At 40.3% G+C, this 132,344-nt stretch overlaps 2 protein-coding genes across 2 annotated transcripts in view; one reads left to right on the plus strand and one right to left on the minus strand.

Annotated features, from left to right (window-relative positions):
* Window positions 1–6,319: 6,319 nt before the first annotated feature.
* rtn4rl1a (reticulon 4 receptor-like 1a) lies at window positions 6,320–88,233 on the plus strand (the record flags this gene model as incomplete). Its single annotated transcript, XM_083927528.1, has 3 exons — window positions 6,320–6,365; window positions 85,870–86,324; window positions 87,334–88,233. The coding sequence occupies exons 1-3, from the start codon at window positions 6,353–6,355 to the stop codon at window positions 88,231–88,233; spliced, it is 1,368 nt and encodes a 455-aa protein (XP_083783654.1). The 5' UTR covers window positions 6,320–6,352.
* A 37,491-nt stretch (window positions 88,234–125,724) lies between these two features.
* Window positions 125,725–132,344, minus strand: part of LOC310957081 (replication protein A 70 kDa DNA-binding subunit-like) — a 42,006-nt gene continuing 35,386 nt past the window's right edge. The window contains exon 17 of the mRNA XM_083927509.1: window positions 125,725–126,462. Within this exon, the coding sequence (XP_083783635.1) occupies window positions 126,361–126,462 (102 nt within the window). The 3' untranslated portion in view covers window positions 125,725–126,360. The remainder of the gene's footprint in view (window positions 126,463–132,344) is intronic.

The raw sequence follows: 132,344 nt of genomic DNA on the forward strand, positions 1-132,344 counted from the left end.
TAAGTAGGTCTATTGACATCGTTCTCACTCTTGACTATTAGTACACATAGTTGACAACAACACCTTATTCCTCTAATCCTCCCTTTAATCTTTGTGCTTCACCCAACCTTCACCTGACTCAAGGTCTAATCAGCCAGTGTAATTGAAAACATCTGTGTGGGTGTGCATGGCCTTAAAGAAAGCTTGTGCAAAGCCCATTTAAATAGAAATGTGAGAGGAAACCTCATTTTAACAATAACATTTTGGTCAATGGAGTAAATGAAAAGGACAATCACTTCGGGAACTGGAGCCGCAAAATGTGGGCGTCGCAGTTCTTTGAGGCTGCACAGAGGCACAACAGGGCTTTGAGCTACATTTTAAAAGTGACAATGCTAGCATGCTGATGTTAAGCAGGTGTAATAGTTACCATAGTCACCATCTTGGTTTAGTGTCGTAGCATGTTAATAATAGCTAATTAGCACTAAACACAAAGTACAGGTGAGGCTGACAGAAATGTCATTAGTTTTCCGAATATTTAGTCACAAATCAAGGACGAAGATGATGACGACGCTATATGACTAGTAACATAAGTGATTACAATTATTCCTGAGGTGGACATGAGTATCTTTACAAAATTGAATTGCAGTCCATTCGGTAGTTAGATATTTTATTCAAAATAAAAATGTGAAACTCAAAAAAGTGAGAGGATCACTAAAGTCTCTAGGATTCACCCTCTGGGAACCATGGACTCCTGTCACAAATTGTATGGCAATCCATCCAATAGTAGAGATTTCCATCATTTCCATCAGGACCAGTGGTGGACCAACCTACCAAAATCCATAGAGCCATGTGGCTAGTATGGCCAAAACCTGAGGGACCAATGAGCCACAGCTGGCAGCTGACTTAGCATCTAGCCTATGAAACTAGTGGAGAATGTAGCAGCTAAATCATCTGATTCGTTTTTCTGGAGTTCTTAAGTGGGAACCAACACAGTGTTAGAGGGAAAATGAATACTGGAGCAGACCCCAACCACAGCGACTTCCTGGTTAATCCAATACAAAAGTGCCAAAAATTGCAGTTCACCGGGTGTCCACTAGGGGCTGGTTTCATAATAGAGCAACTTCTCATTGACCCCCATGTTAAACAGGCCATTTTCACAGAATAAATAAACCTATTTATGGCCTCTTGAGTGACAGCTAGGGTATATGCCAGCCAGATGGCCATATCTCCCTATGAGATGGAGTCAAAGTCTGACAAGATTGGATCAAGTTAAGAGAACGGACCTCGGCGGGTATGCTACGTACATTTTTTTATACAGTCTATGTATTGGACTTAGACATGTCAGATAGCCAGAGGCACAACTCAGAATGAATGCTTGTCTGGCTTCATATCTGCTGGGTATGTAAAATCTTAAATTTTTTAACAACTTTACATTTATGAATACATTTATGTTTTGTTCTTCAGCTTGTATACCTTCTAATTTAAATGTGTTACTGTTAATGTTTTCCCTTGTCTGAATTATTCAGATACAAGCAGTTAGAGGCAGTCAACTCTTTCTCCCGTCTTGATGCTGAGGCCCAGTTTTTCCCCAAATAATACATTCACTAACAACTAACACTAAGCTATGATGATTTGCTTTCAACTAAATAACATATTTAATAAAAGCTGGTTTTGTATGTGTGTTTGACAAATGTGATTTCTTTTAGTTTTTTTCGCATTGAAGAGACAAATGCTATCTAGGGGACAGTATTTTTTTGGTAACCACCAGAGATATTTTTAAAATATTTTTCTTGCTTATTTGCTTTCTTGTCAGCATACATTTTGAGAAAAGTCAATACATATCTAAATATGAAATTGGCAAGAAGACTTTATTGACGTTCCAAACAGGGGCGGAGGGGGACACAAAAATCCACAATTCTGACTGCACCGGCCCACAACGGGCTCAGGGGTGTGTGTGTGTGAGTGTGTGTGTGTGTGTGTGTGTGTGTGTGTGTGTAAAACTTGCGGTGCAGACCGTGATATGACGACACCGCCCCACTGAGGAGGAACAATGACGAACTCAGCTAAAATGTTTGAAAAAAGAAGAAGCTTGAGCTAACCGTTTTCCTGTCAACTCACCTGCAGCACTTGTTGACGCCTGGTTGTTTCTGAATGAATCCGTGATTTCTGACCATTTTGATGCACTCTCCTCCAGCATGTGCTTCTTCTTCATTCTGGCCTTTTCAGCCCCTCCGTTCTCCTTTCTCTTCTTTCCCTCCATCAGGTGTAACTGAGCAAATCAAACACGCAAATCCGATTCCTTTTCCAGTGTAAGAAAATCCGCTCCTTCAACCTTGCCCTCTTTCTCTCTGTCTGTCAGCTGCTCATTCATCCCCATTTGTTCATTGGATAAACGTGGAGCGATCATTGGAGGATACGCAGTTCCCATTCCCCATGAGGCTTTGCTCCAACTATTCTACATTCATTTATGAACCAAAAAACTATTTCAATCGTTGGCCATTTTATTTTTGTGGTCATGAAAGTTATGTAACGTCTGAATAAAAATAATTAGATCAAGATAGGAGGCTAAACAAAAACCTGTATGCTGGATTAATGAGAGTGAGTGTGGCACTGTAGCAACCATGAATGAGATGTAGAGAAACAACAAGTGTTATACATGGTGGTTGGACACTTTGCATCTACGGTTTATAGAGATTTCTGAGATTTCACCGGAACTTGCTTGATTCTGAAGAGTTTTAACTAATGAGTGGCCCGGTCATGAACATCACACGGCTGCGCAGGGCAGTCTGCTGGCCAGTTCATTTGAGCTCATTGGCCACCGGCTGACCGGGAAATCTCCTTGTTGTCCCGATGGCCACTCCGCCCCTGGTTCTCCGCCCCTGGTTCCAAAGAAGGAAGTGGTTCAGGATTGAACCAGGATTGATGACAGGTAAAATTTAATTTATGAGGATATTGACTTCCTCCTATACAGTCTACTCATACATACACCTCAACATACATCCACTCCCAATCACATGTGCACAACTAGCCTGTTACATACACACACAATCCTGCACATGCACACACCAGACACATCACACACACACACTACACTGATACGTACCCCCCCATACCCATTTTGTGTTTTTGAAAAACAATCTACTTTCTAATCGCTCAGTCGCTTTATTTATGATTTGTAGCTAATATGCAGTTAAAATATGAATGCTGATATGAGAACAGCTCTGAATTCTGAAGCAGAGAAAAACAAAAATAAATGAGTGGGAGAGGTGGAAACAAAGCAGACAGAGGGACAGATAATAGATAATGGATTATAAAACCTTTATTGTCACAATTTAAAACACAATAAAACCACTCATCAACAACAGAGAAACACAAAGTGAGAAAGAGAGAGAGAGAGAGAGAGCGAAAAGACAGGATACAAAAGGACTGGGCGCTACATAAAGACAAACCCAGCAGCAGAGACAGCATGTGTGAGTTCTCCCCTTAAAATTAGATAACAGAAAAACATTTTCTGCTCCACTGTAGCAAATATGTTACACAAAGGGACCGAATTCCTCACAAAAATACATTTTGAATTTAAAGGAAACAACACACAGAGTGAGAGTGACTCAGGTAGCCATTATTCCACTATATCTCACATGGCAAATAGTTGTTTGCCGAAAACGATGCCTGTTCTGATCAAAGTAAAATTGAATGCCTCCTGGAAGAGAAAACCTCCTCAGAGACAAATCAATATGTCAATGCAGGCCACAGCTGAAGAGAAAACCCATTTGAGAAACACATGAAAACTGTAATTACTCTGATTAACACCGTTCTCATGATTCCTCACACGACTGTAATGCCTTTGTTATAATGTTCTGTTCTACATAAACACAAATACACATTCAGGAACATTCAACTCCACCCCGTTTAGTGTTAGCAGTGGATAATTGCTTTGGCAGTGTGATAGTTAAGTCTGTTATTTTAAAACTAGGGATGAAAACTGGAGAAAAATGTGAAAGATATGATCCTGGCCACCCAAATTATAGCCAAAGATAAAGGAAAAGTAAAAACTCAAAGTAAACTGCAATGCTACCAAACAGACAACACACAGTGGCAGGGACAAAATCATCTGGGCACTGGGACTGGGGCAGACAAACCTGGCAACCCAGAGGAAACGGACTGTGTCAGTTCTGTCAGTAATAAGAAGTAAAGTCAAAACAACACTTTCTGCTTCACTGCAGTGTGTATAAAAATATAATAACCAAGTTCTTTGCAGAAATATAAATAAAGAAGAATTCAACACACTCGGGCAAAACAAAATATTATATTTACTTGGGGAAAGAATGCCATAGAAACAACCTTAACAAAAAAAAATAAAAAATAATATAAGACAAGTATGGAGGATCATTTTAACCATGTTATATTATGGTGAATACTATCGAAGTACAGAAGCATGTATTATAAGATGACCATGCAAAATATTGATATGCAAAGTGTGGTGAGAAATAATTATACAGGTCAACAATTATACAAGTCAACAAATGGGCCGACAATCAAACAGACAGAGTCATGTAATGCTATTCAGCTGAGTAGTTTTGTTTTCAGGGTCTGACAATTTCTTGAAGTTTAATACACAGCTTCCATGTGCAGTAGACATGGAATGACGTGGGGACACTTAGTTCAACGCTGTCTGAGCCCCTGTTTACTTAGCTAGTTAATTAAGGTTTTATCAGTTCAATTGAGACAAACATGTTTAAAGAGCAAAGGACAGTGATTCAGCAAAACAGGTTTAGAACAACAAGTTTACAATAACAAGAAAGCAAGGCTTATGAATATTGCAAATCACACAAAGTAGACTAAATAGAAACTAGTTAAATATATAAGATGAAAACTGCTTCACTGAAATGTGAAGTACAAATATAGAGTATCAAGTACCTAAAAACATACAATGAGTAACACAATACTACACAGATCTTGTTTCTAAGTTCACATCATACAATTGTTGAACTATATCTTACATTTTCATATGTATTATCTTTTTTTAATGTTTGCCTTAAATAACGGTATACCGTCTTGTAACGCGGAAACTATTTGTTGTCTTTTTTTACAGTCTAATTCTGAATAAGTATACTTGCACAACATACTTATACTACTTAATTCAATGATTCCAATACAGCAATGGATTGGTGAGATAGAGAGTGAAATGAGTGACAGGACGAAGAAGAAGAAGAAGAAGAAGAAGAAGAAGAAGAAGAAGAAGAAGAAGAAGAAGAAGAAGAAGAAGAAGAAGAAGGGAGTAATTGGATTGTAATTGAGGCTTTGTTAATATTGCTCATGCAACATGCACACCCATAAAGCATATGCTATTGTTGAAATAACATTGAATTGGAGAGGATGACACTGGACATAAGTGGATGAGTGAGAGGGAGGAAAAGAATGATGGAAGGAGGATTTTAATGAGAGAGAGAGAGAGAGAGAGAGAGAGAGAGAGAGAGAGAGAGAGAGAGAGAGAGAGAGAGAGAGAGAGAGAGTGAGAGAGAGAGGGAGAGAGAGAGAGAGAGAGAGAGTGAGAGAGAGAGAGGGAGAGAAGGAGAGGGAGAGAGGGAGAGAGAGAGAGGGAGAGGGAGAGAGAGAGAGAGAGAGAGAGAGAGAGAGAGAGAGAGAGAGAGAGAGAGAGAGAGAGAGATGTGTTCTGGCTTTCATCGGTCACATCTCGCTGTGGGTGGGGGATTGAAGCGGCTGCCTCAGAGCTCTAAAGGAGACAGTAAGCCGATTCACACACACACACACACACACACACGCACACACACACACACACACACCTGACCTGCAACCTGACATGAGAAGGAGGATGAACACATGAAGGAACTTTCCTCTGGTTTCGGGGGTTTTCCAATCTGCTCTTAACAACACATGTATGTTAAATTGGGGCATTAAAAAAGGAAGTCATAATGCGAGTTATTGATTCATAAACACCAGATGGCGGTGAGTTGAAACATCACTACACATCTCAGTGTGTTAGGACGGGACAGGGTGTTTTTCTTCACCTACTTCATAGCAACAGCGGACAAGACAACTTCCTTAGTGCCGCTGGCGGACCTGCTATATTCGTCTTTAATTTTGTCAAACATCATCCGACCACCTCCTCTTCTTCCTCCTCCACCACCACCACCACCACCACCACATCCTCCTCCTCCTCCTCCTCCTCCTTTAACCGTCTCCACTTGATAAACCAACAGCCACCGCGGAGACAAGACTACAGCCTGCCTGCAAGCGGTCAAAAGGGAATCAAAATAACAATTTAACAACCAGCGAGCACAGGATTGGACGCTCACAAGGATGCTACTCCAGCACAGGCACCACTAGACGGTCCAAAACAGCCGCTGCCAACATGTTTAAGCGAGGTAAGGAATTTACTTGTTTTTGTTACTGATGGCGTGGAGCGCGTGTGTGCCGGGCTCGTTCATCGATGTGTCGGGTGTGTGTTTGTGAGTTGGTACAAATTCTAGAGTGGTTTTTTTTATTTCAATTTGGGCTAAATTCAGTGGCAGAAGAGCGGTGCTGCTTTAACAACTTCCAGCCGACCTTTATGTGCTCTGGTGGCCGACTATGGAAAAGGCAATTAAATATTTATCCACTTCATGTAAAAATTATTCTTAAAATAGCGAACCGCTGCCGCACTGCAGTTTGTAGGACTTGCCTGCACGAGGATGGCTGGTGCTGGTGCTGCGTGCGCCAGTGTGCGTGAGAGAAAGAGAGAGGGAAATAGAAAGAGTGCGCGTGGGAATTAGATTGTTAGGAAAAAAAAGTTCACTGTTATTTTTGTTTTGTTTTTTGTTAAAAAAGTTTCACCTCTTCAGGCACTTTGTGCGAGCGCACCTACATGGGTTGAGTGCGAACGCGCTTGTGTGTGGTGGTTACTATAGGCGTGACAGCACGAGACGCCCAGCAGCAGCAGCAATACCAAGAACAGAATCTTTTTTCTTTGGGCGCGTGTTTGCACTAAACGGGAGAAGGTGGCTGCGCCGGTGGGCGAGCAGGAAAGAGAAAAAACAGCACCCGCCCAACACCTTGTTGTTTACTATCACACTCTGACACGCAGCTGTCTTGTGGTGAGAGAAGGTATTAAGTTTTACCACGATGACCTTGCCTGTGTGTGTGTGTGTGTGTGTGTGTGTGCGTGCGCGCGCGTGTGCGTGTGTGTTGATAGGGAGGCTCCAGTCCCACTGTCAGCCTCCTTTTCTCTGCATGCATATGCACCTGTGTGACAAAGATGAGGTCTATTTTAAAATCACTTTTGACAAATTCTAAAAAGCCATAACACCAACTGGTGTTCAATGTTCATTTTTTTTTTTTTAAAGCATGTAAAATATGAAAGAACACAAAGACATTTTAAAGAGAAGTATTTGTGGAGTGTGACTCATCCTCCATCCCCTCACCCACCCCAGAAAAAAGTGGGGCTCCTGTGAAAAGCAGATTGTCAGGGTTCTGCTTGTAGCACGGCTGACTGAACCCTGAGAACATAATAGAAAAACATTATTTAATAGAGACACTGGGAGTCTGTCATTTGTCATATCAATGAAGCTCGGCAGAGAGGGGAAACAACACCCGTACATCCATGCACATCGTTATCTATTAGCTCACTTGGTCGGCCCGAGTCGGGGCACGAGCTGGGCGATCTCCTTGTTAAGGGTGAGACGTAATGGGCATGACAGAGGGGCTGATGAGCATGTGTGTGTATGTATGACAAAGCAAAAGAAAGACAGAGAGAAAGCTGGTTGGCTAGAGGCAGACAAGCTTTAAATTTAATCTGTCTGTAATTTCAGATGGATAGTGCGCACACACACACACACACACACACACACACACACACACACACACACACACACACACACACACACACACACACACACACACACACACACACACACACACAGTGGTGATGGCTGATGCATTGTGCATGTATCTCCTACAAATATGTGGCTGTCAGTAACAATAATAAAATTCAGAGTAATTGTGCAGTCTGCCTGAGATACAGTTATCTATGTCTGTCACCTTTACCCACATTATCTCTGCAGTGGGATAAAACAAGAGAGAGAGAGAGGGAGAGAGAGAGAGAGAAGGAGGATAAGTGTTTTTGTGTAATGAAAACTCCCTCCCACCCCCCACCCTCCTCTCTCTCTCTCTCTCTTGTTCTTTCTCTATCTCTCTGCTTGGCCAGTTCCTGCTGCCAGCTTGAGTCTGAGAGGAGAGAGGCCTGGCAGGCTGATTGGCTACTAGCTGGCTGGTTTGGGAAGCTGCCGAAGCTTTGTTTCCCAGCTTGTTTGAAGCTGGATTTGTTTCCCTTACTTGACTTTGCCTCTCTGTCTCCAACTTTTAAGTTGTCTCTCTCTTTATCTACAGCTTTTCACAGTACCGTACACTGTGAACAAAACACACGCCAAACCTTACAAATTATTAAGGAGAGCTCTTTCATGAAGAAAAGCACATTTAAAGGGCTTTATTATGCTCTGTCACAGTTGGAAAAAGTGCACACACTCAAAGTTGCATTTGGATTTTGAGGGTTTAGCCAGGCCAACAATTACTTTTATTATCAATTAATCTGCAGAAAAGGTTCTCAACCGATAAACCTTTTCTATAAAATGTCACAACGATCCTCACATTTAAGAAACAATTCACGGAAATGATTAATCAATGATCAAAATAACAGAGGTTCATTTAGTCAAATTACTTATCGATTTAGCTCCATTTTCTGCATATTTTTTATCATGTAACAGTTTAAATATATTAGTTTATTAATATGTTACTTATTGATTTACACAAAATCTGGTAATATTATACCAATTAGAGACCAAGCTTTATTCTTGTCACAGCTTTTCCTTTTCAAAGATCTGCAGCTTTTTTCCACATCTAATACACAATTACACTCAGAAAGTGCAGGTAAGCCAATCTCTTCATTTGGAATACACTCATTCAGTGCAAAATGAAAACACTAACCAGCCGAGCTCATAAGCAGTCAGAATGTGTGGATGAATTTAAGAGTTAACGCGACACTGGTGGATCAAACAAATGAATCAACTGCAATTGATCAATACAAAGACCTTTCTCAGGGCTTCGAAAGCATTTCAAGGTTTTCTTTAAAGAATGCACTGCACCATGACTCTTAATCATCTGTGCCATCATTAACATTTCAAACAGGGCTATATAATTGCATTCCATTATGGCACATAATATAATACACAGTAAAAATGATGAGGCAATATGGGGCGCATCCTGAGTCAATATGTTATCCTCTGGATTATTATGTGTTAAGGAATTTCTCGAAATATCTAAGAAGCATAACCTAAGATAAGCTTATGCAAATATTTGCAAAATGGGCTGTGGAAAGGAAATACATACAGTGATATGAAAACATTGTTGGTTGAAAGCAGTTTGGTATTAAAGAGTTGTAGAGAGTTGTATAAAAGGAGACTTGGTATTAAAAAGAAAGGTTTTTAAAAAATCAAAAAGGATTGCTTGTACTCAAACTTGTTTTCTATAATATAATGTGTTGGTATATGTACACTGCAATTTTGATTATATTTACATTTTGGCAAACTGAACATTAAAGGTACACGGAATAATCTTTTAGAGAGTTCCCGTTTGCAGTATACCGATGGATATTCATTAAACTATCACTGGAGTACTTTGATATTGAAGAAAACTTAAAAATGTGATGATTCTCAGGCAAGGGAGTTATAATGAGCGTCTTTTTTCTATGCAATGAACACAGGAGATAATGATTTCCATGGGAATCTAATATGAGTCTCATGTCTGTGTTCAGATTTGATTGAGTTATGACAGCATCTTTGCCGTCTCTCCCTTGATGCAACTCCTTCAGCCTCTGATCTAAAAATACATCATATAAACTACAGTAATTGCATAAGAGCGTGTACTGTGGCGTTTTGATGGCGTTTGTGTGTCGCACGAAGACACACAACCCAAATTACATGGAAGACAGCATGATTTTAGAGTTTTGTATTAGCAGTGCGAGTTTGACCGGATCATTTTGGGGGAATAATGTGAATAAAATGTGTGTTCTCTCCGACTTCTTGAGTTGGGAACTTGAACTTCTAAAAAAGGCAGGACACTGTCTCTTTTTCTACTTATCATTACTTCATAATATAATTTTATCCTCTCGCTTTCACACTCGGTCCCGCCAATAAGAATGCTGTAATCCACGAAAATGTGCAATATCTGAAGAATGTTCTGTGATATTACCTTCAGCCGTGATAATATATAGCTAACTTCAGCTAACTCAGGACTGAAATCCACTGATCAATATCAATATATGATGGTAAAATTGCAAGTCACTGTTCATTTAGACTATAGCCTCAACCTCGCTCGAGGGCCAGTGGCTTTCTCAGCGCCCATATGTGAATAAAAGTCTGGCCTGGTTATAAAACTTCAGCAGTAATATGGAGTTCCTGATTGACTTAAAACAAATGAGAACTTTGTCCTGATTCAACCCTCTCATGTTCATATACCGTATACAGACTGTATTTTCATGTGGAAACGTTGACCTGTATATACATGATTCATGCTGATTGCGTCATCTTCAAACCCACTTTTTCACAGCATTGCGACAACGACACATCCCTTCTTTGTCTCTGAGCTGACAGTTGCGATGGCAAATTAAGCATTTTGCCTTCAGGCCGCTGTCAGGTCTACAGTCAAAACAATTAGAAGCTGCTGTTGCCATTTTGTGTTGCTGTGTGTTTACTTGCATCTGCGGCAGCCTTGGTAGATGATAATAACATATGGATTTGTGACAAAATGTTTATACGGGTCGTGAAGCACCAAATGGCGGGGTAATTGAGTGCCGAGATTGATCCAAATCTGCTCTTGCAGTTCCGACATCCTGAGGAGGTGGCCAGATTTTACAGATTAGGCAGAGGAACACCATATAGGGAATGTTGCACTTTGTGTGGATTCTGTGGATAGATCAAATTAGAGAACTAAATCACCTTGGGATTTGATGACTGGCATGGAATTCATATGATAATCAATTACATCTCTGATGCAAGTCACAGCAGAGAACAGGATGAAACGCATCACCACACACACCGCTACACACACAGCGAGCATTCGTGTGATGGCTGTGCATATCAATGACCTCTTTGCAACTGCTCCTCCTGCCTGATCTCAAGGTCACTCACAGACTCCTTCTTTCTTCTGCGCTCAGTATGGTCTGTCTGCTAAAATCTATTTTATCATTAAGTTGTACAACAATTTTATGGAACGTGCGTAGCGTTCACAATTGAGACGCCATGTTTAAGTCTGTTAAAATAATTACAGGGACTGATGTTTTACGGCTCCGAGCTTCTAAACTGGCGAACCTTAACAAACACAATGAACAAACAAATAAATGCATAAAATGAAACACTTAATAAGCAGGAGTTGTTTCGATGCTAAATAAACAACCAAGTGCTACAAATGATGCTGTGCAGAGCATGAAATGACATTTCCCAAAGGCCCGGTGGTGTTATATTCCAACTTTATTGCAAAACAAAGCTCTATCCCACATGTATCGTTATGTACAAACATACTGCTTTGTACATTCAATATTTTTTTACTAGGTCATTGTGCAATTTGATAGAGCCGGCCAAAGCAAAGGAAACATTACTCTGCACTATTTTACATTGTTCAAACCAAAAGAAAGTGGGAAAAACCAAAAGGCTAACACAGCAAAATTAAAAATAATTTATAATATACTTGTGTAATTGCCACTGCAGTTTTCGCTGACTAGTTGGTAAATATGGTCTTAATTTGCTTATGAATCGTTGTGGTTAACCTTGACAGCCGGGAATTGTGTGCACAATCAAATGAGACATCAGTCCCTATAGGAGCCCTGTTGAGGCCTCTGATTGCAGGTTCACTTAGCAACAGCTAGGGCTAGGTCTGCATCTACTTTGTGTGTGATACAAAGATACAGAGAGTAAGATGCAAGGGTGCATCCGCAGAGAGAAAGGTGAGAAAGTGAGGAAGTTAGCAGGCACTCAGATAAGATCAGGCGATCCGAGGAAAACGCAAGGCCACCCTGTGTTTAGGCTGCGGGGGTGTAAGCCCCAGGGGGGCGCTGAAGGAGATACAGCGGCCTGCGGCAAAAAGCTGACACGGATTGAACTTTTGGAGAAACACAAACTTGACGTCACGACTGAGGTGACCGATTATTTAACTGGTGATCAGACTTGTCAGTGCGTTTTGCATCTACACTAGGGGGTTAAAGAACACAACAGGTGTCTGAGGCTGTGTGAATGTGGCCTTAGGATGAAAGGGAGACATATGTTTGTGATCAGATAGCAAAAACACAGCGATCATGTGGATTTTGTAAGGCAAAAGAACAGCAAATGGCGAAAATCAAGACCAGAGATGTATTAGCTTGGACCTATGACGTGGTGGATCTTTAACTGAAGGTAACACATGAGTACAGGGGGATAAAGGTGGCAGGAAACACAGATTGGGATTCATTGCACAGCAAATAAGGTTCATATCAGAGCCGTATCTGGAGCATTATCCATTGCCGGAGGAAGCCAATGCAAAGGGAAAGGAGCACCCACACATGAAATCACAAAAGGTACTGATGAGACTGACTAATATAAGGTTTCCAAACTAAAACAGGGGCAGCAGCATTTCCAAACGTCTCTGTTTTGGGGGCTCAGAAACACCTTAGAAATGGTAGAAATGTAGTGTGGATGCCAGGCGTATGTGTCGCAAAAGATATGTGTTTTAAAATGAAAACGTAGTAGTGTGGATGTGTGTGTGTATGTGTGTGTGTGTGTGTGTGTGTGTGTGTGTGTGTGTGTGTGTGTGTGTGTGTGTGTGTGTGTGTGTGCGTGCGTTCATGTGTGTGTGTGTGTGTGTGTGTGCGCGTGCTTGCGTGTGTGTGTGTGCGCCTTAGGAATCGTTAGTGTAAATGTCAGAGCTGAAGGACTGGGGGAGTTATACTGTATACCAAGCAGATGCTGATGCAGACATGCAGAAAGAGAGGAATGGCAGAGAGAAAGCGTGAGACAGAAAGATGGACACAGGAAGAAAATGAGTGATTATGTGGAAACGGACTTCACCTGGTGGACGAAGGAATGAAGAGAGAGCCAGTGGCGAGTGAAAACTGAGCTGACGGAGGCTGATTGTGTGTGTGTGTGTGTGTGTGTTTCAGGCTGATTTTCCCTTTTCTTCCTGCTCGTACCAGGAACTTTGATATTTTCCTGTCACTAGAGGTAGAGACAGTTGGACAAACCAATGGCTTGCAGCAACGCCCTTATTTGCTGACTGAAGTGCACAAGCCTAGAGAAAGTAAATAAGAGGTATTTAAAACTAAATTGTAATAAATATAGGGCACTACTAAGGTGCTTTTTCACATTCACCCATCCACACTGACATTCACACTGATGGCAAAGGCTACCTGGCCATCATATCATTCAGAACACATTCACACACCCATCTGTAGCATGGGGAGCAATCGGGATTCAGTGTCCATTCCACAAGGACACCTCAACATGCGAACCAGAGGAGCTAGGGATCGAACCGACAATCTTTCGCTCTACCTCAGAGCCACATGAGGGAAAGGCTTCATTAGGTAAAAGTGCCGGCGTGATGTGATGTGCAGCAGCACAGTCAGCAAGGTAGTGGTGGGGGAGGGAGTGGGGTGCAGTGAGTTCCAGTAGTGGTTGACATGACGGGAGGGCAGTGGCATTGCTGACATTTTGAGCCATAAACCTAAAATGTCAGTGAAAGGAGGAGACAGATATCAATCTCATGTTTGTAAATAAAGTACAGAGCAAGAGTATCTTAGCTTACGATTAAAGCTGGAGGCGAGGGGAAAACATCTAGCTTGGCTCTGTCCAAAGTTAAAAATACGACTAAATAAGTCTATAGCTTCCTAAATAACATGCAGTACCCTGTTTGTTACACATGTAAAGTGTGACTGTATGAGAAGATGTGTTTTTCAGCTATTTCACATAACAGCAGTTCATCCATTTGGTTATTATGCATGTTGCCCGATTGGTGAGCACATCCTCTTCAACCTCTCTGTAATGACACGTCTTCAGACGAGACTCCTATCTTTTGTTTTCGAAGAAATAGATCCAACATGTACCACCCCCTAAAACCACAAGGTGCTTTTTTTTTACATTTCTCATTTTTGCATGAAGGGCAAAGCTAGCCTTATTCTTTCCAATCAGATGGATATTGATATTTTCTCCTCATTCTCAAAAAAATGTCTACTAACTGACACTAGGCTTAAAGTCCCGCATTTGTTCATTGCTGCTGATACATTATTCAAAAAGTAACACACCACATGGCACATACTGACAAAAAAAAGAAGCTCCTTTGTGTCTAACTCCCTTGCAGGATATATCTCCTCTATCCCCCCTCTCCTATCAAATCTCCTCTCCTCCCATGTCTTCTCCTCTGTAGCTGGTTCGCTCTGTACCTGTTGAATAATTGATAGCTGTTTTGGTTTCCGATAAGGCGTTTGGGGTCCACAGCTCTCAGCAGTATAGGCTTGCTGCTTTCCTCACGGCAGATCACACAGTTGAGTCCATCCTTTCACTCCCTCTCTCTTCGCCTTCTTCACTCTTCACTCCCCGCCCCCCACTCCCGGTTTTATCTCATCCTCAACTATTCCACATTATTCTGATATTCAACACTCACATTCTCTGTAACATGCATGCACTGTATTGTAGCCGACAGCCAACTGCTTCAGGTTTTTTTCTAGATACGCTCTTGATATCCATCTTCTCCAGATTACAAAAACACTCTGCAAACATGGTTAAATCATTTTTTTCTGGATATTACCATGGAAACAGAACTTGTAGAATAATAAGTAAATATGATGAGGTACTTAATATGCGTCCATAAGCTGTCTCATGCTGCAGCAGCCCTGCTAACAGCAGAGTTTTGTTGCACAGGATCTCAGTCAGGATCTGAGCTTCACCCAGGTGTTTACAAGGGGCAGACACAATAATGGGAACACTCTGTGTGAACAAATTTCAACTCTGGAAGTGGATTAGTCATCACTGCAAAGACTTCTCAAATGGGGGTCATATAGGCGGCATGCCAGCGATCGCTGCTGGTTAGTTTCAACTAGGCAGTATCATGAGACTGTCCTCAAGGGAAAACAGCCGTTTGCCTTAGGGCGCGTTTCAGTTTCTCTTAAGGCCTTCAAACTCATGGATCTATTACTTACTGGATCATATTTCAATGTCTCACTGGCACTGAAACAATATGGTCCTACCATTGCAGGCCCTTTCTTTTTTTTTAAGCTGTCTTCAATTTAAGGCCTATGTTTATGCTTATCTGACAAGACTCTAGTGGCCATACGAATTGTGACTGTTGTCTATCCGAAAAAAAAAGGCTGAAGCAGCATGCCAGTACAACACCTTATCCGGCTGTTAAGTTGTGACGTAACGCCCTTTCAAAATATGATTCCTGGGTCCAAGCCTTTTATTTCTACAACGCCGCAGTGCCATGTTACCCGTTGTTTGAACAGATCTGAGTTTTTAAAAAACAACGTAATTGTCATTTTACCTCTTTCTCATCATTTAAAAAGGTGTTTAACAGACGAAAGAGGTGATGTAATGGTTCACATGTTTGACCTTTGTGTCTGTTTTGTTTCAACGGAGCATTTGGACCCAGAAATCTTATTTTGAAAGGGTGTTACGTCAGACTTAACAGCCGGATAGGAAGGAGGTCGGGGCAGATGGTTGGGTCAACAAAGTGTGTGACTTTGGCACAGGAGACTGCTTATCATTTCCCAACAACAGATGATGATGGTTTATTGTATTCGTGGTTGCGATTCGTTCTTCTTTCAACTATGGCAATGCTTAACAAAGTTGTTTTTCTTCCTAACCGTAACTTAAAGCAGCAGTGTGTTTGACTCTTTGGCAAAGCAATGAGGTTGCAGATTGCGACCAACTGAAAACCCCTACCCTCACCCTCCCTTTCCAATTTAGAGAACCTACAGTGATCTTCAGGTAGTGTAAAAACATGAAAGGCCCTTTCTAGATTTCTAGATTAAAAACACAATGATTCTTAGTTTCAGGTGATTATACACTAATGGAAACTTAATTATTAATGTTACATTCCATTTCTGCCAATATATCTCCCTAAACCCTACACACTGGTCCTTTAACTGTGGTGGTTGCGGATGTTTTGATTTAAGACTGTTTTCATTGATATATTCGATCGTCTAGCAGTGTTATTTTTGACAGTTGAAACTGCAGTTTGGACAGCAGATGACTTTGCCTCCATGGAGCCCTGTTGTCCTGATTTCACATTTAAAAATGTTAAATTCTGATCCCTGGAGCTTTTTTATATTTAACAAATTAACTTTTATGATCGTGTTTGTAATTAAGTCACTTTGTAGTGACAAGTCATTTTTCATTCATTATTTATGTTGTTTTGTCTTCCCTCCTGGAACAAATCGCATATGAAGCACTTGTGTACCCCAAAATTTAATGGTGTAATAATATGCATGTACAAGTGTCCTTCTTTATTTGTTCTCTGGGCCTCTAAGGCTCTCTCTCTCCCTTTCTGCTACCTCTGTGCAGTAAAGTGTTTAGAGCCCTGTATTGGCTGTTACCCAGCATGTGGGGAATTGAAGGAGATGGGTTAAAGAGGGAGAAGAGTTCATCAAACCCAGGACAACAAGTCAATTCCTCCTGATACACACATCAATCCCCTTGTGTCCTGCACTGTTACACACATAGGCACACACAAAAACATGTTTGTGCACAAACATAATCACCTAAACACCACGTGCAAGTGCAGACTAACTCACAAGCTCTTTTTTTTCTCCTACATTTTCTCCCTCCCTCTCTGTGCTGCAGTATAGACAGACAGGAGCGCCAGCAGTAGCAGGTCTTACATAACTGCATCACTGCATTAACGAGTCCATCTGCCTCTGACTGGTGCTTACAATTAGAGACAGAGCTCTGTTAATACACATTTAATACAAGTCCACAAGATATAAGTCCACCTGAACTGTCCCTTTAAGTAGACTCAGGCTGACCAGGTGAAAACAGACTAAAGCTTCCCAATTGTTTTATTAGTTTTATTGCCAGTTTTAACTTTAAAGTTACAATCAAAGCAAAAAGCTATTGACATAAACATTCAGTTGGCCGTCTATTAGGTACACACAACTATTGCAGTCCAAAAACAACAGTCCTGCACTACCTTCTTGTAAAAGAAGTTCTAGTATTTAATGTGCCCTCATTGAGTCATGAAGACAATATTAGAAACACCTCCTAGTATAACCCAAAACAATTCAACTGCACCCTCCAAAACAATTACAACAAAAATGAACACTATAACCGTCAAGTAATATAAGGGAGGGTGCCATCCCCCTTGTTAGCAAAATGACCAAAATGCGTGCTCCTTGTTAACCTGCCATCCCCAGTCTCCTTCCCCTTTGGTAGCAGAGACAGTGCAGGGCCAGGCAGCTTGTTTAGTTGAAGATGTTAGTCTAGTTTTCCATTAATCCTTTATTTAACTGGTGTTTGTACAAGTTAGAATCTATGGTCCCAACCATGACTCTGATATGTCAGTAGCCTAACTGTGTGTATTGATAAATCTATGGCGCTTTCTGTGGTGCTGAAGTAGCAAACAGCTTTGTAATTGCAACTTTTTCTCTCTCTCTTCTGTCAGTTTCATCTGGATCTATAATAGTCTCTTAACCGAAAAGGCTAGTTGCAAACAAAATGAACCAGGTCCATTCCCCGCTCAAAATGAACAAATCGCCTACTGACTAAACTGTGTTTAGCAAATGACTGTAGCTCGTCTTTCATCTTGTTCGTTTGCGTTGCTACTTTTCTGCTCCTCTGTCTAGTAATAAAACAATCAGTGGATCAATCAATTAACAGAAAATAAGTCAACAACCAGTTTGATAATTGAATAATTAAAAATAGGAATGTTTAGGCTGATATCAATTTTAGAGGGTTTAAAATCACCAAATACCAATATGGCAGCGAATGTAGTGAATTTCTGAGGCGGAAAGAACACTGAGAAGAATGAAGAATAAAAATCAAATGAAGCTAAATAATTCTGTTCAGTCAATTGCTGATCATTTGAATGAAGAATAAACCAGCAAAAATATGACACCATTTCTAAATTACCCTGAGCACATTGTTCTGCATTATACGATCTATAAAAAAAGGTTATCGTATTAGGGCATATCAGAAAACATATACTTCCACAGCAACAGACAGCGATAGTTACTGATATTTTGCAATAAGTCAATATCAGCCGATAATATCTGGCTCTATAGTTGTATAAAAGTATTGTCTGGTTTGTTGGTGTTTTGTTTTTACAGTTTTTTGATGTTTTATCAGCGAGATAACTAATTTATGATAAAAATTATAACTTGCGGCCGTACCCCTGTCGCTTGTATACCATTCATTTGTTCCTTTCCGGGGATTTGAATTGTACTGCAGACTCCTTCAATTCCAACACACACACACACACACACACACACACGCACACGCACACGCACACGCACACGCACACGCACACGCACACACACACACACACACACACACACACACACACACACACACACACACACACACACACACACACAGATTTGCCAGGACCCACTAGTGGGTTTAATGGAGCTCATCCTGTTCCATTTTTACTGAAGCTAAATCCATGTCCTGACTAAATTCTTAAATTAGCCCGAGAACAAATAGAGAAAAGCCAAAAATGACTTCACATCCCAAAGCCCACGCATAGGTGCACCGACACACCACACAAAAACAATGACGCATGAAATGACTGAAATTAGAAGAAGCTCCTATTTTGTAGCAGTGCGTGTTTGACGGTCGGAAGTAAAGATGGAGTGATGTGAGAGCTCAGGAGATGAGGGACTTGTGAGAAAGTGTTGTTTGTCTGCTGCCAGAGCTTATTTGTGTCTTCAGCCTGAGTCTCATTATAACACGGAGGCACTTGTGTGTGCGTGTGAGCACAGTGTGTGTGCATGTGTATTTGTGTGTCACACTTAGCCTTACATAACAGTCTGATGCTAAGCTTGGGACACTATACAGATGAATCCAACAACACACTTTTATTGGATATGATGTGGAGTTTTTCTGAAACTCAAGTAGAAAAAGTAAGGAACTTTTTTAGAGCTGGAAAAGTCATAAATGTGTACTCAAGTAAATCAGCGTTGTAATTATACATCATTGCAGTCATTTTCATCACATTGCATATATATTTTAAACACCGGAGCTGATGCTCTTTTCCAGAATGAGTGAGTCAGAATACTTTGGATGGGCTTTTATATATGATTTTTAAGCTTTTGCTTATTGCCATATTGGATTTGAGCCTGGGAAATTTTGTAGCTGGATTATAAATTACAATAGATGAAGTACACTATACAGTATGTTGTTTATATATCCCATTAAAATGGGAGAAATATATATCTATAACCTATTGGGAACACATTCCAAACACTAAACCAACACCAAGTTCAGCTGATTAGAAATGATTTGTTCTCAACGTATTGCCTGCAATAATCTATAGTAAGTTTTCCCTTTATAGAATAGAATAGCATAGAAATATAATATAAATACTTAATTGATCCCAAGCTGGGAAATTGCAGTAGCAAGCTTTGGTTTATGTCAGTAATCATTCAAGTTTTGCAACAAGGCTGGGAATAAAACATCCCATTTATGGCATGTTAACAATTGTACAGTGCATTTGCCTTTTGAATTATGGAGAGATTTTCACAGGTTGATATCATAAGAATGGACCAGAACATTCACCCAGGGCTACAGTATGTGCTGAGAGACAACATTAAATATAGTTTCATAAAAGTGTCATGGTGGTATAGCCATTGTTGATAGAGAGTAGGGTGCGCTGCTGACATGTTAGTGGTGTTTATACGCGACGTGTCCCAGCAGCATCTATGTCGGCGGGTGCCAGCACCATTAATGTTGAGGGTTAAGGTCTGTTAGAGGATGATTACTACAACGCAGAGACAAATGTGTGGTGGCTCACAGTTCAAATAAGTGTTACAGCAGTGAGAGGGAGGAAGGGTGAAGACATTCACAGTGCACCCTCCGAACTCCTCTCCTCCTTCAACCAATACTGCATTAATCTTCTTAAGCTGTCAGCATGACCTAAAACTGATGATGCACAAGTGCGCAAAGAAGAGGGAGAAACTCCCGCCAAGAAGACAACAGCTTATGACTAATAGTGAGTTTAGTGCAGCTCACCAAGCTCATAACTGAGTTGAAGCACCATCACCATGGCACAATTCAATTACTACTTTGAGAAAGGTGCTTACCTCAGATGTTTCTGCTCACTCATAAGTCAGTCCAACACTCGGCCTGGTATGTGACCTCCCTGTGAACTGGGGTTGGCTGGAGAAGACCTACTTTTTGAGGCAATTTTTTCCAGATTTGCAATTTAAAAGATGGCACCGCTAGCTTAAAAGCCAAGATTGTATTTTTATATAAAAAATCAATCAAAATCTATTCATGTCTTCCTGTGTAACACAACAAAGTATGTAATTTCATAAACTGGTATGGCAGGTGAGCAGTGGTGCTTGGAGGGGAGCGAGCCGGACGCTTCATTTTCATGTACTGACAGTGCTGCAAAGACTGTTAAAAATCATTCAATCATTCGTCTCTCCCTTGTCCTCCTCCTTATCTAACAACAACAACAATGTGAGTGAGGTGTGGGGAGCCATTCCCAAAGGTCCTCTGTAGCGCCATACAACACTAAATTAAAGATTGACCTCTTCTAAGTGTTCCAATCAAATGCCAAAGATTTGACTTTACTGCTCAAATATTCCAGGATGCTTTTGTTTTATTGGGATTTAAATGTCAGCTCACCAACACAACACAAGACCCTGTGTAGCTGTGCAGGTGAGTTAATAAAAAGAAAATGCTCTAACATTGCAAGTATGTGTGACATAGCGAGTAAAGCAAAATGTGACAGAGGAGAAGGGCGCGCTGGAACAAACATTCATGCTAATGAGCCTCACAGGACTGAATTTTTACACCTTTGCTTGCACCTGTTATTTAGTGATAACCTAAGAGATAATCACAGCACAACAGATGCCTACCTCATAATACAGTCAATCCCAAAAAGCCTGTATGACCTGCCTTGTTGTTATGATCACTACAGTGCTACTGCCCCAATAAGGATCCGGCTACACTGCAGCACAGCTGTCATAAAGATGGGCTGCCTGCCCAACTACACCAGCTGTGGCAGCCCAACCATCACTTAATCACCCTGGGAGGGAAGGAGGGAAGGAGGGAGAGAAGATGAGTTGTGAGGTTGAAAAAAAAATGCGCAAGTGGTGAGGGCGAGGAAGTTCAGAAGAAGAGAGTTGAAGGAAAACTGCACAAAGGAACAATAGAGCAGGTACAATGTTTGGGGGAGGTCAAGGGAAGGAAGTGATGAAGGAGGAGAGAGATGTCACATGCTCAAGTAGGGAGGACAATGTGATGGATTTTAGGAGTAACGGATGTATGTAGGAAAAGCCTAGACGGATGGTGAGGTGGAAGGTGAGCATTAGGAAAAGACTGATGGCAGTGAGAGTGACAACATGAGGAGAAGAAAGGTGATAGAGAGATTTGTAAAAGGAGGTGGGCAGCTGAGGTGAAGGAAAATGGCCTTACACTGTCGAATGATGAAAAGGAGGAAGGGCGTAGCCTGAAAGAGATGGAGCAGCACGGAGGAAGCGATGATGTCAAACATGTTTTGAAAAAGATTTCTCAGTCGGGCAGATCAATGAGGCTGCAATCATTCTCTCAATAGCAATAGTGGTAGGCAACCACACAAAATGCCGGACACTATATTTGGCAGAGTGTAACTTCTGACACACTTTTAAAACCTGGTTCAAACACAAGCCCCTGAGGTCTGACTACAGTTAACATCTCTCAATGAACTAGACCAAATGCCACTGTAAACATTAAACTGAGGATGAATCTGTCGACCTTTAAAACAAACCAAACATTGTTATTGTGCATTTCTTTATCTCTCTACTACTTACTGACCTACCTATCTAACCATACCTCCTTTAATGCTTTTCTCTACTCTCACCACTCTCTGAATATGTGTGACTAACATCACGTCAGGCGACAACTCTCAGAGCAAATCATTCGTCCCGCAGGGCAAATTTGTGCTGCACCGCTCAAGATTTAGGGCAACCAAGATAAGTACATTTGTCTATATTGCAAAGAAAGGTTATGGTTTATCTTCACGCTGACTGACGATGAATCTACGCTGAAGGGAGGATCACTGATACGTGAATATTAACACATTTTATTGCCAAGATAAATATGTCCCGGGAAGTTAAAGTAATTCTTTAGCTAAATCGAATCAGTCAGTGCACCATTGATCTGAGCACATGCAATCCTGAAGAGCGTCAGGTTTGTGAACAGAAGTTCACATTCAGTGACTCAGAACTTGGAAAAACTAATTGATATGGATATTTCCCAGGAACTGCTGTAGTGTTGCAAAGCCCCAGTGTTACATGGAAAGTTACCTGGGGCCATGAGGGCTGCATTGGGAAAAAAAACAACATATTGATTTCTGTGGCTAATAATGGCCATTGAAAGAAACCTGTGTTGAGAAACAGGAGAGTGTTTGTATGTTTTTATTCACTTTAGTGAAAAAAGCACGTTTGTACAAAGAACGATAAAATGAAACATTAAAAATTTAATCAAATTGAATAATAGATTTTTTTCTCTCCTATCACAAATGTAAGAAAAATTAAAACATAGTATGAGTATGACACTAATATAGAGTGTCAGGTTTCCCGCCTAGCTCTCAGGATGTGTTCGGTTCTGCATTTGCCCCTGCTTACTCCTACCTGCCCGTCTCTTCCCATTTGTCTCCTCCACAAGTCTTGGGGACCTTGCATGCTCCATTCGGCAACAGATCAAGACAAGCTACATCTTCTCCAAATGTCATTTCACAAGCATTTCCCCAGACACGCTCATGGAAGAGGTTTTTCATGTAGCCGCATGTGCATGTGTGCTGCTGCTTGTACGTGTGGGAGTTGAGTCTGCTTCTAAAGACACCGCATTTCTGTCTGCACCAGTCGGTGTAATAAACAGTTATGTCTCATGTGTATGTCATGAGTGTGCTAAATTGAATGCATGTGTTTCAATGGCGGGAGAAGCAGTAGGATGGGGAGTAAATTTTCATCATACAATGATATAAGATTAAGAAACAAGCTAAAAATCTAAATAGGTAAAACTAGAAATTAAGTGAGTTATAACAAACCATGAAACAGTAAACTGTATCCTGTATTGATACACTTGGATATTGTAATACTTCCTTTTTTGTTGCTATCTTTACGAGGCTGTGGAACTAAATAACCTAAGACATTTATTGGAATCAAACACAAACACTAACGGGAAGGGGGCTAAACAACCCTTCAAAGTTAATTCCTGACTGTTTACAATGTAACCTATGCATATGGGGGTGAGCTTGTTATACTGTGACAGTTTTCCTTATATCAGATTTTTATATAACGCATCATATCGCCTTCCTTACGATATAACATATTTAATCCCTGCAACCCCCCTGTACATATCGTCTCACCAGATTCTTACATAAGTATACATAATATGAAAACACAGTATGGATGAATCTATTTTTCCATAAACGCTGATGTTAAAAGTTACAGCTGATGTAAAAGCATTGCAGTAAAGTCAATAAAGTAAATTAAGTGTTGTGTTACATATATTGTCATGGACTCTACAGGGCTAGACCAGTCAACAGATAATTGCACACAACACACAGAAATAGTACATAGACCACATAAAATACAGATGTTATTAAAATGGTCAAGTCCGAGACGAAGGGATTTGTAGTAGGTAGAAAGCAAATAAAACACCAGAACTTGAAGTAGAGTGAGACATGAAGCTCTCCCTCTCCCCTTCTCTGTCCTGAGCCTTTAGGAAAGCTCTCTCTTTTCTGTGAAATGACATGTGATCGGCCAAAGTGTCCCGTCACAGGCTAGATTTTGTTTAGCTTGAAAACAGAGCCAAGATGAGGTGCAGAAGTCAAGTGTTCCCTCGCTTAAACTACAAAGAAAGATTATGATGGATTAAGTTTTGCCCAACGTTGCCAAAAATAAACTGCCTACCCCAGCTTTAAGTCCTCTTTAATCATTCTGATGATGAAAAGAGGGTAACAAAATGTAATCCATTTTTTCAATCCTGTTGCTGCCGGTTGTTAGGACGCTAGTTTGGGGTTTTAATAATGACAAGGATGCTGCAGCAGAGGTAAATACATTTGATTAAAGGTGTAGAATAGATACTAAAACTGTAAACCCACAGAATGTATCTGCAGCATCCTTACTTTTTACCCTTGTTCACACCCCGTACATCCCAATTTCCCCTTCATACCGCAAAGCCTCTGCGTTGACCCATGAGCCCCCTGTGGTCGAGAGGCGACTGAGCACCTTAAAGAGTTAGCATGGTAATACCTTCTGGAATAGGAGTCAGTCAGGCAGACCAGAGCAGACTTAAGCCTGTGCTCTACTCACATCAAAGCGGACAGGCCAACTACAGCCATCTCCCCAGGAGAGAGAGAGGGTATAGAGGGGGGGAGACAGAGGAGGGGTCTGTCATATATTCCCTCTATCACTGGGAATTTTACGGTTCAGACCTATGATTCTGAGAGGAGTTTTATGGGCTGACCAAAGATGGGCAGCTTCAATTCAAAGTAGAGCTGTGTGTACTGTGCGTGTGTGTGTGTGTGTGTGTGTGTGTGTGTGTGTGTGTGTGTGCGCGTGTGCGTGCATGTGTGTGGTTTTGAGTTTTGGACCAGCCCTCCTTTTCTTACTTTGAAGGCATACTTTATCATCCTGACAGCTTATTGTTTTTCAATCCTGCTTTGTACGAGCTAATTCATGCTCTGTCACTGCCTTCAACATTTTTAATTGAGCGAGCGGAGAGGGAAAAAAAGAAAATCAATTAATCAATTCATTTTGGGGGACAAAGTTGTGTTGCAGGTGGTTTATCTTTTCTCGGATATCAGCTTTGTCTGTGTGTTTAACAACATCATCCTTGGAAAACACATCCACACCATTACTTTTAGATGTACTGGTGATGTTTTATGGGCAGATTATCAGATGGTTGTTTTTTTTTATAGCCTGACAGAGATATTATCACGGGATGATGTTGCCGTTCTTACATGTCATACATAAATGTTGGTGTAAACGCTCCAGTTGCGTTGCATTAGTAAAACATGCTCTCTAGAGATTATTTATATTCTGTTTTAATTATGAGATGGTCTCACTACACAATAAGCCTCTTATCTGACTGTGAGCATCAGTTTATTTCTAAATGAGCTACTGATATACAAAACACAAGCATGCGCATGCCCACAAAGATGTGAGTGCTTGTACAAGCACACATATACAGCCCCTAACGCAACTACTTATTTAAACGCAATTTAAAGGCTCTATTCTCTGTTATCTTGCATGACAAAGGTTGTTCTGGGTTTTCTCACTAGGTTTAAAATGGGTGGAGCGATTTCAGCTACTGTCAATCAAATCTTAGAGGTTCCATATCATGTTCATTTTGAGGTACATATTTCTCATACTGTCTGTTCTGCATTGCTCCGTTTTTTAGCGCCTATCTCTTTAAGTTCCCCTCCAGAAATAGCAGAGTCTACTCTGTTTTTCCAGGTCTTCCGCATCCGTGCTCTCTGCATCTTTGCACCATCATTGCAGCCGGGGAATGACTAAAAGCACTGTAGTGGCACTCTATAAATATGAATACGGGCTGTGTTCATTTTTCTGTGGATAGAGCGTTTTAATACTTTCAGTAATTTCAGCACCTCAACCTCCTTTGTAATCAAAAAAGACATTTACAATCTGAGACCTTTAATAAATTATAAGGGGTGCTTACAAGGGTGCTTTTTCTGATTTGAACTTTAACTGTTTATCAAATGCTAATTAAGTCATGAATATTTAATGTTGTAATCTAAGGAAATACCCAAGATTTGAGACAAAGTTTTCAGGGCTTTAATACTTTTTGAGGGGAAACATGACACAGGTTGCTTTTGTTATGTTAACATATCAACTAAGCATTTCTTTTTAACATGTGCAAAATGGTCACTGCCAGTGCCAACAATTTTGAAGAAATGGTCACACAGACTACCGTCGGAGAGGCAAGGAAATGACTTCCCTTTCCAATACTTAATCATAAACATAGACACACAATACAGTGACTGTAATCATTCTGGTTAAAGTGCACTACTGGGTTTTTATACATCAGCTGTCATAAATCATGAGTCATTGGTACATGTTTGAATGTTTCTTCACATCATTTGGTCAATACAGGCTTGGATAATGCACATAGCATCACCAAAAACAACATTCATGACCTTTCATAGATGAAGTAATGTCACAGTGAAGTATTTCTAACAGGTTCCAATTACCAAATACTTTAATTAAATTAAGTTTCAAAAGGACAAGAGCTTCCTACTAGAGGTGCCATTTTGACTGACATTTAATTACTATACACAACAAAAATGGGGTTTAAAAGAGGCAGAAATGTACATGTCCACAGGTATGCAGTTTGTAGTGAAGAACCTCATATTGTAGAAAGCAATTTTATGGCATTTTTGCCTGAAAGATATTTAAAAACTTGTAACCGTTTGATTTTCAGGTGATTAACTATTGATTAAGCCACCCATCGTTTCAGCTTTGTGATATACAGCTCATTCATGACATCCATCTATACCACCAACACCTATTTGATCTGATTTTTATATAGTTGTTATGACCTGCTCCTTGTGCTGGTGTAACAATTGACTGACAAGATGCAATTAGGTAAAATATCGAACTAGCAGAATATAGATTTTGTTTATTTTAAATGACATGGGAAGTGTTTGTAAAAGAGTTTGTAGGTTATGACAAAAGTTAGGAAAACACACCACTGTCTTGAGTGGAGTGCAAGGTCATTTTTATCATCACTTATGTAGAGGAAACTGCTCCAACTGCCATTGTTCCACAATAGAAACCATGCCGTTAATATTTTTGATGATCCACGTGTGCCTATTACAGTAAACACGGCAAAATCGTTTCACCTTTGAGTGTCTTGTACAGCTGGTGATGCATAAATAGAGGATTAGTCAACCATAGTGCTAATTGCTCAGTACTTAGTGTAAGAGCATCATCTTAGTAAATATTAAATGTACTGAAGTCTTCTGAGGAAAGAGCAGTTCCCTGTGCTGGTTTCTTTTATAGAACAGGCTGGACCCCTAAAACAGTACGGCATGATTTTTAGTCTAGTCCCACTGCAGATTTACTCACTCACTCACTCACTCACTCACTCACTCACTCACTCACTCACTCACTCACTCACTGACCAGAATATTGGCCAGATCGGATGAAGTTCATTCCACTAAGTATGTTCATTGACTTTGTCACCATGGTATCCGGGATAAGCCAATCAATTCTCCCTCGTCTATGAGGAAGCTACAGAGGCACTAAGCCTGTCTACGGAGTGACATTATGCATCATTGACAAACCAATTAAGAAAGAGAGACAGAACTCCGGATGGCGATAAGACACTGATGCAAAATACTGAAATATGGGAAGACGGCTATGCAGAGAAGTCAGATTGATGGTGTTGAACAAAGAAGAGATGGGTAAAAAGAATGATTTGACTGGATGGAAGGAAAGCAACTCATCAAGCCAACAGAAATAGACCGATGCGAATGAACAACGTAAAAGTTGTGTGTGTATTTGAGCAAAAAGTGGGTTCTTGCAGTGTTATGAGCTCAGTCTAATAACTATCACTCATCCAGCAGGAAGGGAGATGGTACAGTGGAGTATGTGCCGCTGTTTTAGAATATATAAGCACAGCTGTCGCCTTCAGCTAAAGCAGAACGATTACAGCTTAACTCTGTAACATCTGCTGCTCCCGAGCCGGGGAGATCAGACTGCTGGAAAATACCGTAGAGAGTAGAATTAAAGACAAGGGTTGGAGCAGGGCAGGGGTCCTTTACGCTATATCATGGTGTCCGTCCTATCTGTGTCACCTCTTCTTGTGATCTCTCTCGTCCCACTTTCCAGAGGTACAAGCGAAGGGAGCAGGAGACAGGGAGGACGAGAGTGAAATGTGTAAACCTTGACAGATGGAGAGGAGATTTTGCACCAAAGCCACGAGGGTCTGCAACACCACCCTGAGAAATGGTCGGGTGTGAGCGTGCATGCATGTCTTGTGTGTGAAAACAGAGGTTTGGCCTCATTAGGAGCTTGTTTGGGTAGGAAAAGGGCAACGCTACCGTGAGAAGGAGGATCAAGAGGGAGCAAAGAGGAAGCTTGAAGTACAGCGGGGATTGAAGTCAGATTGAAGGCTAGTCTCTGCAAAGACTGCGAGAAAAGGACATCAAAGAAATGCAAGAAATACAGAGTTAATGGGCTCACTCGTATGTGCAGGGCCATTCATGTAGCCTTGGCTGAAAAGCTTTTATGTAAGTGGAAAAAGCAATAGGAATACAGAGGAAATTATTGCATGTATCAATCATGGTTATGTTTCCCAATGTAAATGTAAAGCATACATTTCAGAGGACCATGAATCATTTCAGTTAACACATGTAATGGCTACAACTGAAAATGAGAGTCTGAAAAAAATCATCATTACACTGCAGGACATAAAAGTGTTTAAACGACCAACATCCTGAGTATTTAGAGTCGATTGTTCTTACTGAGAGTGGTGCTGGAGGAGAGACCAAGTGGTCAATCCAATCTAAAAAGGTTTATCCCGATCATACCATTAATGTGCTCAGCAAATTTTTTTTGGCCTAGAGGGAGTGATTGGGCTGATCAACACACAAGAATCCATCCTCTGGGGACTATGAATGGGCCTCATTCACCTTATTTGTTTCTTGGTTAAGAACAGAATCTACGCACACTGAAAAGCACACTTACGCACTTTGAGTGCTGCTGTGTTTATGCAAAATCACTGGTTATTAGGTTTAAGTATTAGTCTTTGGATCATTTAAAATATTTACTAATCATTTTCATTATTTTACAAAGCATTATGGTCTCTTAAAATAAATAAATACTACACCAACACTTCAATTCACATCAATTATGCTAACTGGGAACCGTGTCATCCAACAATTAGTGAATTACCACGCTATTTATAGGCCCAAAGTATGTCACCTAGTTCTATTTGCGGAGATTAAGAAGCTTCCAAATATCACACTTCATTTGGCATTCACTTCCTGCAGAAGTACCTCCACCTCAGAACTATTTGCGTCTTTTTTGACTCAATTCTCTCAACTTTTCTTTGCAATTTCGGTTTGTGCACACAGCTCTGCAGTCTCATGCCCACGTATGTGGATTGATGGGGCATTTACCTATTTGTCATCATATAAACACAGATGCAAACAATTCTGCAATTTCAGAACATCTCATTAATCTGATGTAGACTTTTCTTTTGACCTTAAGAACCTTAAGTCACATTAAACAAAAGGGACTTCATGGAACTTTTGCTTTTACTGCTTGAAAAGAAATTAGGTGCAGGTGGAGTTTTGATTATGATGAAGTATGCTGTTAGGTTATCGTGTTCTGACTTTTGCACCTACAAACGTCACACAGTCATACATCCCAGCATGCACAGGCCAAACTGAACTCTGATTTGGTATGCTATTTGTACCAAATTAAAATGAAGTTGTGAAAATCTATTTTAAGAAAAACATATTTTTGTCATTTAAAACCCATTTGACTAATAGTTATTTTAGTGTGGCCATTACTGCAATTGTAATCATACTCAAAATACAATAACATTAATATGATGCGGTGGTTGTATTGCGTTTGCCATAGCTATTTGACTATTGTGCTCATATGATACTTGTACTGCGAGTGCAGTAAGATCATATTCAAGTCTAGTAATCTTTGTCACAGAGGCTAAGTAGACGGCAAATTAAATACCACAGTCAGAGAAGAGAGGAAAGAGGAATTTGGAGCAGAATTGATGAGGTGTAAAAAGAAAATGGTGCTGCAGTGCCTTTGATGTTTTTGCACAGCATCCCTGACAGCCATGCTGCTATGGGACTAAGAATTTCCCCCATTATTTAAGCCATGAATGTGGAGCATCTACCTAGTTAACATGGAGGGAAAACAGAGAATAACCATGTAAAAGCAAGCAGACTTCAATGAGGAGCTTTGGTTTGTCTAGAGGTTTCTATTGAGAGTCTGAGTGGCCACAACGCTGACTCACCGTACTGTATTCCATCTGTGTAGTGACTTAAGAGTTTTTAGAGTAGTGTGGTACTCCTAGCAATGCAATATTTGTTTACATCCTTTTAACAGACAGTTGGATCCAACATAAGAGCAGCTCTACAAAAGTATTCCTTTTCCAGGGTTTTTGATTTTGTTGACATTTTCATGGACGTTCTAATCACAGCCATCCTGCACGCTTCCTTTAAAAGGTGTCATACATGCTCTCAAACACACATCATTTCTTACACACTATAGCCCTAGTAAGGATTAGTTTAATGTCGGGACATGGGGTAAGGTCATTTCTTTCTTTTAGTCCTGTCCGAATGCACCATGTCATTAATTATTCAAGCGAATTTTATAAAACTACGCCGATTTTCACCTTTTGTAAAACAGTCCGGAAAAAATACCTCAGGTAAATCTAGTCCCATCTGAATACGACCCTCTGTAAAACATATGTTGATAACTGTCTTATTCTGTCAATACATAGTTTCCACATTTCTCTGAGCACATGGCGTTTGAAGAAGCAATCTCATCACTTTCTTGTAGACAATCGATTCTTGATTTTGTGATTTCAGGAAGCAACGTAACGCGCACATGGCGACAGTGAGGTGACAGCAGTGCATACATCGAGTAACCCCTCCCACCTCTGGTAGAACACAAGGATTTCTTAATCCTGTGCAAATTGCCCATTTATATTACAGATGTCCTGAGGTAAAATTATTTTACCCCGCGTCCCTACATAAAACTAATCCCGTCCAAATAGGGCTGTAGACTTATATATATTTTTTACAGACCAACGGGTACAGAAGAATGAAAAAAACTCCACACACAGACATACGAAGGTCAAAAAGGACATGCTGCTGATTACAGGGAAGCGGTTTCATAACACTGTCCAGTGCCAGAGTACACAGAATTAGACACAGTCTGTGGGGCTTATGTTCTGTAATAAGGAATGAGGAGCAGGACAAAAAGAAAATAGAATCTCAGTTTCTTTCTGTGTATAGAAACATAAGTGATTTGATACTGATATTGCATTTTACTGTATATGTCTAAGGATAGGGATTGCACATTGCAGATTTGTCTACGAAACTCGCTTATGCTTAGGGTTGGAAATATCATGAGATGACAGAAATTCGGTCAGATAATTCTCCGTAGTGTTGGATTGCAGTGCAATGCTGGAAGTAAATAAGCATGGCTGCTTTATTCAAATCAATGCAAAATACTTTGTCACTCAGATGGAGGCGGTATGTCAATATTGGATTTACACGGTATTTGCATCAATGTGACCTCAAAGGCACCCTGTTGAGTTTTTGACCACTAGTAGCACTATCTTCAAACACACACACACACACACACACAAACACACACACACACACACACACACACACACGTACACACACACACATACACACACTTTCATACCTTACATTTCACCGGGGTATACAGTCATTTGACTAACTAAATCTGAGCTACTGCTGATAGAAGTGTGTATTACATTGTCTACCCTACAATGATGTGTGTTTAATATGAAATAAGCCTTTTTAGCCCTTAAGTTTGAATACTTATGGCCCCTAGAATAACAAATAGATTGAAAATAAGCGCCCTGCTTTCATTGATTCTCGATGGATGTGTAGGCACGGCAGCACAGCGCTGTCAACAGCATGATAACTGAAGCAGGAGCCAAGGAGGTCGATAGACAGACAGTTATGTTATGTCATGTCATTTCATGTCATGTCTGCGTCTACGGGCGCCACAGACGGATCATCAGTTGGGATTGGCGTTGAAGCTAGCTGGAAGCCCCTGTTGTTGGACAGGGAGCTCTTTGCCTCCAGCGGAAGCTCCAACGGCAGGTCAAAGGTGGAAGGCTGCAACTGTGTTGAGGCAAATAGTGCACACAGCTTAGTGGATCTGGATCACCTTTATCATTTAGGAATTCCAAGATAATCCAAACAGGGGCAGAATTGTTTTTTACAAGCCTACTATAGGTATAAAATATTTAAAAAAATGCATCTCTGCAATATGTTCAACACGTCGGTTAGTCCTCAAGGAAACGCAAAATGTGTTTTGGTTAGTACACTGTGTGTATTTGTGTGTGAGAGAGCGTGTTTTCTTTTTGCTCAACTTTCTGCAGCTGACTGAATCCTCCTTATGCAACTCTGTTTCATATTTCATACTCTTCCATTTCAGCCCCTCAGCCTGACATTGAAGGCTTCATAGATATAAGACGAAGAAATGTTGTAGATGTGACAGACGAGGGGGAAAAAAGGAGGAAAGGGAGAAAGAGGGTGAAATGAGCAGAGGCAGACAGCAGACATGGGAGTGGGCTGAAGTGACTAAATTAAATACTCAGGCGTACACACAGACCTGGGTCAAACAGCATTTATAGAAACTTTTCATAGTTTGCCATGACGTCTTAAGATGCCAAATTTAGAGACTTTGCCATTTGGGAGGGAAGCATGTGAAAGCCATTTCAGCATACGTTTCTGTGACTGACTACTTACCTGATTTGACCCGACAGTTTAAACCCCACACATCTGGTGAGGTTAAACCAAATGCTGATATTTTCTTGCGAAGGTGAATTGTGCCGGGTCTTTAGGCGATTTTGGTTAAAAGTATGTGACGTGACGTCATGCCTGTAATCCTATAAAGATACTAGCAGGAAGAGGCGTAACATTCAAACCCTCAGCGAATATTGTTCAGCTGTCATTTTCATCAGAGTCTGATCCCATTTGCGGGGATCAATGCCCCGGGAACATAATCTCACAATAATCTCTCTCTGTTTATAAACACAAGTACCCCAGTGTAAGAGTCAAATGTATTTTGTGTAATAGAACAGAATGGACTCACATTTTATTTCACATTTTAGTATCCCTGTCCTCCAATACAGCAATACTGGCTATTTAATGCCGTTGTATGAGATGCTTTCTCATCATTTTTTAGTCTCAATCGCCTGGAGGTTCACATTAAATAGTTTTCCCATATGTCTCAGACAACAGCCAAAACACACACACACACACACACACACACACACACACACACACACACACACACACACACACACACACACACACACACACACACACACACACACACAAAACATAATCTAATCCTCCTTTATTGTCCCAATCCACATCTTCTTTCACAGGGCCGCAGGAGGAAGGCATTTATGCAAAACAGGCCCAGTGCACTAATATGGAGTTGCACAGACAAGCACACTGACACATAAGTTCATGTTCACGCACACACGCACACACGCGCACACGCTCCAATTGTGTCCCAGAAGAAAAGTTGAAAATTATTACAGCAGTTTTACATGAGATTTAATTGCTATCACTACATGCAAACGTGTTTGAAATGAATATGCCCTCTCATCCCCCCCAAGAAAGAAAAGTGACTTTCACCTCTATTTTTGTCACATTAATGCACCTGCGCCACGATCAAACACACTCAAGCACAGGGGAGCGTCAACACTTGACAATCTATGAGAAGTAGCAACAATAGAAATCTGTTCAAACTGGAAATGATAAGACAGCTGTGGCAGCACGTTTTGTGAGTGAGACTGAAGAAAATGTGTGACGTTTGCGTGGACAGAGAATATGCACGTACACGGGTGTGTTTTGTGACTCGAAAGGAGGTGAATAATCATAGATATTACAATCAGCTCGGAAGGTCTGCAACAACAAGGCCCTCTTTGGTGGGAAATCAGAGCAGTTAAAAAGGAGAGAGGACAGTGTGTAGTTAGGAACAATTATACCCACCCACCCCCCCACCCCCACTGATCAACTACAGCCAACGTACAAAACACCAGGAACATTTTCTTGATTTCCAGCTGCAGTCACATTTTAATTATCATAAGCTTTGTACCGTAACTCATCAGCTTCTGTTTATCAGTCTGTTTGCATGTTCTGTTTAACTCTGTGATTGATATTTAATAAGGGAACTCCATAAGAGATAATGGCTTTTGCCTGGATTCACCTCATCAGCGTACTTGATGGAAAATAGTTATCATCCCTAATGTGTTTCAAGATCTGGCAAACAGCTCCATACCCACTGTGACTTGAGAAATATAGCAGGCTCCCGTCAGCTGTGGCATGATTTTCGTACATCACCAAATCCCACTCTGGAACTCCTCTCTATTATCGCTGACAAATGTACCATGTGTCGAGATTTCCTCCACACCGAAACATACACGGTCTAAATGCTTTTCTCCCTCGTCGTCTCCACTGCGGTCAGCCTTCACCTCTGTGACAAACCTCTCCTGTTCTCAAATCTGTACGATCTCAGCCACTGAACACGCCAGACTGGTCTGCTGGGGACGTGAGCGGATACCCAATACAGTCGTGACCTCAACCGCCTGAGTCACAGCCCTTCTCCCAGCACTACTCAGAAGAAAATGCAGAAGAAATTGCGTGAAATTGCAAATTCAGTCTTGATGTGACTGGTCAAGTCCCTGCATCCCAAACTTTTGCTGTCACTCATAACCTCAAGCAATCTGCATCTTAAGAAAACACAAATCCATTTCCAAAGGCTGTTGAACATGTTCTATCACAGCTATAAAACTTACCTTGACTACAGCTAACTCTACACACTCTCACAGATTCAGCTAATCCTCTTTCAGAGCTAAACATAGCACACAAACTGATTCCATTTAGTAACAAACAAAAGCTTTTCCGTTTATGATGGAAATCACACGGGCAATGACTCAAATTTACTTGGAGCTGGATCATTGTCATGGTAAACACTTCATTTAGTCAAAAAAAGAAAGAAAGAAAAGCAATGAATGTATAATCTTATGTCTGCTAAGGAAGAAAATTAAGTTTCAGGCTCAAACGATGAGGCTGCAGGCTACAGCTGGGCTCAGCAGTGGTTGGTTGAAGTGTGGGAGGGGTGAAGTCTCTGGCTGAACTTTTTAACAGTTAAGGCATTTCTGCTGAAAAACACTAAAACATTTAGAGCTCATAAATATCTTAACTCTGCTCTGGTTCTTTAAAGCTTTTACTGAGGTGATGGGGAATTTCACTTCACTTCCAAACACTTAAGTAGATTATATTGAATGTAAAAGATGTACCATAAGCTCATTATGCAGCGTTGATAAAAGTCAGCTGTCAATTAAGCTGTCAAGCTTATTTTTGCTAGCTAATAGTAACATACTACAGCATTATTATTTGTTAAAGGTCGCATATTTTGCTCATTTTTAGGTTCATACTTCTACTAGAACATGATTAGATGCTTTAATGTTAAAAAAAAAACACATAACTTTTCTCTACTGCCTGTCTGAATATACCTTTATCCACCCTCTGTCTGAAATGCTCCATTTTAGTACCTGAAATAGCCCAGTCTGCTCTGATTGGTCAGCATTTCCTGGTATTGAAGACTTTTCTTGGTTGAAAAGATGTTTTCTTCTCCCAACTGACTTTGATGGAGTTTGATAGACAGATGCTTTATCCAATCACCTGCCAGGTCTTTTTTTTTTTTAAGCACCTGTCCTTTTCCAAACAGTTTTCAATGACGGCTTTTCAAAAGGTTGTGTAACAAACCATGTGATGAGTAAGGTTACATTTACCTTGACCTGTTTTATAATCATAAAACATAGAAAGATCCCTTTTTACATGATGGAACTTTTCAGTGAATGGCTCTTTGAGTGTACAGTAAGAGTATTCTGCATTCAAATAATGAAACTGTAGTTTAGAATGAGGACGTGTGAGGTTTCTAGATACAAAAAGAGCATAATATAAACATTGTGAAGAAAATTCTTTGATGTTGATAATGATGAGGATAGCTCTTTCAGCGATCGAGGGTTATGCACAAGGCCAAATCCATCTGATGGTCTCAGTCAATTTCAAAATGACCTTTACATCACACAAAGAGAGTTTCATCTGCTGGCGAAATTGAAAGCTAGTGAAGCACAAAGCCTAAAGTGGACAACGCAAAGTAGGCAGCTGTAGATCAGGGAAGCTACACATTTAACCTGTGTAGACAAAATAATCTAAATATGTTAAACACCACAGTGCAGTGCATGAGGCAGAGATTATACGGTTCATCAACACGTTATATCAAACTTCTTGTTCGACACTTACGCAGACTTGTCTAACATGCGTGAGCAAATGTTTCCCAATGCTGAACTTGCAAAGTTATATTCATATTGCGCCACAAAAACAGCTTCCCTTTCATGTTTTAGTCTGTCATCTTACTTCAGAGGATAGGCACTCAATTGTATAAGGTTGTCAAAGAGGGATAGCATATCTTTTGAAGAAGGTTTAAACAAAGTGACACTGTCTAAAAAAGATAGCTTTACAGTGCTGGAGTGTTAAAGAAGGAAAGGTTATTGTGCTTCACCTGGATCCAGAGATTTTAGGTTTGCTCAAAAAGAAATATGAAAATAATTTCTGAAATGTTGCTCTTCAAATTCTCCAATCTGTACTGATGTTTTTTTTTTCATTTTTTATTTTTAAAGATATTCCGAATAAATTCATCAAAAGAAGAAAGACACCATGATCGGAAACTGGAAGATGCAATGCCTAAATCTACTCAAGATGGTGTCATCTGCCATTTACCTGCATCTGGCGTTCAAACACGACCAACTCAATAGCGAAGAACACGACATGTACAGGGTCACAACGTCATGCATTCTTACTCTTCACACCATATTAAAACTGTATTAAGTCAGTTATTGCTGTAACTTATTGCTATGTAAATAGGACGAGACTGGGCTGTTTTTGGGTGGGTGGCTTAAAGAGACAGGCCCTAAAACAGTGTTTCAGACAGAGGGTTAATACAGGTATATTCAGACAGACAGTATAAAAACAATAATGTGTTTTTGAACATTAAAGCATGTAAACGTGTTCTAGTAGAAACCCACAATACAAGTATGAACCAGGATATTAGTGTAATATGTCCTCTTTAGGGATTACAATTTTAGGACAAAATGGGTTGCAATTGCTGTTGCTGTTATAATTAAAATGCGGTGTGTGTTTGTGCCACTGCACAGTTAGGACTCAAGATGAGTTGAGATGGGTGAAAGCAACACTTTAAACTCATTCTAACAAACACTGAGAGCCCTGAGAGCCTCTTTGACAACTTTTCCCTGAAACACCACTAGATGTTTTTGCACACCACTACTTCCTTTCAAAATTCCTTCAAAGTTTTGTGTCAGCGGATGGTTCAAATATTTAACAGTAGAGGAGCATGCAGGAATTGATTCACAGCCATAGAAAAATACAACTTTCAAAGTAGAAGATGTCAAAGTGTCCTCATCCAGGCACCTCCTACAGTACCCTGGAAAAGGCCACTGCTGCTTATGCACATGAGTGGCATGACAGCGACCCACTCCCCCCAAAAGTGCATATCCCTTTGAGGCAGAGCCACAGTTTTTTTCCCTTTGTTGCAGTGCAGCTAAAATATTTCTGAAATTTCAGATAGATGTCCCAGTGGTGGCCTTTTTGTTAAAGGAACAGGAGCAATGGAAGTAAATCTGTCTCATCGTATTTTGGATTTAAAAAGCCATTTCATTTCTAGCACTGAATATGTATGAATTGAAATTATGTATCTATGTGTTTTGACTCTGTATTCAACTCTTTATTTTTCAAAATTATTTTGAAAGAATTCAACGTCAAAAAATTCAGCATTAAAAAATATCGTCCCTGTGATTAGATGATATGCGGAACTATGGATTACATTTCATATGATAGTGCTTCCATGAGTATCATGTGATAAAACTTTACATTTCTGTGGAGTTTCTGATTCAAAGTTAAGGTTAAAGTCCAAATCAGTTAGACTCAAACTCTGCCTCCAGCAGCAGGTGTCAGTCAGCTCCAAATGGCGGTGGCTACAGCCGCAGACAGAGGCAGCGGCCCAGGGTACTGTCATCATCGGGAGCTACGTTTATATAGCAATAGTTGTTTTTTTTGGGGGTTCGAAAACACTGAATTTCATCCATTGAATTTTGCAGCTGAATTTAGCCTGGAGATTTTTTGGATTTTTTAATTTTTGATTTTCAACATTGAATTGTATACATTGTATTTTACATCTGAATTTGGTATATTTCCATTTTTAACGCTGTTTTTTTTTTTAACGTTGAATTTGTGAACGTTGAAAACTAAAGAGATAAATTCAGAGGCAAAACATTCAGATACATAATTTCAATGCATACATATTCAGTGCTAGAAATTCAAAGGCTTTTTAAATTTAAAACTCGTTGAGTCAGTTTTATATATACTTAAACATATAGAACACTTAGAGGGGGGCATTGCATTACATCAAAATGTTGGACCACCTTGACAAAACACTGTAATGAAGCCATACAACACAGTCTTTGCATACATAACCAGGAAAATCAGTAGACAGAAGAGTTGAAGTAGAGAGCTGCTCTGATGTGTGCTACTGTCAGAAACATGAGCTCCCTTGATCCTGTGTTTATGATGCAGAATGCCAAACAGTTGGAGAACGTCCTATAGATTTTACTTAACCCTAAAGTGTTGATCTTCTTCCCGGCGTGGCAAAATCCTTGCTGAATACAAACCCTTTGCGACACGGGTGATTACAAAGTACAAAGCGTCGTTCCACTTTGTTTACAGCGCTTCCTGCTGAGCTGGATGATTGAACGGTGAAAAAGAAGTCTGTACATCCTGATGGGCTTTTGAAATCTTGCAAGCCACAAAGTGTTCAAAGTAGAGATTCCCAGCCACCTTCAGGCACGGCATTTATCACACATATTCTCATCTCCTCTAATATTGATATGAGTAATCAATAATTAGCTTGGTATTTTTAGTGAATCTGGTGGAATAATGGCATATTTTTAATTATAAGTTTTGAATGTACCTTAAATCTCTGTCCATAGTCCAACAGTACTTCGATACAGGTGCATATCCTTACTAAACATTATCCTAGACTATAGCTGCATGCACCAAAATAATCCAGAATTCTCTATGCATATTATAGTTAGGAAAGGAGAACCATAATTACTCATTGTCTCAGCAGCATGTTGTTTATGAATCATGTACGCTTTTCTTAAATATCTATTTTTGTCCAAAAGAGTCATTAACATAACATCAACATTGTGAGTTTTTTATTTAACAAATGTGAGGCAACATTTCCAGGCAACATTTCTTGTACATTCAAGTCTGCAATGTTCACAGCATATGTGCAGCTCTGTGTTGCTGTTCTCCTGGATGTTACCTGCTGATGGGGAAAGTCTGCCCTTTCTCTAAAACACCTACATACTCAGCCAACATGTATTTGTAAATGGTACACACTGTGATATGTTCAATCTATTTTTAAAGTCCTCCGCCGCTCACAAAATGTCTTTGGCTTATATTTCCTTCACCTGGATGTTTGAGCTTCACTGTGCAGAATGATGTATGCAGGGTTTGACACTTGAAGGCTGTTTTTACTGTTGAAGGAGGAAAGTTTCGCCGTGCTCACCCTAAATCTCAGTTTAACATGTGTAAAGCCAATCAGGGCCCAATATGCAACTTAACTTGTGCGATGTGGAAAGCTTTTCGTTCTTGTACACTGACAATTGGCTTTTCAGTGAAGCAGGAGTCTTTTGAAATGGACCATATTTGCCTATTCATAGAGAGTGAATTGGGGATACGATGGGAGTGAACTTTTAAAATTTTCAAAAGAAGGTAAATGTGGAAAAAACAGACATGCAAGTTATTTTTCATACATCTTAAAAATGTCTGTAAGGATATTTAAAGGTGCAGTACGTGATTCTAATCCAATACGCTTATTGTCAAAGTCAGAGAATATCTCCTCGCGGTTAGCTAACTGCCCGTTCTGTGCGTGTGCTGCAAAAACATCCGGTATTAATAAACATCTCTAGCTCTGTAAATGGACAGAGCACCTTTGCACAGGACAGAAGAATGGCCATGGATGTATTAGAGGAAGTCAGCGGGCGTGAGAGGGACGGAGGGAGCAGTGAAGGGATGGGTGTACTTGTTTTGCCATTTAATTCAAATATGAACAATCTTTCTTCAGAACCACTGACTCCACCGTTATGTGTGCAGTGAGATAAACACGTTGGCCAATAGAAAGGTTTAAATCAAATCGAATGACACTGCAAAATGAGAGTTACAAGCTCAGACTGGCTCTACATCTCTGCTTATGTGACACTGGAACACAAATTCACAGTTTTATTAAACATTTATAGCTTTTGGCACAATGTATCTTTCAACTGCTTTAGCTCCATTGTACACAATGTCAAAAGGAAACATGTCCCCAAGCTAGAGACCAAATCTCTTAAATGTTTGAATAACATGTGAAGCAAGTGTCCTGCATGTGCATTTACAATATGGGAGCAGATGTATGTCTTTGCTTCCCTATTTTCCCTTTCAAATGTGCCTTATTATAAAAACTGTCACACATGAAGTCCTAAGGGCCTCCTCCCAGACCACCTCTATACTGTAGTCGGTCATAAAAGAAAATAAGAAAGGCCATAGGTCATCCTTAAAAGTCTTGTTTCATCTGCAGCAAAACATTCACACAGGACTTGCTAAACTAGCGTTTCGAACCATTGCGCCTCCAACAAGGTACTGCAGCCTTTTTCTCCCTTCCTCTCTTTTACTGTCATGCTCTACAAGAACACTGCATTTAGTACCGTCAATGCTGCTGTAAGCGCTGACCTTTTTGAGTCTATTTCCATCCCATGGATCTGTATCTTCAGTAGTTAGTGTGCACGCCTCGTGAAGCAGAAACTCTGTTCCTCAATAAAGCAGAGGAACGTTAAATGTTTACTGTGCACTTTTATAATCCCTGGTCACAAATAGATGGACATTTCAGATTATTTCTAATCACTTTGGTGTGTTGCAGATTTATCGAAAAGGTACCTGATACAGAAAGTGAAATTACAACAATTCTGATACCTGGTTAGTTAGTCATTTCTTTTCTGATTTCAGCTTCTCAAATGTGATGATTTTCTCTGATTGACATCATTGAGTATGGGCCTGTTACTTGGAAGATGTGGGGCTCCGGGATCTTATAATGTGTATTTTTTTAACATGGTTCTAGGGATGGCAATGTTAGTCAGCTGGTCCCCCACTTTGGTTCAAACCGAAACATTTCAAAAAGTGTTCAATGGGCTCCCATGAAATTTGGTACAGACATTCAACGTCACCAGCTGATGAATTCTACTGAATTCAGATTTCCCCCGACTTCTCCTCTTGTGCCATCGTTGGGTTGTCCTTTGTGGTTCAGAGTGAAATGTCTGGACAAAGGATGGATTGCCCTTAAAATCTAGTGCATATATTCTAGCCCCTTCATATTTTCAGTAAATAATGAATGTATGAATCAAAAATAATCAAGAGAGAAATGTATCATTGACTGCAGCCCTAGTTTAGGCAATGCACGACGTGATCAGTTTTGCTGTTATTATAGTCTCCGATCTGTTTCCCTCTCTGCCTCATAAAGTGTGTCTTTCTATCACACACTCACAAGTGCAGCCTCTTCCACTTTTGTAGATGCGACAGAGCCTGTGTTTACATGAACACTGCACCACTTGACCCGTTTGTGGCGTCCTTCCTTTTTATCTTTCTCTGCCCTCCTCCGGTCTTATTATTATATCGCCTCATTGTTGCCCCTAAGCTCTTAGCACTCAGGTAGACTCCTTATATTGCAAGGCCAGCTGGTAATTAGCGGTATTTTAACAAGCTTGTGAATTGCTCCCAGTCCCACCCCTCTTCACCTCTCTCTTTCTCTCTCTAGCTGAACCCCCTAGTCCTCCCCCCGCCCTTTACCGTCTATTTCTTGTCCCGGTGTCTCTCTATCTCTCTCTCGTGTCCCAATTTCACATTACTGCTGAAATCAGATATCAGATAACAGATGGAGTAGCTGAAGAGGCTGGGCTTCAGCACTCTGTATCCCTTTCTGATTGTTTGATTAGCATACTACCTTTGTGTATCTGCGATTGAAAACAGAGGAGGGGATTTTCTTCACACCCGCAGCATCACATCACATTTTGGGTTGTCTCATCTGAGTCAGTCAACGCTGTTTATTTGGCCACCTTTATTTTTTGATTTAATTTAATTACCCTGCACTGTTCTAGTATTTGGCTTCATCATGCCTCCCCGGACTAATTTCTTACCCCCCAACCCCTGTGGCTCCTCTATCATTCTGCTTGCTATGCTGCTCACACAGACCTGTCTAATTACAGTGGAAAAAAGAGACGACACAAGAAGGAACAAGCCACATCCCTCCCTTCACCCTTCGTAGCCTTCACTCGCTGGTTTTCTCTGTGCTTTCTTTCATTTTATTTTGTTTTTTTCCTTCTCAACCTTTCGTCTTCTCTCTCTCTCACACACACACACACACACACATCACGCACGCACACACACACACACACACGCACACACACGCACACACACGCACACACACGCACACACACACACACGCACGCACACACACACGCACACACACGCACACACACACATACACGCACACACGCACATACACACACACACACACACACACACACACATACACACACACACACACACACACACACACACACACACACACACACACAGGCCAATCCAAAAACGGGCAAAGAAATCGAGCTTGGGTGGAGCCAAATAAAGCCAACAGTATGCTGTGACGACACCCACCTTTCACTCAAATCTGCACACCCTTAATCATGCAGGACCTTAAGCCTTAATATAAGATAATTTAAAAAAAGACCAAAACTGTTTTTTTGTATCAGGCTGTAAACTTGTTCAATTCTGCTGTAAAGTTTAAGCCAGCCTCGAGTGGCCATTCAAGAAACTGTGGGTTACCACTCGGTGTGTGTGTGTCTTGTTCTCACACAAGTTCAGTTAAACTGTTAAATTAGCAAAATCATCTAAAAAGATATAGACAAATTCAGTCTCTCCCGCCATGCACACACACCTACAATACTGAAATGTCCTTGAGCGTTACAATATATCTCTCTACGACTTCCAGGGATCCTGCTCTGTTCTGAGCTTTCCGCGCTGACCTCCCTGTGCAGAGAAAAACATTGAAAATTGAAGAGAGTTTCCCTGAAGGAATGAATAAACTCTCACACTTACAAAAATACAACACAAAACCGTGAGTTACTTAATCTCCAGTGATAGCTGGTTCATGTTTGATGAAAGATCCAGATGTCTTTCGTACACACTGGTGTTGTCTTCTGGGCTTAACAGACTGAGTCTGAGCAGCTCGATTAGTTTGTCCTTTGTCTCACATGGAACACCTCAATTAATTTAGGCTGTTTGGCCAGGGCTGGTTGCCATGCCAATTGGTGATCAAATCACACCAGTGCTTTTATAACCTCTGTTCTTTTCATTGCTGCCGATGCACTACATTTGGCCCAACAGGGCGGTGGTGATTATGTTCAAGCCTTAATTTTCTATGAATAGACAACATGTTCTACCAGAAATGCTGCTTATTTGTTTTGTACATGTACCTGTGGGCGTAAATACTGTAACAAGGTATATGAAGGACTCCCAAAGTACATTTTAATATCTTAAAACATTTTAAGACTTAATCAACCTTATAAACTCAATTAAATCTATAGAGCACAACCATACAACAGAACTGATAAGCTGGAAAGGAACAAAACTCGATAGAATAAATTAAACCAAAGGAAACGTTTATTAAAATATCCCTTAGGTCACAACCAATAGTGGAAAGTTACTAAGTAGATTTACTCAAGTACTGCACTTACGTACAGTTTTGAGGTACTTGTGCTTTACTTGAGTTATTCCATTTTATGCTACTTTATACTTCTACTCTGACACTTTTTAAAGGCCTTCATTTTCCCAAAATTGATTTATCAACTTTTATTTCTTTTTAAGACCTCGCGGACAGCCTTTGTAGGTGAAACCAGCCACCAGCTAAACGTTAGAGGTGAGATGTAAAACAAATGATTCTTCTCCCCTACACCACTGTTGTGATCACTGATGAGCTTATCGTGGGCTCATTTTCTTTTTTTCAGTGATCAGTGGGGAAATTGGATAGCAGCTTAACGGTTTAGTTTAGTGTGTTAATAATGAGATTGTTAATACTCACAATCAGCACGTTATTTGCCTTTCCTCTTTCTTATTCAGTACGTGAAGTTTGCTGTTAGCTGTTAAGGGGGGGACATTTACTGTAAACAGTGTCTTCTTGTTTACTTTCAGTAAATAAACTGGAATTTAAAAAAGCTGGATGCCGTGTGTGTCATCATGTGTGTGTGTCTGATTCAGAAATGGTATTTCAAATTGTTTTATTTATGGTTTAGGCTGTCTTTGGTTTTACTTTCATTACTGGTGGCCGGTAGTACTGATAAGAGTATGTGAACGTGTGTGTTTGTGTGTGTGTGTGTGTGTGTGTATGTGTGTGTGAGTGTGTGTGTGTGTGTTTGTGTGTGTTAGTGTGTGTGTGTGTGTGTGTGTGTGTGTGTGTGTGTGTGTGTGTGTGTGTGTGTGTGTGTGTGTGTGTGTGTGTGTGTGTGTGTGTGTGTGTGTGTTTTTGGATTATGGTGGGGATGGCAAAAGTGCTGAAGATGAAGGTTAGGGATGAGCTAATGGTCGTTAAAGGCCCCAGTGTTTATCTAGTCCTTGTGAACATGACATATAACCTCTCTCTCCCTCCCTCACCCTCTCTGTGTGTGGCAGTAGCTGTGTGTTATTGCTGTGGGCCTCGGTCGTCTGCTCACCTCTGAAAGCCCGATTCGTGTGTAGCCACCGCAGCGGATCATTGGGAAATTTAATTACCCGTCTGAAAGCTCTTTCAATCAGACAGATTACCCGCTCTCTGTGTGCGTCTCTGTGTTTATGCGAGTGTGCATCGGGGTTTGTTAGTGCGTGTTTGCAGGCGTGTACGGTCAGTGCGTACGTGTGTGTTAGCACAGGCTGCCCACTGAGCACCACTCCTGGGAGCCAAGGGAGGCAGTCGGCAGGGAGAGAGTTTTTTTTAAATGCTTTTTTTTCTCACACAAGAGAGAGTAAGATTAATAGAGGGTGTATTTGATCGATTTCCGTCACGCAGAGGCAGATTTTTCATAAAGAAAATCAAAAGAAAACGGAACCTTTGATAGTCTGTTAAACTCAGCAGCTCACAAAAGCAGCACATATGTACCTTAGGCTAATACATTTTGCCTAAACTCCTTTAAAAATGTACAAATAGATGGAAAATCAACACAAATCAATTTAATTTGGTGTTGAGGTCTTACGGGTACATTTTTATATGGTAGTGCAGTTTAATACTCCTGTCTGGCTTTCTTTACTCCTTCTGCTGAAGCCTAATCCCTTCGTCATGTGGAATGACTACATAATGTGTTGTTTTTTTTCTTTTTTTCCTCAACGGGTGAATAAGGCTACCACACAATACAGAGTGTTCAGTTCCAGTGCAACAAAGACAGAATGGAGGCTGCGGAGAGGGATTTAGCGTTAGTGTGTTTGCCTTCAACACCAGAGATCCTGGGCCACAAAAAAGTGCATACGTCATATCTCTACATGTAAACTGGTATTTATAAAAGCAGAATGTACTGTGAGGATGTGTATATACCTCACACACACCGCAGGCCACATACAAGCAAACACATTTTCTACACAACGATCTGTATAATGTAATGCCAATCAAGGGACAACATTTAATTTAAAGTGTGATGACCTTTATCATTCTTTCTATTTATTTCTGAGCCATCATTTCTCTGTATTTATGATCTTTTCATGTTAAGCTGTAGAAGCACTTTGTTAAGTCTGTTCCAATATCAGCATGAATCATTGATTATCTTTATAATGTTTAATAATGATGATTAAGAAATCACCGCCGATGATGGTTTACAGATGAGGTATTTCTGCCAAATTGGCAAAGCCTTCTTGTCGTTGTAATTGTGACAGAAGAAAATGAGAAAGGCAGGTGACGCCATTGTTAAGAAAGTCTGAATAGGGAAGTGGTGGGTATATGGTGGGTTGACTGATCAACGGGAGGCTGCTGTTTGTTTTCTGCTTCAAGCTGTCAGTCAATGCTGTTTTGTTTTAGTTTTTTTCAAGAATTACAATCTTTCCCTGACTTCCACAAACATTTTCCTTATTGTGAAATGGCAGGATCACACAGATCAAAATTCCAGGCTTCAAGTAATGCTTTTGTGTCTGAGTCAGCATGCCTCAGACCAATCAACAACCTGTGATGAGCTACTGGCAGCTCCAGGCGTAATTTTTGTGTATTTGACAACACGGAGAGGCGACTACTTATTCAAAACAACAGTGGCAGCTCCTAAAGAGGTTAGTGTTAAAGCTGCAAAAGCATCAGTTACATTGGTTTGGTTCATCCAATCACCTGCCAGATTCTTATTTTAAAAGGACCTGCCCTTTTCCAAAGAGTTTACAAGAATGACTTCTCAAACCATTTGGCACTTCAGGTTATGTATTTTAACGCAAACCATGATATTTCACTAAACTTAACCAAACCATAACCAAACACACAATCACATCCTAAAGTATTTTTTTTTTATTTCCTAACCGAAGGCCAGCATATTATTCACTTCATTTTCACACTCATTCAGCGAGCCCTTGTGTTTGAGAGTATCTACATTAATTATGTTTATTTTTATCTATATTTGTTTCTATATTGTATACTGTATGAAAACGTATGAACTCTATGTAAAAATGCAGTATAAAGAGAAACATAGAAATGAGTCTCCCCAACATTATTCACCTCAATAATGGAAGCTGTATTAGCCTCCACACACTAGTTGCAGGTAAGTTTAAAAATAAGTGTCTTATGATTGTACTGATACAATTTAGCTGCATGGTTTAACCTCCTGCTGCATATCAGACCTTTTAATCCCTTATGAGCCAGTATGCTGCCTCGACTCCACAGGGAGGATGGCTTTCTAAAGTCGAGACAAAAGGTTACCAGGTTTTTGCAGTCAGAGTCCTGGAGCGCTGGAAGACATGTCTGAAGAACTAAAGTAAAAGCTGAAAAACAGGTTCACCTTATCCCTAATTTTAAAAGGTACTTTTATGACCACATCTCTGAGAATCTTCTGATTTCAGCTTTTTGAAATATCTTTGAGTCTGTCGTACTTTGAACAACTTAAACATTATGTTTGGGCTGTAACTTTATTTAACCTTTCAATTCATTCAGTGTCGACTATTATTGAGTCCATCTCAACAAGAAGTTTTCTCAAAAACCTTAAATTGGGTCCTTATTAAACTTTGTGGACCTCAAGAAGAATAGTTCATTTTATTTATTTTTTATCTGGAAACTGTTATTTCTCTATTTATAGTTGGAGCTGTCAATCAAGAACGTTGTTGTTGTTGTTTTTATTTGTCTACATACTGCAAATGAGGAGCTTTGAATCTGGAGTTCTGTTTATTCCAATTTTGTGCATTATGTTTGGACAATTAAACCATCCCTCAGAAGATTATGATAATTCCAGGATGAATTAAACTTGTGGACGTGGAATAATGTACACTACTGAAAATAAGTTGTAGCTGAACACACTCATTCATAACTACATATAATGAGAGGTAGAGGGCCAATGTCACCTAAAAGGTAATTGACAGGAAAGATGCTCTTTGGTGTGACATCCATTAGAGGACTGATCAGCATTGGTGTAGAAGTGCTCTCTTAGTGCATTTAAGGTTACTGATTGATTGATTGATTGATACTGGATGATTTCCAGTAAAAGGATATTTTGATCAATATCTTTGCAGATAAAAAGACTTATCTGAAGTCAAAATGACTGGCAGTGTTGAAGCATTAGCTGGTGCTTTTATGTAAACCATACTTTCATCTCCAGTAGAAAGTCAAAGAATGAGCAGGTAGGGGTTCTATCTTACTTCAGGGCACTTTGACAGGACACACTGTAGTTTGGAAACAGTTTGGCAGTTGAATGATTTGTTGCTGTGAATCCAAAGTTACTTAGTCTGCCCTGGAAGCAGACAATGTAGAGAATGTCCATGTGAGAGGAGATGGAACGGACAAGCTGCATGACGATAAAAAAAACCAACTCTATACTGTCACTGGCTACGGCAGAGGAAATTCAGGAATACCAAATGTCTTTGCTGTGCCTGACTGATCAACTGTTTGCCTACTGCTTTGCACACTTCTGGTGCCTTGAGCAGGCAAAGAAACAGTGCAGATCAAAGAGTAAGCTAATATGCAATGTTGCAAGACGAATTTAAACAAGACTGTTCTTCCACTTCTCATTTGAACTCCTTGATAAAATACCATCATCTTATGACAGCGCAAAAGTCAGAAATGCATTCAGAGCAGCCTGACGTACTGAAAGATAGCTGCAGAATATGATTGACACAGTCGATACAGGACAAAAATAGAGTGGACATACAATACAAAAGTAAAAAAATACGTTTGAAAAACAGATGAGGATTTGACACCATCAGGGAGCGAAAACACACTTTTTTACTCAGCATTTTGTATTAATGAAACATATTTAAAGAATTCCAGTGACAAGTGCTCACATTTAATGCAGGAGATGATAAGCAGAAGGCTCTCAAAGTTAATGAGGTTCATCGTTAATAATTTGATGCCAAATTTAGAATCTCCCCTTGTACCCCTCAGGAGAGCTCCAAAACTCCTGGAGGTACACTTACCCCAGTTTGGGAATAGTGGTACTACTCACACTATGTTCTTCAGTGTGGAGGAAAAACCCCTCAAAACAATTCAGATTCACACAAGCACACACGCACACACACACACACACACACACGCACACACACACACACACACACACACACACACACACACACACACACACACACACACACACACACACACACACACACACACGTTGTGCTTCCAAAACAGCTCAAACCGGTGATTCATGCTTACTACCGAATTGGAAAATTTGCCAATTTTCTGACTTTACTTTTCTCAACATGTCAAAAGTTCTCCTTTTGAATGGTTGCCTGCTGAGCTGCTGCTGTACTTTTGTTCTATTTCCAGAGGGTATGGGATGAAAAACTCACACTAGAAAATACAAACAATGGTCTAGTCGAAATATATAAATATATATACTGCATATATACAGGTATATATATATATATTGTGGTACAATGTAGCAGAAAAAAACAGATATTCTCACTGTGGTGACTCAAACCAAAACACCTCGTTTGAGACCATGATTATACTGTGTGACAGTAAAGTGACGCGAATGAGTAAAGCTGGAGTATGTGCGTATGAAGTGAGGGCTGTAATAGAGACAGAGCAGGGAATTGTTAAGAGAGGGATATTATAGAATTATTATTGTTCAGACATGCACTGTTGCATAATGCAAGAGTTAATGCTTTGATTCTTCCTTCTGCCTTAACTTTCAGAGCTACAGAGGCTGTCTTTCAGCTTAACACAGTATGCAAATGTTCTTCTGGGAATCAAATGCTTATTTCCTGCATAAAAACATGCTTATTCTGGTTCAAGCCTGTCTTTATTTTGCACCCGCACTTGAATTCCTCTTCCCTAAAACCCGTCTCGACCTGGAGCGCAGCAATTCTTTAACTTTGCGGTTATACAATGCCATATTTGCATTGTTTCCCATAATTATTTCCATATTCATATTCCCACTCTTATTCTTCTGTTTACAGAATTGTGACTTGTGCAGTAGCCCCTTGTCAGTATTCCTGCCATTGGCATCTGCCTGCAGCACTGCAGTAGTACATTAACTACTGTAAGTTAGTAAGTGGACAGTTGAAATGACTGTATAGTGTAATGGTATGCACATATGTGTGCTTGTATGCATTATAATTTAAAGTGTGTGCTATATTTATGTTCATGCACCAGTGCTTCGGTCCATACGCCTCTCACATCATGTTTGACCCACAAGAGTCAGCCCGGATATATATCTATTCCTGTTGTACAATCAGGACCAGTCTTAGTTCAGCAATAGAGTTTGATGCTCAGTAGGGATGAGTCACATCACTGCTGGCTCCCATCTGTCACTTGTGCATTGCGGTTCCCAAACTTTTTGGATTGTGACGCCTTAGAATGAAAAAATGTCTACAGTACTTATGATCTATTTACTTTTGTTTGTTTGATTAATATTTAGAGGCCTAAAGACGCAAACAAAACCCAAAGTAATTCATGAGAAAAAAACAGATAAAGGGAAAGTCACAGTACATCTGCGGTTGGACAGCGCTGGGATAAAGCCCTCCACTATTTATTTTGAAGGGCACAGCCTGCTTATCTCCACCCAAGACGTTTGTGATTGGTTTAAAGAAATCCAAACAAGACGTAGCGTTCTCCTGGCCACAGACGTTTCGTCTTACTACATACTGTATATTTCACAGCTACAACCGATTCTGTTCAGTCCTTTTGAATTTAAAAGTGTTACTATTGGTAATTGTGATAAACAAATGTTGGACAAAATACAGAAACAGCATTGAAAACAGCAGCCCCATCTGCTTAAAAACACGTTACTACTGTTCATTCCTGTTAATTGTTTGTTACACAAATATCTCCTGTAAGTTCTGGGGGTTCATGTGCCAACATCTGGTACAGGGATACAGTTCATCTAGTGTGACCCAAACATCTTTACTGTGGAGTCGAGCTGAGAGTTGAGCAGCGCCATTAGAGAACACATGTTACTGAAATCCCCACAGCAATGCACAATTATCATATTCTCTTTCCACGTCACTGAGCGTAGGTTAAAACTTTTATTATGCTGGTACTGCATGTGCATTTCACAGCACAGCGCGTTGGGTGTGATGCCTTTAACGCTTCTTCTAGCACATTTTCTCAAGGCTATATGCCACCAACATGTGCATACATAAAGAGCCACACTCTGACCTATTTGACATGTTTCATATATGTCCTGCTCGCCATCCTGTAATTTCTTTACATTTTCCTGTCCTCTCTTTCTCTTCTGTCCTCCTTCACCTCTCACCTCCTTGCTGCATGACCACCCAATAACCAATGTCACGCTTCATTTAGTGATCATTTGAGTGTGTGGAGAAACATCTCCTGTTCTTGCAGGCATCGTTACTTTCAACCTCTGCTATCTCTAACATTCCCCACTGTTTTAATCTTATGAGACCAGAATGAGAGAAAGATTTACTGATGATTTTTACGTATTCACTGATGTATGATAATGGGTTTTTTTTAATTCTCCCTGTAGGGTAATGACTTTATAGAGTACATGGGAAAAATGGTACTAGTTTTATTGAATAATATGGAGAACTTTCTCGCATTCTTTCAAGGAATTCATTTGTGACATTCTCTCATAATGAGTACACAGAACGAGCAGCAGAGTTAACAGGACATGATGTGCCTCAGCTGCACTGGTCTGTCTCGTCATGAGGGGGGGCTTTCCATGTTGGCAGGCTTATTTATAAAGCATTATCTAATATTTTATCATAGCAGTTAATCTTACTCCACTAATACCCACATGCGTCAACTATTATATCCTAGTCTTTTGAAGGCTTATGGCTCTATTAAAGCCTTTTTTTTCAAACTCTTCTTCAGCGGAACAAAAAACCTTACCTTACCTTACAAACAACACAGAACAGAGCTTACCTTTAAATTTCATGTGTTTACGTGTTCCTGTGTGATGAGCCTGAAGACAGTGCAGGTCAAAGCACAGGTAACATGCTGCACTCACGTAATGTGGAGTGAATTTATTCCTGACAGTTCAAATGAAAGAGCTCTTATAGATTCGTGTGAGAAAAGCAAGAGGTTTAAAGACGTTTTCTTTGAATGGGTATTTACAGTATGTAGCTGTATACACACATTCACGATGGCTTCATTACATTTGTTTCTGTGTGTGTTATAATCTGCACGTTTGAGAACACCTCTCACCACGTTCCACCTTTTAATCCTACTCTAATTTCTGTCTCCACCTCGCTAAAGGTAGAAAACATCCCATACTAAATCCTATTTTTCTCTATCCTTGATAACCCCTGACCTTGGCTAAGCCAGAGAAGAGCCCTCTGGGAAATGAAACATGAAGCCAGTTATTTGATGCTTTTTTTTTTTTACAGATCCCTGCACACTTACATTCATAAGGGCCTAGAGACACTGACACACACACATACACACGCACGCGACGCACAAACACACACACACACACACACATACACACACACACACACACACACACACACACACACACACACACACACACACACACACACACACACGCACACACACACACAGATAAGCACTGACCTCTACACCTGAATAGTTATATGACTAACCATTTAAAATGAAGATGATCCTGTGACCATGAAGTAACACGTCGACTCTTTGACATCAGTGTTCAATCGTACGTATTGATGTCTGTCTTTAGCAGATGACTTTGATAACAGAAGGCCTGTGTGAAGAAGACTTAGGGTATTCAACCCTAAGGGAGCAGTTATTCTGAGAGGGAATGGATGGTGTGTCACATTGTGCTGCGTTGGGCAGAAATACAACAGTTTTCGTAATGGCAACCCACTGACCTTTCCACTAATGCCTCGCACGACGACTCCCTTCACAGAATCCCAACATCGAACACCTCCAAAACAGCATAGTCTGGTAAAAATGTAATGAGATGCAAAAAAGTCTGAAATGCAGTGTGTGAACTATGCACGGAAAGTGAACAAAGAGGCCTGAGCTCCCTCGAAAACTACAAAAGTTCCAGTTTGTACTTCTACTCTTGTCTCTCCTTTTTATATTCAGTGTTATCGTGTGAAATTCTCTCACCTCTCAGTCACATGTTGAAACAAAGTTTTGTATGACAGCTGTGTGAGAGGTGCCAGTTTTTTGTAGACACATTCTAAGATATAATTTGTCTCTATTCTCAGAGCTGATGGCAGTGAAATTGGCCCTGTTTCAGACAAAATTATTATGATGCATTTTAAATTATTTGATATAAGATATTCAAACAATCACAAATTCTCAGATTTTGTCCCTGGTTAATCGTGAACTGAGCTGCACCAGGATATAAATCAGCATAACATCACAGACTGAAGTCTTGGGACACACACACACACACACGCGCGCGCGCAATGGCGTCGTTCTTCTTACAGTAACATCACACTCTATGAATAGTGTGAGCCTTGAAATGACACGTGTGATCATTATCGTTGTTATGTAGACTTGTGATGCTCTGTTATTCTCACATCCACATTGAGGTCGACTTTGATCATTAACATTTTATAAACTGTGATGATTTCAACCAATAGCCAGCACCCACCGATGTATTTATAATCATCTCTGGGCAAGGACTGTATCTGTCAGTCTCCTCAAGGTAACAACATTGACAGAGGACAAAAAAAATTATTGAGGAGTAACATTTTTTACTGCAGCCTCCAACATTTATTGAGCTTCTTATGTAGCATCTGCAGCTAGCCGAGCTAATACATCCTGAACCGGTCTGTCCACTGAGTGCACATAAACTTAACTGATATCAACAGTCCCATCCAACTTCTCGTTAGACAGAAAACAAGCTGACCCCTGAAATGTCAAAGCAACAGAGCGAAACTGGGATTAGCAACTGTCATGTAAGTATTGAACAGGCCTTTTTTTCCCTGTACTTAAAAACATTTTTGACATGTTACAGTAGGAAAAGCCCATTGCATAATAAAATGAATGACGGCAGTATTACATTTAGCTGCTTCAGTTTCAGCGTCCAAGTATTGTGCCTGCTGGCTCACTGTCAAGGCTTACTGGGACACTTTGAATTGAATGGATTAACAACACCTTGGCGTTTCCTACTTGACAAGTCAAAATATCTGCTGAGAGAAAGGCCTATTCCAAAATAGTAATCCCTTACACTGCTCGTTAATAATACAGTGACGACAATAATGATAATGAATCTTTCTGTTCAGACACTCATGTTGAAGTTTTAGACATGCATTGCAACAATGATATACACTTATTTGGTGTGGCATCAAGTGTAAAGTCGTCAGTGTTGATGTATACGGATCAAATGATCGCCAAATAATTGTATGATAGGAATAAGGGCTGGGTGATAAGTAGTAAGAAATACAACAATATTTTGGACCAAATAACTCAATATTGTGATGGTATTATAGTGTTAACTATTGGTGCTTTTCACCAAATATTTATTTTTATGATTGTACTAAATTCCCCAGTCAGCCTATAGCGCTGCTGGGTCCTGTCTGGGTCTTTAGCCGTGGCAGGCCCATTTTCGCAATCTCATTCCAAATTGAGCCAAGGTATGCATGCATGAGAAAAAAAAACATATCTGATTACTGAACCTCAGTAAAGATTTAAGCACTACTCTTAGCAATTTATTATAATGAGGTTTTGACAAATAATTAATAATGTGGATTATACTGTTTTGTTATCGTCAATAAAACCAGAAAAAGACAAATTTCTGTCATACATGTATTTTGATATCCACAATCTACCCTCATGTCATGATTCCGATGTATAATAATATCGATATATTGCCCAGTCCTGAGAGGGATCAGTGAAAAATATTACATTTTATTCAACTCTTGCAAAATAAAACACATTAAAACTTTTGGAATAGATCTGCTAATCTCTTAAACTCAGGACTAGGGATGGGCACATGTAATTTCAAGAAGGAAGGATAGATCAGTTCTTCGAGGGAAATTTGATCACTCATTTTTATAAATCGCATTTTCCTGCAGGAATAATGATGCACAGCAATACAGCCTACCCATCACCTAATGCTTACTCTGAACATTCACAGTTACCTTTTAAGGTTTTATTTATTCTAAAACCACAACTCAAAACAATGTTTCCTTACAAAAACATAATTAAAATCCACATCTACATTCTGTTAATGATCATTCCCACTTGGAGAACAGGTGCTCCGCTGGCACAGAGGTGGCAGGTATCAGCAGGTTTAGACTTCGACCACTCCAGTTGGTTTTGCTGAGGACGAATGCATGGTTCACTGTAATAAGCTTCTAGCACGTTGACATCCACATTATTAAGGAACCATGCAAATCATAGCAAAATGAAAGTAAACCCTGCTTCAAACTAATCATTACAAGAGATGGAAATTACAGTCATCATCAAAGTGGATTTTTCATACCTTACCTTGTGTCTGATTTTCCTGAACAGACACAAAAAACACACTGCTAATTTTATCAAAGCATATGCTTGATGTGTTTGATTACCAGCCCTGACTTGGTACTGTTTTCACCTTGTGAGTTTGTATTTGTGTGTGTGTGTGTGTGTGTGTGTGTGTCATCATGGCATCCAGGAGACACCATGGGAATTACCACAGAGGCAGTTTGAGTATTTTAGTCTGTCATGACAGATTTCTTTCCACCGAGGCAGCATCGCAACTGTGAAAGATACAGTGACGAAACTGTACAGGTGTAGTTGAGATGAAAGCTGAGGTCAAAGATCGATGTGGTCTGTTCAAGGGCACCTGAAGTAGGGTGGTAGGAGGTAGGGAGGGGGGCATTTTCTCCCTGCTTCATGCCCCTGGCAAGATTTGGTGTCACAGCTGGTGTGATCCCATCGCAAGATGGTCTCTAGTTCCTGTCTGTCTCCATCCCTTTGTCAGACAGACTATGCTTTTTTTTTTTTTTTATACCCCATCCTTATCCCATCCTGTCCTTTCGGCTTCTGCAGCATTTCAAATAGATAATCAATAGCCTCCTGTGGCTTTGTTCCCCTGCATGCTAGATAATGGTTAGACTTGCCAGTGTGCTGAACACCTCATTAACCACTGGTTGCAGTGGTTGGTCTTTTCCATTGCAGCCCCGGCCCCTATAGTCAACAGCATGACTAATGCACCTGACAGTCACGGCAATGACACACATGCTTCAGCCCTGCTGCCACTTCATGGGTGATGATTCTCATCACATTCGGATTCAAACAGGTCCGGTCTTGAAAAACAGATGACTGATTTTTCTTTTTTACATCTTTATTTATGTGTTGCAGTTTTTATGCTCAAACATACATACAAATAAAAGTATATGGCTTGCTTCATGTTTGGTTGTCCTTGGATGGGGGGTTAAAAATCACCAGAAGGTGTGATAAGTATTTTAAAAATAGACACTAGCTGGCTGAAACCCAGAACATCAATCTTATATCACGTAACTTTACCCCCCCCCCCCCCCACACACACACACACACACACACACACACACAAACACACATTATGTAACAAAACAAGTCGAAACATGAATGTGGGAGGCCGAATGCAAATGAGAGGAGACAAAGAGAATGGAGAAATGGACAGAGAGAGACAGCGATGGTTGTGTGAATCGTAAAGAAGGATGGAGAAGCTCAGAGATAATCCAGAGACTGTTGTCAGCAGTTCTGTCTCAGTGCGTGTGTGTATGTGTTGGTGTGTGTGTGTGTGAGTGTATGTGACAGACCTGCATGCTGTGTTATTATAGTCGTACATGTATTAGGGGGTATACCGATTTCGTCACCATCACCTGTGCCACGACATGTATTTTGCAATACCGTCATTACTGTGATCACACACACACACACACACACACACACACACACACACACACACACACACACACACACACACACACACACACACACACACACACACACACACACACACACACACACACACACACACACACACACGAGGGAGCTCTGCCATCTACAGCTATGTACAATGTGCTACTGCATGCACAGCTTTATGTTAAGAACATATAATAACTTATTGGAGTTAATCCATGCCCAATCATGTTATGCACACGTAGATGATCACAGATAGGTCTTTTTTTTGTGAGAGCCAGCGAGTGGTGCAAAGAGGGAATCAATACAATGCAGCTCTAAAGAATAGACAGGTACAGGAAGGGACGGGCGGGGATTGGCCACTAGTTAGGCGATCGTCGTTATCTTAGACAGATAAAAACATTTAAAAAGTACGTCAGCGCCGCTAATACACATGGATGACCTGCCCAAGTGAAGTCTGTTCAGGGAACATTCATTCATTCGGGTGGCTCTGCAACAGAACAGTTCAATTACAACTCAAAACAACAGCAGGGCCGTTACTATTGACTTTTAGAATGAATAACATAACATTTACTAAGTATCCTATTTGGAGCTAATAAACACATCCATTTGTCTTTCTTAATTAAGATATGTTCCCTTTCATTGCCAAAACACAGAAAAAGAGATTGAATCATGTTTTGAGTTGGCCTTTTAATTTGCGGTTTACCCTGATATAATATTGTCTCAGCAAAAATATAAATAAATACAGGGATATAAATGTCAGGTTGTATTGGCAACCCCAGAACATGTATAGACAAACATCACCCGAACATCGGGGAGAATGTGAAATGTCTTGTGTTCTCTGTCGTGAATGCGAATTAGAAAAATTTGCAGTTCTCCGTAGTCCTAATGATTTATTTACAAATTACTGTATATTGCACGTTCACACATCTAAAACTCCTGTAAAGGCGGGAAAATAACAGTTACAGATGGTTCAGTATAAACAATGCAATAAACATGGAAATAGCCAATTAAACGATTACACAGTGAGCAGCATGGAAGGACTATAGGGCAACTATAATTATTATCCCTGGTTATTGGGAATAAATTATGGATACATTTTTTTGTATTAAAATTAATGCTTGAATGAGAAGAGCACTTTAAAACAGGATGTGTTAGCTTTAAGCTTCATATCTTCAGACCACTTTCTCTCTCACTCTCTCCATGTCTTGCTTCCTCTCAAGTTCTTTTATTCCCTCCACCTCAAACTCCCTTATTGGAGATTTTTGATTGGCTCAGAGAGCATTGTCGTGCAGCCTCAGTGTCATACAGAGACAAAGCTGTATTGTCTCCATTTCACTCATGTAGATGCTCAAAGGTGTGCACACAAATGCGCATACATGCACACTCGCTCACGCAGACTCATTTTTCTCCTCTCTTCCCCCAGACCCTCCACTGTTGTGATATTGAATCTAAATAACTGGAAGAGTGATATCTGGACTCTTTTCCCCAAAGTAATTATGTGAAGCAGAGATGGAGACTGTGTGCATCACAGCCATCATGTTAGTCATCTTCTTCATTCCATTTCATTTCCTACAAACCGGAAAATTTAAAATTTGATGCTATCCCTCAGCACATCAAATACACAAGTTGAGACATGATTTAGTTGCTCAGATCATTTCAAAATAATGTTGTGATTCTATTTGTAGAATTGAAAAAAAAAAAGACCAAAAGCACATGGAGGCATAAAATTTCGTTTTCAAAGAATTATCTTATGATCTTTACTTCCTCTCCCCAAAAAAATCCCTGACGGAGAACAGTCAATTTCTGCTCCTCTTCCAGTATTATTGTTCATTATTAAACACACGTCTGCAGTTGTGTTGAAGGCAGCGGGAAGGTGTTAGTACCGTCACTGCTTACGGTGAAACCATAATAGAGAACATTTTTGGATTGGATTTCTTCCTCTAAAATGAAGTTGAGTCAGTATCATCAGTGATGTGGTGATGGAGAGAAGCCTGCAATAGTAGTGCATTGGCCAAAATACTGTATACTGCCGTACATAACCCCTCATAAAGACACAACTTGTTGTTTTCACATTTTTTTATTTATTTTTTTACGGATTAGACAAACAAGATACAAAATGTAAATCAGTGAGGTCTTTACACTGAGCTGAGCTTAACGGCTGCAGCTTCTAGCTTCATTTACCATATGGACATGAGATGTGTATCACTCACATTTTGAGGATAGGTCATGGTTAAACCTGTGAATGTTCTTATTTGTCCAGGTCGTCGTTATCCCCAAAGCAATTTCAGTCAAAAGCAACTGGACTTGGTTATTTGTCTAGGAAGACGTTTCACCTCTCATCCAAGAGGCTTCATCAGTTCATGTATGCATCTGACCAGGCTGGGACATCATGGATCAAACATTGTAATTAATATCATGATATTAAGAAGAATATGTTCCTACAAGTGATATATACAGTATAGTGATGAACCAAAACAAGCTCGCTGAGCGTAAAATGTCAACAACATTTTGTAAAATAATAACAGTACATACTGTATATGCTCATATCAATACAACACCATACCCATCCTGTTCTCATACTCGTCAGACACAGCAGCTTGGTACTGATTTATAAGTGCTTAACAAAAGTACATAAACTGGAAATGGAGCAGGAACCACAGCAAACAGAACTCAGCTGCGTAGGACCATAAGCTCGCATCCCAAACATAATCAAAATGTGACCTTGATATGTCAAACGCAATGATGGCGGAGGCATGTGCCTCATTTCAGCTGAATCGTGACTTCCTCGTAAATAGTATATACGGTAGATCATCAACTTGGAAAGAGAAATGTGAAATGATAAATCATTTCTTCCCCCAGATAAGTTGCTCTATTGAATTTCTTTCTATTTACCATCTATCATCGGAGTCCCATGAGGCTTAGTTGAGCATGTTTCACTCTTCTGTTATATATCAGGTCCTCTGAGCTCTTCTGTTATTGTACATCACATTAGCTTATATAATCCCATGATCTGCAATCCTTTACATTTACGTTTCCAGCACAATTATAGCACACACTAAACCCACATATTACAGATTACCTTGTATTTAGATTGAGAAAAAAAACACATGAGAAAGACAAGACATCAGGTGGGAAGAGAAGAAGGGAGTGATTGAAAGTAATGGAGGATGAGGAAAGAGAAGATAGCTGTGATATGGATTTTAATGGCAGATGAAGCCGAGGGAAAGAGGCGGAGAGAAGGGAGGGAAAGAGAGCTAGGCTACGTCAGGAAAAGTTGAATATTTCATCGAATTTGTAAAGGCCTAGAACACCGAGAGAGAGAGAGAGAGAGAGAGAGAGAGAGAGAGATGTATATATGAGGGTAAAAATAGAGAAAGAACAAGACAATGACATCTACATCTGGAGCCAGCTGTTCATAAATTCAGACTTGAGGCCAGTTACGAAACAGGTTTCGAAACACACAAACTAAGTTGTCCATACTTAATGACAAGCTATTGTCATTGCCTTCCCAAATGATGCATATGAATGATATATACTTGATCAAACATGCTGTTCAATAATGATGGTAACCCTTATTCTGGGGGTTATGATATGTAGGTTCCAACTATGGCAACAAGTCTCAGCCGTATCCTAAATTAACCATGGTTATAGATTTACAGAGAATGTTATTAAGTAACATTAAATTAGAAAGAAAATACAATACACCTCAAATGACAAACATTCACAGAGGTAAATCAGGTTCTTATATCACCTATGCTCCTTAAACTGTTCTTTTGGAAGTTTTTGGATAACTCATGAGGCTTCCTGTTTACAATGTTGATTGTTTTTATTCGACTGTGCTGGATATGTCTCTTAGCAAATCAATCACACATTATCAAAGGTCTTCATGCCGCTAGTTGAGACTTTTTTTTAAAAGATATTATTATTATTAATCAATTTTTCTAGCCACGTAGAGGCAGAGCAGCAACCTAAACACATCGTTGACATCTTATTACCTTATAAAGTTGCTAGCAAACAGCTGCCTTTTCATACATCTAGGCCTAACAAATACATAGCAAGATTAGAAGTCATTTTCAAGTAGTATCTGTGTCCGCTTGGTAAATGTAGGTGTAATACACATGCTCCTTTTGGCTCAGTTTGTGGTCTCTCTCTTGGGGGGGGATTATCTGTCTCTTTTACAGCTTAACGCTCCACTATGTTCACCATAGTCACCAACTCTTGTCTGGCTGGCTATTAGTGCTGGGCAGGTAGCGTGTGGTTGGTTTAGAGGAGCTTATTCAGTGAAAACAGCTTCTGCTGAAAATAACCCTGTGAGAGTGAACCAGAACAGTATAGTTGTGGTCCATAAGACAATGAGCTGAAGGACTGCAGAGTCAGGTGCAGTGGCGTGTGGCCTTTCCTCTTGCAGTCCCGCTTGTGAAATACACATTTTAATGAAAAAACATTTTTGTTATGGTTGTGTTGTGTATAAATTCAATTTGCGACTCTCACATAAATCATACATTATTACAGAAACGTGTGATGACTAATGAAAAAGTGCTGCCTATAATCTTTGTCTGTGTGCCAAAGGGCAGATTTTTCTCTGCCAAACGGTGGTATGTGTTTGGATTTTCCTGGTGGCCCCTGATTGGCTTAAACCGAACAGTGAAAATAACTGCATCTGGGGCGGTATACTTAACATCCAAAAATGTTGCCAGATTCGGTAATTGTCTGCACTATTGGGTTTTTTTGGATGAGGATGAATCATTTCAGAAAAAACTTGTTTTGGTGAGCTGACAAATTGTTGGCCTGCTTTGTTATTGTGTGGACATATTTCTTAATTATTCAGTATTCAATTATTTTCTGGCTAATAATTAAAAACAACCTGGCAACACTGTTACTAGCTAGAAGGCTTCTATTCAAAGTCAGACCAGCAGCAACATCAGATGTTACAACATAAGATATTCATGAATATGGGTACATTAATGAATATAAGGTTATTGTCTACCGGCGGTCCACAGGGACCTCCAGAGAGCTGTGAACTAGGAGCAGGCAGGACGGCATGAAAACACTGAGTGTACTCAGTAATAACATCCAAAACACATGATTTACTCTCAGTGGTTTCATGAGAAATACTTTGGAAATACTAATGTTAAAAAATACAAAACAGACAAAATATAACAGAGCTGCCGGCGTAGCCCCACCTAGTGGAGAGTCCGTTGTGTGATAATTCTCTGTGGGTTCATTACTACAAACATGACACAGTCATTTCATCCATGGATATACAAATATTGATTTGAATCTCTAAGTTTGAACGGTGTAAGCTGTTTTTAAAACTAGCTAGAAGCTACTAAGAATTGAAGTTTACTGTGCACTCTCCTGTCTGTCTTTTCTATCTTCTCAATATCTTATTTTCCACCACACTGACTACCCCACTACTCATATAATCACTATTTTTTCATTCCCCTCAGCTCTTTACCACCTCACTTATGTTGTTTTCCTCCTCGCTCTCTATCAAAAAACAGTTGCCTCTTCTCACCTCTGCTCAGTCTTGCTGGTTTATTTTGGTCCTGTGCCTGTTAGCGGCGCGCGCTGGTTTTCACCGCCACTTCGCTACTCACGCCTCGCTCTTCCTTTTCCTCCTCTTTACACTGGCCTAAATTATTTCATTCCTGGTAATCTTCATCTCCTCCTTTCTCTTTTGATCACTTTCTCCTTTCTCGGTTCATTTTAGGCCAACGTCTCCCTCCTCTGTCTGTCTCTCCTCAGCGTACACTTTGGCATTAGCCTCCATGGGGTGGCTGGGGTTCATCAGTGCCGGGGTGCGAGGACGCAGCCCGAGAGGTTGTGCGGGGGTTACTGCCACTGTGGAACTATAATTACCTCAGCTGTCAGTCAAACCGAAGTGCAGCCACACACCTGCATACACACAGACACACACACACACACACACACACACACTCACTATATATATATATATATATATATATATATATATATATATATATATATATACAGAGAGAGAGAGACTCTTGTGATGTCAGTATGACTGTAATTGTAGGTTTGGATATTTTACCCTTCTGTAGAAATACTGTATATCCAACACTGTTTCTTCTGCCTAACATCCTGCTGTGCATTCCACTTCCGGTGCCAAACAAAGGCTGATTACAGTATGAGAATTATCCGGTGTTTAATGTGTAAATGTGCATTAACATTTATATCTTTGTAGGTGCATGTATCTGCTTGATTTTTTTAGTTCTTATAATAACACTTAAGTCTCTGCGGGGCAGTTTTGTCTCTGCTGACTCATAGAAGATTCTTGTGGGTCATCAAAGGTCATCTTTTTAGATTCCCGTTCTGCATGTGGTTGCATCGCTTGAGGAAACCTTCAGACATCAGAAAAATACTGAGCTAATTAGGGGTCCAGCGGATATTTCTGAAGGAATTATCCTACAAGGCTTTGCAAGGATAGCGGTGGGCGTACTACAGTATAAAACTAAATAACTGTAGGCCAGGGATTTGCCATTAACCTAATGGTGTGAAGGATTTTAAAGAGAGATATCTTTGGGGTATGTGGCAACAGTAAATGGAAGAATATACAATAAAAATGAAAAACCCTATCGACCCATTTCTAAACAGATTGCACAAAACACCAATCAGTCAACTGAAACATATATTATGCAACATATTACATTGTTAAAATATCATTTGCGGGGCAGCCGCTGGCACAGTGGTTAGAGCAGGCCCCCATGTAAAGAGGCTGAAGGTCCTTGAGGTCGGAGGTGAACCCGCAGCCCTTTGTCTCCCCATCTCTCTCACCCCATTTCCTGTCCTATAAAGGCTTGAAAAACTGCCAAAAAATAATCTTTAGAAAAGAAAATTATATATATATAATTTCCGTGTCATTTGGCATGGAAAAATACAATTCCAGTTGTCACTGAATACAAGTGCAAAACAAACCAATTATTTTTTCTTCCTGCAACAGATATGACAAGTAAATTTGTGTTTACTTTTAACTAACGGATGCGTGTGCTTTTTCACTGGATTATATCAAGCTCGAATGTATCACGTATCAAATGGATTATACTATATGTTTGTAGCAGCATCCTGGTCTCAGCTTATCCAGTCACGTCGCAGTAATTGGAAAACAAAGTCAAATTCATTTTAAATCAAGCATTGACCTCGTAAACCTTGAAGCATGCCAATTAGTGATGGCTAGTGAACGTTGTACAGCTGAAACAACATCAACATTGTTTGGAGTGTGGTTAATGCTGCTAACATAGTCCCGCTTGTGTGCTGAGTGTGGATTCAGGGAGAGCAGTGTTAAATATTTCAGTTGATGTCCTCGCAGGCGTTTGCTGTACTCAAAGAGAGAGACTATTGATGTGGTTAACAGCTGAAAGATGGATGAGGATAGTTCAAACTAATGTAGCAATAACAATAAGGCAATAACAGTTTATTGTTTTGCTTTGTTTTTTGCAGTTTAGAGCATCATTGAAAGTGAAAGTGTGAGATGGAAAAACGGAGCTGATCCCACAGCACAAAAGGGAGGAGTCAATGTGGAAAAGGAAATCACCTCAGCTGCCGTTTCTTTTAAAAAATCCTTTCACATGTTTTTTTTTTATCAACTCCTTTATCTAATCTTTTTCTTGTCTGCTCTCACTGAATTGGCCTCTACCAGAATATGTATGTTTGTTCAACTCTGACATTAAAATCCAAAAAGAAGCAACAAATCTGATCTATGGAGAAAGAGCCTTTTCCACCTCTGCCTGCCTCTGTCCCGACAACAAGGTGGATTTAGTCTCTAATACCAAACACACAAAGCAGAGAGAGGCTGAAGATGTTACCCCCGCCTGTTATTTCCTGCTCTCTCCACGTCCTAATACACTCAGCACTCTGTTTTGATGTGTACAATAAACTTATCAGAGGAACACTACAGGAGGTCTGTGCAACACAGGGAGTGGCGCGGTAGGGAAGGCGGCTTAGGAGCTTATGGACAACCAACACAGCTGTTGTAGACAAAACAACACAGAGCTGCGCCATTCTACATCCTGCTTGTCACCAAGAGATGGCAAATCATGCAGCATTGTTTTCTCACAACAGGTGCAAATGTTTACGACTGACAAGAAATGAATAAGGAAACCAACAAACTAGAAATATATGGTGCAAACAGGAGTTAAAACTATACACCACAAACTCTCTTGAAAAGGGATGGATCAGAATTTTTGTAGTGGAGCTGTATGAGATATTGTTACCACCAGTAGATGGCTTTGATTACACATGCACCGATCCAGTTTTTTCCCGATCCAATCTGATGCCGATACCTGGGCTGAGCGTATCGGCATATACCCGATACCGATTACGATTCTACTGTTGAATGAATGAACCGTATACCTTCCCATGTGAGTGAAGGCATCAGGCTTGACATAAACATTTAGCCTTGTTAATAAACAGTAAAATGTACTTAATATTATTTTTTAACAAATAAAGTGTACATGATATGAATAAATAACACTTCCATGTAAAGTTTACTGCTAACAGATATTTTAAAATGTAATATAAAACCCTAACCTGTGTTGCAAACATAGAACATAGAAAGTGACCGCTGTCAAAAAGTAGACTGTAACTGTATTGCTGTGTATTATATTAATAAAGAGGAAATGACTAGATCAGAATGCTGGACTGGACTCAGTCATCCGATATCCGATCCAGCTAATTAGTCTCTAGCTTTGATGAGAGCTTAGAGATAACGGCTTCAGTTCCCCCCTCGTAAACTTAAACAGGGCTGTCTGACGGGCAAGGTAAAGAGGTCAAAACAGATTTTTAGGTGTTCCGACCGCCATCTAATGTAAAAAGATAAAACTGACAATGAATAGAAACTTCATACAATCCCACTTCAAAAGATCCAAGCTAGCCCTTTTAGGTGTCAGTCCCTGCAGTCATATTGGTCATATTGGAGTAGTTTTACTATTGCAAAGTGTGGAGGCAATAATAAATGATTTTTTTAACAACTGTGTTAAAACTCACTTATTTAATCATTTGCTGCATGTTTCAAATGCATCAATTTATCAATGGTTTGGGTTGGTAATAGCCTTTCTCTGTGTAAAGTGCAAGGGAGCATAAACAGATGACGAGTGCCTCTCCCCATTTACACAGTTTCCGTTTTTCCATTCTTGTGAAAATCTGTGAGTGTTTACTTCATTTCTCCAGTCATTTTTCCTCCTTCATCACCCCCTTCCTCTCTTCCTGTGTCACATCCCTTGTATTCTAATCTGACTTTTTTGAGTAGAGAGAAGAGAGAACGTCTAGAGGAGATTTGAGAAGCCCATGAAGTAAAGCGGTTCTCTTCCAAAGGCAGCTAAGAGGCTCAGGGGAGGATGGCAGTCGCCGTCTTCTTCCAGAACATGTGCCTCAAAGCAGTGACATGGTGTCATAGCGAGAGAGGAGCAAAGAGGAATGGGGGGTGAAGGTGGGGGGGGGGGGGGGGGGGGGATGGAAAGAGACAGAGAAAGACAGAAAGCAAAAGAACTTGGTCAACTTGTCATCCATTATAGATTACCTATTATTCATTCAGGCCCAACTCGCCTTGTGCTGTGCTGTTCTCCCCGCTTTCATCTTTGCGCTCTTATTCAATATTTCTTTGTCCGTATCTGTCTCTAGGCAGAAAACTAACTGTGCAGTATTTTAGGAACTCCATAAGGGCAGCTCTGCCACGTGCACTGTTGTGTAGCGCTGTGCACTTCTTGCAACACACATACTATAAAACACACTACAGCTGCAAAGAGAAACAGCACATAAGAAAACGACATACCAACCTAATACAGGATGAAAGAAGGTAAAAGAACTTCACTGCTCCTACAGTAGTTGTGTCTGTACAATAGAAATAATGTTACTTTGCATATTTGAAGTTGAATATGATGATTAAGAATGTAATAGCCCTTTATTTGCCATTTTGTACAGCGCTTTATAGAGTTTACATATACATACTATAATGCATTAATATTTTCATTACTATTTTATCCCCTCAAACCCTGGTTGTCCCCTTAAATTATACCAAAATGTAACATATATATTTTGTATCTGACTGTTCCAAAATGTCATTGCCGTTTAAAGTAATTGAAAGTTTTTGACATTAAATTTGAACGCAGCAATAATCACTCTTAATAGGAATATCTTAGACATTTTGTGCATTATTTCCATGAAATTCAGAAATCTTGGCTTGACTTTAAAATAAAGTTAACTGAGTTTCACACCATTGGCTCATGATGTTTAAGAGGTTCTGAAATTACCTTCGAGGGCAACAACTAATGTTAATGTAACAGCTCTCAAGTTTGGTTCACCACTTGGTCAATCACAGCGATGTACTGCTTCACAGGGTGCCAGAGATGCTATTCATGTTAACATACTGAGGAGCTGCACTGTAAATAGTTTACTGCTGTGTAGTTGCCACAAAACAGCTTCAGAAGGTCAGAAGAGAGCGTTGGTGATAATATTGCTTTAGAAACCGGAACAGCTGTTGAGGGAGAGCTAAGTGCAATGGTCCTCTTAAAGAGCAAGAGCGTATAATACAAACCTACAGCCAAGATACATGGACTTGTACTTCTTCTCTTCTTGAAAGCCTACATGATCTAAACCTCTTACTTTAGATTTTACAGATTTATAAACTTACTCGAGAACAGGTGTCAGACATATGCACTGTGGGTTTAATGGAAGACATTATGCTAAGGTGTTAAATAACACTGCATTAGCCAAGGATGTAAAGGATGTCTACATCTCACCTACGCAACTCTACATTTATTAAAACCTTCTAATGCATTACAAAATGGCATGATATTAAAAAACTTATTTATTAAATACTTTTCCTGGCAGAAAGGCGCTGCTAGTGGGTTTTGTTTCTGTGACAACGGCATTTACGTTAGCTAGGTGACTACACAGCTAACAACAATGTAACAGTGATAAGAGCACAACACTCATCAGCAACAATCAGTTGTCTGGTCGATCTGCTCACATAAATGGTTTGTTTTGTCTTTATTGTAATAGGTTTGGCCGGATTTACACAGACACCTTATTTCATGACCATGTGGAGTGAATGGTAAATGGACTTGTACTTATACAGAGTTGTCCGCCACCTGCCTTCCAACCGCTCAAGATGCTTTTACACAACTTGCCACATTCACCCTTTTACGCACCAACATTCATGATGGCAGAGGCTCCCATGCAAGTCACCATCTGCTCATCAGGATCTAACGCAGCATATCATTCACACACCGATGGCACAGCCTTCAGGAGCAATTTGGGTTTCACTGTGTTGCTCAAGCACACTTCGGCATGTGGACTGGCCAGGGTTCAACCCACCAGTTTTCCAACAAGTGACCGAGACCATAGACACGTTAAGTATTTCTTTGGTGGCAGTGTAGTAAGTTGGAAGGGAAGAAATCTGATTACTGACCAAATCATTTCATGTAAACTTTGACTTTTGCAGTAATGAGACTACTTGAGTTAACATGCTATCTGATTTTTGCCTTAGAGAGACTTATTTCTCACAGTAATCTTGTTTCAGCTGTGTATGTTAATGTAGTCAGTAAAAAGAACTCCTGTTAACAGGTGATTCAGTGTCCTGCAGTGTCAGTTTGAATACATGTAGCAGAGTTCCCCAAATCACTCATCCTGGTTTTCTTTCCACTATGTCAAGTAGTTTTCATTCTAACTGTCTGATTAGGCTCTGATTTACACCTGAGGCAACGTGTTACTGCTGTCAGTTACATACAGAACTAGATTTGAGAAACACTGACACAAACACACACACACACACACACACTCACACACACACACACACACACACATACACAGGATCATGCATATACATATAGTCTTACACATGCATGCAGACACACCTTGCCCACGCGTGTAATGAGCATTTCCCACTGCTCCCTTCTCACCACTGTCAAAGTTGTTACATAATCGCCATATGCGAGTCAGTTCTGCGTGCAATGGCATAACCTATGACTGTAACTTGTGCTTATCTTTATTGAATCCCCTAAATACCAAAATCAGGAGGTTTCATTATAACGAGACAGACCTCTAAACACTTCAGACTGCTCGTTTATAAAGTGACTCAGTCCAACATTTGTCTGTTATCGGAAGAGATGGACAGCACACACAGCGCTGCAGTGTGTTGTGGCTTTAATAAATTAGCGGCAGAGGAATTCTGCTCAAGAAGCAGACCTCTATCGACGTGGTGAATTTCAGCCTGCATGCACGTTTTTTAGGGCTAACATTGTTGAAACAGAGCAGCTAATGTAGGTAACAGAACAACCAGTTAGCGGACCGCTAACGAACAAAAGCAATCATAAATGACAAAAATTAAAAAAATTAATAAATTAATAAAACTCTCACATTGAGCTGAAAAGGAAACGCTGTGCTGCAACACATCCAGTATCTTTCAGTTTAATTAATATTATAATATAATTTAATAAAAAACGAATATACAAATAGCAAAATTAAAAACCAAATACATAACAAACAAATATCTGAAAAGTCAAATATCTGGGTCCAGCCTTAACACTTTCATGTTCTATCTCATCACTCTTTGTTTAACAGGAGGTTAAAATGACAATGCTGGTTTATTATAATTTATTTTGATTGTCAAAGTTTTGATCACTATTTCCATTTGTTCTCACCAAAGAAATTGTTAACATCTGGGCGATATTGCTACAAAGAAGTCTCTTAGGGCAAAAAACACAAAGCAGTCAGATAAGTTGTTGATTGTTTAGGAAGTAAAACCTAAAATGAGCACATTGGAAATGTCTAGCGTCTTTGATAAACCAACCCTACAGTAGCAGTTCGACCTAATCGTGAGATGTCACTGTTGGGTAAAGCTAACTTTTTTAAAGGTAAATAAAGTATTTAATCCCACGTTAGTGAAAGTGTTGTCATTAATGAGAACTGAAAGCACCAAACATGCATTTTGGATTAATGAGATGAGAGTATATACAGTTGTTCCTCGATCCTATTTACCCAGCGCTGTTACATTTAATGTACGGGATGCAATGGTTTTCTATACAGAGGTTTATATATAAGATTTATATTATAATTATGGTTAAGAAAATGTTGTTTGTGTAATATTTAAGTTAATGCATCATTTGTTTTGTCTGTGTATATGTGTGTATAAGGTTTGTCTAATCCTCCCAGCTGAGAAGCATTGCTGTTAATTACTTAATTGTTGAATGTAGGGCGATCCAAAGGCCTTATGGGATGGAGTGTAAATACCAGCTGAACACAGCAGGAGGTTTGTGTGTGCGATCGTGTGTGTGTGTGTGTGTGTGTGTGTGTGTGTGTGTGTGTGTGTGTGTGTGTGTGTGTGTGTGTGTGTGTGTGTGTGTGTGTGTGTGTGTGTGCCTGAGTCCGTAGTGTTATGCACATTTTGCAAAGTCAGAGTGTAATCGCCATGTATGTATTGTAAAGGCCAACCAGAGAGAGACAGATAATGCACTGAACTACAAGTAAAAAAAATCCCTGTGCACTGAATACATCGAGCACAGAATTCTATGGAGTTTAAGAAGTGGACAAAATGGCTTCAAAATCCAATTCCCCAAACCTGGTCTACATTCAGCACAGAGTGCTTGTTCCTCAATGAAGCATATGTTCGATTTTTTTTTTTAAGAGGACATTCAGATTTTTTTTTTTATTTCTACTCTTTCTATTCATCAGGAATATTGAATCAAATATGACTATGTGTGTTTGTGTGTGTATTTATGTATTTAGATGCACAATGATGCATTTATTTATGTCTTGTGTGTCTGTACGCATACATGTCTGTGTTACTGTAAGTCTAATAAATGTATTTCTGTGAATATATGTGTGTGTGCATGCGTGCATGCGTGCATGCGTGCATGCGTGTGTGTGTGTGTGTGTTCCCCTATTCTCTGCTCTGCAAATGCTCATTTATGATTTTCCAAACGTTTGTTTTTTTAATCTACTTCACTTCAAAGGGGCACATGGAGAGCTGGGGGGGCTTCTAGCATATGGGCTCTAATTGAAGGGGAGACAGACAAACAGAGAGATAAAGAGAGAGTGAGAGAAATGTGATGGTGTGTGTGTATGTGTGTGTGTGTGTGTGTGTGTGTGTGTGTGTGTGTATGTACTGTATATACGTATATACAGTATAAGGGGGTGGGGGAGGTGCTGGCATACATTTTACCTCAGTGCAGTGAGACTCTTTACCATCATGCAAAACCCTGCAGCAGAGAACAACTGTAACAGGGTGTGTGTGTGTGTGTGTGTGTGTGTGTGTGTGTGTGTGTGTGTGTGTGTGTGTGTGTTTGTGTGTGTGTGTAACCTTGCAGTAAAATGTGGTATTTATAATAAGCACACATAAACACACAGACTTATCTTGCCAGCATTGCCTACAAACCCTTTGCTACTAACATGTCAGCTCTCTCTCTCTATTACACACACACATATCTATCTACGTTAGCTTCCCTCCTACTATTTTTCAATCATTCTTCTCAGTAGGACCAGATATGGGTTTGAGTGTCTTAATGTCCTTGGCACAGGTTGGCACCTTGCATAGCAGCCTGTGCCATCAGTAGCCCCTTTCACACAGAGATTCAAGCAATAGCGGCGTAATGAAGGTCTGTCCCAGTGTGTGATTTCACATAACCTGCCAGCGTTCCGGAAGCAAAAGAGACGTGACATATAACACAACAGAATCCGCGCCGTTAATCTACCACCCGAAATTGACCCACAAACTTAATGAATTACAGTAGCACAATTGTCAGTAGAGAGAAAGTCAAAGATGGAAAAATGCAATTTATAGACATTAGTTTGCAATAATAGCCCATTTGGACATCTGATCATTCATTCATTCTTTCATCTTCAACCGCTTGTCCCTGTCGGGGTCACAGGGGGGCTGGAGCCGATCCCAGCTGACATCGGGTGTGAGGCGGGGTACACCCTGGACAGGACGCCAGTCTATCGCAGGGCACATAGAGACAAACAGAGACGGACAACCATTCACACCTACGGGCAATTTTAGAGTCATCAATTAACCTAACATGTGCATGTGGGAGGCAACCAGAGAACCTGGAGAAAACCCACGCAGACACGGGGAGAACATGCAAACTCCACACATACATATATATATATATATACATATATATATGATTTATGATCTAAGGGAAGCTAAAACTAGAGACTGGTGCATGTTTTTTTATTTTAATTTAATTTGAATGAATCGATCTTCAAAATAGTTTCAGAGTAATGAGTGTTTCAGTATCAAATTTGAGGCCTCTCATATATGATTATGCCATCTGATCAGAGAATGTGTGGAAGTTAAGTTAACTTTCTGTAGTCTCCAACTTTCACTGTGAGTACTCATTTTAAATTTCAATACAACCGGTCACATGGTGCAGCCGTATTCATTCATTTGCAATCGTAAAATAGAGATTTGATTGCACCCTTAGAAAGTAGCATTGTAAATACTGGTTGCCTGGTAACAGATTATACAGCATATTTATGAGACCAAGTACATGAGTCATCATGCATACATCAGCTGTATTGAAACAGTATAACTGAACATGGAGACAGAACAACTGGGGCTGTATCATTGTTAGCCAATAAATAAATAATAACAATCGATAAAAGTAAATTAATAAACAAAGAAAACAAGCTTAAAACATTGACAGCTTCTTTAAACTTAGCTGGATTAGTGTGAATATCGACTCAGATACAGACATCAGCCAGAACCCTCTCTTTCACAAACACATTCTTTGGATCAATTTTTACTGAAGCCCCTTACACAAATGCACAGCAAAAAGTTCTATGTAGGCACACAAATGTTCAATTCATTGGGACTGGGCATCAAACGGAGTATACACGACCAGCTCCCTAGTAAGACCATTAATTCTCTCCCCCTCACACTACCCGGTTTTTGAAAAAAAAGATTTGAATGCAGCACTCTTTAAATGAAGCATCAGAATTCTGGGCCACACTGCATGCATCAATCCAGCAAATAAAAGGAGTATATTCAGAGGAGGAAGATGAGGAGAAGGAGTAGAGGAGTAGAAACACAGTGAAGAGAGGGGTCACAGGAAGGTGGTACAAAGCGGGTGAGAAATGGAGAGGATTATGACACCAAGGTGAAGGGGGATTGAGTGAATACACATAGTGAGTTGGGAGGGAGGATGGAGTCCGAGATATGTATTCACTCCCAAGCTGGTGTGTGCATTTGTGTGTGAGGTTTTGGCGCAATGTACAATGTGTGCTTGTGTGGGATGGTGTGAGTTTGTGAAACCATCCATTTAGTACACATTTGAGGAAACAAAAATGTCAAAGTCCTGCATCCTTCCTAGCATATATATGCGTGGATAATGATTTGTGTGTTTGCAGGCGTTATACTCCAGCACAGTGACGTGTGTTGGTGTGTGCCTGTGAATGCATGTTTTTGTATTTCTGTGTTTTTCAGTGGGTGCTCACACATGTGTGCGTCCGCAGGTGTGTTCGTGTGATGAGTCGTGTGTGGCCTTGAGGGAAAAAGTAAGACATTTGTGGAGCTGTGATGCAGTCACCCCTGTGCTAAAAAAGATCAGGGACATCCTGCACTGTGGGTACGCTTCTATCTTCCTTTTTTGCCTCAAGTGAGGGAGAGAGTCACTCGGTCTTGAATAAAATGTTTCAGTTTAATTCAAAATCACAAATCGCAAAGATGTCTTTTTTGTAAAGAGCTCTTGTCCATGTCTGTATGTCTATGTGTGTGCGCGTTTGTGTGTGTGTGCGTGTGTGTGTATCCATACCTAGTCATGCACCAAACCTTTGACCTTAAAGAGTTGTGTCACCCAAATCAGACAACATACTTTCTCATTTGCCCCTTGTGGGAATTTGCCAAGGCTTTGATATATTCAACTCTGAAACCTCTGCTGCCACCCCAATACAATAGAAGTGAATCGAATTTCCTTTTATGATGTTCAAAGCACTGGGAAATTACATCTGAAAACCTCAACAGTGACATGTTTTCCCAGAAACTGTGCAGCAGTTGTCCTGGATAATCCCCAGACCTCTCTGTGAACTGTTTTCCTACTACCCTTTACCAAAACAAATCGTGGCAATGAATTGAGAGCTACTGCAATGAACTAAGGAAGATAAATACAACTTGGAGAGAGACACGAGGCCTTCCAATCTGGACACAAGGCCAGGAAATGTACGACCTTCAGGGTGAAAAGAAACTGAAGGAGAATGAATGGCAATGAAAGCAGGAAGTGGAAGTTAAGAGGTGAAAAGTGAAAAAGAAGAATGGCGTGATTAAATTGTAGTGACTGAGTGTGGGTATATTTATATAATCATGCAAACTGATGCCACGCCACATCATATCTGTTCCATGCATCCATTCAGACGCTGCAACAAAGCAACCAAAAGCTTAATCAATTCAAATGAGAAAAACAGAACCAAGCACATGCCACACTAGAATTTCACAACTTCTGGCACATTCTGACACTTGTATATTCCAAGTTAAACTTAAATATAGATGGGATTGTACACACAGGGGTGGACACAGAGTAACATCTCCGTTAAAGGGATGTTTTGCTGATTTTAAACCATCTCTGTGTCATGGCAGCTTGTGCAGATGAACAGTTTGGCTTCCCTCTGAGGCTCTGTGGAGATCGGTGCAGCAGAGGCGTGTTTTACTATGTCAGCACACCTCTGCTACTCTGGTTCGCTGGAATTTCCACCACAGAGCACATGGAAGTCAAACACCATTAATCTACACTCACTGCCCACACTGCCATGAGACAGAGCTGGTATCCCTTTAAAGTGAGTGACAGTACTTTTCAAATCAAGCACGAGTGGAGTTGAATCATAATTTGTCTTTTGCTGTTTCATGCTTGAACACGTTTCAGCAGTTCATCAACTTTTATCCTATTACCTTGATGGGAACCTCAATAGACATTACACTTGAAATTAAAGAGACAAAACAATCAACTCAATTAAGAACGTCTCTCTTTCTTTCTAGGAGGCTTATGTAAACCTATATTTATACTTGAGAAATGAGCTTCTAATGTATATAAAGCACCACTGTCATTTTTTATCTTTTAATCTCTCTCATACTGCACAGACAAGTTATTTATAGAGCAAATAACAAGTTAATCTATTTTTAGAAATATCAGATTCCCAAAGACATCAGTGCCAGTGGCCTTTGGCTATTTTTATCCATTTTCTATCAGGGTGCAACTTTCAAGGAAATCACAGTTCAGATGAGCAATAAAGCACAGTGGCTTTATAAAAAGTGAGGACAGTGGACAGGAGAGGTTTGAAAGGTTTTCTTTTAATGTTGGAGAAACTATCATGCCGGAACTGAATCATCACTGCAATCCATTGTAACAAACGTAAGCTGTACAGTACAGCTGCTGTGGAGGAGCAGGTTACAAACTTTTCAGAACCACATTTCCAATCCTACAGGCAGTGAGATAGAGTTTAAGTGGTGTATCCCTTTAAATAGGACTTCCAAAATTGCAACGCAAATAGGTTCATGATCAAAACCCAAGAGGTAGTTGAGAAGGAAACAGAGCACAACTTTACAGGAGCCACTGAGGAAACGCAGCATAACAAACTAGAAAGCAGAAAAAAGCGGGACGAGACACTTCCAGATTATTCTAACCTTCGCACGAGCTGAATACTATGACTGATGGCAGAGTTAAACCAGCAACCTTCAGATTAGCCAGATCTGATGACTGATTGAGGGAGTTTAACCGATATGCTCTTCTCGCTTCATCCATCTCTCTTAAGCTGATGGAGCATAGCTGTGACACCTCCTCCTGTTTGCGTGTCTCACATCCTTCCTCTCGCTTTCGCTGTCCTTCTCATATTTCTGACTGATGTCTCCTCTCCGCTATTTCTCTGTCATGCCACCTGAATGTATTTTCCTCCGGCGCCACTGGGTGAAAAATGCCAACAAGAAAAAAGCGACCCGAAACAGGGAAAGTATAGCCCTTTGCAACACTAATATCATGTTAATGGGGTTGTGAGAACTCTCACAATTGCTGTCAGTTGTAAGCTATTGGAAACACGTCTGACACTCTGGATTTAGATGGACGGGGTTGATCAGGCAATTTCATTCCATCGCAGTGTACTGTATGTGTTACTCTCGAGTCATTAATCATTTTGTTGCTGTGGGTCATTTTGTCAGCTGATAGATAACTCATTTTGGAACGAAACTGATCGCATCAAGGGCTGACAGTTCTATAGGGCTTAAAATCGTTCTCCGTGGGGAGCCTGTTTAATGAGAGAGCTGATGCGGATCTCTCCTGCTTGTTTTGCCCAATCAGTCTGAAAACTGGCCCGTGCCTGCCTGTGATTGGCTCAGTCAAAGCCAAGTGTGCAATAACCGCATGTTATCCGATAAAAAAAACAAAAAACAGCCCTGATCCCTCGGACATGTCAAATCGCTCACTTGACTTGTCATTCTGGATATTTGGATTTGTAACCCTTCATCCCGTTCGTCTCTTTTCCTCTTTCTTTTCTTGAATCTGTGCATGTCTGATTTACAACTGTAATCCCCAAGCATGACGGCAATTTCTCTCTCTGAGAGCCTCAAACAAATACTGTAGAAACAAGGTGCAAGAGCGCAGACAATCGTTGCCATGAAAGATTTATGCAATAATAAGTCCTGATGTACTTTTAGCAGTCTTTGTAATAGAGACAGATGGGAAACTAAACGAACAACAGGGAGGAGAGCAGAGGAGGGTGACAAAGGGTGATTCATACCTGCAGTGGAGAGGGAAGAGCAGGGAATGATGTAGTCACAAGAAGAGGAAGAGAGAGTTTCCTCATGCTGGGGGAATTGGACAAACAGCTATTAAGAGAAGAAACCGCTTGCAGTTTCCGTTCCTCTTCTCATTGGCTTGTTGGACAGGCTCATTTCTCCCTGTTCTCCACTGAGGATATCTGCCAAAGAGCATTCCAGATCCAGTCATGGCACAGGAGGGCAACCAGCAACCTCCACTACTGCTGTGTGTAGATGCACACACACATTCGCACAATCATACAACATCTCAGCAGACACAGATGCCTTCTGCCAAATCAGGGTCAGTCAGCTGTGAAATTCTAGTGAATTAGTTCCAATGGGGATGTACATCTGTGTGTGTGTGTGTGTGTGTGTGTGTGTGTGTGTGTGTGTGTGTGTGTGTGTGTGTGTGTGTGTGTGTATGTGAACATCATTTTGCATCTGCATTCATGCCTGCAAGCTGTCTTTTATTGTTTGAAGTAGTGTACTTCTGCTAGTTATCACTTTTTTTCGCTCATTTTCAACGAAATGCTTTCACCGCACCTAAACGTGTTTTCTGCTTTGAAAGGACTCTGATCACTTCAATTTACAATCAAATTTTTTTTTTCAATACTAGCAGCTCAGCTACTCCCACTTGGAATAGAAAATGAAAAGAAAATGGTGCAAATGAACACCTGATTGTGAACCAGCATATCTCTAAGAAAATCAGAAGTAAGCTGTTAAAAACAGTTCTCTGCAAATTATATTCTTAGAATTCAGTACCCCCCCCCCCCCCCTTGATTTCAGATTTTTTTTCCAGTTTGCAGCATGCATCATGTTTCTTTGTTGAGTAAGGTGTGCATGAGTCTTATCTTTCTGTGTCCTTGTGTGCCTGAATGTATTAGTGTTTGATGCCTGCGTAGGAGGTGCCACCCCCACATCGAAGTCTGAACATGACCCCCGTTTCCCATTGACACATGTCACCCTGTGTTACCATAGTGGTCTCAGTGAGGCAGGACGAGATGGAGAGCAGCAGCAGCACTACTATACTCCCGCTCACATCTTTCCTCCACTAATGGGCAGGAGTTAAATAGGGAAAGCTGTGCCCTGCATCATGATTATGCATGTGGAGAGTGTGTGTATATGCGAGGGAGGGGTGAGCAAAGTTTTTCTGAGTATAATTAGAGGTTGATTAGTGTTGAGATAAGCTTAGCCTTTCAAATGACCCAATTACTGCATGCAAAGAGGGTAGAGGTTATTGCATTTTCTCTCTCTTTCTCTCTCTCTCTCAATGTCTCTGCCTCCCTGTGTCCATCACACACACACACACACACACACACACACACACACACACACACACACACACACACACAGACACATACAAAAATAGAAACACACATACTCTACTCTGATCAGAGTAGAGTGTGTATTTTTTTTTAATGGGCCAGTATGTTGTGTGCTGAACAGATGTCACAACGCCCGGCCAGGGGCCGCAGCAGAAATTCAGACCAGGCAGCGTCAGGCGGTGGAGAACAGACCACACAGGACCAAGGCCAATTATAAGATACCTAGATACATTTTAAAATAGCTTCCACGCAGGCCATCTCGGATTTGTTATACAGGCAAGGTAAGACTTAAGGTGCTTCATGATAAAGAACATTGATTTTTCTTTCAACTTTAAGCACTTTGCTTCCCTCCTGGACAGAGGTAGAAAACACCGCTGTGCTGGGGATCCCGAAGTTATAGTCTGCAGTTCCCTATCACAATATAATACAAAACTAAAAATTACTATAACTGGTGGATTTGCATGCTTTAGTGCATTAAAAACTGTTATTTTCAAAGTAAGTTTGAGTTGCAGCCACCGATACACTATAGACATCAACTTGCTTGAGATAGGAAGTCCATCACAGTGAGCCATTTATTTGACGTTGTATATTCACAAGCAAGGACGAGTTAGAAGACCATCACTGGTGGTGTGTTCAAGGACACTACAACACCCAAAAGCATAAACGGAGTCAGCTGTTGAACATCCTTGCATTAAGGAGTTTTGCATTTACAAAGCGGAACCTAGACAACAGATGACAACCCAAAGACTGCATATAAAGATGGATGCACGTCTCCACTTATTACAGTATTGAAACCCTGCCCTTATTCACGCCCCACCCAATCATGTTTTTTATAGCATCAAATAACTAATTAAAACCAAACTAGAAGAATGAACACTCAAACAAACATCACAATGATAAGAAGAACTACAATGTATAGGATGTGTGTACTGCAGCCAGCCACCAGGGTTCGATCAAGATGTTCTGGCTTCATTTTTGGGAAGCTGTCATGTTGCCTATGTGCCAACCAAACACAGAGGTTGTTTTAAAGGATCACATTAGATTTGTTGTTACCAGCCGCAACAGCAGCCTTTCATCTGTCACCACGATAGCAGCGCAACAAAGCAAGATACAGTCACTTAATGTTACAGGTGTGTAGTTTAGATCAAAATGAAGGCCTACTTCAAAGATGGGTTTTGTCCGAGCAAAGGCTCAGGAAGTAGGGGAATAGAAAGTAAGGAAGGGGCCATTGATCCACACCCGATTTGGCGTTGTGGCTGATATGACCCAATTGCGTGATGGCCTCTAGTTTCTATTTGGCAAGCAGCTCATTCTGCTCAAGACAATCGAGGGCACTCTAATGAAATACATTTAAAAAGAGGATGCTGATAGATTTGGATGTGGAAACTCTTTGTGCGTCTAGAATATCTTTTATCCCTTCAAGCCATGTCCCAAAGTCTAAGAAGCTCTGTACACAGTCAGACAGGACCATGGATCAAGACTGGTCTGTTTCAAGATATCAATTGTTACTCCTGCTCTGCCCAGCCAGCAAGTGATTTGCCTGTAAGCTTTGTTTAAATGTTTTCCTTTGGGGTCATAGAACTGCGTCTTTAAATAAAATAAACTTTCAAGACTGCAAAATAGTAATTCCTTGGCCACAGGGGATCAGTGGTGCAGAGCCGGCAATATTGACCTGATTTGTCTCTAATATGAAGATGGATGTAATGGTTATGTACTTTATTACATGAGGGGAGGATTATAGTGCAGAGATATTTCAGCTGTGTCTTTGAGGCAGTGACGCCATTTAAATCTCTCATTAACTCTGCCAGAGATTTATCATCATTTGAATGAGCAACACTAAATGATCTTTGGGATTATGCTAAGCTAAATCAACCACCAACAAGAGAGGAGCAGCATTCGTATTGAGTGTCTGAGCTAGCCACCGTCTCTCCTGCGCCCTTTCTCGATCTTTTGCCTCCTCATTTTTTGCTAAATTCCACACTTATTTATTTCCCTTTTCACTCTGTGTTTTTTCTTGCTTTTTTATTTATTTTTTCTGTTAAAATCCTGCCACTGATGCTTAATTAGGATTGATTATCTGTATCTGTCAGTGGGTGTATGCGCCTGCGGCCTGCATGCACGTGTGTGCGCACCTGTATGCACAAGGGAATACATGAGTTTCAGTGTGACTCAATCCTCTGCATGTTGAGTGTGTTAATCAATTTGCAAGTGTTCAATCAATTGTCACGGCAGAGTTCTGTGCAGAGCAGACAGACATTTACACACCCACCTATATAATGGCCGACACATCGCAGTAGATCCCTGTCACCCCCATCATCCGTTTTTAGCTACACTCTCACTCGCTCCGCTCTCTTTCCCTCCCACAACGCCATGCTGTGCTTCTCTCCCCTTGCCTCTGCTTTCATGTTTTAAGAGCTCCTCATTCCCTTTTGAGTATCACATTGCCCATTCCTCACCTCTCTGGCTCATCTCTTCTCCCTTTCCCCCCCTTTTCTCACATTCCCCACTCTTGTTACTTTCTCCTTGTGTTTGCCAGAATGAGTGGCAGGTTTCTCCTCCAGATGCCAAGTTGTAGTCGGGAGACAGTTGTGATGATGGCCTGACAAGAAGCGTGTGTATGTGCTTACGTGGGGCATCTTTTCCCTCTGTCTCTTCTGTATGTGTGTGTGTGTGTGTGTGTGTGTGTGTGTGTGTGTGTGTGTGTGTGTGTGTGTGTGTGTGTGTGTGCATAATGACTGGTGTGGAGTGATGCAAGAGAGACAGAGAAGGTAGATGGCTCTCGTAATTGATACTTGACTTTGCTTGATGACGGTTGCAGCAAATATCTAACTATGGGGAGGCTAAGACGAGCATTTCGACAAACAACCTGGGGAAAATGAATGCCTAAAAAGAAAGAGACAAAGAACTGAGAGAGAGAGAGAGAGAGGGAGAAAGAGAGAGAGAGAGAGAGGGAGAGAGAGAGAGAGAGAGAGAGAGAGTTATGGTTAAAAAGGGATCACTTGCTGAAAATGGTATGCGTGTATACCAACCTAGAGGATGAAAGGTCATTGTTATGATTATGGAGGACCAATTGTGTTGCTAAGTTTGTATATATATTCACCGACCACTTTATTAGGTGCACCTGTCCAACTGCTCGTTAACGCAAATTTCTAATCAGCCAATCACATGGCAGCTACCACATGCATTTAGGCATGTAGACATGGTCAAGATGACCTGCTGCAGTTCAAACCGAGCATCAGAATGGGGAAGAAAGGTGATTTAAGTGACTTTGAACGTGGCACAACCATCTCTAGGGTTTACAGAGAATGATCCGAAAAAGAGAAAATAACCAGTGAGCGGCACTTCTGTGGGCACAAACGCCTTGTTGATGCCAGAGGTCAGAGGAGAATGGCCAGACTGGCTCGAGCTAATAGAAAGGCAACAGTAACTCAAATATCCACTGGTTACAACAGAGGAATGCAGGAGAGCATCTGTAAACACACAACACAACCTACTTTCTAGCAGATAGCTAACAACAGGAGAAAACCACACTGACACTTTATTCAGCACCAGGTATGCCTAATAAAGCAAGCTACATGTAGGCTAACAAGCTTCCATTCATAAAGTCAAAGCTAGCTGGGGTAGCTTTTTAACATTTCCACTGACTTCCACTAGATTTCACAGTTGCAGAGCTTACAATGCAGGTAAGGTTCTTAATCTCACGTATGATGATGATATTCATTATTTTTAGTTCCCGCTCACACAAATATTGAACCAATGAGTACCAACATAGTAAAAAAAATAAAAATAATCACAGCCCTGTGGGACACACAGTTGAACTATTTATCCAGGTTACTGAAAAATTAATTGTTATTACAGTACAACTTAAAGACAAAGGTGTGCTTTCATATGTTGTGTGTTAAGACCTCTGACCTCAACCTGACCCCACCATACTTTTGGTTTCAACTGTTTTGTTAACTATGAGCTAGGCCTTATCTCTCATCATCATCTCCACCTCAACCAGCTTTTCCAGCAGAGGGGAGGCTGTTATAATGCAACAGCTGATTATTTTGGGGGGAATTCTAAGTCTTTGTTGCTGACAGTGGAGAGACAGGAATTGAGGAAGATGCAACAAAGGGTCCACGGCTGGCCATTGTGCCTCAGGGTTCATAGTGGTAAATTGATGCCCATAATTTATAATGAGATGATCAATTATTACATGCTGTGTGGATGTAATGTTCAGGTGGATGAACATATTGAATGAACTGTATGTGTAGTGACTGAAGTTAAATGTAACTGTATTATTGTTCAGCTATTTCCTAAATATTAGATGAGCAGTACAGAGAACACATTTATTTTCTTCTATTGCTGCCTTTTTCCCATGGTAGAGTAATCAAATTTGCAAAGTATTTAACACATAAGACAATTAAGCTGCAGCCCACTGCACTTCATCCTTATACAACAGAGCGTGTGGTCGACAAAACCACTAAAAATATTTAAATCTTGAGTAGGTTCTTGGTATCAAATGAGCTTTAAAACATAACATTCATTCCCCAAAGATTCACAAATCACTTTTAAATGGAAACCCTGATTCAGTTTCCTATTAAACAGCAGTACATGGGGAAATGCGTCATGAAGAATTAGTGGTGAAACAGATTTTTATGTACCTTGACGCTCTTACCAGGAGTTGTTACAGGTCTGAGGCTTGGCTTAATGCCAGCTTGAGTCCTCTGCTAATTGCCGATTTGCAATTAGGTGTCTGTTTATGTATTGCAGACTGCGCTAGTGCCGTGGAGCTGAAGGCAGTGGAAAAATCTACTGTACAGTACTAAATCCAAGGATATGCTGATGTGGTGTTAAGATGTTTGAAAACAGTTTTTACATTTGAAAACATCCAAGTTTTTGATGCAAAAATGGAGATTTGCCCTCACCAGTGCTGAGAGCAGTATATTTTTTAAAAACCGCTTAGGCACAATTGTTTGTAGTGAAACCTTGAACTGCAAACCCCCTTTTTTCCATTTTTGCCGCCTTCTTATCAAGAGCAGACCAACACTATAAGTGAGCAGCGATAATTCCTTGTTTTATGAGGCACATGATAAATAAAATGTTTGAATGACTGAATGCTGGTGGAAGATTTTCTGCCCCCAGTGTCACAGCCATATGGCACTCAGCAGCTTTTCTATCTAATATCCCCTTCCATCTCTAAATTTTAAACACCCGGCAGCAGAGATGCACACACATCTGCGCACATTTTCCTCAGATGGGCTCAAATGTACACCCACACACACACACACACACACACACACACACACACTCACACACACACAGAACTAGGGACTATCACGTATACAATATATTGCACAATGAAAAGCAGAAAGATATAGAGGATATAATTGGAAAGAATGAAAGCGCAGAGGGAAGACTGGAGTCAGATATAAAGCTATGATGAAAATACAAAATGAAAAAAAAAAGAAAGACTGCAGGGGTAAACAGAAGGCAACGACGAAGCAAAAGCAATTGGAAATGCAAACTAACGCTAGAAGCACTATCACAAGTGTGTGTCGTGCAAACTTGTACTGAAGACAATTTGAATGTAAAAAAAAGAAATAATGGGACCAGTGGGAACACCCCATTGGTGACTTTAACATTGTAAACTTACATTAACAGCTGAGAAATCACAATTATCATTTTTGACGCAGTTGTGGTTTAAGCAAAGAAGGTCACTTAACTCTCATTTATGGAACTCTTTCATGTCACACGGAGAGCATATTGGACCAAGACATGAAAAGCTAAATGTCATGGAGATGTCAGTCTTTACAATAAAAAAAGTTATCAGCTCAGGCAAAAGGTTAAAACAAGCTTCTATTCAAACCTATTAAAAAAAAACTAAGTCAAGTGCTGTCAAGTGATTCTCACTAAGAAAGAGACACAAAGTGTATATTCTTACAGATATACACACGCTCACATGTACAAAGTAGCAAATAGTAGGTTTATACCTAATTAACAGACACAGCAGGCAGGGCAGAGCAGCGCATGAAGATATAGCTGTGGAGGAAGGGAAGTGTAAACGCTACAGAGGAAGGAGGCAGAGAAGCATGAAGCAAAGGGCAACACAGATGGAATGATAAAGCATTGGAGGAGTACAGAAGAGGAGGAAAGAACAGAGAGATAAAATCATTTTTGATTACCCGAGGGAATGAATGTACACTGTAAGTTGCAGCTTATAACATTTTTATAACTGACAACTCTAGGCAGAATGTCAGTGTGAAACACATAACAATTAAAGGAAGGGGGGAGGGGGGGGGGGGGGTTGGCAGAGCAAATGTGCAGTAAAGAACTCTTCAGCACAAGCATTAATAATTAATGTGAATTGATAATTGTTTGATGGTTTTTATTCAACAGTATCAAAACGATTATACGTCACAACCAATATGACAACCGTTCACAATAACGACCCGCTTGCTCTACAATATCCCACTTATTACACTGCTACTTGAAACAGCCTGCTTTATATAGCAAGGGCCTTTTTTTTTACATAGCAACAGTCTTCTCTAAAGAAATAACAGACCGCAGAATGCCATTATTGACCAATCAGGAGGTTACAACTAGGATGTGTAATAAAATGGAAATAGACATTTCACTCAAAACCACAAATATGCTATATGATAATATGAGGAAGCAACATCAGAAGGGATTACGCTCTGGGGACCATGAATGTCGATATGAAATAGCATGACAATCTATGAAGTAGTCGTTGAGAAATATCAGTCTGGACCGACCAACGACCAGCATTGTCATACATATGGCTGCACCGCTAAGGTGGCTCAATTTGATTACTAATCATTGCATAAACATCAACTGAAGTCTAATATAGGCTCATATTAGAAAGTTGTAAATATTAAAATTAAAATAAAAAACAATTTGTTTCATAAATTGATGATTAATAATGTGTGTTATTATTCACAATTAAATAGTTAAAATGTGCATAAAATCTACAATCAAGCTGTTGTTGCTAAACCATCCATATTTATAAACATAAACTATTAATTCATTCACACGGATGAAGAGTACTGCACAATATTGATTTGTTGTTGGTACAACAGGACAGAAGATGGACTGCCTTGACAACCGTCATGCTTTTTTTTCTTGTTATTTAATGGAAAGGTCAGCCATGTGTGTACAGACCTATACAGACCACCCATGATAATACCGCTCTATCCGTTGCTGTTCTGTAAAGAACAACATGTTCTGAAATGTGAGCAGTGTCCTGGACAAACTGACATCTGCCCGTCACATCTGTCCATGCCACCGACACAAACACACACACACACACACATGGCTGGACACATTCTGCAGTGTAACTCTCTTTGCCTTCATCTCTTTTTTCCTTTACCCCCTTTTATACCTCTCTGGCCGCCACATTGCATCAAACATAGAGAGAAAAAAATATAATAAATAAATAAATAAGGAGCGTGACGCGGGGAATCTGAAATCAAAAAAGTAATATCCACTTCACAGGATAGCTCCAGGTGATTCCTGATCCCCCCCCCCCACACACACACCTCCTCCCTGTATTCCTCCTTCTCACTTTCCCTTATTATGGGAATGTATTACAGGTGAGGTGCGTGTTCACTTGTAAGCAGGAGAAACATCGATTTTCTGTCGCCTTTAGAGGATAACCAAAGGATACGCTGTAACACTGTGTGGCGCGTGATAGGATGCTGTATTGTCAAGATTTGTCCAAGGAAGAAAAAAAAATGTGACAATAATACAACCGCACAATGTGAAAAAAAAAAAAACACAAGACCAAATACACACTGTTTTTTAACACATCTCTGTGTGGTAGTGAAGGAGCCTCTTGGTATTAACTCTATACAATGTTTTCACACAAAAAAATGCTCCCCTGACTTTGGATTTGAGTTTAAGATGAAGACAACAGTGAAGGGCAGGCAAGGTTAAGGGTAAATACTTTGGGAATGATTGAAAAATATGTAAGAATGGCCTCACGAAACAATGCATGGATGTTTGTGTGTGTTAAACAGATTTGTCTGCGTTGTAATTTGTCTGCACTGAACCATGCCTATTGTTGTCCTTGTAAACTGAGAGTGTTTCATTTAAGATGCGTCTGATAACAGGAACTCTGCTGTATGAATTCAATTAATTCTGCTCATCTTTCCCTTACGCTCATCCGTCTCTTTTTTTCATTCTTCACCCTCCTCTCTCAGGTTATGGTGGGGTGGAATTACTGTTGGTGCTGTGTGGCCTGGATCTCTCTCTGCCCTGCCCTCGTCACTGCATCTGCTACACTTCACCTAGCACCGTCTCCTGCCAGGCCCACAACTTCCATGCCGTGCCCGAGGGCATCCCTGCCCAGAGCGAGCGCGTCTTTCTGCAGAACAACAAGATCCAGCGGCTGCTTCGCGGCCACTTCTCCCCCACCACCACCATGTTGTGGCTTTACTCCAACAACATCTCCTACATACAACCTTCCACCTTCCACGGCTTTGACCGCCTGGAGGAGCTCGACCTTGGGGACAACCGCCACCTGCAGGCTGTCGCTTCAGACACCTTCCTAGGCCTAGGGAGGCTGCACGCCCTGCACCTATACCACTGTGGCCTGATCACCCTGCCTCCAGGGATTTTTGCGGGACTCAATAATCTCCAGTATCTCTACCTACAGGTACATGGATAACAGCCTCCTTTTATCTCCACTGTATATTGCATCTGCCACCACAATCGCATTATGTTGTAATCTGTCCATCAGCCTGGATCAGCACTTACTGACTATTCTGATTTATTTCATCTATTTTAATTGGACACTGCTCAAATGATAGCTGTTATCCTGAGTGCAGAGGAAATACAGCAAAGCAGCAGTCACATTAAAATGACCTACAGTATTAGCTTCTGTGATCAAGCACTGGAGAATTGAAATCCAGGATTGGGTGTATGATTTAATTATTTACATGGTGGGTTTATGAGGAGAAGAGCTTCTATTATGTATATGGAAAGGGTCCTGTCTATATTATTGATAGGAAAATCAATTGACATAGATGCTGAGTGAGTGGGGTGAAGGTTACAGCTCAAATGTTTGACAGCATCCTTACGTCATCTGTAACAGCTTGTATAACGTACAGCTAGTTGTGGAGATAATCACCCACAATCATTGGCCGCTGGCTCCCTAGCTTTGACAGAGTGCTCAGCCTCAAACGCATCGCTCAAAAGGGCAAAGAAAATCCTTTCTGACCCCTCTGTACTGCTCACCACTTTTTAGCCACTGCCCTCTGGGAGCTGTACAGATCTCGGGACTAACCAACCATCCTGCATCAAAAAAGAATACAGACTTTGAATTCCTTGCATAATGCAGCTTTTTTCCTGCACTCACTGGGCTTTGTTAATACATTATTATGTGCAATGAGACAAACCTATTGTTTGTGTTATATAATGTAAACATTTAATACTGTGATATTATTGTTTTCTTGTTTGATGCCGATGCTGTTCTGAAAGCAGTACAAGGACATAATAATACTGAAATCAATTTAAAAGTAGTAAGAATGTTTTTACAATAACAATATATCACACGTCAGCAAGTTAATGTAAAATTACTTTTACAATATCAAAGTGATGTTCGTTGCACTGCACTCTAACCTTGTCTTTTTTTTACCTTTCATCTTTCCCCTACATCCTGGCAGGACAACCAGTTAGAGTTCCTGGAGGACGATCTGTTTATCGACCTTCTGAACCTCAGTCATCTTTTCCTGCATGGCAATAAACTCTGGAGCCTTCGCCAGAACACCTTCCGTGGTCTGGGGGTCTTAGACCGCCTGCTCCTCCACCAGAACCGAATTCAGTGGGTCGACCGCCAGGCCTTCCATGACTTACGGCGCCTCACCACCCTGTACCTGTTTAATAACTCCCTGACTGAGCTATCCGGATCCAGTTTGACTCTACTGCCGGCCCTGGAGTACCTACGACTTAATGACAACCCCTGGGAGTGTGATTGCAAGGCGCTGTCACTTTGGGATTGGCTGCGGAGGTTCAGAGGCTCCACCTCCTCTCTGATGTGCATTTCACCACCGGAGTTAGCGGAGAAGGACTTGAAAACGCTGAAGAAAGAGGATCTCCCCAGTTGCCCGTCAGGCGAGAGTCATGCACACGGTGCCCCAGGTGGGGAGATGGAGCATGGAGAGTCTTTGAACCACCTGAATCGTCACAGAAACCATCACAACCACCATCAGCGGCCGTACTTGCCCCACGGGGATCAGTACAGCTTGCCTTCACCCTCACCCCTGCCACGGCCACCTAAGGGAGGCCGCAGAAACTGTACCCGTCGGGGCCGCAAGGCAAAAGGGGGACTCAATGAGGTACAGGTATTACGGGAGGGGGATGACAAAGACTATACTCCCGATGGAGGTAAATATGACGTGTCTGGAACTGCAAGGAGGAAGAACAAGTGCATCCCCAGAACTTCTGTTGGCCCACCAAGTGGGGTCCAGAGAGCCAATAATAAAGCAGAGTCACACTTTGCAGATTATATTGTCTGTTTACCATCAGCTATGATGCTGTCACTCATCACTCTCATCCTACGCTGAGACAGGCAACGGGACATTTTTATGCAGGTGATGCATCCTTATGATTCATTCTCCTGAACCACCCTGCCCTGGCTCTTTGAATGAGGCATGTGTGTGACTGTGTATAAAGAACATTAACAAATATCTACTGTCCAAGTATCCCTGCGGTATTAAGGCAGAAATCTTTTTGAGTCATATTGAAAACGTGGAAGTCAGGGAAAACACTTGAGTCCGTTGCTTGGATGATGTCACAAAGGGAAACATCAGGAAAACGTTTGTCTCCGTGGCATTCATTGCTTCACTGAATTTCTGTACTTAAAAAATTGTACAACTATATAAAATAACAAGCCAATGACTCATTCAAATAATAATGAGAAGAAAACACAAATCAGGATCAAGAACGGTTCATGGCTCAGTCTCTTTGTTTAGCCCTCTTGACACAAAGTGCTCTCTCGGCGCACCCTCCATCTGTCACTCAAGCTGAGATGAAGACGGTCATTCATAACTGTCACACTGCTCACTGAACAGCACCTTAAGATCCAGAAACAAAATACTGCAGACACAAGTGGCAGTAAAATTAATCATTGTAGAATCATAGCAGTAATAACTAGAATCACAATGTATCTTCTAATAAAGTAGATTTACTTGCACATCTCACAGGAAGTCAAACCCACTTTTATGCACAGATGCATCTTTGGCTTAAGTCTGAACTCTAAAAAAAAAAAAAAAAACACCGGAGTTGTGACACATCTATATAACTATTCAATTCTGTTAAAAAAAGGTGTCCATTGTCCTTGGAAGCCATCAACTTAAAAGCCATTCAGAACTACCCCTTCATTATAAGAGACAACCACACAGTCATTGTAAATGAGCGAGCGTGTCTGTGTGACTGTCTGTATGAGTGCCTGTCCACTAAAAGAAACCACTAAAGCCATGTGGGTAGAACGACACTAGATACTCTAAGAGTGCCTAACTGAGAGCCAGTGGCCAATGAGGACAAACTGTGGAGGCAAGAGATAGTTTCATTCACTCTTCAACCTCAATGGCTACAAAAACAGAGGCCTCAACAGGCCTGAAAGGCCAGCTCATGCAGACCAAGGAAAAGCTGAGGCCATAGCCTGGCTCACAGAAACTGTTATGTGCTTTCCTCTGTAATGCTGTGGAGGCTAATGGGAAAAAGGTTTCCTTCAAACAGAGAAGATTCAATCAGAGAGGAGTACTGATGTGACCACAACACCACAACATTTCTCCTTCAATGGTCTTATTAACACAATGGAAACAAACGCAGCTCAGAATCTGTGATGATCACCATAGGGCAAAGGAACTGACAAATCATCTACCACATTGCTGTCCTCTGATGTGTTTAGTGTGCTCCGAAACAGATGGACTTGACAATCTGTATGCCCTGGTTGGAGAGTTAAAGATTAATGCTGCAACATCTGAGAAGATCAACACTTTCTGAGGCTTCTTCTTCAGGAAATATCAAGGACAGAAACGACTATGGCACACAGTGCCCTGTATAAACTGGAGCGGTTCAAGAGTGCACGCACACACACACCCTATCAAAGCCCAGTCACCTTCACAGTCTTTCTGTCTCACTGCAACCCCTAAGCCCTGTCAGTCCAGGGCTTTCAAATCCCACAGCAGAGCACCAATGGTTTTGACTTTAGACCTGAACTATTTCAGAGTCATTCACCCAAAGTCTCACATGCTCAACTACAATAACCCTGTACAGATACACACGGGCCATCCGGGTAACTTAACTAATCAGTAATGCTATAAGTCTTAATTTCTTATGGCATTACAGACTTAGAAATTCTATTTTAAAGCAGGAGCTGCCCTTGTATGCAAAGGATGACTTAGCCAAAAAAAAAGGCTAAAATCATGACATGCTGAGAAAAAGCACAAGAAATTATAAGTATGGTCGTTGGCAACCTATAAATGTGTGGTTTGGATGGGAATTAAAGAGCAGGGACCACATTTGTACCCTGCTTGTGTGTGTTTCATGCCAAGCCCCACCTTTTTTCGTGTCTATCTATCTAAATGTTGGGGACGAACAGAAGCCTGTCACTGGTGTCATTCTCCTGACATGTAGGATTAGAGACCCCTTCTGGTGAACTTGTTTGTGCTGCTGTGAACCCAGAGGTGATGTAAATTGTGTCTGTTTATTTCTGTGAGGATGACTTTTTTGTAAAAAAAATAATAAAAGTAATAAAAAAAAATTAAAATAGGGGAAAAAAAGGGAGAAACTCTCCGTTGTGTCTCTGTTGTTCCCTAAAAAAATAAATAAACAGGGAGCTAGGGGCTGGAACTTTATTTTTTATTTCTTAAGATTATTATCATTATTTAATTTTTTTTCAGTCAGTCTTTTTTTTTGTTTTGCTGACTCATTCAAGATAAGCAGTACACCACACTGCCCCCCTTCTGTTCCTCCTTTATTCATTTCTATTCTCCTATTCATCCCTCTGTCTTCCCCTCCCTCCCTGTCTGCTTTTCCTCTCTCTCCACCTTCTCCGCTCGCTTCCCTTCCACCCTCATTGCTCCCTCCTTCGCCCCTCTATCTCCTTATTCTTTTCCTCTCCTCTCTTCCTTTGTGCAACCCAAATGTTTTGTATGTGGCTATCAAACAAAGCCAGACTGAAAAGCTGTTTATAAATAACATTAAACAGAAAGTGTCCTCAAATGGCTGAGGTGGTCTCTGTTTGTTTGTCTCCCTTTTGTAAGTGCATATGCACATCTGTATGTACGTTAGTATGTGTGTGTGTGTGTGTGTGTGTGTGTGTGTGTGTGTGTGTGTGTGTGGCTAATAGACAGACCTGCAGAATGAGCCCTGAGGCTGAATGATAAGGGAATGAAAGGAAAGAAAAATGGTAAAAAAGTAAAAAGAAAAAAAAAAAAGGTAATGAAATTAGCACACTCATTCATTTACTGCTGGGAGAGAAACCCACATTTAACCAGGATATATTTTGGCCTCCTTCATGCCCTAGTTTCACACATACACTCAGCAGCCTCATATAAAATATGCATGGGAATGACACAGCACACACACACACAAAGAGACACACACACACCTGTCGAGCTGTATTAGCTGTAAGGGTGCGAGGGAGGTGTCTTCTGTCAGGTGAAAGGGAGGTCAAATGGAGCACTATCATGTGCAATGTCTATTTTGATAATTTGTCTTTACATTGTGCACTGTTTGCACGTGGCCCTCTGTGTGTGTGTGTTTATAATTTGTGCGTGGCCACCGGTGTACTAAGTACTCCCACTGTTACGGGAGATGCAGCCTGACAGCCGGCTAGGGCAGGGGAAGAGGTGTGCCTCTGAGAGACAGTATCACTGCTCTGTTTGTAAAACAAAGCTGACAATTGGGAGAGTGGATGAGTAAAGCACAAGGATTTAAAGGCAGAGGGGTGGAGATATCTGCGAAAGAAATCCATGAAGTAGTTATCAGTACCAAAACAGACCAGCAGCCAGGGGAGAGGCAGTGGGCATGGTATGGGCGATTGCAGCATCAGCTCCGACTTGTGTTCAGTCAATCACTTGTAAAAACGAAGCCCGGGCTGGAGTTTACATGTGTTCACCCATGTAGAGAGACACTACATGTGATGGGGAGCAGCGTTTGAATCAGAGCACAGCAGGGGCTGTATTCACAAAACATAAAGTACTTCTAATGAGCACTCAAAGTTGTTAGTTAAGAGTCATTTCTTAAAACCTATTCACAAAGCTTCCGAGACCAACTTTTACTAAGGAGTGGGAGGGACTCCTAAGCTTAAACTAGATGATGGGGTTGACCTTGTTGCTACGGATGACATCATATTCATACCTTCTATGCCCACAGTGATTGGCTGAGATGGAATGAGGTCCTAAGAGTGAATTTATGATAGAAACACTTAAGGAAGTAGCCTGTTATGTGCAAATTAAGATTTATAAATAAAAAAGTATTACATGTCTCTGATTTAATATGAAACCAAGATTATACTTTCTTAAGTATATTCAGCCTGTTGTCCACCAAGTAGACCTACTGAGTCTGGTAGCTCATTAGATGATCAAGGGATATGTAGGCCTATACAAGAAGCATTTTAATAATAGGGCTATAATAACCATGGCTGATACGGACACATCCGCTCTGCCAAAACGGAAGAGAAAACCAAACTGGACCAATGACCATCTATTCCTCTCCCAACTTGTGGATGAAAGGAAAGATGTTATCAAAGGAAAGTTTGGAGTTGGGATCTCTACAAAAAACAAAAAAGAAGCATGGCAAACTATCTGCATGCATGTCAATGCTGCCTTCCCTCTCCTGCAGCTGCATTTTCCCGTTGCCAAATAGCGGAGAGTTATAACAAATTTGGTAATATTGGGTGGTTTTATTTGTTGACGATGTGATGGCAACCCTGACCAAGTCTACCACGTTCATAAGGCCATCTCCATTAAGGCGATACCTTTTTAAAAGCTCACTATCATTTAATCTCTCCAAATCTTGACTGCAGCAGCCATGTTAGGTTGTTCCTGATTTACTATTAGTGACTTAGGAGTCCTCAAGAGGACATTTTTATAGATTTAGGAGCTACTTTTAGCACTAAAAAGTTATGAGTCCTAAAATTAGGAGTTAAATACCCCTTATTTTTAAGAGTTACTCCTAAATAAGAAAGTTAGGACCTTCTCTTAGCCTTAGATGTTTTGTGAATACAGCCCCAGTGCTTCTGTCTGAATGAGTTGAAACAGAAGTCACACTGGTAAAGCTCATTAATTATGAAGGGACTTAAAATAAAAGGTTATGGGAACAATAAAGAATGGCCAGTGAGATCTAGAGAGGAATAATGATTGTATGGAAGGAGGGAAAAAACAAACAAATAAACATAAAGAGGAAGGGGGGAGTTAAAAAAAGTATTAAAAAGGAATGCAACATTAAAGATATAACAATAAAGAGAATGATGAAACAAGGGAGGATGTCATTATGGAAGGAGAGGGACAAAGGAATACAGCGGTAAAAAGAAGGTGGCAGAACATTAGTAAAATAGAAGAACAAAGAAGAAGGATAATATAATAAGTTAGGAGGGTAAAGAAAGAGCAAAAGAGTGAGGGAAGGAAGGGTGAATGGAACAAAGACAGGGGGAAAGGAATAAAGGTCATAGGAAAAGAAAAGAAAAGATATAAAACAAGCTGTTAAGTATGATCAAATGAAATGTGAGTAGTTAAGGAAGGTAGGATTTTAGGGAGACAATAAGGTAGTGAGGAAAGAGAGAAATCATCCATAGAGACACATGTATACAGGCTTCATGATCAAACAGAAGAACAGCTCATCCACGAGTTCAGTCCCTAAGCTGAGGATCTGAAATAGCCGCATGTGAATATTTATATATGCCTACGTTCCCTTCCGAAGGCAAAGAGGCCAAGCAAAATTGATTTCTCTGTGTGAATCCCCGAAGAGTTGAGACTCAGAGAAGCAGCAAAAAACAAGGGAGAGTGAAAAGAAATAAAAATAGTTCTGCTTGAAAGAACAGTGGGAGATTTAGTGAAACGAGTGGGAAACTAACAAATGGATGACACCTTCAGTGAATTGCAAATAAGTGACATAACATTTGTCCTGTACTCGCTCTCTCAGAAGCGGAACGTTCCCACTACTGGATTTGATTTTCACGTCCATCGCCATCCAAGTGCGTGGCGTCCATCACACACCGGCTCATGTGCCTTACAGTATCTTCCTGTAAGCACCATTTAACACCAGCCGTCTTTTCAGTGCCATATCTCCGCCAGGCTTCATTACACTCATTACAGGCGGATATCTGATTCTAATTAGGAAGAAGGTCAAAGTGCAACGCTGCAGTGGCAGCAACATGGATGTGCAGCCATGAAACCATGAGCTTGTGTGTTTCAAGTCTAAACATTCAGCCACACTTTTACATTCATTGACAGCCCCTTTTATTCCATCTTAGTCTTCAACCTGCCTCACTGACTGGTTTCATTATTCATCATGTCTACATCTTTTTAAAGGGTACAAAAAAGTAAATGTGCACTTGAACTAAAAATGGGAACAGTGTGTCACAGTTTGAGACATTTTCAACCTTTTAGCAGCACAGTCTTAACACAAGGAAATCTGAGTAATAGCATTTGAATACACACCTGGCGTCTTCATCATCTGTTGTGCGTGCCCACTGAATTGAACGTGTCGGCGTGTTTTCATCAGTTTTAGAGTCTTGCTGCAGCTTTATTAAATGTTTCATCATCCTGGATTAATGTCTTAAATAAGTGAAAGTCTCTGTATCTGCGCTGTAACACGACGCCCTGTATTGTGTCAGAAACAATATTTGTGTTCCTGAATGCATCTTTAATGCACTGTTCCCTCATCCAAACAATCTCAAAAACAGATCAAACAAATAAATTGAAGTACGAGTAGACTGTGCCGGCTCCGGTTGGATCGCTGAATAGCACAGGCAAACCACGATTGAACAGAATGCATTTGTGGGTCTAATTAATATATACCGTGGAGAAAAACAGACTTAACAAGAGTCTACAGACACACTAGCAGCTCTGTAAGACAGAGCTTAAGGACTATTGAGATAAATGCTCACATCGTTATCCTATTCTCATTGACAATACTACACTAACATTCTGATGTTTAGCATGTATTATTTATTGTCTTAGTTTAGTGTTTGCATTTGTTAATGAGCACTACACACAAAGTACACCTAAGGGGGCGGATGGGACTGTCATTGGTTTTGAAGGAACTTCATGCAAAGTTTTGGAAAGATTAAAACTTTGACCTGGTGGCACTACAGAAAAGTCACCAAAGTGAGCAGGAATCATCATTTTGGGACTGTGAATGTCTACACAAAATTTCAAAGCAATCAAGTAGCCACGCCCCTAGTAGGGCTGCAAGGTATGTGCAAACTATGTGATAACATTGTTGAACATCATGATCCTAAGGCTGAGTGATATGAGGATATAGTATATTGGTAAAACTTTATAAAAATGTCTGAGATATATATTTTCAATGTGGTTACAGCACTAAAATTAGAAAATACTTTCAATTGTCAGGTATTTAATTCACACAGCAGTATACAAAAAAAGGCTTTACCATGTGGATATTTCATATAGACTATTTATTTAAGGCACAAGAAAACATGCTTTATAGAGACATATATCGTTATCAAGATATGAAACGCCCTTTATCGTGATAGAAGATTTTGGTCAATTCGACCAGCCCTAATCACGATATCACTTGTGATAAAAAAACATATTGAATTGTACTTCGCTCTGCCTTACTGCTGCTTTCAGTATACTGCTAAAATACAACACACTAGTGTATATTGTATTGTAAAATTTATTATTTTTGTGAACAAATTGAACACTTTATGATAGTTACATTTTAATGCGTAGTGCAGTGCAGTACCATATTCTTTCATGGTGAGGTTGACATCACAATGACGATTAAAAACATTATACAGTATATTGTGTAGCTCTATGCATAGCTACAGTAAATGTGTCAATGGTGGTCAATGGAACACGTGAACACAGTGGCTGCCAGAACATTGACCTTAGTACAAATGTCTGCTGCCTCACCACAAAAGTGTTTTTACTTGGATTGGCTGATTAGACCTCTACAGAAAATGCTTGACTGTTCCATATTATTTGCATCTAAATCATAAGGTCAAGTCAAAGTCAAGCATCAGTGTCCATTACCTGCATAGACGGCTCTCTTCAAGATCAAGATCAAGGTGTGAACAAAAAAGCCTCATCATACCGATAATCACCACAGTTGCAGAGTGCTCTTCAATGTGATGCTGTACTGTATATTTTCTGTAAGCTCATACCCGCTAACAATCCTCCCTGAGAAATATGAAAAAGTGCTTTTTCTGTGTTTTTTCCTACAAAAAAACAGAAGAAACTAGTTGGGAACATCACCCAGAGCTCCCCTGCTAATGGGGTCCTATCTATTATTTCACAGTGCTCTGCGGTGCTGGGTGGTTTTCTAGAGGAGACAGCATCTCACTTTTAGTCCTCTACCTGTCATCTAGATGCTATCCCAACTTGAATCTTACACCGTAAGTCCTTCTATATTATTTATTATTTGCAGCTTTTTAGCAGTTGAGTTATTCTCTGTTTATAGTTTTTAAGACGCTTAGGACAATTTGTTACTAGAATTGAACTATCCTTTGTAAACTAGTGCAGGGAGCGTTAAAAGACTGACATGAACACACATGGGGATCACACACACAATGAATACAGAATATGTGCAGTCAATATTTGACGTCTCATCTCATCATTCTCCACGAGCTCACACCAGGCGCAGCAGAGATCACAGTGATGACAAAACTTCCTCCAGAATCAAATTACATACAGAGCACAGATATTGTGTGGACGCCTGAAGAGCAACTCCAACCAAGTGCAGGAAATACACTAATTAGTGCACTGATATGGACAAATCTAAACCCAGCAATCTACCTGATAGGCAGCAGCAGGCTAAGACACAACCACTGCACAAACTATAATAATTCACTCACTGAAACGAGGAAAATTAAAAATTAAAACAAATTTGTGGCTTAGATCAATCAATAATAAGCAGCACACCACATAGAAACAAGTTAATTATACTCAAACATCCTATTAAATCAACGGTGTGAAAGCATCAACGCACTAGCCAGTCAACAACCAAATGAATATAAAAATTAGCCACAACAAGATATTATTGTATTCATAATGAATACTAATAATGCACATGCAGCAAGAGGACATCAAAATAGACTGGCAATACATTTTTTTCACATTTGAGAGATCAAAACATCCAACAATATTTTTTGTGTTTTTATTTTTTTTGTTTTGTTTTTAAAGACAGGATCTCTTAAATTGGGCTATGAAAGAACTGAGCCCAAGATGTAACCTAACTCTCGTTAGATGAATTTCATACCGCCTTGCTTCGCTCATCCATATGGGATCGCTCCATAGGAAAGAGATTTCAGGAGGCTGGGCCTTATCAGAAATCCTTGCATATGATTGGATAAACCACTTTTCCGTCATCTTTAATGACGTGCTACTTCAACCACTCACATCGAAACCAACCTGTGGCGCTGATGAGAGTGACGCAGGGAAAGGCCAAACAGAACAGGCGATATAGTTTACACCAAGAAAAGCCCTCAGAGCCGTTCTCTGGTGCTCTTTAAAGAAGAAGCCTGTGAATGTTCTCATTCGTCCAGGTCATCGTTATCCCCAAAGCACTGACTGAGATTGCTTTGGGGCATGGTTTAAAGAAGAATTATTCTCTATATTGGACAACACGAATGAATTAGCAGCATCAACGCTTGCTTCCTCGATGCGAGCCGCCATTGTTGTCTGAATCACAACAGTCGCTTCTCCACTACGTCACATCTATAAAAATCCCGCCCAGCGGTCCTGATTGGCTCGAACACCTGAAATCACTTTCCTATGGAGCGATTCCCAGATGGTTGAGTGGAGCTATGCGGTGTCAAGGCGGAAGCAAGGTGGAAAGAGATTCATCTGGCGATAGTTAGATTACCCAAGATGTGCACTGAACAGAGTTACACCTCTTCTTAAACGTGCAGTCGGCAACATTTTTTTGATCATATTCACTGAAACTGACACTATGCGCCGATAGAAAAACATAAATCATCTGGTTTTAGAAAAAACGTGCCTTTACGTGCACCTAAAGTGTTGTTTGTTTTGCAAAAATCCATCACGCCTGTATCACCCTGTCCACTCAGCGCAGTTCACAGTTCACGCACAGTTCACAGTTCACGCACACGCCACAGATCACCCATTGTGCATTGTTACAATATCACAGACACACGCCTCAAGCTAGGCATACGCTAAATGACGTTAGCAGTTGCTATCTATGGTTAAGTTAGCCAACCTACCTCCATGTAGTGTGTACTCCATACGGTTTATTGATGAGAAAAGACATGGGCAAGTTCACAGGAATCTGGTGCACAGGCACTGACGAGCACTCGATGGGAGCGAGTAGAGGAGCTTGGTGGTAGAAGGGGAGGGGCGTGAGAGTTTTAAACATTCAAAATTCAGTCAGCTTGATCCGCCAGACTTGTCAACTGCAGCTTTAACATATGACCATCGGATGGAACATGAAAAATTGTCCAAACGTACTAGCAACGTTACAGCTTGAGGAGGGGATGAGATTTTTTCTGATCCCAGCTAACATCGGGCGTGAGGCGGGGTACACCCTGGACAGAACGGCAGTCTATTGCAGGTCACATAGAGACAAACAGAGACAGACAACCATTCACACTCACATTCAATTTAGAGTCATCAATGAACCTAACAAGTGCACGTCTTTGGACTGTGGGAGGAAGCCAGAGAACCCCGAGAAAACCCACGCAGACACGGTGAGAACATGCAAACTCCACACAGAAGGGCCCCAGCCAGGATTTGAACCAGAAACCCCCTTGCTGTGAGGTGACAGTACTATATTCCAAATTTTTCCCAAGTAAAATAATGAAGTTGACTTTTATCCAAATGACTGGATTTATGCATAATTGTTTACAATGCTTTGTAGACCACATACCTTTAGTTCATAACAAATAGTTGCAACTTATCTCAATGCTCCTAAGGTCAATTATAATTACATTTTTCCCAAAACTTTTCATGCCTACCTGAACTTCATTCTGTCTTGATACAGCAGCTTCAGCACATTCAGAGCAGTAGAGATGGGTGATGATCTGGTTGTAGATCAACATTGCACTGCTCCAAAAGTTAGGAATGATTATGAATCTGCAGTCAGCAGACCCTTGGCGAATTTCAGTTTGAATCATATAAGTCCTGAGTGCAATGATCAATACTGTACAAAACTACTGTCTTAGGAACTTGGTAGATCTTACAAGTCTGACAAATGGGCACATATAAATGCATAGATGATATAAAGAATATGGACTGTATGAGAGTGGAATAAACACAATGAGTATACGTTTACATTCCCAGCCAGTCAGTTTAGCAGCACATCTGTGGCACATCTGTCAACATTGGAGAGCTGTGAGTATCTCAGGCTAACGTACAATAGGGCCAATCAGGCCTCAGAGCACATAATACTGAGACTGTCCTTCTAAAGTCAAGAATGACTTTCGTCTGGCTGCGGACACTGGATGATGTTAAGCTGTAATCCTCTTAGCCCGGAGTGCAGGTTTCAACTCTGCACCGCTCCATTTTTGATTGGCTGTGTCAGAAACTGTCCATGAGGTTACTTACACGTATTATCTTATTGTGCCGTTCGTAAATCACATGAGGTCAAGACTCTAAAAAATGTTTTCATGAATTTTGAAGAATTTGTTCCACGGTATTTTAAGATAATCCGGTGCAGTTTATATAACGTTGGTATGCAATATGTGGTGTTGTAGCATGAGGAGTGTTCAGAGGGTAAAAATAGAGCAGTCCTCAGGAGAAGTGGTGGATATTCTCAGGAATGCTTTCAATTAGAGGCTTCTCTCTTCCCCTTATTAATTAAAGCCTATGCATTTGAAAAAATTAAAACCACATAGGGGGTGAGAGAGAGAGAGGAGAGAGAGAGAGAGAGAGAGAGAGAGAGAGAGAGAGAGAGAGGGAGAGAGAGAGAGAGAGAGAGAGGGAGAGAGAGAGAGAGAGAGAGAGAGAGAGAGAACAATAACTTAAGTGTAGGTGGCTTTTGCCTCGAGCTTTTTGTTTGAATGCGAGTTCTCATTTTTTTTAGTGTTCACGTAATGGCAGGCACAACAGTCAGGAGGAGGGAGAAAGCAGGGTGGGAACAGGATTCGAGTAAAATAAAGGAGAAACAAAAGAGCTTTTTGTCATTCTCATCCTTATCTTCTCCTCCTCTTCATAACCGCACCCTGTTTATTTGACTCGTGCTGCAGATTCCGTGATCCATCGTGGTTTAATCTGTTTTTTATGAGCCAGCCTGAGCCGTGTGTGTGTGTGTGTGTGTGGTGTGTGTGTGTGTGTGTGTGTGTGTGTGTGTGTGTGTGTGTTGTGTGTGTGTGTGTGTGTGTGTGTGTAGCAAGAGGCTGGTTACAACAAAGAATGCAGTGATTATTTGGTTATCATCAATTTCAAGTCACAAGACTGCTCAGTTTTTCTTTAGAGACCAAGCCTGATGCGGCATTCATGCAAGTCGTCAAGGCAGGAAAACTACTGACATATTGCAATGGTATTTATTGACAAATCCTTCCCAGGGACGGTTGCCACGGTATTTATCATTATTACAGATAAGAGTCTTGTTTGGTGAGCTGCTTGCTGGTACACCAGCAAAAAGTAGTTGAGAGACTGGTGAATGTAAACAAGCATTAAAGAAATAATTAGAGGGATCATCACCTGCTCCGACATATATACATATACACAGTATATATACTGTATATATGTATACACAGTATATATATATGTATACTATATCAATGCACACACACTGGTTAGTCATGGGTGAGAGTGAGAGCAGGAGCTGCAAAGAGTTATCGTTTATTCAGTTTGTTGTCAAATATTAAACTAATCTGCAACTATGTTTATAATCAATTAATTGGTTTAGTTCATTTTTTAAGAAAAGAATCAGAATTTTTTGATTTCAGCGTCTTAAATGTGAATATATTCTGATTTCTTTACAGTTCACTGCATATACTTGAGCTGTGGACCAATCACATCATCTTGGTCTTTGGGAAAAATGTATCAACATTTCTTTTTTACGACTAATCAATTAATCAAGAAAATAATTGACGGATTAATCAAAAGTTAAAATAATAGTTTGTTGCAGCCCTATATGATATATATGTGATGCTTTTCTTCTTTTTCTATTCCTTGATTTGAGCAGGTATACAGTGTCATTGAGATTAAAATCTTTTTCAAGAGAGAGGTCAGCATAAAAATTCAAGTGAACTTAGGTATTTCAATTCTCAAGTGATCATCCATGTAAATTAGAATACTGAGAGAGTTAGATGACGGTCACATCTTACTGACCTGCCGATGGCTCAGTCATTACAAACCCACAGAACTTCATTTTAAATTCTAGTGGAAATCCAAAAGCAACTGTGGATGTAGTGTGACATTGACCACACTTTACAGAACATCACGAAACCTATGGAAGAAGTATTTCATTTTAGGAGCTGCACAGTGTCTCTTCTCCATCTTGTGAAGCTCTAGGTGCTTCCAGCAAAGTAGAATACGCCTCCTTGCCGTTAAGGAGGTAAATGCTGTAGCCACTTGAGCTTTGGCTTATGTAGAGCAAGCTTGTGGAATGAATCCAAATATATTACACACAGTGTTGGCAGAGGTTGTTCAACAGTCATATAAACTTCATTCTTGACCTTGGGATAAGTATGTGACAAACATAATCTCTACTCACTATACACTTTATAATATTTGTATCATTTTAATTGTTTCTCCAACTAGCAGTGGATCGTTAAAGTTTTTGTCACACCGTCGTTTGAATTTTTTCTGTATGTGTGATTTAATTAGGAGTACCTGACAAACAATATTATCCTTTGTAGTCATTTTTTTTAAAGCACCAACAATTGACTTAGTCATGTCAGTTAGTGTGGAGACAGCTGACATCTGCACAAGAAGGGTTTAACTTTTCCCAGTACCAATGGGTTGTTTTGACCAATGGTTAAAACATTTTTTTAACCAAAACTAAAATTTGATCGAGTATAAGACCCAACAAAGTTTTACCTCAAAACTACCTCAGAAATGTGTTGTTAGTTGTACAAAGTAATGAACATACAGAATTTAAAAGGGCAAGGGATGAAATATGATAAATAATCAGTATCAAATAATAACGTATAAGTTAAAACGAGCCAGGGTACAACATTTACAAATCATCCCGTATTTTAGTAATGCCAGCACTAGGTCGAAGAATTGTTTTTTAGCCCAATATTGCATTGGTGCTATATTGATCTAAATTGTAATTATCATGCCAGAACAAGTGATTTTGGTTTAAAAACAATCTCTAGGATATTATTATTTTTCTGACAAATCATTCAAGTTCTAATAGTGAAGCTGAATCTGAAACTGAGTTCCAACAGTCACGTTATCAGAAGAGGCTGCGGGGAACTGATGCGCTCTTGCTCCTAAAACATCAGGCAACAGTATGAATTTAAATATGACACATGCACAGCTGTTATTACATGCTTCGGCTTTATTGTATGCAACAGAGTGACTAAATTCTAAAGAATTGATTCTCCAGACACTGAGGGAATCTATCCATAACTTGCTGGTTCATGATAAACTCAATGAAGCTGTTTATTCCTCATACTCTCTACTAAAAACTCCCCCGAAAAAAAACTATCCAAGACTTATTGTCACTCACTGTTTCCCTCCAAAGCTTTTCTCAGCTCCCCGTCCGAGAGCCCATTAACATCTGTAGAAAAAGTGATGGAATTGTGATGAATTTTTTTTCTTTTTCTTTTTTTCGCTTGGAAGAAAAGCTGTCAGCAGATTATGTGGGAGGACAGCGAGTTGACAAGATTTGTCAGTTTTCACTCTTTTCCTCCCTCCCTCCTGCTCTCTCTCTCTCTCTCTCTCTCTCTCTCTCTCTCTCACTCACACACACACACACACACACACACACACAAGCAGGGAGGGCCATCACACTTACATGCTGCCACGAAGAAAGACATAAGGATAAACACGCTGCTTTACATGTATAACACTTTATCTGCCTCTCCTCATCATTCCTGCTTTACTTGTTGCTTTTTGTACTCCCCATAAAACCCTCTCTGAGTCTCATTTTCTCCATCATTCTGTCTATCTCACCCACTATCTAGCTCTGTCACCTCTCCTTATGTCTCACATCTCAGTCCCTTATCCCCTCCTCCCTCTCCCTTCCTCCCAGATGCCTATTCACATTCAAAGTGCTGATACCTCCTGCTGTTCCTCTCTTCCCTCCTACCCCTACACACTTACTCCATCCTCCGTTCTCCTCCTCTTTCAGCTCTGCTCCTCTCTTCCTCGTTCCTTTCCTCCCCTCATTTCTTTTTGGTCTCCAACTGTTTTTCCTCCCTCCTCCTGCGCCTCTCAGATAACTGTCTTCACCGCTGACACTTTCATCACTGTAAGACCAATAGAAACCGAGGAGGGTGCGACCCACATCCGTGTCACCCTGTCACCTACTCTTCATCCCTCTGTGTGGATTCCTCCTATCTTTTCTTCTACAGCAGCTTTCTGAGATCCATCACTTCCTCCATCCTTGTCAAGTGAATCACCTCCTCTCCTCTCTGTTACTCTGTGAGACTTTTTCTATGATGTGCTGTGACAAAGTTGCTTCAACGTCTTCTCGTGATGGCCTCAATAGAAGGCTCTCAAGTTGCTACTATATACGGTGTATATGGTGTATACACGGGGAACCAAAACAAACAAGACTATTACGAAGTTTCCTTTTCCACATAGAGCTACATGATGCATTAACATGAAAGATTTGGGAATAATTCAGTTGTGTTCGGCTATAATCCTGTGGCATTGTCTCATTTTGAATTTCTAACCTATATTTGTGACAGTCCCATAGGAAGCACTGATGGCTAAAAAGTATTGTTAAAGTTACAGTTATGTTGAATAAATTCAATACACGAGTTAAAGTTTCTGCAAAAAAGACTCTCTACCTAACCCAAGGCTGCTTTAGTCAATTACTGAGAAGAACAAAGTTCAGTGAAAAACTTCTAAAATCAGAAATTTGCGCATATATTAGTTTAAATTTACAATTCTGTTTTTGTGTCTCATACTATGTTTAACCTTTATTATAATTATTATTTACAGAGGGTATTCATATTCAGTTTGTGCTGTTAGGTGTGCATAAACCGGATCCCAGCCCCAAACGTGGGTCCATAACAAAGCAGTTGTCATTGTCTCCATCTTTAAATGTGCTATACTCTATGTTTTTACATTAACAATGGATCAAAAGACTATGTGTATGTGAAAGGGGTCGCTCGAAGCGCCAAACCCACACAGAATTACCACCCGTTTCTGCAGTTCCCCTCAGCTCTTCCCCTCAGAAATGCTCTCAGAGCATTTCACCCTTTTTTTAACTTATTGTTTTGGATTTTCAGCACACAACTTGCTGTCTCGGTTCGCTTCCACCAAGGCCGCATTAAAGTACCTAGAACCCCGGGGGTACAACTTTTTCAAGGCCCTCCCTCACTCCTCCAAGCACCATCACGACTCAACTATTGCACAATCCAACCTGCACAAACACTAGCTGTGCTTAATTTGCATACAATAATGCACCAACAATCACTCACGACTGCAGCTTAATTGTTTGACTGACCAAATACAAGTCATATAATCGGCTCATTGCGGGCCAATAATCTCTCTCACACATGCTACATGCATATGCACACACGCACGAGCAGATGACAATGAGCCCTTTGCTTGATATGTTCAAGTGCCATAAAGTCTAAATGGCCACAATAAATGGGAGCACCAATTGTTCAAGTTCAACAATTTTGTAAAGGTTTAATGAAAGACACAAGAGTTTATACAGTTTTAAGTTCATCCCTATGATGTGAGAATAGATAGATAAGAATGGGGGATCAATGGAAAGGAGGATGTGGGTCAAAGCTATTTCACAGAGATATGTTGTCAGGGAAGGAGAGGAAGTGAAACTGAAAAGATTTATGACTGTGTGGTAAGAAAGCTAAGTTATGAGACAGAACTGAGTTCAAATTCACCAGTGTCAAAACCAAAAGTCATACGAAGCCTGCATGCATCCGTCTGACCACCATCAGCTTGGTTTGGTTTTTCCATTTTTGAGCTCAACTTTCACATTTCTTGTCAGACAGTAAACATGGTTTTTAAAATACATTTCCTCTCAAGCCTGGAAACTGCATGCATATAAACGGTTCAAGAAGTACCACAAAGGTAAATTTTATTTAGATTTATTTCACAAAAAAACTCATGGGCCCATCACATGGTCAGGCCCCGGGGCTTGAGCGGTGGTTCTAGATAATTCCAGGAGTTGGTGGAGAACAAAATCAGAGCTAAAAGACAGTACATGTTGAAAGCCAGCGATCCTCCGTATAATTTAGTTTACAGACTCAACTTAAAAGGTGATCAAATGTCAGCACTGTGTTTACCTGTTGCTCTCTGCCAAGAACAAAAAAAGTTTAAAAAAAAAGTATAATCAGTAAAGGCAGATTCAAGCATATGTTTAACAGGTATGAGAACAGAGATGTGGATTCTTTCTTATATTTCATGTTTTAAAATGTTGCAAAATCCTTAACACAACGTGAACAAAGCTGACTTTTATGAGTTGTGCTCTCTTTTTCTGCTCCAACTTGTCTTGTATCCTTTGAAAACTCATGTGACTTATCCCCTCTGCAGGAACACATGAATAGATGCTGGATGCGCTGCTTAGCTCTTAGTTTGTTCACTTGCATTATATACTCTTGGATTTAACTGGCTTAGACTCGGGTGAGAATGGTTTTATTGTATTTTTATGATATTTCAATGAACCTGTTTTTCTTATTTCCACCCTGTGAGGTAGAACTCTCCTTGATCTGTTCTTTCCTGAGTAAAAACAAATGTTCTCACTAACAGTCTTTGTGGTTTAAGCACTTCAGCCTGATGTAATAATTTGCTTCACTGATGGCAACATACAGTTCAGCATCCCATAAACACATCCAACTTCTTCCCAGTCACTTCATGCTATGTGACTGCTGCGTGGCTGTTGTTCAAAATCCAAAAGAGAGCTCAGAGAAGCACAGCACATTTGCTTTTCATACAATCTCCTACAATTCAAACAGACACACACACACACACACACACACACACACACACACACACACACACACACACACACACACACACACACACTTGGGTGACTCAGACAATGTGCTCTGGTGATACCAGATTTTTTTTGTGGGGGGTGAGGGGGTTCAGCAGACAAATACAGCTGGCCATGCTTGTACACTATACAAAACCATTTGTTCTGCAAACACACGTCAATGCTGCAAACACAAAAACAAACACACACATTGACATTTGCACACATGCATGTGAAAATGTTCACTTAGCACCTAGCACTTAGTCATGATCACTCATGTAACGTTTCTCAGTTTAACTGCCATAATTTAAACGTATTTATATTATCTTTTTACTTCTGCTTTATAGTATTTTAATCAGTGGGTGATATGAGGGAGAATGCCATCCCGCTTGTTAGCAAAATGACCAAAATGCGTGCCTCTTGTTAACCTGGTATCCCATCGCTCATCCCTTAGTAGTAGCGAAAGTGCAGGGGCAGAGGAGTTGTTTTATCTGACTGAGGTTAGTTAAAATCTATGACTCTGAAATATCAGTAGCCTAACTGTTTATTTATAAATTTGTAATTGCAAGTCTCACTCTTCTTCTGGGATCTTGGGTACTGGTGGGGTTGGTTTGCTAGTCGTGGGTGGAAACTATCCCCCTATTAAACATTAACAAATCGGCTAGTGATTTTACTATATTACTATATTGTAACTGAATCATCAACTACAGTATCATTGTACATGCAGATATTATAATGATGCTGATTTTATAAGCTACAGACTGCCCCCATATGCTGACTGCTGAACCACATGCATGTTCTGAAACATCCTCCTGCAAAGCCCTTCAGTTCTTTCAGATCAGCATTTTCAACACCAATAAAGATGCCTCTATTTTTGGCATTAGAGGGAACTGATAGAAACCTGACCCAAGTTAGGAAGTTGGGCTGAGGAATGCTGCATGAAGTGAAGCTCCATCTGGCTCTGTCGTCAGTCCTCATTATTTCTGCCTGCCCAAGGGCTCATTACCATACAGGCAGCTATTTACTGTTGAACAAATTTACTCCACAGGCCAGGCAACTTTTGTTCTCTCTAAAGGACTTCAACATATAACTATGCCTCTGAGGTATTATTCCTGAAGTTATACTTTACACACACACACACACACACACACATTGTCTCTGGTGTACCGTCCCAGACAGATAGTCCTGCCCTCTCATAAATCTTAACCTACATTGTAGTTGTGACCTTATTCTGCTTGGTGGTCTGCATAAAATGCAAACAGACAGACAAACACGCACGCACGCACGCACGCACGCACGCACGCACGCACGCACGCACGCACGCACGCACGCACGCACGCACGCACACACACACACACACACACACACTCAAACACACACACTCAAACACACACACACACACACACACACTAGTTCCTAAATCATGTTGAACAAAATTGAACAGCTCCCATTTAAGAGAAACCTCAATATGTGCACTCTGTGTGGGTTAGAAAACTGTATATTGTAAATATATATAAAATATCATCTTAAATATTTCATACTTTAAGATATTTAAGATGAAATGCTAACCTGTATCTCTGTTGGAGCCCACATTAAGACAAAAGGGTTCCTGGTTCGAATCCTGGCTGGGGCCCTTCTGCGTGGAGTTTGCATGTTCTCCCTGTGTCTGTGTGGGTTTTCTCCGGGTTCTCGACATGCATGTGTTAGGTTAATTGATCACTCTAAATTGCCCGTAGGTGTGAATGTGAGTATGAATGGTTGTCTGTCTCTGTTTGTCTCTATGTGCCCTGCGATAGACTGGTGTCCTGTCCAGGGTGTACCCCGCCTCACACCCGATGTCTGCTGGAATCAGCTCCTGCCCCCCACGAACCCGATAGGGACAAGTGGTTGAAGATAGATGGATGGACTTCACTCATTTTAATCCAGGTCTATGCCAAAACGCCTCATCTGGTGGATTTTGGAGATCTCCGATGTTCCGTTCCACAGGGACTTCCGCCATGAAGACCAAACACAAACACAATACCCACATTGCCATGACACAGACCACACCTCTCATGTCGTCTGGGACAGGTCTACTTAAACTGTCTCCAGAGTCAAACTCAACATGAAGGAACAGCATTCAGTTTTTCATTGAGCACTTTCATTGAACACATTCAACACTTTTCATCGGCAACTGCATTTTATCACATTCAATTTAATCACTTACATTGTACTGTAATTGCGTTTTGTAATGTCTTTGTGCAATTTCCGCATCCCTGACCAAATGAATTTACTTTTTGGATAATAAGGTGTTGCAAACAGGGAGAGTCTGCGCAAGATATTTATTAAAAAACTAAGGTTAACGCAAAATAAACAACAGGGTTTGAGATCAGCAATGAAAGCATGGATGTGTGAGTTATGTTCTGTGGAGGTGAACAAAGAAAAGAACGTGATGCAGGGGGGATGTCAGCAGAAGGAAGAAAGAGAGGCTGAAGCACATGGGCCAGCTTTTGTAGCGCAGGTGAACTACAGTAGGTGAACTGACGACCCCAGCTGATTGTGTGCTGGACATGACAAGGACAGTTCTCTGTGGGAGGGACGTCACAGCACCCTCTCTAAAGAATATGGTTCAACCTTGACATCGGAAACATTATACTGCACAAGGTTAAGCTGAAGACAATACAAAATGGTTAAAGTTTTAAAGCAACATTATGTCACTATTTAACCTTAAAATAACAGCTTCAAAATAATTTTGATGCTACACTGACTCGCAATAGGGAGAATGATACCACTGTCATTCCCATACCGGATCACCTCTTCTTGCAATATGTTACTTGGCCGGATATCCTGGGACCAGTGCAACACACTTTAAAGCGCTAAGTCACTGATTTTGGTGAAACTGGATCATATTTTATGTAAAACAAAATATTCTCTTGATTTTCTGATAGACACAAAGCTTTACTTGTTGCTAAAGTAATGCTAACTGCTAACTGCTGCTTTAGTCTTGCTACCAGGAGCTCAGATGCAGGGGAGCGTTGATTTTTTTCCCATGTGTTGTTTGTTTGTTTATTTGGATATCCTTTAGCGTCAGCATAGCTAGTAGCTATTCTTCCAGGGGTCCTGCAGTTTTACGTTGTGACAGTACAATTTACACAATCACAATAAACACAATATTCAAACATTAAACATGTGTTAGTTAATTTAGATTGCTTGACAAGATCTTGAAATATCCTGGTGTACATAAAAAATAGGAAAAGCAAGGAATAGCAAAAATAGGAATTGCTGTTTCATTTTGATATGTTTAAGTTAGCCAACTTTGTCTCAAAAGGCTGGGGAGATGGATTATTGTATTAGTATTGCTGATTTATTCAGTACTGTATAATATTATGTTTTTGTTGTTGCTTTCCTATTTTTACCTCTGCCAAGGAGATCATGTTTTCAACTTGGTTTGTCAGTTTGTGTGCTTGTGTGGTTTGTTGTCTGTCAGCAGGATTGCAGAAAAACATCTGTCCCAAGTTTTAGGAAACTTGGTGGAAAATTGTAGCATGGACCATTACATTGGACACCCCAATTATTTTTTAACTTTAGTAAAGTAATTGCGAGATCGGAAAAAAGATGTACTGGCTATTGAATTTCACACCTACGCATTGTAAGGGCATGAGTCAGCAGAGGTCTGCGCTCTCTGAGTTCCCTTCTAGTTCCTATTATTTTATTCTGGACTTGGACTTGAAATGTACATGCACCCTCTGGTCATGGCTTGTATAGATTTATGGTATCTTGAGGGCCCATGCTGGCTGGGCATAGTTAAATGCATGACATTCATTCATGCTGTAAGTGTTAATCAAAACTTATTAGAGAAAATCTAAGCTTTTCTCAATGTTTTAAGCCAAAAAGTATGGTTTAGTTTTGGTGTATATTTACTTACAGAGTCTAACAATTGTTAGTAATGTCACACAGTAAACCCGCTGGCACCTATATTGAATTTACTGCTTTCCTTTAAACTATGAAACCCTTCACTTGGATCCACTTTTTATCGCAGTTATAACACTTATCCTAACAGCATACTTAACCCTATATGATCATTTGTAACCTACACAATGAATAACTCACACGGACCTCGTTGGACTCTTCATAGTCACTTGACGCTGAGTGGAGCATCAGCACTGAATTATTGAAAAATGTCAAAATGTTTTACAAGAGGCTGTTGGGCTTAGCTCACTAGGCCAATCAGCTCTGTTTACAAATAAATTAAATGTTTCATTTGTCTGTAAATGTGAATAAAGGACATTTGGCCACAATAAATCCTTCAAACCAGCAGAGCTCTTCTGTTCTCTGTAACTGCCAATCACAACATGCATTATTGATGCAGAAAGCCCTCATTTGCATGTTGCTGTTGTTGCATGGGACTGAGCTAAACATTTAAAATAAGTGAAACTGAAGTACCGTACCGAAGAAATATGGTTATAAATGTTTGCTGTGATAGAGCTAGGTAAGAATTAACCAAGTTGTGAGGTATTTTAGAGTACATTTGTTTCAAATATGTGTTTACTTCTGGGGCTATATCACAGCTTATGCTGCAAAGAAAATAAAATTAAGCACCTGGCCTAATTACTTACAGAATATTATGTTCTTGTATTCAGCTACCTTTGCAATGTAGCACATTGTGTCAAGTGTATATCATCAGAATAACAGGGCAGGGAAACATCTGGCCCTCTGAACAATAGAGCGTATTTATTAGCTCAGCTTTACATCTTCTAAGTAATGCATTGCATGTTAGATTTAAATGACTATTCCATGGAGGTTTAAAATTTCCTGTAAATAGATCAACAGTAAAAATAGCAGTGGGATGTTTTGTGTACATATGCAGCATTATGGAATCATGAACCAATCTCAATGCAGTACTACACGTCTTCCTGTGATCGCAAAACACTGTAGCTGCTGTGTTTTTCTCTCCTCGTACCTCATCTTACAAACACACACTCTTAGCAGAAGGAGGTGTGTCACCGATCGAAGCAGCCTACTCACAGCATGTCGCCTTCTGAGTCAGTGCATTTGGAAACAGAACAGAACCATAAATTAGCTCATTGTTTAGCAGCTACACTGATTAATTCTTAACTTTCACTGTGTGAGCTTGTAGCACAATGCATACACTATGTTTCCTGTGGCTCTCGTCCTCAGACTTGTGGTCTAAGGGATTGGAGGAGGGAGCAATATCATCCCCCCGCAATGTAAAGACAACACAATCCCCCTGAACACCCTCACTACCAGGCTGGGAATGATCGGTAATGAAATATTTCATTATTCCTCTGCAAAACACCCCTTTCAGCTCCCACAGTTTGATAACCTTCCATCCAATTATAGCCATGCTCTAGAAACATGTGTTAAAGTATTCTGCTGTGACTGCTAAACGGGCACAAAGAGAATGGCTAGATTAAAAAACTAAAGACAGAAAGAGGCAGATTTTTTTTTTAAAAGAAAAGAAAAAGAAAACTCCTTGTGAATGATCTCAACATTTCATTGGTTTCTAAGTGAAATTGGATGCCTGATTATACTCAACTCATTAGCAGAAGATGCAGGATAAATGGGAAGGCAAAGAACTGAGGAGTGATTCTAATTAGACTGAAGACAAAACGACCGGAGAGGATCTCTGTTATGTTATTAAAAAGACGGCTACATTTAAAAAGGGAAAAAACGATGCCACTTTCAGAAGATTAAGAGGCCTGCTGCTGTTGAAGGGCAAATGCCCTCATTAAGACACATCCAAATTTGTTCTTTTTTAGTACCAGTACCTTGTTTTATGGATGACAATTGAGAAGTTTTTATTCAGTGACTCTCTGTCATGTTTGAGCTTCTGATGAAAGTGGATGCTTGCTGCAGACATTTGTAAGATTTCAATCACTAATATCTGAGAAATGATTAAACATTTCCAAGGTTTTAATCTTTTTTTTTGCAACACTAATATGGATTGTAATTTGTTGTTAGTGTGTCTCTGCACGCGTGATGAGATTCACATCAGAGACTCACATTTGATGAAACTGGAACACACATTAGAAGAAACATTCAACATTTACAACTTACAGCTGGATGCTAATACAGGGGGAGGTTAGGGAGGTGGATGGGAGTTGCATTTCTAAGGCAGGCAGCAGTATAACAGTGAGGAGAACAGAGCCTCAGCCGTGTGACTGATGTGAACTGAGTGAGTGCCAAATGTCTCTATGGACAGCCTTGTTGAGAGCCATAGGTCATAAACATACAATTGGAGGTTGTATGAGACATATGACTAACACAAAATGAAATGTGTAGCTAACAAGCCCAGGGAGCTAGATGCTTTTTTATTAGAGGGGATGTTAAAGTCCCACAGCTTGTTTCTATCTACACATAGTTCATGCTAATTATTTTTTAAATATGTGCTATCAACTAGACTATGCTATACTATATTTGATCATTAAATCTGTGTTCAGATGGGTGAGTAAACAACAACATATTAAAAGCTAGAAAATTATGAGTAAAATTGAGCAAAGCATTCAGGCAAACCATTAAGTCAAGCTTGTATTAGTTGATATGAATGAATTAATCAATCAATGAATAAACCAATCAATCAATCAATCAATCAATTAAGTCCATAATAATGTGGAACCACTCAAATGCTACTGGCCACCTTCACCCTTTCACACACACAATTCTGCTCTGAAGGCATAGGCTGCCATGCAAGGTGCCATCTGCTCACCAGGAGATAATCTAATCATCAAGACACACATTCAGGAGCAATTTAGGGTCCAGTGTCTTGCCCAGGGACACTTCGACATGCACTGGAGGAGCCAGGGATAGAACTGCCAATCTTCCAATTAGTGGACTGTGATGGGTTTGGTGTGTATGCAGTGTCCTCATTTAGGATCTTACTGTCCTCAGGGTAGAAGCTTGTCCTGAGCCTCCCAGTGCTGGCCTGGTACATCCGGTGCCTTATTTTCAACTTACCTGGGTGGTCTGGAACCTTATTGATTCTCCTAGCCTTATTCTTGCAGCGCCTAGTGTAAATATCCCTTAGGCAGGGTAGAGTACTGCCTATTGTATGTTGAGCTGAACTAACCACTCACTAAGCGCTGTCCTGTTGTTCGGTGGAGCTCTGTGCTTTTGATGGTGCAGGGGTAGAAATTCAGTATTGAGGGGAAACCAAGAATTTCCTAAGGTGAAGCAGTCTGTGCCTTGACTTTCTCAACACTGAGTCAATTTGCAGCATCCAGGTCAGGCCCTCACTGAGTGGTGCACTTCCTTCCCTGCCTCTTCTGAGTGTCCACTATCATCTCCTTAGTTTTGGTGATGTTCCAAAATACCAGTTGGCCAAGTCCTCTACTTCTTTCAGGTAGGCCTTTTCATTGATATCTGTGATATGGCCAATCACAGCTGTATCTTCAGCAAACCTGATGATGGTGTTGTCAAGCAAGCCCAATCGGCTGATGGATCAGCTGATTCCCTACTGTGCATCTAAATGACAAATCTCTTACAGGGCGCCTTTTTAGGCTGCTTTAGTCTGCCTACCCTTGCTGCTTTCACTGCAAGCCACTCGCGAACCTGTCTCTACTCTGTCTCTCTGTCAAAATCAATGTAACAATGATTTTGTTTTCACATTGTGAGTTTGTGTGTGTTTGTGTTTGATGCCTGCTCTGTCGTGTGCACTGTGGGGGGTCTCTGTTGCTCTCTCTGCCTTAGGCTCTCAAATATATACACGTGGAAGGCCAGGTGGGTCCCAGAACAGAGCATTCCCGCCGATTATGGTATATTATTAAATATCTAATACTGCAAATTAAAAATAAAAGTTTTAATAAAAGTGAACCACTCAAATTACCACTGAGCCACAGTGCATAGTTCAGCTGGATTTGGCTGTTTGGCCAGAGCTCTTCCATGAAGACCATTTCTGGCCACACTCTTCAGGACAGTAGATAGGTGTACTTGGGTCCCACTGGTTTCTGCCAGTTCTGAGCTGATGGCACTGCTGGACATCTTTTATCTGATGCTCTAAGTTTCCACGGCCAATCACTTACCTGGCCAAAGCTGATTCTGATACTAATTCTGAATTTTGATATACACACTCAGAACTTTCACCCAAGTTAATTTCCCATTTGAGTCCGGTTCCGTGTGAAAGTGAAACTGAATTACATGAAACATAATCTTTTACTAAACCTAACCACATAGTTTTGTTGCCTAAGTAATGTTAATCGTTTTTGATTAAATTCCTGATGTTAATCATGTGTTAAAAAGTGTCGGTATGTGAGGAACAAGACAAGGCAAGTTTATTTGTATAGCACCTTTCAACAAAAAGGTAATTCAAAGTGATTTTCATAAAATATTAAAAGCAGTAGAAAGAAACACATACAACATGACATTTAGATATGAAATGACATTCATATAAAAATGAGCAGGGGATGAGAACGGGTTACAGCGGTTCAGAAATGTTGAGATTCAACGTATCTGTGGTTTGCAGAAACATACAGTGCCAAGTGGTTGCCACTTGGTAAAATTACTTCCTAAAAGGATACTCAAGCTGTTTTCTTTTCTTTTTTTTACTCTCCAACAATACCAGGACAGGAGGATGAGAAAACATCAATCTCTAGGGGACAAAGAAAAGATGCAGGTAGTGCACAAAGGAAGAGACATTTGTGCTGTGACAGGACACACCCCATCTGTCTCCTGCTTCCTCTCTCTATTGTGCTGTAGTTGCACAGCACGCTTGTGTGAACATGTTAAATCTATACAATATGTTAAATCACGTCTGTCACATGAGAGCTGTACTGTAATTGTTTTTGTAAGGGCTTTGCAACATGGAGTCCAAGGCAAATTTCCCTACTGGGATGATTAAATATTCCTCTCCTCTCTAAATATGACACTTAAAAGGTGCTGCTGCAGTTCAGCGCCCTCAAACAGAAAGAACAGATGTTACACCTTATGTGCAATGGTGATAGGTTTTTGATTGGGGCTATTAGTGTGACCCCACTTTCTATTTCTACGATTTCCGTCCCTTTCTGTGGTTCATGAACACCTCAGCAGGCAAAGAGGAGACTCGAGGCTATGATGATGGAAAAAAAAACGTTAACTGAGCTGAAACAATTGAAGCATTTCGAGAGCGTTGCTGATTAGAGGAGGTGTGTGTGTGTGTGTGTGTGTGTGTGTGTGTGTGTGTGTGTGTGTGTGTGTGTGTGTGTGTGTGTGTGTGTGTGTGTGTGTGTGTGTGTGTGTGTGTGTGTGTGTGTATGTATGTGTGTGATTAAAAGTGTGAGCTCACATGATACATTTGGGTAAAAATTCATAACAAAGAATGTCTTTGAGAAGGTGGGTATAATAGCACAAGGAAGAAACGATCATTTTTACACATTAACTCTGCTCTGACAGCCTCTACTCTCCAATCCCCTATTTAATATAAGCCCTCTCGCTTTTTTTTAAAATCTAATTTAATACAAGGTTGAAAAGTTTCCACCGCCTCCGAAGGTTGTGTGTTTAGGAATGGGGTCCGCAGCATTGTTGCTCGCTACCTCCTGCACTGATAATCTGGCTAAATAACAGCTTCAGACATGCGGTTCATCTGTGATTAGTCATGTTCCTCTGGGAGAGAGATTTTTGAGCTTCAAGCTGCGTTGTCTCAATTTAAGTCAGATACCAGGTACTGAAAGCTTAATATCAAGCCATGTTATTTTATGTTCTTCTTTTCATATGCTGCTTTTATTTTTCTGCTAATCCTACTTACACTTTTTAAAGGATGTTTGAATGCTTACTTAAATATAAATCGGCCCTGTAAGCTTCAAGAAGATCCTCCCAATATCACTTCACTGATGTACCTGCGATGAATCAATAACGCAGGGGAAAGAGCTTTTGCATCCTCCACTTCCTCACATTCAGTACGCACTGCATACTCAACATGTGTAACTCTCCGTAGGGGTGTAATTGCATTTGTGGTTTAAATTGGGTAATTAGCAGTGTATCTACTTAGCTCTCAGCTGGAAACGTGGAAAGGAGCGGGAAGAGCAGCAGACAGAAACATCACCACATCTGCAGACTGATTCCATAGCAGGATAATGCAATTCTTCCACATATCATTACAAAACACATGCTAGCATAATGAGAATCATCCATATGTTGCATAGACAATCACCATCATACCCTTTTATGTTTACCCCTCCCCTCCTGAAGCGCCCTTTGTGAAAACGTACTGCTCTGGGATTTCTGCACAGTGTGTGGATGTGAACACAGTCCCGGTATTTGAATTTTCCCCACATTAGATTATTTTCAGACAATCTTCCACCTATTACCCCAAACTAGCTTCATTTAATCAGAATCAGAAATGACTGTAGGCTACCATAATCATGATACAAACTCCATCTGCTGGTGAAGACATGAGGCCTTTAATTATTTAAAATCATGTTATTATGATGTGTGACCTGAATGAGGTTAACGGTCCCATATTATGCTTATTTTCAGGTTCATATTTGTATCTTAGGTTTGTACCTGAACATGTTTACACACCTTAATGTTAAAAAAGCACATTATCTTTCTCATACTATCTGTCTTTTCATACCTTTATTCACCCTCTGTCTGAAACGCTCCATTTTAGCACCTGTCGCTTTAAGCCCCCCTTCCCTCAACTTGATTGTATCATAATAACTCACTTTATAATAATAATAAAAAAGACATGGACCTTTTACAATACAGGACCTTTAAAACTCAATGTGCAAGGCAATGTGAAGGTGAAAAAAATTCACATTCATTCACGAGTGTATGAAAGGCTAAATCGCAGCCATCTGTGCAGACTTCATTGTAAAAGCCCACACCTCTCTTCCTCTCTCTATCTGGTAATGAAAAAGTAGAATAAGTAGAACCATCCCGGCAGGTGTATCTAATTCTGCAGATAAGCAAAACAAACAAAGGGGGAGTAAGAACTGTCATCTCTCTGTGATAAGATTAGAGGTTATGCAGATAGAGGCTTAAGACAGTTATCTACCGGCTCATCCTGAAGCCACTACAGGTGCACACAGAGATGGCATCACATGGGCTGACTGAAAAATGTTGAGCCACTGCATGGGTGCAGAAGGAGGAATTAAAAAGCATACCAAAGCTCAATTACATTTTTGAAACATTCAACATCGTGCACAGTTGTCATGCTCCCACCACTTTGAGAGTAGTGGGGGTTTAATGCAATTTTAAATTTGTGTGGTTTCTCTTGCTACAGGACCCGAATACAGACCAGAGAAATTCTTGATGAAAAAGGTAAGCTGTGGTGGGTGGCCAAAAAACAGACAAGGCAGCCTGGACAATCTAACAAAAGCCAGCAGGCAAAATGCGTGTGTGTATAAGTGTTTGTGTGTGTGCATGTTGAGCCGCTATAGCCTGACGGTTGACTCTTAGTCTTATTTACATGTACTCAAGTCTTCCATGAAAATGCCTGCCTATACAATGTATATATACACACATTATGTTTAGCTAAGCTGCAGTTTGTTTAAATAATAATCCTAAATCTGACATAAAAGTTTCAATATTAATGTGAAGAAAGCGGGTTTCGTTTTTCTGTGGTGCATTTCTCTATTTTTCTTCATGCAACTACATGGGCATGGAATCATGTCGATATTTTAAAAGGCAGCTAAAAGGTTTTCAGAGGGAAATATGCATAAAAAAATGCAGTAGTTGAGATTCCAATCAAGGATAAGTTTAAAGATGGGTGTGGTCCAAGCTAGGGCGCCAGAGGTATGGGGGTAGGAATTAGGTTAGCGACTGGCTGTCTCCCTCTATCCCTCCCTGAGAAATACATTAATGGGTCTCAGGGGACACTGATTCTTCTGCTGGAGGGAAGAAAACCATTCTTTCAAAAGATATCCCTCCACTGTATAGAAAATCAGCATTTGTTATGATTCACTCATCACACCAAGATGCAACAGACTTAAAAATTTCAGTGAGAGACAAGAGAAATGTTGCTTTTATCTCCTGAAAATCTTGTCTCTGCTGACTTCCAGTAGTTTAACGTTTTGGCTGCAGTGATGTAGGTGTGATGTTTCCATATAGTTGAGGTATTTGCGATGCATCTGAAAGATAAGGTGATTATTTCGGAAAATGCTTTTTGTTAATAAAATAAGAGATGAAAGGTACCATGCAGTCCTAAAACATAACATGTTCATACACTTTTTACCAGATCATGCTGCTTAATATGACCTGATTCAATTCTTAAAATAGGCTGGAAATGAGTCATCTGAGCTAAAGATCTAGCTGTGACGTAAATATCTGTCATCCAAATGCAATCTATATTCTCTCTGACATCCATCTGTTACAGTGCGACTCAAAACATGGACATGCGGTTAATGATTATCCCCCCTAAAACAGAAAGACTGAACATTTTCTTATACAGTAGACTCTTCTGTTTGCCCAAACATCATCAAACTGTCGATTGCAGTAGAAAAAGGATGTCCTACAACATCGCATTAATGTATTATCTGAGCTAATTTAATTTAAGGTGCCACATATTCACTCACGGCAATTCTGCACCTCCCACACAAGGACACGAGTTTACTCTCGAGAGAAGCTTTGTAGTGAATCCACTTTCAACTGTTCTCTGTATCATAGACTGAGCCACAAAGCAGAGACCAAGAAAGAAAGAAAAAAAAACTAATTTGATTGATGACGACTGACATGGCGAGCCCCTACCACATTCTGATAATATATTTCTCATAATCACACCCTGTTTCCAACTTCAATTGTGCCACATGCCTGCAGCAATGAAATATCCAAAAGTCAGCTGCCACAGCGTGAGCGCAGCACTCTGCACCACTGATTCTTTAGAACAGAGCCCAGAGACACCAATTTGTCCATCCACCGCAGCCACAATAGACCAAAATATAATACAGTGTTTTGAGTAATGCTTGCTATTCCCACATTTTTCTCATTCTCTTTCGTTTAGATTTACGGCCCTTCTGCTCTTGATAACGCCGCTGTGCTCTCCACTGACATCATGAGTGCAACAGGTTCTCATCCGATGTCTCAAGGAGTGCTGGAAGGCATTTTGGGAGATCATTAACCAAAAAACATGCTATAAAATGTTGGACCTATTGTACCAATACAGTACATGACTTTAATTGAATATGAAGGAAATTAATGTATATTACCATGCTAAATGGGCCACTGTGAGGGATCGTGTGGGTAAGACGCACAACAAAATGTGTTGTTGGTTCATGAATGAAACATGACTCAACTTTTGACAGGACACATTTTCTGATGTTACACCTCTATGGTTAAGGTTTTGTTGGCTTTAGGCATAGAACAGTTTGGGTAGGTTTTAAGAAACATTATGGTCCTGGAGGAAAGTATTAAACTGAACTCCAGTGCATTTGGTAATCTAATTGTTTGGGCTGCCTCTCAATATGGACAGAGCCTTCTGCTAACGCTTGTAGCATTGTAAAACAGTCTTTTTCAATAAACTACGGGTTCGCCAACTTCGTTGTTGGTGCTTTGTTTTATGTGTAGGGACTGTTATCATGCGACTGCAGAGGTTTGGTGCTATTTTGAACAATAGTAGTGGTTTAAAAAAAAAGCCGTTTTGGATGGTTCAGTGCTCCGCCCCGAGCTACTCAGTGTTAGCCATGTCTGGCTGCTAGCAACTCTCCGCGATTTCTCTGTAAATAGGTACTCAACAAAAAAAAACGGTCTTGATGGCTTATTTGATGTATATTCATGCCGAAAAAGACCATGGAATGCAAATACGCCGTAATTACACTTTAAGGGGATCTTTGTTGTCAAGGTTAAAATAATAAAACACTTGGTTACTGTTCGGGAACAACTGTCATAGTTAAAAGAAATCCCATTGAGTGCCAGCTGGAAGCAGACACAAAAATCAGTGGGCTGTGTTTAAGTCTGGCGGTTTGTTGCCCTATCCAAACCTCCTGCCACTGTGGGGTTTCTATAATAATGCCACAAAACTGATGGTCTGGTTTTTCATGGAAGAATATCCTCATAAAGCACCACTGTCCACTTTTAGTCACTTTTTTAATGAGCTGTGAGAAGCTGTCTGGGTTGGATTTGAGAGAATAGTAACCAGCTCACGGCCCCCTGAAAAACAAATCAAAAGAGTTTAAAGTGATTTTTATGTAATGTGTTGAAGAATTCAGACATATCTTATACTTCAAGGCAGAGTTTTTTGATGTTTAAAAATATGCCTTTAATAAGACTGTATTTTCGATGTTTTGGTTAAAAACAGAATTTTTATGTTGCACACAAGTGGATTATGATTAGCAGGAGGATACATCAATAGTACAGTTCCTACCCTTACTTACAAACTTACTCCTGCAGCTCATTGACACAAATGAAGTGGACAACACAAACTGCACAAGTCCGAGATTGTTGAATCCCATGTTGATAAATATGATATAAAAAAAAAAAAGTAAAATTACAAAATCAAAGTCCCTTGAAAGAAATAAAAGTAGTTATAAAAATGTAATTTTGAAAAAACAAAGTCCTATTTATTTAGGTATTGAACTATGTTGACGTTTTTATATACAGTATTAATATATGAATGGCTGTGTATATTTATTTGATAGCATATTTATTTATTTCATGGGCATATCTATCTATTATTTAAAATTAGATAAATATAACATCATAAATATGCAACTTTCACATACAGAACATAATGGGTTTGAATAATGAAATACCTACATCAACGTAAAGTGTGAAACCTGATAGATTCACAAATGCATAATAGGGCTTGTTGTAACAATGGTGTCAGTGTAAACTTTTTTCTTATTTTTTTAAATGCCATTGTAACATTTAATGTAACACTGCCTCTGATACCACTAGCCTTCCTGGTAGTGTTCCTTTATTTAATTAGTCCATTTATCAGGTACAGGTGGCATATAAACGTGCTACTGTCAATTGAATCTGCTGTTACACCGTATTGTTCACAGCTTTAAAACCGGCCTGCACTGGCAATTCAGAATCTTTCCATCTCTGAGGCGTTATCATGCATAAGTACAGGCACATAGTGTACACAGTGCTGGCCTTGGTGTTGGCATGGCCTCTGGCTCTTCAAGTGGAGCAGAAAAAAAACGTACATAAATGTCCTTAGGCCCGATCTGCTTGTGTTGGAGAGAGAGAGAGGGGGCAATAAGGAATGTTTATTTTACTGGCGGTTGGTAGGAGAGAAACAAAGACAAGAGAAGATGAGAGGCAGCGCGGAGTGGAGAAAGAAATCGATGAGGAGCTCAGAGAGAAATGATCATGATGTTGGTGTGTGTGAAAAAACAGATAATGTAGGTGGACAGGAAAAGACAGATGAGGAGGATAAATGGAGTGAGTAGGGTGCTAAAGGGGGATTGGGTAATCCATGTAAGGAAGGGAGGGCTGAACAAAACAATGGCCTCCTACAAGAGAGGAAAGTTAATAGTAAGAAATCTGCACCCACAGCTTCCTGCCATGAACATGTAACATGAAAGATCCTGAAGAATACCTGCGCTCTTGCCGCTGGAGCTATTTAACTGAGATCATACATACACTCACACAGGAATGAGAGCCTATAAATACCCTAGAGAGAGGGAAGCGTCCTTGATAACAGAAACAGGCAGTCAAACTGTCAATCAAAAGGTTCGGTAGGACCAGCAGAGATGAAGTTGGCTGACTGATGAGCACAGTGCTTGCCGAGCATTGGGGAAAACCCCAAGTCTTTCTTCCTGCCAGTGGTATCATGTTGTGGATTGAACAAGATTTTTTTTTTTTTAAACATATGCACATCAAAGCACGGCATGTAGATTGTTGATGGGATGCTGCGTGCACTTGCTGAGTTCAGTTCTTGTAACTTGGATCTGACCCCCTTTTATTTTCACATATTTGTTTCTGAGTCTTTTAAGATATACAATAAAACAAACAATTATTAAGAGCCCTCTTAAAGAACCAAGCATGTGATATTTGATGTTTGCACCCTTTCCTTTGATTTCTGACATAGAAACAATCGCCCAAACCTCATTTCCTAATTTGCTTTTGTTGTTTGCTTTAGGTTCTCACTAGACTCCCCAGATGATTTTTTTTACTTTCTAGTCTAGACTTGAATACTTAAATGTATTGATTACTGCATGAACTTTGCAAATCACTTTTTTTTTCTATTCCCCCTTTTTATTTCTATGCTTAGAAATGCATTTCAGAGTGTGCAGCTTATGTTTTGTATTTCTGAAGCAGCTATAATGGATACTAATGTAAAAACATGAAAAGGGGTTGCCTACAATAATGAGCCTACAGAGAAGCATCACCAGAATCTGCAGCTCCCCTCGGCATTACGAAGCTTTATAGCGAGTCATGTTTATCTATGTGGCCGCAACTCACATTGCTCTCATACATGGATGGATTACTGAACGAGCCTACCGGGCACAGACCAAGAGACCCCCAGCCTTGTCCTGCAAAATGTCACTCAAAGACACATGTACGTACAAACCAGGAAGAGACTCAAAATAATCCCAGAGCAATGACTATAAAGTGGTAACAAAAACTACAAAGAGATGCAAAAAAGCTGCAAAGAGACACAAAACAACCACAAAGAGACAAAACGTAACTACAAAGAGACACAAAACCACAGAGAGATGCGTAATCACTACAAAGAGACAGAATACAACATCATAAAAGGCTAAATGACTATAAAGCCTGCCTGGCTCCTATATTGGTGAAGTGGTGGGGCCTTTTGCATGTCTGTTCCCAGGGGCCTATTGTCTCATAATCCACCCACACTTGTCGTTTTTGGCTGCTGTCTTTAGCGACTAGCATGTGAACCCATTTAGCAGGAGGGACCTAAAACAGAGGGAAAACAGAATAGGAGTCCAGCTGAATGATAATGTTGCTCTGTAACTGCTGAATGTGTAAATAAGCAACCTTTTGCCCATCCTGGGGACATCATTGGCATTTTCTTTCATTCTTATTAGGCAGCGATCTCAGCAGCACATTTTTTTCCTTTTCTTTTTTCCTGCAATCCTAAACGGGGAGATTATGAGAGGACATTCACCACTCAGAAATGGTAGGCTAAACTTGGTGCCCCTTCCTCCGACAAAGACCTGGAGCCAGTGGATGAAAGCCCACAGCAAAGACTGGCGGGAGAGAGATGTTTTAATGAGTTTACCGATCAGGAATGGAAGCAAGGTGAGCCTTTCCCCCTTCTTCTTCTTCTGTAGGTTTATCATCTCAGTATTTATCAGCAGTCCAGGAAGCAACATCACCTCGGTTACAAACATGTACAGAAAGAGTATATTTATTCCATTGAGAGGGAAATGATCGGATTAAGTGCTCACATGGTAATTAGGCGCTTATATTTTCTGATTGGACAAGATTACACCACCCCTCTCAATCCGATTGGGCCAGTCTCTTCTGATTGAGTTTTTTACATCATGCATTTTTATTTGACAGAGCGGTCATTCTGATTATTAGTAGATTATTAAGGTCTATGTAAACGCAACTTATATTGTGTTCACAACCCCACTGTCCCCAAGCGGTCAAGAATAGCTGTTTATGCAGCTCATATTGAATCATAGTAAATCACTGAAAGAGACCAATTTTTGTGCAGAATGAGTTAATTTGATTTGGCTGATTATATTCAAAAACCTTCACTTAAGTTTGGTTTTGAATGATTGCATTTCCAAGCATAAAGCTCCACCCAAAGTCCACCTTACTGGAGGTCTAATCATCCAGAGCGATTGATAACACCTGTGTGGGTGTGCAGGCATCTTAACATTGTAACCATCTACAGTCTATGGTTGTAACCAAATGCCTAAATGAAAGAATGTGTCTCCAGTTTGAATGTTTGTAAATGGATTGCTCCAGGTTGTTTTGAAACCCTATGTAGGCATTGCATGTACTGCATGGGTGTCAAACCCTGCTCCTGGAGAGCTACAGTACTGCCCTGCATGTTTTAGGTTTCTACTCTTACAATTCTAAAATAATTCTAATTCTAATCATCTGCTCATTAGCAAGCAGCTGCAGCTTGTCAAGGTCTTGATAATCATTAGAATCAGGTGTGTTTGAGTAGGGAGAAACCTAAAACATGTAGGGCAGTGGCTCTCCATGAGCAGGGAGGGACACCCCTGGCGTACTGGTTCTAAGAAAAGGTGGTCTCTTGCAAAGTCTCTCTCTCACACACACAGAATGGCTTGAGTGAACTGCAGTGTGTTTTAAGATAAGACTGCAGTCAGATAGGCTGTGATCAGGGCTACGACCTCCGTGATAACCGCAGCTCATTTCCATTCGCTGTCCTTGTAGCCTCACACATTCTGCAGATAGAGACAAACTGCATATTCACCAGACTGAAGGTCCCACATTCCCAGAAAGAAGATATAACAACCTTACCAGCCATTCAGTTCACTACTGCTTAGCACGTCACATTCAGATAAAGTTCTCTAAGGGTAATACAAAAAAAATTTATTTCTCTTAATCTCTTCACTGTGTCCTCCTCTGTCCCATAATGCCTTGGGGCTGCAGACGGACACGTCTTCATCTTAAGTCTCAATCACCAGCAAGGCTTTAAGTTGGAAATGACTTTCTGATCTCACAGAGACTCCTTTTTAGATTTACTGAAGAGAACACAGTACTCTCGCTGCACATGCTTATGGCAGCAAATTAAAAATTCCCTGGCAATGTTTCAGAGTGAAGTCCATCCAAAAAGTTGGCGTCATGAACTGTTTAGTGGTTTAAATTGTCTTGGATCATTTCTGTTTGTTCATCATTGACAAAAGCAGCCTTTAATCATTCACTCAGTTCCTTTTATACTTTTCACTTCGGATTAAAAAGGCAGTATGTTTTCGTAAATGTTAAGGCCACTAAGTGTGATTGTGTTGTTGATCACAACAAAAAGAGATGATTAGAGAATTCTGAACAAAAGAATAAAAAAGGGAGAAAGAGTGTTTATAGAAAAAGTTAAGGGAAAGGTTACGCTGTGATGAAAAGATAAGTGTGTGCGTGTTTAATCTCCCAAACCTCCACACAGCGTGGCAGGCAGCAGGCGGGAGATGGCACCGATCCGAGTGAGGGGAGCTGGTGGCTTGCTGCCAACATAAATCAGTGCCATGCCCTTGAGCCACACACCTTAGTACAGGGACTCACCACTGAAGCAGCGCCCTTGCTTTCCAGTGCCTGAATGTATACGAACAGTGAACATGACACGGTTTTGAAAGGTTGTTTCAGACATTTGATTTGAAAATGATTTCCACTTCAGTGTAAAATAGTTATATGGTGCACCTAAGAGCAGTAAAATGTCTCATTTATCAGTGAAATTTGTGTGATTCACCAAGTAAAACCTTTAAAAAACTTTCTTTAATACAACACAGAATGCAATTTAATACCAGTTTTATAGTCATACCGGCCAAATTATGACAGTATAAGGAACCCTGAAGGATGGATGGATTACCCACCGGAAAAGAATTGAATCATTTAAATTCAGGTTTTTGCTAAAAACTCACAATCCATTATAAGAATGATGAGCGCCATAGCTACAGGACTGATGGCGCTGACTGAAATAAGAAGGAACATCACAATCCAGTGTTGCAACAGTCCTTTCAGTGTCTTGGCTTTGTTGAGCAGTAACGTATTGCTGTCATTCAGACGTTGCGCGTTTTTGACTGGCTTGTTTGTGTGCTGTGATGGAGGTTAAACTGGACACTCAGTAAATCCTTTCAGTTGTCTGATTTCTTTGTATTTCTGAAAAGGATTTGAGAAAAGTAAATGAAATGCATTTTGAGACTTTTCAAGAATGAGTGATGGTGTAACCGTGATAAAGACAAACACAATTTTCATTTTGACATCCTTTTAATAACTCTTTCCTTTTTTTTTTTTTTTGATTTTTTGGAAGAGCAGAAGCAAACCAAACACCTTAGCTAAACTCAAAGGATCATTTTAACAAGCATTAGACACTGTGAGTAAAACAGTTAAAACAAATGACAACATGTGAATCACCCACACACTTTTACCATGCTTTTATCTTAAAAGGAAACAATGAAAATTAAATAAAATCTGACTCATCTACATCTTACTCAACTGACATGGAGCATATCCACACAGCTTCCAAACCAGAGATGAATAATTAAAAAATAGAAAACGTGATTTTAGCATGTATGACACATGACCTACAATAAAATGTAAGCATGTCTCAAACATAATTACATCAAATCAAGCTCTCTTGTTAAAATGTCATTAAATTAAAAAGTAAAAGCCATTTCCATCCTGTTTCCAGTATTCCACAAATGGCCTGTTGAAGCAAGTGACCAACTAAATATCAGTCTTTTGTATGGTTGTCATTTAATGGGATGACTCACTGGCCATCCCTCTGCTGCATCAGTCAGATACGCCGTTATCTCACTGGTGGAAAAAGTCAGGCACCAGTCAGAGATCGGTAGAAGACATGTTTCATAATCAGGCAGCTGTTTGGATGACTGGAACCGAGTTCAGCTGGCCAATTTGCGGATGTTACTGAGGAGAGTCCTGCTGTAGTCCCTATGGTCGACTGGCTGGACTTCCATCACAGTTACCTTCACTCGACTCTCATCCTGAGGAGGAAAGGAAAATCTTGAGTTAAGTGAGTGCACTGAAACCGACAGGTCTATAAGTGAATGAGTTTAAACAGTAACCAAATCTAGAGCTGATGGCAGAAGCCCCTCCCCAACCCCTCCAAAGGCCTTTGCCTTTTGCCAGGCCACCATTGGAAATAAGGGTGTTTACATGACAACGCTCACGGGTGAAAACAACAAAATATTTGATCAGATGTGCCTTTCGTTTAGACGGTGGCTGCGTTTTTGGAGCTTAAAAACGCAAAAAAGACGCTCCACCGTTTCCACCTTCGTCTACGGGGTAAAAAAGGCAAAAGTGTGCTCTGATCCCCTCACCCTGGTTCTTGTCACTTACACGTTTTCGTAACATCCATGTGCAGTACAGGCAAACAACAACAAACGTGGGACTTTTTTCATCAGTCGGACATTCAAGTTGCCTGGGTAGGAGGCTGCAGATCCCTGTCACACTGTATGGCTTCCTGCTTCTCCGCTACTAGAGAGAGAAGTAGAAGGAAGTTTCTACACATGTGCGGGCTCTTGGTGGTGTAGTGTGGCAGTGCTTCACAGTACCACCTAGCCACCTTGCCTGCATATTTCATTGAATATCACACACTTTTGCGCCAACGTTTACATGCAGATTTCCCGCCAAGGAATAGAAAGTGAGAACTCAATGTACTCTGTATTCTTTAGTCTACTTTTTGTATATGGACATTGGTATAACTTTTATAAATCCATCCTTGTTCTGCTGCCCATTAATTTTGCACTTACATGTCACGTAAACAGCCTGAACTGAAGCTGTCCAGCATGGTTCCCCTAAGGCAGGGGTGTCAAACTCAGGCCCGTGGGCCAAATCTGGCCCGCAGTGTAATTATATTTGGCCCGCAAGATCATATCAAGGTTCTATGAGTACTGGCCCGTGAGTATAAAGCACATACACGTCTACTTTTCTGTTGACAAACATGAGCATCCATGCTGCCCCCAAAAAAAAAAATGGCCAAAAGAAAGATGTAAAACAGGTGCTTTCAGCAGCAGTGGGAGGCAGATTTTCTGTTTCTGAAGGTAAAGAGCTGTTTGTCTCGTCTGCAGAGCCACCGTGGCGGTAACCAAAGAATAAAACATAAGAAACACCACGACAAGAACAAGGACCTGCACTGAAAAGGTGCAACATTAAACATCTGGAGAGAAGGGAAAACATGCACATTGGCAGTCTTTTTTCTTTTCTTTTTTTTGTAGATATTGAGTTTGGCCCGCAACTTTGTCCCAGTTTTTAAATTTGGCCCACTGTGAATTGGAGTTTGACACTGCTGCCCTAAGGGATTTTAAACTACTTTTAAGAAATCTAGAGAGATAGTCTGTAGGGATTTGATCTAGTTCTTTTTGATAGTTTTAAACTATTATTTTGGAACATTTGCAAATATCATTTTTTACGGTGACAAACTTTTCACTTGCTCTGACATTCACTATTTTTGACTGCACACCTGGACAACCCACACGTGAAAATACCTCTTTTTTATCTTTAATTCACAAGATAAACAATGATAAAAGTATCTTCTAATTGTTACACATTATTGTTTGAGGGTAAACATTGTACACAGTCTATAATACCACAGAATTCAGTGTTATTCAGTCTCAACAATTTGTGATAAAAGCGACCATAAGATATATTTCACACTACATATCATCAAATAATGCAGTGGGTTCTCATGTAGACATTAAGCCAAAAGCGCATTTCCATTATTATCTCACTGTAAGAAGGATGAATCCTGAGAGACAATTCATTAATCATTTAGCAATTCAGCCAGCATAACCAACGTCAATGATTTAACACTTGCTCATTATCTCATATGTGGTTGAACACCTATATTAGCTCTTTCAATTTACATCCACCTGAGGATAGCAGGAAAATTAAACAATACGGGGGGCCGTAGAGACAAAGGTTCCACTTGACAAAAGGTGAGAAATTATTTAAGAAATAATGGTCTTCCAAAGGACGGAGTAGTGTGAGAAAGAGGGCTTGTTAATTTAATGTCCGTAGACTATTCCGATCATATCTGCAGAAAACAATTACTCAGTAGCCTAAGATTTCACCTCTATTCTCTGACTCAAATTTCAGATGGTGGACTGATGTGGAGTTATTCCTTGAACATTTAAAACTATGGATGCTTGCACACTGACAAGACTTGGAGACACACACACACACACACACACACACACACACAGTACATACACCCATAGTACTTCACAGATAATTAATGAGGCACTGTACTGTACTGAACATAACATAAAACTGAGGATCCCTGCAGAGACATTTGGATAATGAAGCTGTAAAGAAGACAATAACCTGATGAATGAGAATTATATCAAATTATAAACTTACCTTCAGCTTCTTTAAATGTCAGCAAGCTTACACATTAAACTAAGTTGCTGATCACGGTGAACATTTTACCTGTTAGCATTGTCATTGTGAGAATGTTAGCAGTGGGGCTATCTAGATGGTAAACCAGATATTTGCTAAAGTCTCATGAGATGGTGATGGTTAGGCAAGGAACTTGAATGATTAAGGTTAGTATAGGGGGTCGGGAAGCGAGTCTTGCTAGAGTTTTTAACGTGTTTTCACAAATCTAGGGTTACCATCTGGACATGTAAAGTAAGAGGTCCTTCACCCTGTCTACAAAAGAACAAGACCCCACACTGTGAAAGAGTCTACTTTAAGTAATTTTTAGTCCCTTTGTAGTCATTTTGTATCTGTTTTTAGTCGTTTTGCATATTTTTTTTGTGGGTTGACAAGTCATTTTATGTCTCTTTTTGGTCGTTTTAAGTCTACTTTTAATTGTTTTGCACTTCTTCTGGTCATTCTGTGGTTGCTTTGCATCTCTTTGAAAACATTTTGCATCTGAGTGATTGTTTTACTTTGCTCTCATATTAACATAAGGCAGAAAGCCCCTCCCACTCTCGGCACTAATGTATAAATTTAGACACACGCGCGCGCGCGCGCGCACACACACACACACACCAATTTCTAATACAGTGTAGTATCACAGATTTAAAACAAGCAACCATCCAGACTGGAATCAAGACATTGCATCTAGTTATTGGTTGGAAATCAGATACACTTTCCCAAAATCTAAGCGCATCAACAATTGTGGATCATCTTTTAAACAAATGCAAATGAGATGTTTGTGAAAAAGCCACTCGTCTGTGCTCAGTAAATCTAATCCTGCAGGCCAAATCTGATCTTCACCATCATTCGAATGCCATTAACTCCACCATGAGAAGAGACGTGCTTCTACTACACTGAGGTCTGCAGCTCAATTGTCTGTTTCACTGCACTGCCTCTGTGGGGCTCCACCTTAATGAAACATGACAGATAGTTATGACAGAATTTTATTTAAATACCATATTGCATTTTTTTTTCTAAATCAGTATAGACTTTAATCTGCATTCTCTGAAGTTTATTTGTACATTTATAAGTTTTTGGTATGAACCATATATTGCCATAATACATTAGAGACTTCAGAAGCAGTCATTTCACTAACATTAACTATCAAAGTGGAAAAAGTGACATGTAGGCCTTCTTAGGCCAACATAACTGCTGTTAGTGGTCAATCATAAACAAACTAAACACCACCTCCTGTGTGGAATTCAAAGAAAGAATCCTCTATTTAACACCCGGTGTTTAACAATGTAAAATGTAAAAACCTTCTGACCTCCAAAGCTCTGGACTCGTGCAGACTATGATATCTATTAGGGGCCAGTATTCTTCAACAAATGGTCGAACAGCATCTGAAGCCTCCACCTGGCAATCCTTTCTGACACCTGAAAGGGCAGCGTCTCTAACTTTCCAAAGCTGACACCATGTCAATCCAGTCCACTTCACTCAGAGTCGGCCAGGTGTGCAGAAGTGAGAAAAGTGGTCGGGGAACGCAAACGGCTCCCTTTAGCTGTCTATTTTTGTTATTTACTATTTGTCTTTTTGTGTGTGAGTGCAACAGTATGAATGTTTTCCAGGAAACTGAAGACGTGCTTCATCATTATTTTAACAGTATAACACTACTGTACTGTATATTTCATACATTTTTTTATTATTATACCAATATAATAATTTCATTTATAACACACAATCTCCATACATTTCTTCTCCTTTGTGTTTGTGCACCAAGTTTTACATTGCATAAATAAAGTACATATGTATATAGTTGAACAAATGTATCGGTTTCCTACCTCTATGTCTTATCTAATTACAACATCAGTAATAGAGAAGGAGAACGCTTATACGAACTAGAAGTGTAGTCTGACACTTCCAGACAGTCATGTTTAAAAAAACAAAAAAAGCAAAATTAAGTCTAAAAAACAAGAGGAGAGGCAAAGACTGTTGCACCACTGAAATCACCCGTGGAATATTTATACTGGGGATTTGAGTGCATTGTGCTTGTTAAGTCTAAAAAATGGTTGTTTATCATCTCTGCTCTTTACCAACTTGAGTTTATATGCAAGAAACAAATGACACCTTTAAAATATGATCCTGAATGCAGTTGTTCTTTCAGTGTCCTTGTTATGACACAGACAAAGCACAAATTGCGTGACTTCATTAATCTTCTTAAGCTCCGATATTTCATTACACTGTTCTATTTTTATGAAAACACTGGGGTAGATGCCTTATCTCCTTTGTCTTCTTATGATGCACTCAATAGTCTGCTGTATGAAAGAACTGAGGCTGAGGTAGAAAGACGCACTGAACCAGTGACTCATACTCTCCTTTCTGCACTCGTCTATTCAGAAGCATTGAAACAAAAACAGTAAACTCTGAATAACCCGCTGAAAATAAAATCTTAATACCTTGATCGTAGAATATTTATCTGCTCAGACCTCATTATCACTTTGTGGCATACTAACATTATCTTTTAAAAAAACAAACAAAAAAAACAATTAACTAAAAGAAAGTGCAGAAAATGAGTAGATGTTAATTTTTATGTGTTAATTGTGTTGTGGTTGTCTTGACCTGGTTCTGTCAGTACCCTCCTCTCTTCCTCTTTGTTTGAGTTTGTCTCCCCATGTCTGTCTATCCCTGCTTGTGAATTTGTGTTCATGTTTGTCTAGGTCCGGTAGGCGTTCCCCCCAAGCTGCAGCCTGTTACGCTGATCACCTGTGCCACTACAAATACCTTGAGCTGACAGGCATGCAGCGCCGGACCGTTGTTGACCCTTTACTGATAAAACTATTCCCCCCGGATTGGCATCCCCTTTCTAGTTGTGGTTATCACGCTCCCCGTTGTAAGTTTACAAATCGTGTTGTTTTCTGTCTCTCCGTAGTTTCCCGTGTTCCCGTTTCCCATTCTTCTCCCTGATCTTCCGTCGTCTCCTCGTTCCTGTTTTTCCCGTGATCGTCTTGTTAGTTATATTACCTGTTTTTCTCTGTAGTGTTTTGCATTCATCTGTTAATATTATAAAACGTTTTGTTTGTACTTTTACTTCGTGTCCTTGTCTGCATTGGGTCCCCAATTTTTGTGTGTTATCCCTGAACCGTTCATGACAGAGGTCTTGTCATCAATTACTAAAATGTAATAAATACCTGTTTAGCACATGCTGTATGGAGCATTTCTGTTGCTCAACTTTCATGTGATTAATAAGTCATTTTTTTCCCAAATTAATTGTTGTATATTATTGATTAAGGTTAAATTAATTAGACAACTCGAACACATTATCTTACTGTTATAGCTGTAGATTTGGGCTGTTTAGAGTTCTTTAGTGTACTTCCCTAAACTAACGCACCTGTCTCACTCTCTCTGGCTTTTTACAGGCATGCACTGCTGAATACAGACTTTTAAGCCTTGTTATGGAAATCATTACTAGGTTGTTATGTTAAATAGATATGGTGTGGGAAGG

This window comes from Echiichthys vipera (assembly GCF_963691815.1).
Source record: "Echiichthys vipera genome assembly, chromosome: 14".
NCBI classification, from domain to species: Eukaryota; Metazoa; Chordata; class Actinopteri; order Perciformes; family Trachinidae; genus Echiichthys; species Echiichthys vipera.